At 37.2% G+C, this 142,433-nt stretch overlaps 15 protein-coding genes across 17 annotated transcripts in view; 10 read left to right on the top strand and 5 right to left on the bottom strand.

The window, feature by feature from the left end:
- Window positions 1-9,304, top strand: part of LOC137009078 (torsin-1A-like) — a 9,458-nt gene extending 154 nt beyond the window's left edge. Inside the window, exons 1-5 of one of the 2 annotated variants that reach the window (XM_067370979.1) lie at window positions 1-57; window positions 3,184-3,449; window positions 4,462-4,637; window positions 4,736-4,869; window positions 8,639-9,304. The exon at window positions 1-57 is cut by the window's left edge and continues 154 nt beyond it. In XM_067370979.1, coding sequence (XP_067227080.1) covers window positions 1-57; window positions 3,184-3,449; window positions 4,462-4,637; window positions 4,736-4,869; window positions 8,639-8,889 — 884 coding nt within the window. In that variant the 3' untranslated portion in view covers window positions 8,890-9,304. The remainder of the gene's footprint in view (window positions 58-3,183; window positions 3,450-4,461; window positions 4,638-4,735; window positions 4,870-8,638) is intronic. The other variant, XM_067370980.1, reaches the window with a different exon arrangement.
- A 9,174-nt stretch (window positions 9,305-18,478) lies between these two features.
- LOC137009625 (uncharacterized) lies at window positions 18,479-26,962 on the top strand. 2 transcript variants are annotated; one of them, XM_067371972.1, is made up of 2 exons: window positions 18,479-25,637; window positions 26,840-26,962. In XM_067371972.1, exon 1 carries the CDS (start codon window positions 18,622-18,624, stop codon window positions 24,748-24,750), a length of 6,129 nt encoding a protein of 2,042 aa, XP_067228073.1. In that variant the 5' UTR covers window positions 18,479-18,621; the 3' UTR covers window positions 24,751-25,637; window positions 26,840-26,962. The 2 variants fall into 2 exon arrangements, with proteins under 2 accessions (XP_067228073.1, XP_067228074.1); XM_067371973.1 differs by lacking the exon at window positions 26,840-26,962 and having other exon boundaries at window positions 18,479-25,300; window positions 25,504-26,804.
- A 24-nt stretch (window positions 26,963-26,986) lies between these two features.
- Window positions 26,987-32,619, top strand: LOC137009626 (torsin-1A-like). Its single transcript, XM_067371975.1, has 3 exons — window positions 26,987-27,487; window positions 27,594-27,727; window positions 32,038-32,619. The coding sequence occupies exons 1-3, from the start codon at window positions 27,363-27,365 to the stop codon at window positions 32,283-32,285; spliced, it is 507 nt and encodes a 168-aa protein (XP_067228076.1). The 5' UTR covers window positions 26,987-27,362; the 3' UTR covers window positions 32,286-32,619.
- Window positions 32,620-35,840: 3,221 nt separating this feature from the next.
- LOC137009285 (torsin-1A-like) lies at window positions 35,841-42,945 on the top strand. The gene is made up of 5 exons (XM_067371356.1): window positions 35,841-36,225; window positions 38,317-38,582; window positions 39,839-40,014; window positions 40,507-40,637; window positions 41,629-42,945. The coding sequence occupies exons 1-5, from the start codon at window positions 36,069-36,071 to the stop codon at window positions 41,880-41,882; spliced, it is 984 nt and encodes a 327-aa protein (XP_067227457.1). The 5' UTR covers window positions 35,841-36,068; the 3' UTR covers window positions 41,883-42,945.
- Window positions 42,946-43,727: 782 nt separating this feature from the next.
- LOC137009286 (torsin-1A-like) lies at window positions 43,728-50,679 on the top strand. Its single transcript, XM_067371357.1, has 5 exons — window positions 43,728-43,951; window positions 44,152-44,417; window positions 44,554-44,729; window positions 44,823-44,953; window positions 48,080-50,679. Exons 1-5 carry the CDS (start codon window positions 43,804-43,806, stop codon window positions 48,328-48,330), a joined length of 972 nt encoding a protein of 323 aa, XP_067227458.1. The 5' UTR covers window positions 43,728-43,803; the 3' UTR covers window positions 48,331-50,679.
- Window positions 50,680-51,995: 1,316 nt separating this feature from the next.
- Window positions 51,996-58,282, top strand: LOC137009577 (torsin-1A-like). The gene is made up of 5 exons (XM_067371904.1): window positions 51,996-52,143; window positions 53,374-53,639; window positions 54,085-54,260; window positions 57,636-57,766; window positions 58,041-58,282. The coding sequence occupies exons 1-5, from the start codon at window positions 51,996-51,998 to the stop codon at window positions 58,280-58,282; spliced, it is 963 nt and encodes a 320-aa protein (XP_067228005.1).
- A 3,719-nt stretch (window positions 58,283-62,001) lies between these two features.
- LOC137009439 (torsin-1A-like) lies at window positions 62,002-64,601 on the top strand. The gene is made up of 5 exons (XM_067371681.1): window positions 62,002-62,176; window positions 62,692-62,957; window positions 63,646-63,821; window positions 63,967-64,100; window positions 64,218-64,601. The coding sequence occupies exons 1-5, from the start codon at window positions 62,029-62,031 to the stop codon at window positions 64,454-64,456; spliced, it is 963 nt and encodes a 320-aa protein (XP_067227782.1). The 5' UTR covers window positions 62,002-62,028; the 3' UTR covers window positions 64,457-64,601.
- Window positions 64,602-68,460: 3,859 nt separating this feature from the next.
- On the top strand, window positions 68,461-77,463 carry LOC137009248 (torsin-1A-like). The gene is made up of 5 exons (XM_067371303.1): window positions 68,461-69,024; window positions 69,101-69,366; window positions 69,757-69,932; window positions 73,021-73,154; window positions 76,966-77,463. Exons 1-5 carry the CDS (start codon window positions 68,877-68,879, stop codon window positions 77,214-77,216), a joined length of 975 nt encoding a protein of 324 aa, XP_067227404.1. The 5' UTR covers window positions 68,461-68,876; the 3' UTR covers window positions 77,217-77,463.
- Window positions 77,464-77,561: 98 nt separating this feature from the next.
- Window positions 77,562-86,830, top strand: dnajc16 (DnaJ (Hsp40) homolog, subfamily C, member 16). The gene is made up of 15 exons (XM_067371301.1): window positions 77,562-77,674; window positions 78,666-78,860; window positions 78,959-79,025; window positions 79,106-79,436; window positions 79,539-79,723; window positions 79,805-79,909; window positions 79,988-80,146; window positions 80,495-80,625; window positions 80,705-80,882; window positions 81,965-82,147; window positions 82,327-82,403; window positions 82,578-82,658; window positions 82,742-82,831; window positions 83,358-83,531; window positions 85,622-86,830. The coding sequence occupies exons 2-15, from the start codon at window positions 78,691-78,693 to the stop codon at window positions 86,028-86,030; spliced, it is 2,340 nt and encodes a 779-aa protein (XP_067227402.1). The 5' UTR covers window positions 77,562-77,674; window positions 78,666-78,690; the 3' UTR covers window positions 86,031-86,830.
- A 201-nt stretch (window positions 86,831-87,031) lies between these two features.
- agmat (agmatinase (putative)) lies at window positions 87,032-94,701 on the bottom strand. Its single transcript, XM_067371302.1, has 7 exons — window positions 94,273-94,701; window positions 91,587-91,789; window positions 91,441-91,489; window positions 91,170-91,365; window positions 89,346-89,525; window positions 88,761-88,845; window positions 87,032-88,652 (listed from the first exon to the last, which is right to left on the bottom strand). The coding sequence occupies exons 1-7, from the start codon at window positions 94,578-94,580 to the stop codon at window positions 88,579-88,581; spliced, it is 1,095 nt and encodes a 364-aa protein (XP_067227403.1). The 5' UTR covers window positions 94,581-94,701; the 3' UTR covers window positions 87,032-88,578.
- Window positions 94,702-96,419: 1,718 nt separating this feature from the next.
- Window positions 96,420-101,777, bottom strand: pink1 (PTEN induced kinase 1). Its single transcript, XM_067370728.1, has 8 exons — window positions 101,327-101,777; window positions 99,800-100,060; window positions 99,584-99,687; window positions 99,326-99,508; window positions 98,221-98,384; window positions 97,990-98,114; window positions 97,614-97,844; window positions 96,420-97,435 (listed from the first exon to the last, which is right to left on the bottom strand). Exons 1-8 carry the CDS (start codon window positions 101,681-101,683, stop codon window positions 97,157-97,159), a joined length of 1,704 nt encoding a protein of 567 aa, XP_067226829.1. The 5' UTR covers window positions 101,684-101,777; the 3' UTR covers window positions 96,420-97,156.
- Window positions 101,778-101,886: 109 nt separating this feature from the next.
- On the bottom strand, window positions 101,887-104,402 carry LOC137008933 (cytidine deaminase-like). The gene is made up of 4 exons (XM_067370729.1): window positions 104,243-104,402; window positions 102,632-102,743; window positions 102,494-102,551; window positions 101,887-102,185 (listed from the first exon to the last, which is right to left on the bottom strand). Exons 1-4 carry the CDS (start codon window positions 104,367-104,369, stop codon window positions 102,060-102,062), a joined length of 423 nt encoding a protein of 140 aa, XP_067226830.1. The 5' UTR covers window positions 104,370-104,402; the 3' UTR covers window positions 101,887-102,059.
- Window positions 104,403-111,871: 7,469 nt separating this feature from the next.
- LOC137009424 (cytidine deaminase-like) lies at window positions 111,872-114,289 on the bottom strand. The gene is made up of 4 exons (XM_067371655.1): window positions 114,015-114,289; window positions 112,848-112,959; window positions 112,710-112,767; window positions 111,872-112,396 (listed from the first exon to the last, which is right to left on the bottom strand). Exons 1-4 carry the CDS (start codon window positions 114,184-114,186, stop codon window positions 112,271-112,273), a joined length of 468 nt encoding a protein of 155 aa, XP_067227756.1. The 5' UTR covers window positions 114,187-114,289; the 3' UTR covers window positions 111,872-112,270.
- Window positions 114,290-115,067: 778 nt separating this feature from the next.
- LOC137008920 (trypsin I-P1-like) lies at window positions 115,068-118,452 on the bottom strand. The gene is made up of 5 exons (XM_067370706.1): window positions 118,094-118,452; window positions 117,518-117,668; window positions 117,253-117,394; window positions 116,676-116,924; window positions 115,068-115,220 (listed from the first exon to the last, which is right to left on the bottom strand). Exons 1-5 carry the CDS (start codon window positions 118,140-118,142, stop codon window positions 115,068-115,070), a joined length of 744 nt encoding a protein of 247 aa, XP_067226807.1. The 5' UTR covers window positions 118,143-118,452.
- Window positions 117,607-134,134, top strand: zmp:0000001088 (trypsin). Its single transcript, XM_067370705.1, has 6 exons — window positions 117,607-117,659; window positions 123,808-124,035; window positions 125,641-125,812; window positions 129,522-129,663; window positions 131,725-131,988; window positions 133,964-134,134. Exons 2-6 carry the CDS (start codon window positions 123,969-123,971, stop codon window positions 134,132-134,134), a joined length of 816 nt encoding a protein of 271 aa, XP_067226806.1. The 5' UTR covers window positions 117,607-117,659; window positions 123,808-123,968.
- Window positions 134,135-142,433: the final 8,299 nt, after the last annotated feature.

Raw genomic sequence — 142,433 nt, 5'->3', positions numbered from 1 at the left:
CTTATATTTTAATCGACGCTTTTGAGTTGTATCCTTTATTGACTTTTGATCCTGAACGTAAGTAAAATCTGAATTTATCTTATTATGCTTATAGGACTGATCCATTGTGGCAAAAAACATAATCACGATTATTTTGGTCATTGGAGGCTAATCATGATTTTTTTTTTTTCCCCACACGATTATGTTAGGGTCATATGACCAAAACCTTATAGGCCTATGATATGAGCAATTTATTTAACGATATAAATAACAATTTGCTGGTAATAAGGTCTAATCTAAATTTTAGATACAGGCAATTTGGCATTTCTCAATATCAATTTATATTCCACAGCAAAATAATAAAGGCTAATGAAAGGTCAAATGTCCTTTAGAATTATTGAAAACAAGTTAATCGTCAGTAATACAATAAAAACAGAAAAGTAAATTACAAACAGTAGGACAAATATAACAGAAATGTGAATTCTCGACAAGGTTGGTGTTTTGACATATTTTTGCTTGTATTTGACCGCACCTGAAGCTCAAAGTTCACTTTGATTGTCTGTGTTCAACTCCGTCTCAGAGGGCACAAGCTGCCTTATAGTGACAGTGCAAGTTCTCTCAAAGTCCCTTTAAAGGAACACTCCACTTTTTTTGAAAATATGCTAATTTTCCAACTTCCCTAGAGTTAAACAGTTGAGTTTTACCGTTTTCGAATTCATTCAGCCGATCTCCGGTTCTGGCGGTACCACTTTTAGCATAGCTTAGCATAGTTCATTGTATCTGATTAGACCGTTAGCATCTTGCTCAAAAATGACCAAAGAGTTTCTATATTTTTCCAATTTAAAACTTGACTACTGTAGTTACATTGTGTACTAAGACCGACGGAAAAGACTGATGGCTGCGTAATATTAACTACAGAAGAATCAAGTTTTAAATAGGAAAAATATCAAAACTCTTTGGTCATTTTTGAGTGAGATGCTAACAGTCTAATCAGATTCAATGAACTATGCTAAGCTATGCTAAAAGTGGCTCCGCCAGACCCAGAGATTGGCTGAATGGATTCGAAAACGGTAAAACTCAACTGTTTAACTCTAGGGGAGTTGGAAAATTAGCCTATTTTCAAAAAAGTGGAGTGATCCTTTAAAGGGATAGTTCACCCAAAAATGAAAATGTGATGTTTATCTGCTTACCCCCAGTACATCCAAGATGTAGGTGACTTTTTTTCTTCAGTCGAACGCAAATTATGATTTTTAACTGCAACCGCTGCCGTCTGTCAGTCAAATAATAGGAGTGATTGGGAACTTGAACAATAAGAGTCGAAAAAACTTCCATAGACAAATCCTAATTAAACCCTGCGGCTCGTGACGACACATTGATGTCCTAAGACACGAAACGATCGGTTTGTGCAAGAAACTGAACAGTATTTATATCATTTTTTACCTCTAATACACCACTATGTCCAACTCCGTTCAGCTTCCGGTTAGTGAGGTCTGATCGCGTTCTGACAATGGAAGTGATGTCTCGCGCTCATTGAAGTATATGGGCGAGACATCACTTCCGTCAGCAGAGCGGGTTTTTTGACCTCACTAACAGGAAGCTGAACGAAGTTGGACATAGTGGTGTATTAGAGGTAAAAAATGACATAAATACTGTTAGTTTTCTCACACAAACCGATCGTTTCGTGTCTTAGGACATCAGTGTGTCGTCACGAGCCGCAGGGTTTCATTTGGATTTGTCTAAGCATGTTTTATTTACTGTTACAGTAGAAGTTCCCATCCACTGCTATTATTTGACTGACAGACGGCAGCGGTTGCAGTTAAAAATCATAATTTGCGTTCGACTGAAGAAACAAATTCACCTACATCTTGGATGTACTGGGGGTAAGCAGATAAACATCAAATTGTCATTTTTGGGTGAACTATCCCTTTAAGGCAAGTCATTTCAGGTCCCCCTGAAATCAAAATTTAATTTTTTTTAGCTCTTAGTATTAATATGTTAGTATTAAAGGTGCTAAAGAGGATGTTTTGTTTTATACATTTTTGCAATATTACTTGAAACTGTCTTTACTAACTGATAGAAGACTATTTATTAGGTGCACTGAAAGGAATAATATTAATATACATCATCTGTGCACGAGGTAGGGCCTTAAAAACATCAGCCAATCGCGTAAACGATTGGCCCTCTGGCTTGTCAATCACTGCCGTGACGTTCCTTGTGAGAGACGAGCGCGGCTGCGCGCTCCAGTAACTTTCCACACTCCACAGGCGCTGCATGCAATGTTTTTGTCAGGAGACAGGAGTAACAACTGCAGATTATGAGTTACCTGCGGTGAGTTCGACATAATGAATCCACGAACACGACACAGCGAATGCCGGTGGTAAACACTTGTGTTCCAATACTCGTGCACGAGTTTTGGGAGGCGTTCCCTTGAAATGAGCTGTGAAGGAGGGGGGTTGTTCTTACGCATGCGCTCATTTCAAAAACTCAGTCTTTGGTTTCTCAGTCGACGAAAAGATCCTCTTTAGCACCTTTAATATAAGCTTGTGTGTTACAAAACAATGACAAAATTCACATTTAGGAAATATAAGCATTCAAAATTTACAGTCTCACTTCCTCTAAAATGGATCACAGATTTTCATGACATTAGGCTTGTTCGAGATGCATCAGCGCTGCGCAGACCGATCGGTGTATGACATCAAAGTACCGCGAGAATGATTCAAAAGCATAAGGAGTTCTCCAATCGCTCTCACGGTACTTTGATGTCATTCACCGATCGGTCTGCGCAGCGCCGATGCATCTCGAACAAGCCTCTTACCACGCACTTCAGCTTCTCGTCAAATGTTTTGTCCAATCAAATGCTCTCTAGAATCTGAAGTCCCGCCTCCTCATACACTAGACATGAGAGCACAGAGCGGTTCATATTAGGTTATGTTTGACAGTTGAAGTAAGTAGCTTAATATTATTATTTATTTATTTTGTAAGATTTTATTGTTTTATTTTTTAGATTTTTTTTTTTTATGGTATAAATTTCCATAAACCTTGTACCTACCATGTTGGTATTTTCCCTCAAAATGGAACATTGTTAAAATGTTTTGTACTTGCTGAGTTTTCAGTATGTTCAGAATGCCACCAATTTGTTAATTATCATTTTAATGTTCAAACAATTGACACCAACCAATGTCTTGTCACATTCACATCTTTCAGGTTTGAAGGCAGATTTAAGACAATCTCTCTATGGGCAGCACATCGCGTCTGATGTTGTACAAAAATCTCTATCATCATTTATGGCTGACAAAAACCCAAACAAACCGCTGGTCCTCTCTTTCCATGGGAGTACAGGAACAGGAAAAAATCATGTCACTAAAATCATCGCAAGAAATATTTACAAAAAAGGGGAGAACAGCAAACATTTTCACACATTTATATCTGAGCATCATTTCCCACGCAGAGACCATTTACACATCTACAGTGTAAGTAAAAAAAAATACAAACATAGGCCTGTTTCATGTTGCATAATCCATATTTCAAGATTAGCGAGCGGATAGATAGCCTAGCTGTTGCAAGTGTTTTGTCAATAGATTTTGGACGTGCATGCATGACCATAGTTAAGTCAAGTTATAAAGTTGAAGCTAAATGCACATCATGTCCCAGTTATGAAATCTCAATAACATAGCATAACTTCCACATAAATCTTGAATTACATAGATGCAAACTCCTCACCTTTAGGTGAGAACTCACCTTTTTGAGATCAAAATAGGTCACATGGGATGAAAAAAATGTTTTATGGGGGGTAGGGGGGTCTTACAAGGGTATCCTGAATAGCATTTCATTATTTATAACATGAGATTTTAACTAAATGTTGATTTTTGGTCAAATGTTGCAACAATATGTTAATTTTTTGCAAGATAAATTACAGTTTTTAACATTTAAGGGATATTTATATTTATTTTTAATTACCCTGTAAGTAACTACAAATGAGCATGTAAAGCAAAAAAAAAAAAAAGATTTACTTGTGCAGCATGTCCCCGCCCTGTACAACGTTCTCACCTTTTTTCCTCCTTACCTGTTTGCATCCCTGTGAATTAAGATTATTTGTCTTATCCCAAATGGCTTTGAACATTGTTTTAAGCATAAATCTAATGTTTTATAGAACAAAGAATTATGGGTTTGGGACTAAAAGAGGGTAAATGGGTGAACTATTCCTTTAAGCAGTTTTGTATCTAAAATGAACAAAAAGACAAATATTTTATTAGTTCTGCATTTCACATTTTGCCATTATGAGCATGGCCAAAGTAATTCAGGAGAGTGAACTTCTTTAACTGATCCTTTAATTATATAAATAAACAACCGTTTCAATCAAAACCATAGCTACATGTAGCTACTACTGTAAGTGTTACTATAGTAAAAAAAAAAAAAAACAGTAAATAATTTTTTTTTTAAATTGCATGTTCTTAAAAGCATTTGCATGTTCTGTATATTCAGGAACAGCTAAAGCAGTGGATTCATGGAAATGTATCAAGTTTTCCCCGCACCATGTTCATATTTGATGAAATGGACAAGATGAATCCTCAGCTGATCAACACCATTAAACCTTTTCTGGACTACAATACCCGTGTAGACGGAGTGTCATTCCACAATGCAATCTTCATTTTTCTCAGGTAAAAAATAGAATTGTCAGATTCAAGCAGAGTGTTAATTAAATATCTCTATTCTCTCAAAAGAGTGACCCAACTAATGATAAACTGTTTGTTTATAGTAATGTAGGTGGGAATGTGATTAATGACATGGCTCTGGATTTCTGGAGAGAAGGCAAAAATCGGGAAGAGATGTGGATGAACAACAAAGAACTGGAGATTAAAATCTCTCAAACCATCTTCAATGATAAGAACAGTGTGTATTAAAAGCATTTTATATGGATTTTATATATATAATGTATATGCGATATTTCAGTGATAACAGTCCTACCTCTTCGCCGTTTGTATCACTCCGCTTGAAGTGACTGTCATGGCGGCCGATCAAATTCACCGTCATTTTTGCGAATACCACTTGTTGTACCACGAACTGTAGTTTTAAAAGTTTTTAAAGATGAGAATGTAGTTGTTTAGACCTGAAATATGTGACTCATATTTAATAATAGTGCCTATTGTACAATTTGTTTTGACGTTGTCGGAGATGCGAGCTCCAGGGCGTCAGCGGCCGTTCAGGGGTCATGTTCGTGCCGAGAACAGCTTCATCTCGGCCAGTGCTTTGGGGATTAACCATTTAACATGAGACAAAATTTAATTTGAGTACATAAAACGGGCAATCTTTGGTCTTATTAATCTATCGTTTGTTCCAGAGCAAGTCGAATTGTGCTATGTTAAATTTGATAATAATTACCTTATCCTTTATATAGCATAGCATATAGTCAGACAAAGACTCTTCTCCGTTTCCTCATACATACCCTTTATAGACAGTGTTTTTTGAGTAAAGAAAACGCTTTACAATTTTTTTTTTACAAACATCAGATCTTTATTTACCTTTGCATTGCATAGAGACGAGATGACCAAACTGCGTGCAGAACTTCATTCACGACAGAGAATTTATGAGGTTTGACTGACAGTTTGAGGATCCAAAGGAGTTAGGAGGTTTTGTCACAAGCTCTTTTAAATCCTTTTCATTCGTTAAATATTAGTAAAACCCACATACAAGCGTAAAGGGTGACCTATATCATTGTTTTTTGTTTTTTTTTAAATAAAATAAAACAAAAATTAGGAACTAGAGATACAAGGTGTAGCATTTATTTTATTTATTTGTTGACATTTGGTAATTATCCACGGCACACTAGTGCTTTACGTTTGACTGAACAGTACAATTTTGTTAATTTGTTGTTGAGTAAATATTATATATAAATATGTCCATTAATGGGTAATATGGATTGAGTGAAAGTTACATTAATACGCCATTAGATGGCGGCAACACTTTACAGGTGAATGAGTCATGAGGTCAGTGAGTCACAAGAGACTTTTAATTTGAAACAAACTTTTGCAAAGGAAGTTGTTTTAGCGCTGTGGTGTTATGGATGTTATGGAAAATTCCCATAGCTGTAAAAAGAACAAATACAAGATCGCTTTCCTCAGCGGACATTCAAACGTATTTTTATAATGGATATAATATTATGGATATTGACTTAAAGAATGAATGTTATGCAATAGGGCTGCACGATATATCGCATGAGATTGTCACGCGCATTTCGTCAGTAAAGCCGGTTCCCTGATTACCGCTAAATCGCCATCACCTGCTTTCAAATGGAGCGGCATTTAATAGACAGAGCCGTAGTTCACTGACAAGCTACGCAATATCGCGTTCAATATCGAAGGCGATTCATCTGCGATATGAACGCGATATTGCGTGGCTTATCAGTGATAAGCCACGAAACTAGCAGATTTAAGGAAAATTACCATCGTTTGGCAAATAAATAAATTTCGGACAGTTACATAAACATTACCAATCCTGTAGGCTTTATGGTACACCTCAAATAAGGGATTTAATAGTAATTTATAATGTTAATATTAATTGCCGAGTCCACGAATGGCTTGGGTATGCAGAGCATTCGCAGCTTATATGGACCGCACGCCATTGATATATATATATATATATATATGTGTGTATACTATATTGCCAAAAATTTTGGGACGCCTGCCTTTACGTGCACATGAACTTTAATGACATCCCATTGTTAATCCGTAGGGTTTAATATGAGTTGGCCTCAACTCTTCTGGGAAGGCTTTCCACAAGGTTTAGGAGTGTGTTTATGGGAATTTTTGACCATTCTTCAAGAAGCTCATTGTGAGGTCAGGCAGTGATGTTGGCGAGAAGGTCTGGCTCGCAGTCTCTGCTCTAATTCATCCCAAAGGTGTTCTGTCAGGTTGAGGTCAGGACTCTGTGCAGCCAGTCAAGTTCCTCCACACCAATCTCGCTCATCCATGTCTTTATGGACCTTGCTTTGTGCACTGGTGCGCAGTCATGTTGGAACAGGAAGGGGTCATCCCCAAACTGTTCCCACAAAAATAAATTGTCCAAAATATCTTGGTATGCTGAAGCATTAAGAGTTCCTTTCACTGGAACTAAGGGGTCAAGCCCAACCCCTTGAGAAACAACCCCACACCATAATCCCCCCTCCACCAAACTTTACACTTGGCACAATGTAACAGGAAAGTACCGTTCTCCTGGCTATAGCCAAACCCAGACTCGTCCATCAGATTGCCAGACAGAGAAGTGTGATTGGTCACTCCAGAGAACACGTCTCCACTGCTCTAGAGTCCAGTGGCGGTGTGCTTTACGCCACTGCATCCAACACTTTGCATTGCACTTGGTGATGTAAGGCTTGGATGCAGCTGCTCAGCCATGGAAACCCACTCCATGAAGCTCTCTATGCACTGTTCTTGAGCTAATCTGAAGGCTACACAAAGTTTGGAGGTCTATAGCTATTGACTCTGAAGAAAGTTGGTGACTTCTGCGCACTGTGAGCCTCAGCATGCTGACCCTGCTCTGTGGCCTATATTTTACGTGGCCTACCGCTTCGTGGCTGAGTTGCTGTTGTTCCCAATTGCCTCCACTTTGTTATGATACCACTAACAGTTGACCGTGGAATATGTAGTAGTCAGGAAATTTCACGAATGGACTTAGGTGGCAACCTATCACGGTACCACGCTTGAATTCACTGAGCTCCTGAGAGCGACCCATTCTTTCACAAATGTTGGTAGAAGCAGTCTGCATGCCTAGGTGCTTGATTTTATACATCTGTGGCTATGGAAGTGATTGGAACACCTGAATTCAATGATTTGTTGAGGTGTCCCAATACTTTTTTCAATAATATATATATATATATATATATATATATATATATATATATATATATATATATATATATATATGTCATTTGATTGTCTGTAAACCTGTACATATATGGTTACTGTCATGGGTAGGTGGCTGTATTGAAGCACACAACTCAGGAAATACTCAAACTGACTTTATTAATAAACACAAACAGGAAAATAACATAAACAGAAATAATAACCATAAGATGAAGTTATCAGAACTATCCACTGGGATAGTTCCCCGAGAACTAAATTCTCCCCATGGCCATGTTCCTGTTTGCATTTGCATCGGTAATAGGAACTTTGAAGCGGCCGACAGCGGCGTCCTTAACCGCTGCATTTACAAATGCTAAAAACCGGTGGATGGAGGATGGCATGATAGGAGCTGTGTTTGTTGTGTGTCGTGGGTTCCATGATAATCAAGATGGAATGTTAAATAATCAATCACGCGACTGAAAGAGCAAGAGACAAAATTTCATGATATCTTTCAGTATTACATATCATAAAGGCAGAGAAAAGAACACAACCCTGCAAACAACACGTAAATGCCATTATCACTGTTTTTCATGTGAACTAAACACATTTACAAAGCTTTTTAAAAATGCAGAGTGCTGGTGTTTGACCAATCAATATACACTTACGTCACTGGTAGTTCCTTTAGACCTTATTTGCCAGAGAAACAAGCGTGCCGCCATCTTTAGAATATTGTCTTTGAACTTCAGCTTTTGGAATAAAACTCAAAACGTGCCAGTTACATTCTTGTATTTCATAAATTAAATTTGTTCCTCTACATTTTACAGGTGGGTTTCAGCACTCCACTATCATAGATCATCATCTGGTTGATCACTATATTCCTTTCCTACCTCTGGAGCTGAGGCATGTGCATCAGTGTGTCCTGGCTGAGATGGATCATCTGAACATGACCCGAAACACTGAACTGGCAGATAAAGTGGCCAGTGACATGCCCTTCTTCCCCAAAGAAGAGAAAGTCTTTGCTGTTAAAGGTTGTAAGTCTGTCAGGCAGAAGTTGGTGATGTATGTTGATGAATAGATGAAAGACTTTAGCAGAGCTTGTTGTTCACTTAAAAAAAAAAATGTTGCTGTTTCTTTAATGCACATAGTTGAACAGCAGTGAGGTACTGACTTTTCTCCATAGTTTTTGCTAATTAATATCCCAGTGTATAGGAGTATGTAATACACTGCCTTTTAAATAGTGCTAAATAAAAAAATTGTGAGAGCCTGTACATTGCTCATTTGTGTTGTTTGTCTTTTGCAGGTGTCTTGTTAAAGTGTGTGTGCGCGTGTGAGTGAGCGTGTGTGTGCGTGTGTGGGTGTATTCGAGCTGGATTGAAGGGTTTTTTTTTTTGTATTTTGTTTTTTTGTTTAGTTTGTTTGTTGTATATTTGTTATTTGTAGTATTTGGTTTCGTTGTAAGTTGATTTGGTGTTTGTTTGAATTTTGTTATTGGGATGGGTATTATTTCTTTGGAGCCCGATCACACGAAAATGCGTATAAATAGTATGAGTGTGTAATCTCGTAGAATATATACGCCAAAATGAGTTTTGGCGTGCTTATGGTACGCAGTTTTTCGCGTGCATATGATACGCATTTTATGGCGTATTATATATACGAAACCCCCACCCCTCCTCCCCCATCCTACCCAAGAGCGTATCATATACACGCCATAAAGTGCGTATCATATGCACGCGAAAAACTGCGTACCATAAGCACGCCAAAACTCATTTTGGCATATATATTCTACGAGATTACACACTCGTACTATTTATACGCATTTTCATGTGATCGTGTTGTTCTTTGCCTTTACTTTGATATCGCTCAGTTAAAGGACTGAGAATTTATGGTTTATTTTGGGTGTTTTTTTTTTTTGTTTTTTTTTTTGATTTTGGTCTCTTTTTTTTCTTTTTTTGGTGTATTACGTTGTGTTGGTTTGAAGTAGTTAATGTATAATTTTTTTTTTTTTTTTTTTTTTTTGGTTTTTAGTGTTTAAATGTGTTTTTCTTTCTTTTCACTCTTGGTTCAGGATTTGAGCTGTATGAAATGTTTGGTGTAGAGAGATAATATCAAAGAAAGTATCCGCCTCCAGTTATTTTCTCTTGTGTTTTCTTTTGTGACCTGTTTCTTTTTTCTTTTTTTGGTATTGTTTTATTGTTATCATTGTTATCATTGTTTTGTTGTTTCTATTTTTGTTATTTCTATTGTTAACATTTTGGGTATAAAGGTGGCCGGTTCATTTGGTCTAACTAAACTAAAGCCATTGGGCTGGTTGAAGCAGATTGCAAAGTAATTGAGGACTCTCTTTGAGGGCCCTTTAAATAAGGTATTTTGGCCACCTCTGCTACTAATGCCACTGAATGTTATCTTGGTTTAAGCCAAGTGGTTGACCCTTAAGCATAAATTGTCTTTTCTTATAAAAGTTGAGCTCAATGTTTTAATAGTGTCTTGTAATAAATAAACTGGTGATCTTGTGGCATTGTCTCTGCTTGTCCTTTTCATTTAGTTGAAAGCCTGCTACCGGGAGGAAAAATTGGGGTTCTTTTATTAGGAGTATAGTCTGTTTAGGTCTCAATCACACAAGCAAAGACCGCTGCTATTACTGCAATCCCTGAAGCTGTCAATTAATGTTAGGCACAAAGCTTAATGCTAAATGATGCAGGTTGCAATGAAGTCTCCTCTGTTTAAACTGTCAGTCTATATGGAAAGTGCAAACACAGACAATAGTGATGTGACTCAATCGAAAAATTACATTAGCTCAAAAATAACTTTTTCCTAGAGCTGCTGTAAAACCAAAACAATCTAATAGAATAGATAATAGAATCTTGGATAAATGCTATGGGAATGTTAAAAGGGCTTATGTTGCTAAATTAAGGCCCCCATTCGCAAGTTCTGACCATAAAGGCTGATTTACTTCTGCATCGAGTGTACACCATAGCTACGGGCTACGGCGTAGGCTGTGCGTAGCATGCGTAGCATATGACGTAGCCTGATGTGCACCTCTTCAAAAATGTAACAACGCATCAATTCTACGCGGACCGCAAGCGTTCTGATTGGTCTGCTTGAAACCCCTCCCTCGGGTCAAAAAACTGGCGCGGAGCACTCGGAGAAGAGCGAGCACTTTCAACTTCACTATGAATGAAAAAACACTCTGTTTCAGGGGACACATACAGACAAACTGCAACAAAAGTCGTTACATATTTGCCGCTTCTCTGCCGTTTCTGTTTGTAAGCTTCTCTGACAACGTACATGACGAGCTGCTTCTTCGGCTTTTGCCTTGAAACTCAACATGACCGCGTACACTGCCTCCTAGTGGTCTGCATGCACGTCGACGCGGACAACGACGCATAAGTATAAATGAAAACAGACGCATAGACTACGGCGCAGAGGCTCCGGCTTAGGTCCGACGCTGAAGTATAAATCAGCCTTAACACAGTTTATCTTATCCCTACGTATGCCTACAGAACAGTTTTGGAGAGTTCTAAACCTGTTGTTAAAAATGTACAGGTGTGGTCGGAAAATAGTATCGAATCTTTAAAGGGCTGTTTCTTATGTACTGATTGGGACATTTTTAACAGTGCTGATCTAAATGAAACCACAGAAGTTATAACTGATTATGTGATTTTTTTACATGGATAATGTGATTACTAAGAAGCAGGTTACTATCTATCCAAATAATAAAGTTTATATTACTAAGGAGATTAAGCATTGTATTAATAGAAAATGCTTTTAGAAATCGTGATCGTGTAGCACTTAAATCTGTTCAGAGAGAACTGAATCAGTTGCTAAGAGCGGCAAGGAAAAAACAAACAAAAAAAAATATTTTAGAAGAACATTTTAATAAGTCTAGGATGTGGAACTAAAAAATATATAACTAATATGCAACCGGCAAAAAAGGCGTTTTTTACAAATAGTGACGCGCATAAAGCAGACTGTTTTTCTAATCATCATACATTCACTTATGCTTGTTCCATTTCTGTAAAAATTCGTTTTTATGAATGTATGATGACTTACTGTACTTTTCGTAAACATCCGCTAGCGGCACCTGCTGGTGAAGCAGACTAACAGCAGATGGAGATCATGCATCGGCACACTACTGCTTTTCCTGCAGTTCCCCAAATGTGAAATGTTGAATTTTCTGCCGAATTCGAACCACTGAATTTGTGGAAGCGAAATTGTAAAGCGAAATAAAATGGACTGAAAATTGCTAGTCGAATTTTATAGGTTGTATTTTTAAACAGAATTAATATTTTGGAAGTGAAATGTCTGTGAAATATTTTTAATTGAAATATTAACAGCTTAAATATATGACAATGTTGAATTTCAGCCCATAAAAATACAATGCATATAAATGCAAGCACAGCTAATGTAATGCATTTTTTTTTTTCAATCAGTGCAATTCAACAAGCTTTTTATTACAAAAACATCTGGCATTAGACCCACATCTGGTGCTACTGTCACTAAGAAACACACCAGTGACAGACCTGAATGAATCTCCTGCACAAATGTTAATGTGCAGATTCCTGCGGAGCACACTCATGCTCTAGCGCTGTGCTTCAAGGCCTCAACAGTCAACCCCACAATATATACACAAAAGGCTGGTGGATTTGCAATCTCATATGCGGCATCAGTACAACCAGAATGCCAAGACACTACCTGAGCTATAGTTCCAGGATCCGCAGTACATATGCAGACCAGATGTGGATGAAAGCCTGCTGTAGTGGTGCACCAGAGAGATGAACCACAGTGCAAACTCCAGCTGGAAAGACATCAGGAGGAATCGACGCCACTTGAGAAAGATACATCCGAGTCTGTGCAAAGGTGTTGATCCTGATGACTCAGACACCCAGACCACACGACCATCCACCTGAGAACTCTTCGGTGAGAGTGGATGAACATCCAGCTCACCATACTAGAAGTGGTAGGGCAGTAATACGGCCAACTAGATGTAATGATTATGTTATGGGCATGTGATATGGCAGTATTTAAAAAAAAAAAAAGAACAGTAAACTGTAACAGATTAATCAAAATATTCTCAAAGAAATTTGAAGGGAATATGTTTATGAGAACACTTGTGAGTAGCCTAAATATTTAAGTTACTGTTTGATAGGCTTGAATATGTACATGAGTAGATTTGACTGAAGTTACATATCCTAAGTTTTGCTAAAAAAAAGGGGGATGTGGTGGATTTTATGGAAGCCAGTTTCCGCCACTAAAAAAAAAAAAAAAAAGCTCGCAATTGCGACTTTATATCTCAGAATTCTGACTTTTTATCACGCAATTGCGACTTTATATCTCAGAATTCTGACTTTTTATCACGCAATTGCGACTTTATATCTCAGAATTCTGACTTTATAACTCGCAATTGCGACTTTATATCTCGCAATTCTGACTTTTTATCACGCAATTGCGACTTTATATCTCAGAATTCTGACTTTATAACTCGCAATTGCGACTTTATATCTCGCAATTCTGACTTTATATCACGCAATTGCGACTTTATATCTCAGAATTCTTACTTTTTATCACGCAATTGCGACTTTATATCTCAGAATTCTTACTTTTTATCACGCAATTGCGACTTTATATCTCAGAATTCTGACTTTTTATCACGCAATTGCGACTTTTTATCTCAGAATTCGGACTTTTTATCACGCAATTGCGACTTTATATCTCAGAATTCTTACTTTTTATCACGCAATTGCGACTTTATATCTCAGAATTCTGACTTTTTATCACGCAATTGCGACTTTATATCTCAGAATTCTTACTTTTTATCACGCAATTGCGACTTTATATCTCAGAATTCTGACTTTATATCACGCAATTGCGACTTTATATCTCAGAATTCTGACTTTTATCACGCAATTGCGACTTTATATCTCAGAATTCTGACTTTATATCTCGCAATTCTGACTTTATATCACGCAATTGCGAGTTAAAAAGTCAGAATTCTGAGATAAAAAGTCGCAATTCATCTTTTTTTTTTTTTTTTTGTGGCGGAAACGGGCTTCCACAGGATTTGGTTTGACACACCCTGTGTTTGATTATGATGACTTGTGTGTCGGACTGATCATCTGTTGATTGTTTATGCCTGGCAGAGGAATGGTCAGTAAAAGAATCACACGGCTCAAAAGCACTGTCTCGTGTTGTTTATTAAATACAGTTTACAGTCGCATTCAAATATCACCGCTCTCCATTCAGACCCTATTGGGAATATTAGGACACGAGAGCACAACACATGTGAACATTTGGCTCCACCTGCTGGTCATCATGTGCACCTCCAAATGACAGTCAGTTTGGATGAGTGTGGAAGTTGTTAGCGACTGTCGAGACTGTTGAATTGTGATTGATGCATTTTTCTTTTGAATTTTTGAATCGGTCTGTGGTATGACAGAAACCTACGGGAAACATGAATAAATAACGAATGTCTTCAAGATGAACGCACAAGAACAATTTGAATGTTACAATCATTGTAAACAATATAATTAGGCCTACCTGTTCTCTAATTTAATAATTTTTATTTAATGGCTTTTAATCCATCATAATGGAGTCACGAGTTTGTGTTCGTTAACATAATGGTCTTTATTATTGAAAGAACAAGAGGAAACTAAATGTTGTTCAATATAGGCCAATCGCCTTGCATAATTCTGCTGTGGGTGTGCACTATAGCCTACACTTCTTCATCTGTCAGCTTTCCTTCCAAAACGAAAGCGTGGACTAAGGAGGAATAACTTGAATTGCTTTCATGATGAAAGCGTTGCATCTTTTAATAGTTTTGTTTCTGTCTAATATACCAGCAGTATTTGCGGAGATGGTCTTGCTGGCTGTGAGTTCAGGGATTGCGCTTGCCTCATTTTCTTATTGGTTAGGCCAAAGCAATTATCTTGGACCGAAAACTGATCCGAATCCATTATTAACTTTTAAACCTGAACGTGAGTAATCCTCTTTCTGTTGTTGCTTAATACTATGTTATGTATCTCTGTTTTCTGTACTACAAAATTGTACCATGATATGCAACTGCAATCATCTCTGTCTCCGGACTGGGCAAATGTCTATTGTCCACTTAACTGATTATGCAATGACTGTTTATGATTGTGAATCTACTGTCTATTATGTTACTGTTTTTGTAAAGTGTCCTTATAGGAATGCTTCATTGTGGCAAAAAAAAAAAAAAAAAAAAAATATATATATATATATATATATATATATATATATATATATATATATATATATATATATATATATATATTTATTTATTTATTTATTTTTTTATTTTTATTTTTTTTTTTATTTTTACACGATTATGTTAGGGTCATATGACCAAAAATGAGTGATTTATTTAACAATAGAAATATCAATATGCTGGAAATAAGGTCTAATCTAATTTTTAGATACCGGCACTTTGGCAATTCTCAATATCAATTTATATTCTACAGCAAAATAATAAAGACTAAATAATGGAAGTTCAAATGTCCTTTAAATTATTGAAAACAAGTAGTCAGTAATACAATAAAAACAGAAAAGCAAATTACGAACAGTAGGACAAACAGAAATGTGAATTCTCAACAAGCTTGGCGTTTTGACATATTATTGCTTGCAGCCTACTTGACCGCACCCGGAGCTCAAAGTTCACTTTGATTGTCTGTGTTCCACTCCGTCTCAGAGGGTGCACTGAAAGCTGCCTTACAGTGCAAGTTCTCTTAAAGTCCCTTTAAGGCAAGTCATTTCAAGTCCCCCTGAAATCAAAATTTAAAGCTGCAGTCTGTAACTTTTTTTGTTTAAAAATGATCCAAAATCAATTTTTGAGCAAGTACATAACCAGCCAGTGTTCAAAACCATCTTCTTATCTTAGCTCGATTCACACCGGTAAGCTTATTGTAATAATGTTTTATAATAAGTGTGACCTGGTGGATTTCCGCAGGAAATCTGAGCATGCAGCAGTTCGTCTTTGCATTATTACGTCACATCTGCAAACAGAAAGGAGTCCCGTCCAGGTTAGTCGGTTTTATCACGTGAGGATGCTGCTTGTAGTGGATCATTTATAGCCTGTTCTCAGAGCAGCTGGAATAATTAAACTTATCATTTTGATGGTGGATTGTAATCCAGAAAGATCCAAATGACAGTGACAACTGGAGATTCACCGTAGTCAAAAAGCAAAAGACTTTGGACTGCGCAGTGGCTAGAGAAATTGAAATCTACAGGTAACACTAATACACACCCAGACAGCAATATAGTGTTGGCCCAGATCTGACCCACATCTGGTCCGTGTGTAATCCACATGTACCAGATGTGGTCCGGATCTGGGCCACACTATATTGCTGTCTGGGCACTAAATACACAGTCATGTAATGCTGATGTTGTTAATATTAACAATTTGAGAACAAAGTATAACAGTAATATTAATTTGCACGGTTTGGCGTGATCCGAGCTAAGCGATCGTTAGATTTAATCATCATTAGCAGTGCGATTTATTGTAGGCCTAATGCTTTTTTTCTCAGTTGGTCAGAACAAAAGTGGCAGAAATGTTACTTACTTGTTCAGATGATATTTTTCAGTGAAAATTCTTATATTGGTCATACTTTCAAGACATAGAATCTGTGATTCTGAAGTTCAGTATTCACACCGATGTAGTGATTGACAGCAAGCATTAAATTCATCCGCGCTGAGCCGTGCCGAGGCACAACCCACGTAACAATAATTATTCCGCACATGACTGCAATTGCAGGTTTTAAACAGAGATGGCGACAAAGGAAAAATGGCTTTAAGTTTTTTTTTAGCTTTTAGTATTAATATGTTAGCCTTAAAGTTATAAGTTTGTGTGTTCAAAAACAATTATAAGATTTGCATTTTGGAGATATAAGCATTCAAAACTTAGTCTCTCACTTTCGCTAAAATGGATCACAGATTTTCATGACATTGTGGATTTCATCTTCTCATCAAATCTTCGGTCCAATCAAATGCTCTCCACAAACTGAAGTCCCGCCTCCTCCTACAGACGCTGAAGTTGTGGCTGAAATCGGTCCTTTGCTCACACATTTACTAGTTTCTTTTTGGTGAATGGCACATAGTGCATATAGAGGATATGGGAACACCTCAGTTTAAATGAAGAGTTTGGTTCCAAAACTCCATTTTGATTAATTTGAGTAAAAATGTAAAAAAAAAAAAAATTCTTTACCAAGAAAGTGTCAAGATGAAAACCACTATTTTCTGTTTCAAACTTTCACATAGCATCTTTTGGTTATAAAAACATAAAAAATTCAAATCTACATTTTGATTTTCAAAGGTTTATTATAAATAAATCCATGACATTTTTTTTTCAAAATGCAATTAATCCATTGAATCAATATAAAAGTTATTCCTCATATTAAAAATACACAACAAAGTAAGTTTATTCACATATGTAGCCCTGTACAAAATTTCTATAAGCTACAGAGTATAAAAGATCCTTAACAGTGTAACACACGCACATACAAAGAAAAAGAGAAGTTCATAAATAGAGTTCATGTTAGTTAAAATTGGGTAAAAGGTGTGCTGGTTAAAAGTATAAATATAATACGTAGAGTTTAATAAATAAGACTATTTACAGTTAAAGTTAAATTCATATAAAAAGTTTTTTTCGTTTCATTTGAGAGAAGTAGAGAAGAAGAAGCTGTGTTTATCAGTGTAATCTAACCTGTCACCTGTCAATCATTTAATTCCTGTTTGCTTTTGGTTGTGTTAGTACTTGAGCCAATCAGAGTAACATCACTGTGTAAGGGGCGGGACTATTGGGACAGGTTTGTGTGAGGAGTAGTGAGCACGCATGAAAAACGGAGAACAGACGCTATTATGAGAGCGTTAATGAAGGAGGCATCGTGGTGTGGGAAGCATTAGTGTTTTGTTATGAAGGTCGACTATTCGTGGTCCTTACAACAGAAAAACTTTGGTGTGACCTGCAAGAGGAGACGGACGTTGGTGAGAGAGAGACTGGTTTTCCAACCGAAGGCCCTGCTGTTTCTGTCTGCTGTTTCTGTGTGCCCTGCCATGATCGGCTGTGCTTTGCTTCTTCCTTTGCCATTACCATCGCCATTACCATTGCCTTTGCTGTACTAACTTAACCTGGATTTCGTGAGTACTACCATTCACATGCACGTGCTTTTTTTTTTGTTTATGCTCAGTTTCTGAGTGAAGCGGCCATTCCAGTTTTTAGGCCTCACCGCACACAAAGTGGCATCGAACAGGCCTGCAACGGGGTTGGACATTTTTTCAGAGGGAATGAGTAATTGTTTAATTTCAATATAATCACAGAAAGGTTTGTTTTCCTTTTGGAAAAGTGAAGTTTTTTTTGTTTGAGTTTTTCCCCCATCTTTTCATGCCTATGTGGTTTGTTTTATTTTATTCTAAGATACATTTACCTTTTATTTAATGTTGTAAATAAATACTTGTGAATATTTTTGCAATCAAAATACAGTTGTGGTGGTCTTTATAAGAATAGCCAAGAGTATTACAAATATACATTTATTAAGTAACATATAAAACAAGTTGTATTTCCCTACAACGAGCCCAGGCCCAGTCTCATTGTATTAACCACTCCAGCTTAATTTACTAACTACATGGGACCTGGGTTACATAAAATGGAGGCACCGCTGGGATTCATTTAATATAAACGGAAATTTATAAACATAGAGTACAAGCCACTAGACCCCACAACTTTAGAGCAATATTATAGAGCATTTGTATAAAAATAACGTGCTAACAGTAACTAAAAGCAATTTAAGTAAAGTACAACATGGCAAGCCAAACAAGTAGTTCATCACAGCGTGAGCTAATTAACTGGTGCAAAGGAGAATCATTAGATTTAAAGCATGCCCTCCTTTTACACAGAGTGCCAGAAGGTGTTTCAGGAGAAGAGATCGAAGAAACAGCAGGGACTATCAAAGCATTGGGAAAAGTTAGAGTAAGAGGAAAGATGTTTCACCCTCAACAACAATCAGTAATGGTGTTATGTGAGTGTAGTGAAGAGATTGACCCCTCCAAAATCCCACCTGAGATAATGCCTATAAGTGAAGGAAGTGGTTGGAAAACTGTCTATTACACAGAGCCTCAGCTTGATAACTTTGAAGAGAAGCTACTTTCCTTTTTGCAGAGCGAAGGGAGAACCTTAGATGACTTACCAGGTTTATGTTCACTCACCAAAGAGGGTAACAGCAACCCTGAAGACATCATCCGTGCGGTCGGTGATGTTATGAGCAGAACAAACAAACAACATGACAGTCACCCATACAGACGTCTGCGGACGTTCTCCGGGGTCAGTCCCACCCCAACTGGAGAAGAGACCTTCGATAATTGGCGGGAACAAGCAACATTCTTAGTAGAGGAAGGTGAGTGCTCCGACAAAGAAAAACGGCGTCGGATACTGGAGAGTCTTAAAGGGCCCGCCTTTGAAATCATTCAAGCTGTGCGCCTGACTCAACCTGATGCTAGCCCACATGATTACATAAAGGCTATAGAGAGCATTTTTGGTACAGTAGAGTCCCCAGAAGAACTATACTTGTCGTTTAGAGCCCTCCACCAACAGTCTGGTGAGCGTCTGTCTGAGTTCCTACGAAGAGTAGAAAAATCTCTTGTCAAAGTAGTACAGGGAGGTGGTTTACCTGTTAGCGCTGCCAATAGCGCTCGTTTAGAGCAGCTTCTTAGAGGGTCTACCTCTGAACTCATGTTGCTTCAGTTGAAAATTAGGGAGCGGAGTAGTAATCCCCCTACATTCTTGAACCTGTTAAGAGAAGTGATGGAAGAGGAGGTTCGTCAGTTAGCCAAACAAAGCCATTTGTCACCCATGCGTCCTCAGCGTGTACGCACTGTTCAAGCTGAAAAGGAGAAAGAACCTGAATCAGTCTCTAGGAGTGAACTGCAAGCTCAGATTCGAGAATTGAGAGCGCAGCTAGAGCAGAGAAGCAACTTACAACATCAGCCAATCTCTGATGAATCTTTTACAGGTCTGAAAGAGAAACAAAAACAGAAAAATGAGTCCCAGAGTGAATTGCAATCACTAAGGAAACAAGTGAAAGCCCTAGAAACTAAAATGAGTGTAATGGCAGTGAAATACACATCAGACCCCCCACGAGAACACACACCCCAGCCTCACCGATACAAAGCAGCTCCAGTTCACAAGCCCGCTCATTCCAAAGTTTTTCCTCCCAGACAAGACAAGGATGAGTTTTTCTGTTATCGGTGTGGGGAAAATGGCCACATAGCCACCAGATGTACTGCCCCTGAGAATCTCCAGAAAGTTATTAGAAAGCTTATACGCTTGGTGCGAGTTTCCCCTTTACCAAACAAAGAGAACCCAAATCCTGCAGCTGAAGAGCAGCATGTAGCTAGAACCAATAAGGTTGAAGTCCCAGAACCTAACACTGACTTACCTGAAGGTCTCGTAGGTCCATCATTTATTCACACCATCAAAGTTAATGATGTAGTCTGCAATGCTCTTATCGATAGTGGGTCTAACGTGACTATTATTTTTGAAAGCTGGTATAACAAACACTTAACTGATGTCCCGATAAAACCCCTCTCTGGTCTTGGACTCTGGGGCCTTTCAGACACTGAGTTTCCTTACAAAGGATATGTTGTGGTTGAGATGGAGTTCACTGAAGAGATCACTGGTGTATCGGGACGAGTAGAAGTGCTTGCTTTAATCTGCCCTGAGCCAAGAAATCAGCAACAAACCCCTGTATTGGTTGGCACCAATACATCTCTGTTTCGCCGCTTATGGGAGCTGGTGAAGACAAAAGGTGATGAGAACATTGTGCACTCAATGAGGATTCAGTCTGTTTACGCACCTGTCAAAGCACAAGAGCAGTTTGCAAAAGATGAAGTCTTGGGACAGATAAAGTGGAAAGGACCTGGTTTACTCTCCATTGCTCCAGGTGTAAAGTACTATGCAACATGTAAAGTGGAAAGACAGAGTGCCCAGTCCAAAGATTTTGTATTGATTGATGCACCCACTGAACAATTGCTCCCCGCCGGTCTGCTGGTACAGCCTGGTGTGCTTTCAGATGCCAACATAGACAATAACAGTTTCACTGTCCTCATTCAGAATGAGTCAAAAAGGGCAACTTCCATCCCAGTTGGGACCATCGTGGCTGAGATGTATGCTGTGGACACAGTTACCCCAGTTCTACTTTCCAACCTCCCAGCTGAAACTCTAGACCCAAGTCTTTTCAATTTCGGGGACTCTCCCATTCCCGAAGAGTGGAAAAGTCGGTTTCAGCAGAAGTTGGCTGAGAGGCGGAATGTTTTCTCACTGCATGAGTGGGATGTTGGTCGTGCCAAGGGTGTTGAACACCACATACGCCTGCATGACCCCAGACCCTTCAGGGAGAGGTCAAGGAGGATAGCCCCTGCCGACATAGACGACGTGCGGCGACACATACAACAACTATTGGCCACTGGCATTATCACTGAGTCCCGTAGCCCATACGCCTCACCAATCGTTGTAGTCCGCAAAAAGAATGGGAAGATAAGAATCTGTATTGATTACAGAACACTGAACAACCGAACCACACCAGATCAGTACACAATGCCACGCATTGACGACGCCTTGGATTCTCTATCAGGCAGCCAATGGTTTTCAGTTCTGGACTTGCGCAGTGGTTACTACCAGATAGAGATGGCTCCGGAGGACAAAGAGAAGACGGCGTTCATTTGCCCTCTCGGTTTCTATCAATTTGAGCGCATGCCACAAGGAATCACAGGAGCTCCAGCAACATTTCAGCGCTTAATGGAAAAGGCTGTAGGCGATATGCATCTTCTGGAAGCTCTCGTGTACTTAGATGATATCATCATTTTCAGCAAGACACTTGAGGAGCACGAGCAACGTCTTCTCAAGGTGTTGGACAGACTAGAGGAGGTCGGATTGAAGGTTTCTATTGACAAATGCCAATTCTGTCAGCCCGAGGTCAAGTACGTGGGTCACATTGTTTCTGCTAACGGAATAGCTACGGATCCAGACAAAGTGGAGGTAGTAAAGCATTGGAAAGAGCCCACTCACCTGAAACCGCTGAAGTCCTTCCTCGGATTTTGCAGTTATTATCGGAGGTTCATTGCAAACTACTCTGCCATTGTCCGTCCCCTCTCCGAGTTCACTAAGGGTTACACCCCCACTTGGCAAGACCACAAGACTAAAAAAAGTGTTGACAAAAGCAAAGTCTATTTCAAGCCATCAGAGCTGTTCGGAGAACGGTGGACTAAAACCTGCCAGGACGCTTTTGACCGTATTCGTGACTGTTTGATTAATGCCCCAGTGCTAGCTTTCGCTGACCCCACAAAACCGTACATCTTACATGTGGACGCCAGTATGAATGGTTTAGGCGCTGTCCTGAACCAGGAATATCCTGAGGGCCTCAGGCCAGTAGCTTTTGCCAGTCGTAAGCTTAAAGACTCAGAACACAACTATCCAGTCCATCAATTGGAATTTCTGGCATTAAAATGGGCTGTCGTGGACAAGTTTCACAATTACTTGTATGGAGCAAAGTTTGTGGTAAGAACTGACAATAATCCATTAACATATGTATTGACCTCCGCCAAACTCAGTGCAGTCGGACATCGTTGGCTCGCCGCTCTCGCCACCTACGATTTCACCATCCAGTATCGACCTGGGAGACACAATATTGATGCTGACTTGTTGTCCAGACAGTACTCTTCAGAGGAGAAAGAAGAGTGGATGAGTGTCCCACCTGCTGGCATCAAAGCCCTCTGCAAAAGAGCCTGTGTCAGTGAAGAGGCTGATGTGCCAGACAGATTTGTTGATCAGTTGGGAGCTCCTGCCACCGCAGTACCTGAAGCTTATGTGTTTCCAGTGAACCTTAGCATGAATACACTTGACCAATTGAGCTCAAAAGACATTCAAGCATCACAAGATGTGGACCCAACAATTGGACCATTAAAGAAAGCTCTGGAGAAGAATAAATGCCTGACACGCTCAGAGAATGATCCACCTGAAACTGTGCTGCTCCTTCGTGAAAGCCGCAAGTTGGAGTTAAGAGATGGATTACTCTACAGAGTAAAAGAAAAGATGTGCGGAAAACAGATCAAACAACTTGTCTTGCCCACAAGATACCGCCCAATGGTGTTAAGGTCTCTACATGATGAGTGTGGACACTTGGGAGTCGAACGTACCACTGAACTGATCAAGGACAGATTTTATTGGCCGCGAATGACAGCTGAGGTCGAGCAGTACATTCGAACCTGTGGTAGATGTATCTCCAGAAAGACACTCCCTCAGCATGCCTCGCCCTTAAACCAAATAACGAGTAATGGCCCCTTGGATTTAGTTTGTATCGATTTTTTGCAAATAGAGCCTGACTCTAAGGGTGTTGCTAATGTGTTGGTAGTGACCGACCATTACACACGTTACGCACAAGCATTTGCTACAAAAAATCAAAAGGCTATCACAGTTGCAAGAGTATTGTGGGACAAGTATTTTGTGCACTATGGCCTACCTGCAAGGATACACTCGGATCAGGGCCGAGATTTTGAAAGTCGCCTGATAAAAGAACTCTTGTCCATGCTTGGGATTCGTAAGTCAAGAACATCTCCCTACCACCCTCAAGGGGATGCCCAACCAGAACGATTCAATCGAACACTTTTAGCCATGCTTGGTACCCTGGATGCCGTACAGAAACACCATTGGAGTCAACATATCAACTTCCTGGTACATGCATACAATTGCACAAAAAATGATTCCACGGGATACTCCCCTTATCATCTCATGTTCGGAAGGGAAGCAAGGTTACCCATTGACATCTGTTTTGGATTCTCACCAAATGGTGAAAGTGAAACCTCCTACCAACAGTACGTGGCCAGGATGAGGAAAGAGTTGCAAAAAGCTTATCAGTTGGCATCTGATGCTGCTACGAAGAATCATCTGAAAAATAAAGCCCGGTATGACCAACGTGTGAGAGACCTACCTTTGGAGAAAGGAGACAGAATTCTCATACAGAATGTGGGTCTAAAAGGCAAACATAAACTCCAAGATCGATGGAAATCAATACCATATGTTGTTGTGGAAAAGTTGCCTAACCTGCCTGTTTATAAGGTCAAACCAGAGCATGGTTCAGGTGTGCTGAAAACTCTCCATCGAGATCATCTGTTGCCTATCGGTTACATGGTCAGGATGTTTAACCCATCAGATGATGCAAGCTCTGTTCGGAGACCTGTAACAAGAACTCAACGTACTCAGAAACGTCAACCAACCCAGTCTGAAGAAAGTGACACAGAGTCATCAGGTTCAGAGTTTGAAACTGTCCACAAACCTCCAGATTTTGATTTTGATATGGATGAGGTACGGAGACGGATAAACATAAATCACTCTGTGGAGAATGAGGAGAGTGAAAACTCTGAGGAGGATGGAAAAGCTGAGGAGGAAAGCTGTGAAGTTACAGAAACTAAACAGCTTACAGAGACAGAGAATGAGGAACCGCTTGAAGGTGCTGCACCTCCTCTGTCATACACCGATATCCAAGAGACAAATACTGAATCTGTGGAAGAAGATTCTCAAGATTCAGAAGAGGGAGCAAGCTCACCTCCCTTACAAAGAAACAGACGTAATATAGCTGCTGAAAGAGCAAAAAGTGAAAGGTCTTCTGCAGTCCGGACATCCCTGAGAAAACCAAAGCCACCTATAAGATTTACTTATGATGAACCAGGTCATCCATCTTTTGAACCAGTTACCATCATGCACCATGGCATGGTCATCCAACTCAAGATGAGCTCTCCAGATCAAGACAACAAACCAAGGAAAAAGTCCAAACCATCCCAAAGGTATATGGAGGAGGATACAAGGAATCACCCTTTCAAGTTGAAGAGGGACAAAAGGTGTGATGAGGACATCTACACATTCAGAAGAGGGAGGGTGTAGCCCTGTACAAAATTTCTATAAGCTACAGAGTATAAAAGATCCTTAACAGTGTAACACACGCACATACAAAGAAAAAGAGAAGTTCATAAATAGAGTTCATGTTAGTTAAAATTGGGTAAAAGGTGTGCTGGTTAAAAGTATAAATATAATACGTAGAGTTTAATAAATAAGACTATTTACAGTTAAAGTTAAATTCATATAAAAAGTTTTTTTCGTTTCATTTGAGAGAAGTAGAGAAGAAGAAGCTGTGTTTATCAGTGTAATCTAACCTGTCACCTGTCAATCATTTAATTCCTGTTTGCTTTTGGTTGTGTTAGTACTTGAGCCAATCAGAGTAACATCACTGTGTAAGGGGCGGGACTATTGGGACAGGTTTGTGTGAGGAGTAGTGAGCACGCATGAAAAACGGAGAACAGACGCTATTATGAGAGCGTTAATGAAGGAGGCATCGTGGTGTGGGAAGCATTAGTGTTTTGTTATGAAGGTCGACTACTCGTGGTCCTTACAACAGAAAAACTTTGGTGTGACCTGCAAGAGGAGACGGACGTTGGTGAGAGAGAGACTGGTTTTCCAACCGAAGGCCCTGCTGTTTCTGTCTGCTGTTTCTGTGTGCCCTGCCATGATCGGCTGTGCTTTGCTTCTTCCTTTGCCATTACCATCGCCATTACCATTGCCTTTGCTGTACTAACTTAACCTGGATTTCGTGAGTACTACCATTCACATGCACGTGCTTTTTTTTTTGTTTATGCTCAGTTTCTGAGTGAAGCGGCCATTCCAGTTTTTAGGCCTCACCGCACACAAAGTGGCATCGAACAGGCCTGCAACGGGGTTGGACATTTTTTCAGAGGGAATGAGTAATTGTTTAATTTCAATATAATCACAGAAAGGTTTGTTTTCCTTTTGGAAAAGTGAAGTTTTTTTTGTTTGAGTTTTTCCCCCATCTTTTCATGCCTATGTGGTTTGTTTTATTTTATTCTAAGATACATTTACCTTTTATTTAATGTTGTAAATAAATACTTGTGAATATTTTTGCAATCAAAATACAGTTGTGGTGGTCTTTATAAGAATAGCCAAGAGTATTACAAATATACATTTATTAAGTAACATATAAAACAAGTTGTATTTCCCTACAACGAGCCCAGGCCCAGTCTCATTGTATTAACCACTCCAGCTTAATTTACTAACTACATGGGACCTGGGTTACACATATATGAGAGCCTCTGAACTTGGTGAATACTAATCTTATATACAGGCATTTTACTAAAAATACATTCAGCTGACGTTCCCAAGATGAATTCAATGAGTCATCTTATTAATGTTATAAATTAATTATGTCTCTGTTTGTCATTACCAACCGATTAAAGAGTATCTGGCGCCACCGCACGGTTAAAATAAACACATTTACAGAGTACTTAAGTATTAAACCGGCTTTTAAAAATGACTTTTGTGGACCGTGACAGAAGTTTGATGCTGTCATGCAGTAGCGTTTTTTGGCACGGGCGAACCGGGCAGCTGAAAAAATATATCCCACCCTGTCTACCTGTTTCAGTTGAAATTACGCCAACACATTCCAAGACACTTCAGTGGACCTTTCGGTCATGCAAGTACATCTCCTATCTCTTTAAATCACAAACTTTTTTAAAACCTTTAAAAATCTGGCACCCCCACCTCTGACTACCAAATAATTTTACTATAAATGATAAAAACGTAAAGATTTTTTAAATTTAAAAGCATGCAATAAAAAACATCCATAAAAAGTTTCACGTTGCAACGCTGTTGAATCATTGAAAAAATATAACAGTAATAATAGATCAGAACATTAGGTTATGTTTGGCAGTTGAAGTAAGTAGCTTAATATTATTTTTTTTATTTTTGTAAGATTTGATTCTGGGTTTTTTTATGGTATAACTTTCTATAAACCTTGTACCTACCATGTTGTTATTTTCCCACAAAATGAAACATAAAATAAAAATGTTTTGTGCTTGCTGAGTTTTCATGAAATATCAGAATGCCACTAATTTGTTAATTAACATTTTAATCTTCAAACAATTGACACTAACCATTGTCTTGTCACATTCACATCTTTCAGGTTTGGAGGCAGATTTAAGAGACTCTCTCTTTGGGCAGCACATTGTGTCTGATGTTGTACTAAAAGCTGTAAGATCATTTATGGCTGACAAAAACCCAAACAAACCACTGGTCCTCTCTTTCCATGGGAGTACAGGAACTGGAAAAAATTATGTTGCTAAAATCATGGCAAGAAACATTTATAAAGAAGGGGAGAACAGCAAACATTTTCACACATTTATATCTGAGTATCATTTCCCACACAAAGACCATTTACACATCTACAGTGTAAGTAAAAAATACATATTTTATGTTATATAATCCATATTTTGAGATTAGTGGATAGATAGCCTAGCTGTTGCAAGTGTTTTGTCAATAGATTTTTCTGCCAGAGCAGGTCATTTTGGTGAGCAAGGTAAATCATTTCCTTAAAAAAATAACGCAAATAAAAAAATGCATTTTCTTAAAAGTATTTGCATGTTCTGTATATTCAGTCACAGCTAAAGCAGTGGATTCATGGAAATGTATCAAGTTTTCCCCGATCCATGTTCATATTTGATGAAACGGATAAGATGAATCCTCAGCTGATTGACGTCATAAAACCTTTTCTGGACTACAATGCCCGTGTTGATGGAGTGTCATTCCACAATGCAATCTTCATTTTTCTCAGGTAAAAAAAAAATGCAATTCAAGCAGAATGGTAATTAAAAATCTCTACTCTCCCAACTCTCCCAAAAGAGTGACCCAACTAATGAGAAATGTTTTTGTATTTATAGTAATGCAGGTGGGAATGTGATTAAAGACATGGCTATGGATTTCTGGAGAGCAGGCAAAAAACGGAAGGAGCTGTGGTTGAACAGCGAAGAACTGGAGACTAAAATCTCTCAAAACATCTTCAATGATAAGAACAGTGTGTATTGAAAGCATTGATATGTGTTTTCCAAATCTATATTTAAAAAATGTCAAAAAAAAAAAAAAAAAAAAAAAAGATTTGTAAAGTATATTTATATAGATGTTTTTTACAAGTTTTATATCAAAGGTAAATTTGAATATATATGTACAGGTTTAAGAGCAATCAAATGTAATCATTTAACAAACATAAACCAGTTATATATATATATATATATATATATATATATATATATATATATATATATATATATATATATATATATATAAACTGGTTTATGCTTATTAAATGATTACATTTGATTGCTCTTAAACCTGTACATATATGGTTACTGTCATGGGTAGGTGGTATTGAAGCGCACGACTCAAGAAATACTCAAACTGACTTTAAAAATAAACACAAACAGAAAAAAATAACTTAGAGAAATTACAACCACATACAGTACACATAGACCTATTAGCAGAAGTACCAGGATTTTGCCGTGTTAGCACTGCAGGAACTACGGTAGAAATGATTTAGTTCTAGGAACTAAAACTTTTGGGGGAACTAAATTAGCTCCTTCCTACCTACTTCAGTGTAGGGTCTAAACCAGCACTATGGGAACTACCAGTGACGTAAGTGTACGTCTAATGCAGAATCAGGAACTAACTAAAACTGAGGGCATAAATACACAGAGCAAACAAAGGAAAAAACTATCTAGACACCTGAACAAAATAATCAATAGTATCCTGGAAAACAAATAAGCAGGGAACAGAGAACAGAACTAATTAACAAATTAGAAAACTGACCATAAAACAGAAAAAGTAGACAAGACATGAAAGCAGAAAAAAACAAACTGTACATAAACAATCAATCTCAAAAAGTGACAGTACACCCCCTTCCCGGAAGGCGCGCCCTCTTGCTGTAACAAATCCACAGGGGTGGGATGGTGGGCTGCCCTGGAGGCTGACAGGGGACGGCTTAGAAAGAACAGGAAGCCTACAGGTACCAACATTACAAGGAACCAAGGAGGTGGTGGATCCAGCATCATAGGGAACCAGGGGGTACCAGCGGTGCAGGGATGGGTGTCTCAGGGATGGCCTCCTTGGCTGAGTCTGAGCGGGTGGCTCAGGGGCTGGAGCAGACACTGGAGTGGAATCAGGGGCTGAAGCTGACACCGGAACAGACTCAGGGGCTGGAGCCAACACTGGAACAGACTCAGGGGATGGACCCGACACTGGAGGGGACTCAGGGGCTGGACCCAACACCGGAACAGACTCAGGGGATGGAACCGACACTCGAGTGGACTCAGGGGCTGGAACCAACACCGGAACAGACTCAGGGGATGGAGCCGACACTGAAGGGGACTCAGGGGCTGAAGCTGACACCGTAACAGACTCAGGGGATGGAGCCGACACTGGAGTGGAATCAGGGGCTGAAGCTGACACCGGAATGGACTCAGGGGCTGGAACCGACACTGGAGGGGACTCAGGGGCTGGAGCCAACACCGGAACAGACTCAGGGGCTGGAACCGACACTCGAGTGGACTCAGGGGCTGGACCCAACACCGGAACAGACTCAGGGGCTGGAACCGACACTCGAGTGGACTCAGGGGCTGGACCCAACACCGGAACAGACTCAGGGGATGGAGCCGACACTAAAGGGGACTCAGGGGCTGAAGCTGACACCGTAACAGACTCAGGGGATGGAGCCGACACTGGAGTGGAATCAGGGGCTGAAGCTGACACCGGAATGGACTCAGGGGCTGGAACTGACACTGGAGGGGACTCAGGGGCTGGAGCCAACACCGGAACAGACTCAGGGGATGGAACCGACACTGGAGGGGACTCAGGGGCTGGACCCAACACCGGAACAGACTCAGGGGATGGAGCCGACACTAAAGGGGACTCAGGGGCTGAAGCTGACACCGTAACAGACTCAGGGGATGGAGCCGACACTGGAGTGGAATCAGGGGCTGAAGCTGACACCAGAACAGACTCAGGGGATGGAGCCGACACTGGAGTGGACTCAGGGGCTGGACCCAACACCGGAACAGACTCAGGGGATGGAACCGACACTCGAGTGGACTCAGGGGCTGGAACCAACACCGGAACAGACTCAGGGGATGGAGCCGACACTGAAGGGGACTCAGGGGCTGAAGCTGACACCGTAACAGACTCAGGGGCTGGAACCGACACTGGAGGGGACTCAGGGGCTGGAGCCAACACCAGAACAGACTCAGGGGATGGACCCGACACTGGAGGGGACTCAGGGGATGGAGCCGACACTGGAGGGGACTCAGGGGATGGAGCCGACACTGGAGGGGACTCAGGGGCTGAAGCTGACACCGGAACAGACTCAGGGGATGGAGCCGACACTGGAGGGGACTCAGGGGCTGAAGCTGACACCGGAACAGACTCAGGGGATGGAGCCGACACTGGAGGGGACTCAGGGGATGGAGCCGACACTGGAGGGGACTCAGGGGCTGAAGCTGACACCGGAACAGACTCAGGGGATGGAGCCGACACTGGAGGGGACTCAGGGGCTGAAGCTGACACCGGAACAGACTCAGGGGATGGAGCCGACACTGGAGGGGACTCAGGGGCTGAAGCTGACACCGGAACAGACTCAGGGGATGGAGCCGACACTGGAGGGGACTCAAGGGCTGAAGCTGACACCGGAACAGACTCAGGGGATGGAGCCGACACTGGAGGGGACTCAGGGGCTGAAGCTGACACCGGAACAGACTCAGGGGATGGAGCCGACACTGGAGGGGACTCAGGGGCTGAAGCTGACACCGGAACAGATTCAGGGGATGGAGCCAACACTGGAGGGGACTCAGGGGCTGAAGCTGACACCGGAACAGATTCAGGGGATGGAGCCAACACTGGAGGGGACTCAGGGGCTGAAGCTGACACCCAAACAGACTCAGGGGTTGGAGCCGACACTGGACTGTGCTCATCCGCGTGGCCAATAATAAACCACAGATGGTCAGCACCACTCCACAAAGTTTGCAATGGTCCCCTGAGGACTATCAACGGGCAGGTGTGCCCTTGTCTGCTCATTAAGGCTGGTGTGGTAAAATACTCTTAGGGCATTTTCACAACTATGGATCATTTGTTTTGTTCCAAAACAGGGAATAAATTTGTTACAATGTTGCATTTTTTTCTTGGTTTTGTTCGCTTTCACAAGGCAACATTTCAAAGTGTACCAAAATGTGTTTATGCAAGTCACATGCTAGTACAACTGTCAAAGAGAAAAAAAGTTTTTTCTCAGCGTCATCCATCAAAATGATTGACAAGTTAGTGCCATGTGTTTATTGTGGCTTTATTTGTAACTGCTGAGACACACACAAACACTACACGAATCATTCCTGCTGCTAAATTATATACTACATTCGTATTAAAGTCGGCATGAAACGGAAGTTGCGATTGTCTTTTCTTCTCTACTGTGACGTCTATCCGAGTGAAATGGCATCTGAAATGAGAGGGCGGGACTTGATTTCATCCTTTGGGAATTGATTGGATCGTTGGAAGTTGGGCGTTACTAACAAAATGAAGGCAGATATGAATGCCCATTTGCAGTGTGGGGGATTTCTCTCCACCGGACTCACTCCGAGCACCCTCACGTTACTGTAAGAACTTTATTTATTGAGGATGACGTTCAAGGTTAACGGCACTAAACAGCAATCTCTATAAAGTGAAGCTTACCCCAGCGACAGCATTTACCCCATACGTCACTGGATCTGCTGCCAGTTCCAGATAGCTCCACCCTTGCACCATAGCATGTGACAGGAAGAGATGATGAGTCGTTTTGAAGGGGGAGGGGGAAAAATCCCTTGTGTGGTCCTCGAGGGTTCTTCCTTGCTCTTCCAAGTAGAACATGCGTACCGCAGGTAAATCCATTTCTTTTTCTAAAGGTTCTGCATTCTGTTACATGCATGACTCAGGAAAAATTTAAACTGACTTTAATAATAAACACAACAAACAAGAGAAAACCACGTACACAAAGAACTAACTGAATAAACAGAGCAAACAAAGGGAGAAACTAACTAGACACATCTGAACAGAACACTACTCAATAATAAACTAGGAAACAAACAAGCAGGGAACAGTGGAGAACAGAACTAATAAAACTAGAAAACTGACAAAAAAAAACAGAAGACAAGACATGAAAGCTGAACAAAACCAAACTCTAAACATTAACAAACTCAAAACGTGACAGTTTCATTCTTGTATTGTGTATATATATATATATATATATATATATATATATATATATATATATATATATATATATATAACAGAAATTTGTTCCTCTACATTTTACAGGTGGGTTTCTGCAATCCAGTCTAATAGATCATCATCTGATTGATCACTATATTCCCTTCCTACCTCTGGAGCTGAGGCATGTGCGTCAGTGTGTCGAGGCTGAGATGGATGATCTAAAGATAACCCGAAACATTGGTCTGGTAGATAAAGTGGCCAGAGACATGCCGTTCTTCCCTGAAAAAGAGAAAGTCTTTGCTGTTAAAGGCTGCAAGTCTGTCAGACAGAAGTTGGTGCTGTATGTTGATTAATAGATGAAAGACTTTAGCAGAGCTTGTTGTTCACAAAAAAAAAAAAAAAACTGTTGCTGTTTAATGCACATAGTTGAACAGCAACAAGGTATTGACTTTTCACCATAGTTTTTGCTAATTAATATCCCAGTGTATAGGAGAATGTAATACTTTAATTAAATACTTTAATTAAATTTCAGCTAATTGATTGTGTCCAGTCTTTTGGGTCCACATTCTTTGGTCCTGCCAGATAGACTAGAAGTAAAAAAGCTTTATTTAAATAGCACCTTTTAAAAACAGTGTTTACAAAGTGCTATAAAGAAGAAAATACATGTTGTATGCATTCACATAAAAGAAAAACACACATAATAAAAATAAGATAATCAAAATCAACAAATGAGTTTTGAGATCTTTTTTCAAAGTGCATAGTGAGCCGATTGCTTGTACAGTAGGTTGTCAGGAAGAGAGTTCCATATAGCTTGGGACCGAAATGACTAAAGGCTGACTCACCGATATTTAGCTGTGTTTTTGTTACAACCAACAAGTTGGATGTTTAAAGCAATCTTGCTGCAGTAATTTATTCAACAAATTAGAAAGGTATATTGGGGCAGTACCTTGAAAATATTTAAAAGCTAATAAGAGGATCTTGAATTCAATTCTGAATGATACAGGCAGCCAATGAAGGGAGTTATGTGATTTCTCATTTTAAAGGGTTAGTTCACCCAAAAATAAAAATTCTGTCATTTATTACTCACCCTCATGCCGTTCCACACCCATAAGACCTTCGTTAATCTTCGGAACACAAATTAAGATATTTTAGTTGAAATCTGATCGCTCTGTGAGGCCTGTATAGGGAGCAATGACATTTCCTCACTCAAGATCCATAAAGGTACTAAAAAAATATTCACATACACTCTAAAAACTGCTGGGTTAAATATGGACAAAACCAGGGATTGGGTTGTTTTCACCCAGCCATTTTTTCAACCAATTTTGGATTTATTTTTTTAGCCAGCAATATAATAATATAGTAAAAGGCATGTTTTTGCTCACCCCCAAATAGGGGCAAATTTTAAGCTGAAACTTGACCAGACCAGAGACTTATATTACATCATGTGAAAGAGGGCATAATAGGTGCCTTTTAACCCAACCTGCTGGGTTAGTCCATATTTTACCCAGCTTGGGTTGTTTTTAACCCAGCATTTTTTAGTGTGTATGAACAAATCAGTTCATGTGAGTACAGTGGTTCAATATTAATATTATAAAACGACGAGAATATTTTTAGTGTGCCAAAAAAAACAAAATAATAACTTAAATAGTGATGGCCAATTTCAAAACACTGCTTCATGAAGCTTCGGAGCGTTATGAATCAGCGTGTCGAATCATGATTCAGATCGTGTGTCAAACTGCCAACGGCTGAAATCACGTGACTTTGGCGCTCTGAACACTAATTCATAACGCTCCGAAGCTTCCTGAAGCAGTGTTTTGAAATCGGCCATCACTACAAAAGTTGTTATTTTTATAAAGAGTACAGATATGGCACAATAGAATAGATATTCTCCTTGCGTCATTACAGATAACAAGTACCTCTGTCTCATCTTTGTTTAGCTGTTGAACGTTCTGTGACATCCACAATTTTATGATCTCTATACAGTCCAGCAGGGTGGAAACTGAATTGAGGGCATCTGGTGCAAGTGAAAGATAGAGTTGCATGTCTTCTGCACTTACTGGTGAAAGGAAATTGATTAATTACACCAGCATATATAGGATAAATAACAGAGGACCCAAAATGAAATCTTGAGGTTATTCACTGCTTTATTAAGGAGGATCTGAACCAGACAGGACCTGATAAACCAACCTGTTTCTGTAGTCGGTCGAACTGGGATCTTCAACCATTTTCAGGCCTAGGAGCTGTAAACAGAAACAAAACAGAATGCATGGTTTCATATTGTATTAAATTAAGTCTGGCATATAATAACATATGAACACATTTAACTAATTACCTAGAGAGTAAGGTGACATTGATACAATGTCAGGGGTTTTCCTGGGTCAAAAATGGACTTTGGTGGTGGCAGACAAACATGGCACACAAATAAACTGCAAGCCCAGTACTGATCAATCCAAAATAACTGCAAAGACACAGTTTGAAATATTAACTTATCCTGTTCATGAAATAAAAAATATAATAATTGTCAGGACAGAATATATTAAAAAATGCTTAGAATTATTTTATATTTAAAGGTCTGTAAATGTTTAGGTAAAAAGTCAGTGAGTGACTGATTTGAAAGGTTAGCAATAACACATAAGTAATAAGTAACACATAACACAGAAAAAGTGGCAGGTCTGTTATTATTTCGTATTTACACCAGGAAATAATGCACACAGATCATTTGACACATATCAGATAGTTTTGTTCTGTCCATTGAGGCTATCACTGTCAATCAAATTCAATTGGGCATTTAAATACTGTAGTCAATTCAGAAACTTTGCAATGCATAGTTAACAGAATAAAAAATATATATTATAGCAAGCAAAGATCGCTGCTATTACTACAATCCCTGAAGCTGTCAATTAAAACGTGAGGCACAAAGCTACTGGCTTAAAGGGTTAGTTCACCCAAAAATGAAAATAATGTCATTTATTACTCACCCTCATGTCGTTCCACACCCGTAAGACCTTCGTTTATCTTCAGAGCGCAAATTAAGATATTTGTTGAAATCCGATGGCTCAGTGAGGCCTCCATAGCCAGCAATGACATTTCCTCTCTCAAGATCCATAAAGGTACTAAAAACATATTTAAATCAGTTCATGTGAGTACAGTACAGTGGTTCAACATAAATACTATATAGCGACAAGAATATTTTTGGTGCGCCAAAAAAAACAAAACAATATAATGACTTATATAGTGATGGCTGATTTCAAAACACTGCTTCATGAAGCTTCGGAGCGTTATGAATCTTTTGTGTCGAATCAACGATTCAGAGCGCCAAAGTCACGTGATTTCAGCAGTTTGACACGCGATCCGAATCATGATTCGACACAAAAGATTCATAATGCTCCGAAACGTTTATTATTTTTGTTAATTTTAATGTTAATTCGACAGCAGTCAAACAGACTAACATCAGTGTAACGCTTTTTCAATGACATTACCTTTGTTTTGTTTTGTTGTTTTGTGTGTGTGTGTGTTAAAATCTCACGGTGTCAACATTAGATGCAAAAGTGATGTTGAACCAACATTGATAGTGTGGAGGGAAACAGTTTGTGACATTATGTACAAAACCACTGACAGTAAATCACAAATAAATTCTGATACTCTTTTCAAGAAACAAAATTTCAAATAGAAACAAGAATATTTTTCTTACCCCATTGGCAGATAATTTTGTTTCATTTTTATTTATTTTTTTTATCTCGTAACATTTTACTTATCTAGTAAAAGCATTTGGATTTAAGATATATATATATATATATATTTAGAAACGATATTCTGGAAACGAGACAAACATACTAAATAAGAAAAGCATTTTTTGCAGTGTAGCTCCATCTGCTGGTCATCATGTGATACACATCATAGAGGACGGAGCCTGAATGATATTCTCTCCTAAAATTCTCTCTCAAAAGCAAAATGTGTGTGGACTAGAGTCTGTATTGAACCTCATATGGGGATTTTGACGATTTGATTCAAAATCCAGCCTCGTAGCCTAGGCTAAGTTCACTATGTTCACTCATCTTAATTCGTCAGTTCCTCTCCAAGTTCCTTTCCAAAAACGAAACCAAAATTGAAAGAGGCCTGAGTGATTCGCTTCAAAAATGAAAGCGCGGTATCTTTTAATAGTTTTATGTCTGGTGTCTCATATAACTGTAACATTATCCTCAGTTGTTCTGGCTGTGATCGCGGCTGTCGCCTCTGTTGGCCTATACATATACAACACTGAACGGGACGGTTTGCTGCCTTTTGACTCTAAACGTGAGTAAAACCGCAAAATAATTGATCGTATTTGGGCTTATAGACGAGTTTGTTTTATTAAGTGTGGTACTGTTTGTTGTGGTAACAAAATGCAACGTTGTTAAAATGTTTTGTGCTTGCTCGGTCATTTAGGGTGAATTCAGGTTGATTGAGAAACTTTTTCCTAGTCATCTTATAAAGTGTCCCAATCAGCCTGAATTCACCCTATAGTTCGGCCTATAGTAGGCTATAAATTATCATTGCAAACTACAAACAATATTTTGACTCCACATATCTTCACATCTTTCAGGTTTGAAGGCAGATTTAATGAATCTCTCTTTGGGCAGCACATTGCATCTGATGTTGTAGGCTACTAAAAATTGTATCGTCATTTATGACTGACAAAAACCCAAACAAACCGCTGGTCCTCTCTTTCCATGGGACAGCAGGAGTTAGGGGAAAAATTAATGCAAGAAATGTGTACAAAAAAGGGGAAGACAGCAAGCATGTTCATACATTTATATCCGAGCATCATTTCCCACACAAACAAAAGTCAAGACCTATACAGCAAAAGTAATGGGTCTCATTCACTAATAATTGAGTGGATTATTTCATATTTGTACGCACAGGAGAACTTCTCACTAGGGGTGTAACGATACGCTCAGCTCACGATACGGTACGTATCTCGATACGGAGTTCACGATACGATACGTATCACGATATTTTGAACAAAATGAAACTGAAATTCAAACAAGATTTATTCAAAAAACATTAACAAATTTCAATAATTTTCCTTGTTGTACATACAAGATCACATTTCAAGGTTTAATAAAAACCTTTTGTATTCAAATCAACAGCTGAATAGGTCTGTCTGTCACTGAAAAAGAATGTTAAATTTAACATGAACTTAGAATTATGAATAGGGGCCGTTCACATATCGTGTCTAAAAACGCGTGGAAGGCGCCGCATCGCTACTCCTTCTTTCCAAAGCACTTGCTCTCCAGTGGTGTCGGTCGTTGCTATGCAACCATGAACTGCGCTCTCGAAGAGGATCAGGAAGTTTCTGCAAAGGATAAATGATTTCTAGCCCTTGCATTAGCTTTACTACTAGAGATATTTATGGAGATAATATATAAAAACCACCATGTACAGCTATGATCAGCTGTTCGGCTGAGCTTTTGATGTTTTGTTACGGAAAGGCAATAGCTGATCGGTTGATTCTTGTCACACGACCTGCGGTGCGCTTGCGGCATTCTGAGAAGTTCAGCATTGTTCATCTCGATGTGCCTGGAAAAAGCACCGGATGCGCGTCGCGACCGCGTTGATCCCTTTATGAGCGCGCCTGCCGCGCGGCTACATTTGAAATAACTGACTTGCACGCGGAAAAGACGCAATATGTGAACGGCCCCGCGGAACTTCTTAAAGCAAAGCATCGCAAGCATCTTTTGCTTTTCTGTGAGCACAGCTGTTGCTGTGGCACTGCGGTAAAGGAAAGCCACGACTTTTCTCACGCGACCAAGCAAGAGACTGACGCGAGAAACGTTTAAACCTGCTTGCAAGATTCAATGTGTGCCCGAAACACTTACTGAACTAGAGAGCTGATTGAGACATTTATATGCGGTGACAACCGGCTTCTCTCACTCCCACCTTGCAGAGTAGGTCACGTTGGCAGCTCAACCAATAAGATTAGACTGCCGTCATATCGTAAAAGCATCGCCACTCTACGATGCATATCGTAACATTTTTGCATCGCGATATATCGTACTGCGATAAATCGTTACACCCCTACTTCTCACGTAGTTTATACAGCCACTCAGACCGTTGCTCGAATTTACTGGCGGGTTTTATTTCACCTGTCATAAAACCTCAGAAAATGTGTCATGTCAGATTCTTTTGGTGAAATTTGTCCAGCTAAGACCAGCAAAACAGCATGAGCTGGTTTAACTTTTTTCAGCTGGCTACAGTCTGCTTAAAAAATATTTTCACAACATTCTTATTTTAGGTGTGATTGTGTGATGCTTTCTGGGTTATTTGTAGTTATTTGTTTATAGTACAAATTATCATTGCAAGCTACAATCAGTCTTTGACTTCACATATCTTCACATCTTTCAGGTTTGGAGAAAGATTTAAGAGACTCTCTCTTTGGGCAGCACATCGCATCTGATGTTGTACTAAAAGCTGTATCATCATGTATGACCGACAGCAAACCAAACAAACCGCTGGTCCTCTCTTTCCATGGAAATACAGGAGTTGGGAAAAATTATGTCACTAAAATCATCGCAAGAAATGTGTACGAGAAAGGGGACAACAGCAAGCATTTTCACTTATTTGTACCTGGCAATTATTTTCCATATAAAGAGTATTCACCTGCCTACAGTGTAAGTAAATGACACATATTTCACTAAGAGCAGTCTTTTGTCTGCCAAAGCAGGTCAAACCCTAGATTGAGTTCTTTACCGAAAGTATACCTCAAATTTCTTATCTCAGACATTTTTCTTGATTTAAAGGGTTAGTTCACCCAAAAATGAAAATTTTGTCATTTATTACTCACCCTCATGCTGTTCCACACCCGTAAGACCTTCGTTAATCTTCGGAACACAAATTAAGATATTTTAGTTGAAATCCAATGACTCAGTGAGGCCTGTATAGGGAACAATGACACTTCCTCTCTCAAGATCCATAAAGGTACTAAAAACATATTTAAATCAGTTCATGTGAGTACAGAGGTTCAATATTAATATTATAAAGCGACGAGAATACTTTTGGTGCGCCAAAAAAACTAAATAACGACTTATTTAGTGATGGCCGATTTCAAAACACTGCTTCAGGAAGATTCGGAGCACAAATGAATCAGCGTGTCGAATAATGATTCAGATCGTGTGTCAAACTGCCAACGGCTGAAATCACGTGACTTTGGCACTCCAAACAGCAGATTCAATACACAGATTCACTGTGCTCTGATGCTTCCTGAAGCATTGTTTTGAAATCAGCCATCATTTTATAAGTCGTTATTTTGTTTTTTTTGGCGCACCAAAAATATTGTCGTCGCTTTATAATATTAATATTGAACCACTGTACTCACATGAACTGATTTAAATATGTTTTTAGTACATTAATGGATCTTGAGAGAGGAAATGTCATTGCTGGCTATGCAGGCCTCACTGAGCCATCGGATTTCAACAAAAATATCTTCATTGGTGACTGGAGCTGCCAGTTTTACAAAAACATATGGGTTTGGAACAACATGAGGGTTAAGATTTGTATCTGAAATAAACAATGAATAGAATTATATAGAAATATTTTACAATTAGCGCATTTAGTTCTATCTACCCACTTCATATTTTTCCAGTGGGGTCATATAAAAAAGAAAAATCACCAGGAAGTGAACAGCTTTCAGTATAACTCCTTAATAACCTGCAACATTTTCACCCAATATAATGATGGTATTGGGAGAAAACGATGTAGGTTCATAGAATATAATGCATGGCTACTACAATAGGTGTTACAAAACTGTATAAATCATATACTTAATATGAGTAATAATATAATATAAAAAAAATCATAATGCGCCTGTGGGAGTGTTGCACATATAGAAGAAGTCTGTTGCTCCGTCTGACATTTGCATGTTCTTCAGGCACATCTAAAGAAATTGATTCTTAAAGAAGTATATTGGTTTCCCCACTCCATGTTCATATTTGATGAATTGGACAAGATGAATCCTCAGCTGATCGACACCATTAAACCTTTTCTATACTACAATGCCCGTGTAGACGGAGTGTCATTCCGCAATGCAATCTTCATTTTTCTCAGGTAAATGAACTTTTAAATAAATGACATGTTAGTAAGGCAACATAAAAAGTAATTCTGTAAATAAATTCTTCCCAAAATAGTGACACAGTCCATGACAATGAAATCTTTTAGATGAGTTATGAGTTATTACAATTATCATTTACATACCCAGTCAAGAATGCAGTTTACATTTCATGCACTTGAAATTTAAATGGGCTGTTTTGCTGCTGCTGTTTAAGAAATTTAAGAAATAAGTGTACTTGTGTTTATAAATATTTTTCTTTCTAATTATTCTTTTTAATTTTCTGTTTATCACTGACTTGTATATAACACCCATAGCCTGCTTATTGGATTAATAAAAGTAAACACATTTGGAAATATTTTTGGTCTATGCCTCTATCACCCTTGGCCCTTAATGGTTACAACATATTAGCTATATAAAATACAAATGTAGTGATAATGAAATACCTCTACTCCCCTAAAAGATTGACCTGAAGCTGTGTTTATTTATAGTAATGCAGGTGGGAATGAGATTGCTGAAGTGGCTCAGGATTTCAGGAGAGAAGGCAAAGATCGGGAAGAGATCAAGATGAACAGCAAGGAACTGGAGACTAAAATCTCTCAAAGCATCATGAGTGGGAAAAGTATGGGATTTTTATTAAAGTATGTGCATATGTGTTTAGCTACATAAGTTTGTTTATAACAAGACTCTTTTTTTCTTGTATCAATTAAATGATGAATGTTTTTTTTCCGAACATTATATCCCACACTGGTTTGGTTCTTAAAGCTGCAGTCTGTAAATTTTGCCTCTTTGTCGCCATCTCTGTTCAAAACCTGCAATTGTAGTTATTTGCAATATTATCTTTATGCAATCACAGATTGTAGTCTTGGAAGTATGACAAAAAAAAACAATATCATCTAAACAAGTAACAAATCTGCCACTTTTGTTCTGACCAACTGAGGAAAAAAATTACATTACAAAAATTGCATTACAATAAATCACGCTACCAATGGTGATTAAATCTAACAATTGCTTAGCTCATATCACATCAATCCAAATTATTATTGTTATTCTTTGTTCTCAAATTGTTAATGTTAAAAACATCAGCATTGCGTGACTATGTGTATTTAGTGTGTATTTAGTGTGTATTAGTGTTACTTGTAGATCTCAATTTCTATACAGTCTAATCTCTAACGTTAATTTGTCATTTCATACAATACGCCATCAAAATGATAAGATTAATTATTCCAGCTTCTTTGAGAAAAGGCTATAAATGACCCGTCACCTGCAGCATCCTCACATATAGCCTACTAGCTGGGACTCATTTTTTCTGTAAACAGACGCAATGACGAATGGCGGCATGCTCGAATTTCCTGCGGAAACCTACCAGCACCACCCGAATTATAAAACATCATTATACCGTTGTGAAACATTCTACGGTCAGGAGATAGTTTTGAACACTGGCTGGTTATGTACTTGCTCAAATTTATTTTGGATCATTTTTAACCAAAAAAAAAAGTTACAGACTGCAGCTTTAAACAATTACATTTGGTTAATCCATTCCTGAATATGTGGTTACATTATATACATTGAATATGTTCCTCTAGAAATATAATTCCTTTAACTTTTTTCAGCAGGTGGATTCGCACAATCCATTCTAATAGATCATCATCTGATTGATCACTTTATTCCTTTCCTACCTCTGGAGCTGAAGCATGTGCGTCAGTGTGTCCTGGCTGAGATGGACCATCTGAAGATGAAACAAAACTTTGATTTGGCAAATGAAGTGGCCCAAGAATTGCTTTACTCCTCTACAGAAGAGAAAATCTATGCTGATAAAGGCTGTAAGTCAGTCAGAGTGAAGTTGTGGATCAAGATTGATAATTAGATGAACAGCTTGCGCCATCTTCTCTTCCTATACCATCTATTCCTTTCCTCTCATCTCTTTTTACCTATTCCACTGTTTTTCTCCAGCTCAATATTACCCTTTCTCTATCCTCTCCAAAACCTCTCATTCTTACACCTTTTCCTTTTCCCATTCTTCTACTTCTTCTTGTTTTGTTTTCCTTTTCCCCTTTTAACAGAGTTTTGTTTGGAAAATAAAATAAAAAGAAACTGTTTTGAGAACAGTGAACTGAATTTGGAGAAAAACTTATTGAGAAAAACTGTAATAGGCCACTCTTTCTCTTGAGTTATTAAAAAGTGAAAATTATGTTTTTTTTGCTTGAATCTGTTTGATTCCATCCAGTCTGTTTAGCTCTTGGATCCACAATCTTTAGCCCTACAAGCTTCAGCACACCTTGATAGAGAAACTGTCACGATCCCAGTCATTTGGTCCCTTGTTGTGTAAAGGACTTTCATGTTGAAGTGAATCCTATTGTTTCTTTGTTCACTTCCTGTGTTTTCTTTGCCTACATTGTTTGTCCCCATTGCTACCCTCATTTGTTTCCATGGATACTCATTGCCTACACCTGTTCCTCATCAGCCCCTTACCTTGTGTATTTATACCCCAGGGATTTCTGCGTTGTTTGTCAAGTCTTGTTCCTATGGATGTTATGTTTGGTGCACTTATTCTGTTCCTGGTTCGCTGGTCTTTGTGTGTAAAATGAAAAGTAAAAAAATATTAAATGCTCATGAGAAGGATGCAATACTAGAAATTGCAAAATCACGGCATGACCAACGAACAGCAAAACTCTCATTGGTCAAAAGGGTCATACAAAAACAGGCCAAGATGAAAAGACACGTCAACTGCAAAAGAATCAGGAATTAAGGTGAAGAATTAAGAGTGAAACCATCAGGAACACTTTAGTCTCCAGTGCCACCATTTCTAACTGGAGTCTCCAGAAGTATAAGGTGTCAGGATCTCAGAGACTTTGTTATGGTGAATGATCTCCACTTAATAAGAATCACAAGCTGAAGTGTTGTGGAATATGTGAAGACTTTGTAGACAACCTATCCGTCTGAAGACTTTATAGACAGTTAGGCTGAGAGTGCCTCTTAACTAAGGGACCAGGAAGACTTCTCTTGAGATTAAAGAATAATTTAAGAATAAACATAGGAGCATGTTGGTTACTGGCATCCATATTTTATTTTATTTATTTTTATTTTTTTGCATGACAGCTTTTAAATTTTGCATTATTTTATATTTTTTCTTCCAGAAAACAAGAAAAATATCTTGTATCATTTTACATATCTAGTAAAAGCATCTGGATTTACCAATTTTTAGACTGGAAGCAAGACAAAATACTAAATAAGAAAAGCATTTTTTGCAGTGTAGCGCCATCTGCTGGTCATCATGTGATACACATCATAGATGACGGAGCCTGAATGATATTCTCTCCTAAAATTCTCTCTCAAAAGCAAGATGTGTGCAGACTAGAGTCTGTATTGAACCTCATGTGGGGATTTTGACGATTTGATTCAACTGCATTTGCCAGCCTCGAAGCCTACATAAACTCATGAAGAATTGAATCAAACACACGCAAGCTTCACAATGTGAACTCAATTACATGTTCATATCATTAAATAACTAAATATAGTTGAGTTATTAACCAGGACTTATTACCCCGTTTTAGTAAGAATCACAATGTGTGATTTTGTGTAAAAAAAAAAAAAAAAAAAACAGCCTACATTTCTACATTTCTTCAGTGGTCATGTAAACTGTGACCAATAGGCCTACTTGGTTTTAACAAGGAACTGAATGTTTGCTGAAGGAGAGCAGTTTCATTCATCTTCGTCAGTTCCTCTCCAAGTTCCTTTCCAAAAAACGAAACCAAGACTCAAAGAGGCCTGAGTGATTCGCTTTCAAAATGAAAGCTCGGCATGTTTTAATAGTTTTATTTCTGGTGTCTAATATAACATTATCTTCAGGTTTTCTGGGTGTGCTCGCGGCTGCTGCATCTTACGTGTTTAACAGATTTATTGAACGGGACGGTTTGCTGCCTTTTGACTCTAAACGTGAGTAAAACCGCAAAATAATTGATCGTATTTGGGCTTATAGACGAGTTTATTTGATTAAGTGTGGTACTGTTTGTTGTGGTAAAAAAATGCAACGTTGTTAAAATGTTTTATGCTTGCTTATTATAGAATATTTAGTATAAATTATCATTGCAAACTACAAACAATATTTTGACTTCACATATCTTCACATCTTTCAGGTTTGAAGGCAGATTTAAATGAATCTCTCTTTGGGCAGCACATTGTGTCTGATGTTGTATTAAAATCTGTAACATCATTTATGACTGACAAAAACCCAAACAAACCGCTGGTCCTCTCTTTCCATGGGACAGCAGGAGTTGGGAAAAACCATGTTGCTAAAATCATTGCAAGAAATGTGTACAAAAAAGGGGAAAACAGCAAGCATATTCACACATTTATATCTGAGCATCATTTCCCACACAAAGAGAAGTCAGATCTATACAGCGTAAGTAAAAATGCATATTCCAATAAAATCAGTTTAGTTCAACAGGTAGACCTAACTGTGACTATTAGTCTTAACTGTGGTATTTGTAGGCTTTAACTAATCCTCTAACTGGGATTTGCATGTTCTGTATATTCAGGCACAGCTAAAGCAGTGGATTCATGGAAATATATCAAGGTTTCCCCGCTCCATGTTCATATTTGATGAAATGGACAAGATGAATCCTCAGCTGATCGACGTCATTAAACCTTTTCTAGATTACAATACCCGTGTAGACGGAGTGTCATTCCACAATGCAATCTTCATTTTTCTTAGGTAAAAAATGTAATTGTTAGATTCAAGCAGAGTGGTAATTAAATGTAATTCCCTAAAGATTAACCAAACTAATGAGAAACTGTTTATTTATAGTAATGCAGGTGGGAGTTTGATTGCTGACATGGCTCTGGATTTCTGGAGAGAAGGCAAAGATCGGGAAGAGCTGTGGATGAATAGCAAAGAACTGGAGACTAAAATCTCTCAAAACATCTTCAATGATAAGGGTACTGAAAGAGCACTGAAATACACTACAGCAGTGGTTCCCAAACCTGTCCTGAAGGACCCCCACCACTGCACATTTTGTATGTCGCCCTTATCTGACACACCTACTTCAGGTCTTGCAGTCTCTACCAATGAGCTGATGAGTTGAATCAGGTGTGTTAGATGAGAGAGACATCCAAAATGTGCAGTGCTGGGGGTCCTTCAGGACAGGTTTGGAAACCAATGCACTACAGTATATTGCCAAAGGTTTTGGGACGCCTGCCTTTACGTGCACATGAACTTTAATGACATCCCATTCTTAATCCGTAGGGTTTAATATGGAGTTGGCCCACCCTTTACAGCTTCAACTCTTCTGGGAAGGCTTTCCACAAGGTTTAGGAGTGTGTTTATGGGAATTTTTGACCATTCTTCTAGAAGCGCATTTGTGAGGTCAGGCATGTTGGCGAGAAGGTCTGGCTCACAGTCTCCGCTCTGATTCATGCCTGTTCTGTCAGGTTGAGGTCAGGACTCTGTGCAGGCCAGTCAAGTTCCTCCACACCAAACTCACTCATCCAAGTCTTTATGGACCTTGCTTTGTGCACTGGTGTGCAGTCATGTTGGAACAGGAAGGGGTCATCCCCAAACTGTTCCCACAAAGTTGGGAGCATGAAATTGTCCAAAATGTCTTGGTATGCTGAAGCATTAAGAGTTCCTTTCACTGGAACTAAGGGGCCAAGCCCAACCCCTGAAAAACAACCTCACACCATAATCCCCCCTCCACCAAACTTTACACTTGGCACAATGCAGTCAGGCAAGTACCGTTCTCCTGGCTATAGCCAAACCCAGACTCATCCATCGGGTTGCCAGACAGAGAAGCCTGATTCGTCACTCCAGAGAACACGTCTCCACTGCTCTAGAGTCCAGTGGCGGTGTGCTTTACACCACTGCATCCAATACTTTGCATTGCACTTGGTGATGTAAGGCTTGGATGCAGCTGCTTGGCCATGGAAACTCATTCCAAGAAGCTCTCTATGCGTCTTGAGCTAATCTGAAGGCCACATGAAGTTTGGAGGTCTATAGCTACTGACTCTGCAGAAAGTTGGTGACTTCTGCGCACTGTGAGCCTCAGCATGCTCTGACTCCACTCTGTGATTTTAGGTGGCCTACCACTTTGTGGCCGAGTTGCTGTTGTTCCCAATTGCTTCCACTTTGTTATGATACCACTAACAGTTGACCGTGGAATATGTAGTAGTGAGGAAATTTCACGAATTGACTTATTGCACAGGTGAAAACCTATCACGGTACCACACTTGAATTCACTGAGCTCCTGAGAGCGACCCAGTTTTTTACAAATGTTTGTAGAAGCAGTCTGCATGCCTAGGTGCTTGATTTTATACATCTGTGGCCATGAAAGTGATTGGAACACATGAATTCAATGATTTGGAGGGGTGTCCCATACTTTTGGCAAAATAGTGTATATTTTCTGATCTATATATTTTTTTTAAATATATTTTAAATAAAAAAAATGGCAAAAGATGTATGTTTTTTATAAGTTTTATATGTGAAAGGTTTATTATATATAAAGGTAATATATATATATATATATATATATATATATAGAGCTGATGCGACGGTTAATGAAGCTTCATCTTCAGAGCTCACAAAATGCCCAATTCTACCTTCAGATCTCAGACCTATTATAAATACTTACATTTGTAAGAAATGGTAAGCTGAACGGGATAAATGTACAACAAACAAACTTTACAAAATCAATATTGTGGTTGGTGCAAAACGTCCACTTTGAAAATCGCTGGGATCATATTATCTACACACGCTGCCGAATATTATCTACACACGCTGTTGCACTCCAGACTAACCCATATGTTTCTGTTAAATGAAGATCCTTCTTTATGCCCTTTGTGCCAGAATCCATTATCACTGAAGCATATTTTGATGGATTGTGTTAGTTCGAAATCTGTTTTTATTTTTCTGTTGAGTTTTATGAAAAGATTTTTTTAATAAAGTAAGGCCTGATTTAGTTTTATAATTTTGATCTAAGATCAAATTAAAAAAAAAAATTTTTTTCCCCTTTATCTCATTCTGGCCATGAATATAGCTCGCATGGCGTTAAATTATAAACAAACAAACATTATCCTGCTGAAAGAGGCCACAGCCACCAGGGAATACTGTTTCCATGAAAGGGTGTAGATGGTCTGCAACAATGCTTAGGTAGGTTTCCCAGCAAAACATTGCCCAAAGCATCACACTGCCTCTGCCGGCTTGCCCTCTTCCCATAGTGCATCCTGGTGCCATGTGTTCCCCCGGTAGGCGACGCATACACACCCGGCTATCCACACAATGTTAAAGAAAACATGATTCATCAGACCAGGCCACCTTCTTCCATTGCTCCGTGGTCCAGTTCAGATGCTCACGTGTCCACTGTTGGCTCTTTCGGCGTTGGACAGGGGTCAGCATGGGCACCCTGACTGGTCTACTGTATTCTGTATTCTGACACCTTTCTATCAGAATCAGCATTAACTTCTTGAGCAGTTTGAGCTACAGTAGCTCGTCTGTTGGATCGGACCACATGAGCCAGCCTTCGCTCCCCACGTGCATCAATGAGCCTTGGCCGTCCATGACCCTGTCGCCGGTTCACCACTGTTCCTTCCTTGGACCACTTTTGATAGACACTGACCACTGCAGATCGGGAACACCCCACAAGAGCTGCAGTTTTGGAGATGCTCTGACCCAGTCATCTAGCCGTCACAATTTGGCCCTTGTCAAACGTACTCAAATCCTTACGCTTGCCCATTTTTCCTGCTTCTAACACATCAACTTTGAGGACAAAATGTTCACTTAATTTATCCCACCCACTAACAGGTGCCGTGATGAAGAGTGTTATTCACTTCGCCTGTCAGTTGTCATCATGTTATGCCTGATCGGTGTATATTGATTCATTATGACCTTCTAGGGTCATGGGGTTGGAGCCTGTCCCAGTTTCATAGGCCAGAGGCAGAGGAAAGCACCCTCAGCCAGGGCTAGAACAGGGAACCTTCTTGCTGTGAGGCAACTGCTCTAACCACTGAGCCGATTTCCATGGTTACAATCTTCTATTTCATATATGTAATGTGTTCCTTTACATTTTACAGGTGGATTTCTGCACTCCAGTCTAATAGATCATCATCTGATTGATCACTATGTTCCTTTCCTACCTCTGGAGCTGAAGCATGTGCGTCAGTGTGTCCTGGCTGAGATGGTCCATCTGAACATGAAGCGAGATAATGATCTGGCAGATAAAGTGGCCAGAGAAATGCCCTTCTACCCTGAAGAAGAGAAAATCTTTGCTGTTAAAGGCTGCAAGTCTGTCAGACAGAAACTGGCACTGTATGATGATGAATAGATAAAAGCAGCACTAGCGTTGTTCACTTTTATTCTACTGTTGCTGTTTTAACTCTTTATGTGAACAGCAATGAAGTATTACTTGACTTTTCACCTTTGCTTTTGATTATGAGTATTCAAGTGTTGGTGATGTTGTGCCTTGATTAGTCTGCAGCCTGTATTTAATACTCTTCTTCTCAAGGGAATACTGTGAATTACAGTTTTTATCAATCAATCTGACACATTTCTCTAAATTAATGTAGTTGCTCTCAAAACAATTAATACAGCAAACCAAACACTCTTATGTTGGCAAAACAGTTCAGTATTCACTGCACAATGAAGCACAGCAGTTTATTCTAGTAATGCATTTATCAAAAATAAATATGAACCCTAACCCAAAACTACAATGTGATTTGATAAATTCAGCCATAGATACATAAATACATGAATGAAAGTATGTTTTTCATGTTCTTTAATCGTGTTCTTCAAAGTTCAGTTGTATAACAATGAGTTTATAATAATATATAAAATAAATAAATGTACTGCAATCATTGAATCAAATAAATGAGTTCAAATAAATAAGATCAGAGATATAGGATGGTGCTTTTCTATTAAAAGCTTTAAAAACAATCAGCAAAATTTTAAATTGAATTCTGAAAAAGACAGGAAGCCGGTGAAGAGAAGCTCAAATTGGAGTGATATGATCATGTTTTTTTGCACTAGTTAACAGTCTAGCTGCTGCATTCTGGACCATCTGTAAAGTGCCAATGAAGATTGAGGAAGGCCAAGGTACAGCGAATTACAATAGTCTAGCCGTGATATGATAAATGCATGAATACCTTTTTCCAAATCTTGCCAAATCAAGTCTGGAAATTATTCTCAATTGATAGTAGCTGTTTTTAACAACTGAGCTAATTTGTTCTTTAAGACAAAGCTCAGAGTCAAAGATAACACCTACATTTTTTTTTGCGGCTGAGACAACAGATAGGGGGACTAAAGCCCACCTAAAAATGGCCTAGAACCACCCCTGGTGGGAAAAAAAGCTGTGAATGCAGGATCCATCCTTGTGTCTGAACTTCTTCACAGGCCTCAAGAAGGCTTACTTGGTGGTAAGGGTTGCGATCATATACTTTCCATCTCCACGAAGAAAATATGCTGGAATGAACACCTTCCTGAAATGTGGATGATGCTCAAACCACTCTTGCACCAGTGCTGAATGGTGAAATTGAACAGTTTCCCAAACAACTACACAATTTCATTGAGGGAGTTTAAAAAATGTAGGAGCCTTTCTGTGTTGCGCGGCCTCAGGACAGTGTTGTGTGCCACACCATCAGTGGATTGCGGCTCACGTTGTGGACGTTGACTGTGGCACGATGTTTATATTGGGCTGAACTCTCTGTCCAGCTTCTCTCAAGGAAAGACCATAATTAGGTAATTTAGGTAAATTAGGTTGGTTCTGACCCTATTCTTCTACCTCCTTCTCCCTCCTCCCTCCTGCTCTCCCCTTTCCCTCTGTCCATGTCTTCTTCTATTTTCTTATTTTGCTCTTTCCACTAATACCATTGCATTCCACTTTACCCATCTCTTCTCCCTCTATACTCCTCATCGTACATCCTCAGCTCGTTTAACTTCTCCTACATCCTCACCTCTTCTTGCTCCATCTTCTCTTCCTATACCATCTATTCCTTTCCCCACATCTCTTTCTACCTCTTCCACCATTTCTCTTCCGCTCAATATTACCCTTCCTCTATCCTCTCCAAAATTCTTTTTTTCTTTTCCCCTTTCCCTTTTTGTAATAGAGATAGCTGTGTAAACAACTAGGACATTTGCATTTCCTGTGTGTATTACTAACTCTGAAGATACTTATTTGGGGCTGATTGAGAACATTCCAAGTGAATGAAAGATGAGTTTTGTTTGTTGTGTTTGGAAAAATGGTGCACAAATGACTGTGATTTTTGTAAAACTAATAAAAAGAGCTGCAAATGTTTTTTCTTGATATATTAAAGTTTTGGTAGGCTGTATGAATACTGTGAAAACATTTGAGAATTCTGTGCACATGTGTTTTGAAAAAATTATATATGTGATTTGTAATTTGCATGAAATTAAGGAAAATTTCACTGTGCTAACTGATTTGACAGTGAACTGAGTTTGGGGAAATGTGTAAAATCTTATTGAGAAAAACTATAGGCTGCTCTTTCTCTTGAGTTATTAAAAAGTGAAAATTAGTAGCTGTCAAACTGCATTCTTGACAAGTCTTATGAATTCATATTGTTCATCATACATAGTTCATACCACTTTCTTTTTACAGATTTAAACAGTAAACAGCATAAGGATGCATCATTGCAATGAAATCAGGAAATTTTTGTTGAGTTTTTTTTTTTTCCTGTTGCAAAAGGTGAGACTGGATTCTCAGAATTGTTAAGTGTGTTTATGAGAAAGATTATTTACTTCCTTTTGATTTAAACAGTAGGCTAACTGGGCCAAATAACACATTCTATTCATGTATAATGACTTTAGCATTTGTTCTCCAATTTATTATTTTTAACACAGTTTTACTATGAAGTATGACCTTTCAATTCTCCTTTGTTACTTATGATTTCAGACTAGATGAGCTACAATGCTATTTGGAGTCTCTGTATTAAAAATATTTTTTATTAATGTGTCCAGTCTGTTTAGGGACTAAATAGTTGCAACTCTTGCGTCATCAGGGTGTTCAACGCACCATTTCCGTTTAAAAAACGTTTTGCATTGTATTTTAAATTAATATAATTTGTATACTTAGGAAGGATAATCATTAACTGGCAATTTGGGGAGACCCGATTTCGAAGGAGGACCTGATTTTTTATTTTTTATTTATTTTATTTTTTTGGAGGACTTGATTTATCATGCACCTACCGATGCATCTCGAACAAGATCACATGATGGCAAGGACACACAAACAGGAAACATGACTGTGAGAATTACAAAAAAAAAGAAATAAAAAAACATAAAAGTGAACCAAAACCCAAAACAGACATGACAGAGGTGGATATTTAACTACAATCAACTGTACAAAACAGAACTTGCAAATGTCTTCTGTCGTTGGTCAACAATAAATCAGCGCTATATTGGGCGTGCAGCTTGTGAACGAACTCTGTACTGCAGGTAAAAATATTTATATCCAAAATAGAGTTAACAAAAGAGTATTAACATATGGCCAAATGTTTTTGATGCCCACCCATGACACGCTAGAAACGCAGTGTGCACAGGTGCTAGGGCAAACACTTCTCTGTGGGATAGGCCTCAGCCGAGAGCATCAAGAGAGCTGTAAGTGGGATATAGCAATCCTTCATAGGCTGGACCATTCACAAAACAAACATAAAATAATTAAAAACAGAAATATTTGAATTAATTGAAATATTTCATGATTAATACGTCTGATTCATAAGAGCTCATAAAGTTCAGTATCACCCAGTTCATTGTAAGAAGCACATTGTGTAAAGAATTCCTGTAGCCTAGTGGTTACAGCGAGTTAAATATAGTAGGTTGAAAACAGGGAAAACAAGAAAAGCGTGTTTTTTTTACATGTAGTCGGAAATATTTTCTGAAGGAGTTCAGTTTATGTCTCTTAATCCATTGGTTCGCCACCGAGTTAAAAAAAAAAAACGAAACCGAGACTGAAAAAGGCTTGGATGATTCGCTTTCACAATGAAAGCGCGGCATTTGTTTATAGTTTTATTGGCGGTGTCTAATATTACATTATCTTCAGGTTTTCTGGATGTGCTCGCGGCTGCTGCATCTCATGTGGTTTACAAATTTATTGAACGGGACGATTTGCTGCCGTTTGACCCTAAACGTGAGTAAAACTGCAAAATTACGTAGGCCTATCGTATGTTTTGACATATATTATATATGGTTATATACTTAGGCTATATGGTTCAAACGTCAAAAGTTTTATTTGTTTCCAATAGACTATGTCGAATAACTTCGCAGCAAGCACAATTATGTTGTAATTATTATTTTTTTTTCTAAAATGTTTCACCCAAGGGTTGCGGTAAAGTTTTTATTCTGCATACTAGGCCTATGTGTAAGAGCCATGTTGTTGTAGCCTAGTGAATGTCTGTTGTAATTCCATTGTTGGACACTGGGTGGAGTGGGTCTAAATACAGGTGGGTACCCAGAGATATGAGAAAGACTAATTGAGCTAATTGATGGAAGCGCAACAATTTTTGACCGTTTTAGGACATGTGCAGCTGGACGCAAGCTTGTTGGATTATTATGTGTTTGTGCATCAGAACTGTGAGTTTAAAATGACAACTACTGTACGAACTTTGTGATACATTTGAAAAAAACACAGTACTGGATCATATTGTCTGGATCTCACGCGTCAGAAACGACCTACAACACCTATAGTGACATTTGTCACTTAACTACGTATGACGGTATTTTTTTTTATTCCCAAACTGTGGTTATGACGTTGTTCCCACGTCATTACGTTCAGCCTGGTTGTACATATTGGCCTATGTTGTCAAATCGTTTTTGCCACATACATTTTCTTTCAAAGTAAAGTGTTTACCAATGATTAATGAAAGGGCTTAAATTAATGAAAGAAAGGGATGAGACTCCAGTGTTGTTTTTTCATAATAATTCCCTTTATGATTTAGGCCTACAGTATATTTTTTAATTCTAATTGTTATTATAAAATTACTTTCATGTGCTATTTTTACACCAATTTATAAGTTACAAGATATAATAACATGCGCTAAAAGTGCCAGAAAATGTGTAATGTCAGAATATTTTGGTGTGTCTAGTTTTTTTTTATTATTATTATTTGTCCAGAAACCTGCAAACATGCATGAGCTTGTTTAACTTTTCTTCAGCTGGCTAGTCTGCCTAAAAATATTCGGTATTTTCAAAACGTTTTATTTTGCTTATAGTACTATAGTACATTTTTCTTATTTCAAGTGTGATTTCACTGTGCTGAGACAAAAATGCAATGTTCTGTTGAAATGTTTTTTTTGTCAATACAAATTATCATCGCAAGCTACCAACAACCTTTGACTTCACACATCTTCACATCTTTCAGGTTTGGAGAAAGATTTAAAAAGCTCTCTCTTTGGGCAGCACATCGCGTCTGATGTTGTACTAAAAGCTGTATCATCATTTATGACTGACAGCAAACCAAACAAACCGCTGGTCCTCTCTTTCCATGGGACTTCAGGAGTTGGGAAAACACACGTCACTAAAATCATCGCAAGAAATGTGTATGAGAAAGGGGAAGACAGTGAACATGTTCACTTATTTATGTCTGACCATCCTTTTCCAGAACTACAATATTCAGATATCTACAAGGTAAGTAAATAACACATATTTTGCTAAGGTAGTTTCAAATAGGTAGCACTGTTTCTCAGTAGACTTGTCTACTGGAAAGCATACAGTGAATTTCTTAGCCCAAACATTTTTTCTTGATTTAAGCATAAATCCAAACAAAATTTATTGAATTTTTTCCTTTAAAAAAATAAGAAAGAAAAAAAAGGAAAAAAATATTGAATCACAATTTCTTTCCCATTTTTCCAAATGAATTGTTTGGCAGAATGTGACAGACTCATATTCTCGGCATAGTCACCATTCATGTGCATAAACCTTTCAGTGTCAATGCACATGTCCCTGACATTCTCCCTAAAAGGACCTTTTGCATTTTACAAAACACAAAAACACAGTTTTTCATAATGCGCCTGTGGGAGTGTTGCACATATAAGAAATCTGTTTCTCTATCTGGCATTTGCATGTTCTTCAGGCACAGCTAAAGCAGTGGATTCATGGAAATGTATCAAGTTTTCCCCACTCTATGTTCATATTTGATGACATGGACAAGATGCATCCTCAGCTGATCAACGCCATAAAACCTTTTCTAGACTACAATCCCCGTGTAGACAGAGTGTCATTCCACAATGCAATCTTCATTTTTATCAGGTAAATGACCTTACATATTACTAAATTACATATAGGTAAAGCAACATAAAATGTAATTCTGTAATAAATTCCTCCACTCTCCCTAAATAGCGACGCAGTTCATAAGCTATGTGTGATGATGAGATTTAAATGTGATGCCGTCACTGAGTTATTGTGTTATAAGATCATCAGTGCAAAAGTAGTAGTTGTACTATTTCTACAACATATACCCAGACAAGAATTAAATTTCATGCGTTTTCATGCTGCTGTTTAAGCAATTTAAGAACTAAGTGTATGCAGAGAAACGTAAATAATTTTTCTTGATTCTTTATTTGCCTTCGAAGGAGTGTAACGTCAATACATGGTCCTTTCAATCGGGCTATCTCTGGCTTATTGTATTTAAACATTCAGAGTTCTTTTTGTTATTACAAAAAGATGCGGCTCTCTCCCCTCGGAGACAGATGGGCGTACGCATACTGAACTACCTCGACGACTGGCTCGTTCTGGCCCAGTCGGAGATGGAGCTAGTATCACACAGATCCATCATCCTCAGCCACTTAGATTGCTTGGGGCTCAAGGTCAATTTTCCCAAGAGCTCGTTATCTCCCAGCTAGGCATGTGACGGTATAAAATTTTTGTGTTGCGATTAATTGCTGAAGCTTTTATCACGGTATACAGTTGTTATCCCTCCAGTGTGAGGAAGACCCATTTAGCTCCGCCCTGATGGACAATGAAAAACTCCCTGTAAGTTCCTAACTCTACTATCCAGATAGCGGTATTCTCTGTTTTTACTGTTATTTTTATTTCTTATGCATTCCATTTTTATTATTATGAATTTGGTTCTTCTTTATGTAAAGCATTTTAAAATACCATTGAGTATGAAATGTGCTATACAAATAAAATTGCATTGTCTTGCCCATTATCACGATATTGAAATAAGTTGCAAAAAAAAAGTGTTGTCATAGTATAACAGGTTTAAAAATCTTTTTGTAATAACAAAAAGAACTCTGATTGTTTATATATTTTTTTGTGTATTGTATTATTGTATTTAAAGTAAAATTTTCAAACAGATTTAAGTGCAAAAGAATTAGGCTATAAAGAACCGCTCGGAGATGATGGCCGTATATAGAGCTTTCCAAACTTTCCTTCCTCTCCTGGTGGAACACCATGTCTTAGTCAGATCAGACAGTATGACGGTGGTGTCCTTCATAAATCACCAGGGCGGGCTCTCTTCAAAGCTCCTCTTCACTCCTCTCCATCCTAGAGTGGGCCCAACACAACCTGCTCTCACTGAGAGCAGCACATATACAGGGCGTACTGAACACAGGGACGGACATGTTGTCCCAGAACAACCTTCCCTCGGAGGAATGGTCACTCCACTCACAGTTCAGAAAATTTGGGATGTCTTTGGGAGAGCAGAGGTCGACCTCTTCGCCTCAGAAGACCATAATCTTTGCCCAATCTATTTCTCAAAGACCAGAGATGCACTGGCCCACGACTGGCCCGGCCTCTACCTTTATGCTTTTCTCCAGATCGCTGATTCCCCAGGTTATCAGACGAATCAGGGAGGGTGCTCACAAGGTCCTCCTGGTGGCTCCTCTGTGGAGGAGCCAACCATGGCTCTCGGACCCATCTCAGTTATTGCCCATGAAGCCATGTCCGATTCCTCTGAGACGAGACATCCTCTCTCAAGCGAGAGGGACGATATGGCATCCCAGACCGGAGCTGTGGGATCTTCATGTGTGGTTTCTCAAAGGGAGCCTGCAAGCCTCCCTAAGAACATCCTAAACACTATCTCACAAGCTAGAGCTCCGTGAATGAGATATCTCTACTCCCTTAAATGATCCGTCTTTGCTGCCTGGTGCACAGCCCGGGGCGAGGACCCATTTACTTGTGACATATCCTAGATATTGTCCTTCCTTCAAGACTTAATGGATAGAGGCTGTCAATAGGGAGAAACAACCTGGCTGAATCCTCCTCGTCCCTTCACGGTTCCTACCTGGGACCTATCCTTGGTTCTTAGAGGCCTTAAAGGCCCTCCCTTTGAGCCAATCCAGACTGTCGCCTTAGGCCGTGTGTCCACCAAAGTGTTTTTTAGCCAGCTGAAAATGCTAGGCGCTCTGCTTAAAACGTCTATCTGTGAGCGCTTGAAAGCACTTCAGCTGCGCAGCATTTTTTTCCAGTTGAGACGCTTTGTTGCATTGAGACGCTTTGTTGTATTTGTCCCGCCCCTCCTCCACTCTGATTGGATGGCTGGCTAAAAAGTGATGAGTGATGAGCATTTTACTCAAAGTTGAACATTGTTCAACTCGAGGCGACCAGTGAAAAATGCTGAGCTCTCAAGACGCTCAGCGCCTTGTTACGCTCCTGGCGTTAAAAAAAACGCAGCATTCCCATTGAAAACAATTGAAAAAGTACGCTAGCAACTGGAAAAAATGCTTTAGTGGACACACTGCCTTACTGTTAGATTTAGCATCGGTTAAGCGTGTGGGAGATTTGCAGGTGCTCTCTGTAAGCCCCTTGAATTCAGGCCTAATGACTCCAAAGTCGTCCTGCAAGCGAGACATGGATACTTCCCAAAGGTCCTATCCAGAAAGGCATGGCCTCCTCTTGGGCATGGTCTTGTGGCATGTCCATCGGTGTAATTTTTGTGGCGACCGGCTGGGCCTCGTCGTCCACATTTGTCAGGTTTTATAATCTGGCCGTTCCTGCATTACAGACGCAGGTCCTTTCTGCTTAAGCCCTTTTTTAGCGCTCTGCCCACATGCTCTGTCATCCCCCCTTCAAGGCATGGCGTGATTGGACTGTCCCCGTAGCGTCTTGTCTTATAATAATAATAATAATAAGACAAACAACGCAGTACAAGTGTAGTATCGAAAGGGAACGTACTCAGTTACTAATGTAACCTCGGTTCCCTTAGATACGGAACGAGTATGCATACTTTGCCGTGCTACTCGCTGGACGCCTCATGCCATCACTTCATTCGAATTAAATCAGTCTGTCAAGGTGAGGCGGCCGCTTATATTGCCCGATACCCCGTCCCTTTTGGCAGGCTCAAGCGGGCTCGCTAACCATTGGGCCGCATCGTCATTGGTTCGTTTACTTACAACTCCACGAACCAATGGCTGTGCAGTTTCACTGCGTGATTGAAAAAGGCTTCAGAAATCGAAGAAAATGGAGTTTTCCCCATTGTGTCTTTATTTATAATAATAAGACAAACGACGCAGCACTCGATCCATATCTAAGGTAACCGAGGTTACGTTAGTAACCGAGTAAGTTGTAAATAATGCCTGTTTTATTAGATTAATAAAACCAAACACTTTCAGAATCAAACCCTAACTCTCTCTATCACCCTTGGCCCCTAATGGTTACCCTACGACACTGTTTTATTTGTAGTAATGCAGGTGGGAATGTGATTGAGGAAGTGGCTCTGGATTTCAGGAGAAAAGGCAGAAATCGGGAAGAGATCAGGATGAACAGTCAGGAACTGGAGACTAAAATCTCTCAAAAAATCAAGAATGAGAAAAGTATGTAATTTTTAGTGAAGTATATGCATAGTGTTAAGCTACATGAGTTTGTATAGGTATAACAAGACACTTTTTTTTCTTGTATTGAATAAATGAAAAATGTATTTTTGTCAAACACTATATCCAACACTTAATGGTTGGTTCTTAAATAATTACATTTGGTTAATCCATTCCTGAATATGTGGTTACATTCTTGTATAATGTACATTAAATATGTTACTCTAGAAATACTGTATAATTCCTTTAATTTTTTTGGTCTATGTTTGTTCAACAGGTGGATTCTCAAACTCCAGTATAATAATTGAGCATCTGATTGATCACTATATTCCTTTCCTTCCTCTGGAGCTGAAGCATGTGCGTCAGTGTGTCCTGGTTGAGATGGTCCATCTGAACATGACTCAAGACTTTGATCTGGCAGATAAAGTGGCCAAAGACATGCCCTTCTATCCTGAAGCAGAGAGAATCTTTGCTGTTAAAGGCTGCAAGTCTGTCAGACAGAAGCTGGTGCTGTATTGATGAATAGATGAACAGCCTTAGCAGAGCTTGTTGTCCACATTTTTACTGTTGCTATTTTTACTGTTTAAGACTATTTTTCTTAGCAGAACAACAGGAGTCTAGATTTAATAGGCTCTTCCTCTAGAGTTGACTGTGTATATTAAAAAATGAACATTAGAAGTTTTAATTTGTTTGATTCTGTTCAGTCTGTTTAGCTCTTGGATCCACAATATTAAGTCCTACCAGCTTTAACACACCTTGAAAGAGAAACGGAACGGGCTATTACATTATTATTGTATAAAATTGCATTTTAAACTCTCTTTTCTTTGCTAATGTATTTGGATACTTTTATGATGCTGCTTACAATGAAAAGCCTTTAAAATAATTATTACGATGAGTTGAAAATGGCTCAGCCAAACATAATCAAGGAACAGAGCTATCGATTTTATAATATAATTTATGTCCAGGGTCACTAAACTAATGCAATCTTCTGAACCTGACAATTAGCACACCTCTTGTGGACTTTATAGTCATATAGAAGGAATAGAATTAGCATTTTCAGCTTCTGGAATTTCTTTTAAAAAGGTTTTTGTAATAGCGATTTTCAGTTTATGATTAAAGATGCTGTCATAGAACAATAGGACAAAGCCATCACATGACACCTTCTGAAAAGAACTTATGGTTTAAAGGTGCCCTCGAATCAGAATTTGAATTTACCTCGGCATAGTTGAATAACAAGAGTTCAGTACATGGAAAAGACATACATTGAGTTTCAAACCCCATTGTTTCCTCCTTCTTATGTAAATCTCATTTGTTTAAAAGACTTCCGGAAAACACTCGGATCTCAACATAACACCGACTGTTACGTAACAGTCGGGATCATTAATATGTATGACCCCAATATTTGCATAATGCCAGCCCATTCGACGCATTAGACAAGGAAAGGCAGTATTAACGGCTGGATCTGTGCACAGACTAGGTAAGCAAGCAAGAACAACAGCGAAAAATGGCAGATGGAGCAATAATAACTGACATGATCCATGATATCATGATATTTTTAGTGATATTTGTAAATTGTCTTTCTAAATGTTTCATTAGCATGTTGCTAATGTACTGTTAAATGAGGTTAAAGTTACCATCGTTTCTTACTGTATTTACGGAGACAAGAGCCGTCGCTATTTTCATTTTTAAACACTTGCAGTCTGTATAATGCATAAACACAACTTCATTCTTTATAAATCTCTACAACAGTGTGTAATGTTAGCTTTAGCCACAGAGAATATAGCCTCAAACTCACACAGAATCAAACGTAACCATCTAAATAAATACTTTACTCACATAATTCGAAGCATGCATACAGTATGCATGACGAACATCTTGTAAAGATCCATTTGAGGGTTATATTAGCTGTGTGAACTTTGTAAATGCGCTGTAATATAGTCGACAGCTCGTGTGGCAGAGGAAGCGCATCTCTTAAAGGGGCCGTGCTGAAAAAATCAGTGCATAGTTAATGATGCCCCAAAATAGGCAGTTAAAAAATTAATTAAAAAAAATCTATGGGGTATTTTGAGCTGAAACTTCACAGACACATTCAGGGGACACCTAGGACTTATATTACATCTTGTAAAAAAAACAATCTAGGGCACCTTTAAGGTTTCAGGCAGCAGCACTTATGATGAGTTAAGATGCATTACAGTGCCAGCAGAAGGACAAACATGGATTTGTCAATGTAAGGTGTGCTCGTCAGACTTTGTAATATGAAAAACCTTTGATGCATTAACATTTGAAACTTACAGCAGAACAAAGAAACATCATTGTGATAAAAAAACAGGAATATTTTTGTCATTTTCTAGCCTACTCTTGCAACAGTTGAAGATTCTTTGACTTGCTTGATATGTTTTATAGGAAAGATGTTTATTTCCTTTTGATTGTGAATTTAAGCAAAACAAGGTCAAATTTAGCATGTACTATTCCAATATATTAGTTTTTATTATTTACTTATTTGTTTTAAATTTGTGACATGAACAACAGTCAGTAATTTTGTCTGTTACTAAATGCTTAAAACAATGAACTCAGTTTTTGATAAATTATGTATGTAAACTTCACAAAGAATCTTTTATTTACATTGTGTCCGCTTTGTTTGTCATAATGAGAGGCTTTGTGCGTGTGTAAAACTTAGTAAACTTGTGCTAAACATAAACTCGTTCAGCGTTTTGAGAGATGGGGCTATTGAGCGTATTACTACCAGTAAAATAAACACTTCTGATTGGTCATTATTTTCAACAGAAATAACTATGATTGGCTACAATATTCAATGTTGCAAAAATCACGTTGTAAAGAGTAAAATTTTTGTCTTAAGTGTGTCGAAATTCTAAGAATGACGTAATTTTACTCTTATTCCTAGACTTAAGAATAGGTATGATTCATATAGGTTCCTAAGTGTCAAGCCGAGGTCTTAGCTAAATTATTTAGGAGAGCTGGAGAAGTTGGAGGAACAAGATGGTAGCAGAGAGGAGGAGACACGCTTGAAGATATGATGTATTAGAGATATATGATGACATGGAGTTGATAAAACAATATATACTTGATTGACATTTCTTTAACTGACCTACTGAGAAATAACTTAAAATAACTCTCAATAGAGGCCTCAGTGAGCCATTGGATTTCATCAACAATATCTTTTTAACAATATCAATATTTTAATTGACTTGTTTTTGATAGTATGTTCTTATTTGGTGTGTTTATTTTTATTTTTATTTAATTTTTTATTTTATCGCACTTATTTTAAAGTAATGTTTGTATAATTCAGACGCTTTGAGATGCTACTTTTAAAGGCGCTATAGAAAATAAAGTTTATTATTATTATTATTATTATTATTATTATCTTAATTTGTGTTCGGAAGATGAACGAAGGTTTTACGGGTGTGGAACGACATGAGGGTGAGTAATAAGTTACGTTATTTTCATTTTTGGGTGAACTAACCCTTTAAGACTTCTCTATATTCCTAGTAAAAGTTTGTCTCAGCAGCTTTGTGAATAAGGTTTTAAGAGAAAACTTTTAACTAAGAACTTTTACTGCCATTTATGTAAACTCTTAGTGGTAAGATAAAAATGTTTTGTGAATACGGCCCCTGATCACTTTAATTTAGCCTGCTTGCTTTCCTCTTTTATTAAACAATTATAAATTAGGCCTATGTTACATGCAGTAATATAAATCAATATCCTGCAATAAAAATATATTGCTTTGCAATGACCTAACCAGGCAGCCATGGTATGGCAGCCACCATATACCCTGATACCAAATTCTTGACGACCCTACTGCACATAATCATGATGATGAAGGTTTGGTAGGCTATTGCTCTCTGTGGTGATGATGATGATGATGGCTTACGTGATTAGACAACGGCGCCCTCGAGTGACTAAACTAGATAGCTAAACTTAAATCACAAAATGAGCACATAAGTGAATACACAACATGGAAAAGTTCATACACAATGTAAACATAATCACATGTTTATGAGAGCTCATTCTTAGTAAGAAGCATATTGTAACTTAATGTAAATAATAGGCTATGTTTCTGGTCATGGTCACAGCGAGTTGAACAAACGAGGCTTAAAACAGGGGAAACAAGAAAATCGTGTTTTCTTTCTTGTAGTCAGTAATGTTTGCTTCTCTTAATCCGTCGTTTCCCTATCCTTCATTCAAAAAAAAAAAAAAAAAAAAAAAGAAACCGAGACAGAAAGAGGCTTGGATGATTCGCTTTCACAATGAAAGCGGGGAATTTGTTTATAGTTTTATTGCTGGTGTCTAATATTACATTATCTTCAGGTTTTCTGGATTTGCTCGCGGCTGCTGCATCATATGTGTTTTACACATTTTTTGAACGGAACGATTTGCTGCCGTTTGACCCTAAACGTGAGTAAAATAACGTGTCGTGTGTTTTACGTGTATAGGCTATTTATAGGCGGTTTACTTTGTTTCCAAAGGTCTCACAACAAGCACAACGTTTTTAATCCTGTCTACTATGCACCACAGTTTTGTTTTGTTTTGTTTTTACCTCAAAAACGAAAGTGAAAGTAAAGTGTTTACCAAACAGAGAAACAGAGAAATTTAATGAGATGTGTTGTTTCTTGTAATAAGTCCCTTTATTGGGCCCTCCAACAATATATTTTAGTTAATCGGATTCTTTTGATGTGCTGCTCTGGTTTTTCCTGAGAAATTTGTCCAACTAAGACCAGCAAACCTGCATGCAACAGTCTTCTCAAAAAAAAAAAAAAACTGTTAGGTATTTTCACAACATTTTATTTTGTAAAAAATGTACTATAATAGGCTACATAATTTTTTGTGTGGTGATAAATGCAACATTGAAATGTGCTTTCTGGGTTATTTTGTTAGTATTTGTTGACTTCACATATCTTCACATCTTTCAGGTTTGGAGAAAGATTTAAGAGACTCTCTCTTTGGGCAGCACATCGCATCTGATGTTGTACTAAAAGCTGTAACATCATGTATGACTGACAAAAACCCAAACAAACCGCTGGTCCTCTCTTTCCATGGCACTACAGGAGTTGGGAAAAATCATGTCGCTAAAATCATTGCAAGAAACATTTATGAAAAAGGGGAAGGCAGCAATCATGTTCACATGTATATATCTCAGCATCATTTCCCACACAAAGAAAAATCAGACTTGTACAGTGTAAGTAAATAAATTGTAGTATACTTTTAGCCTTGTCCTCTAGCAATCGCATGTAAATTGGCCTCTAGCTTTAAGATGGAGCACAGGACTCTCTGATTCAGAAGTTGGCAGGATTTGGGTCATTCATTATTTCCTTCAATTTATATAGTAATGAAGATGCATTTCATTTCTGTTAGTTCACCTAAAAATGTAATTTATCATTACATCTCATGCTCACCAATGGATCCACTACAGTGAAAGAGTGCCATCAGAATGGGAGTCCAAACAGCTGATAAAAACATCACAATAATAATCCACAAGTAATCAACATGACTCCAGTCAATCAACTGATGTGCTGTAAAGCTAAAAGCTGCATGTTGTGGATTATTATTGTGATGTTTTTATTTCGCTGTTTGAACTCTCATTCTGACGGCACACATTCACTGCAGAGGATCCATTGGTGAGCAAGTGATGTAATGATACATTTCTCCAAATCTGTTCTGACGAAGAAACAAAGTTATGTAAATTGTCAGCTAATTTACATTTTGGATGAACTATTCCTTTAAACTGACAGTATTTTTGCTCAGTTTTTAAACATAGTGGGGAAAAATAGGCCTATAAAATGAAAGCAAAAATAATGCACATTTTGTGGGAGGCATAACAGAAGTCATTTTTTTCTAACTGGGATTTGCATGTTCTGTATATTCAGTCACAGCTAAAGCAGTGGATTTATAAAAGTGTATCAAGTTTTCCCCGCTCTATGTTCATATTTGATGAAATGGACAAGATGAATCCTCAGCTGATCAACACCATTAAACCTTTTCTAGACTACAATACCCATGTAGACGGAGTGTCATTCCACAATGCAATCTTCATTTTTCTCAGGTAAAGCTCTCAAATCAGTGTGTTGTTTTTGGGTTTCTACAAATGCAGTTGTAACATATGAGCTATATAAAATTCAAACAGAGTGGTAATTAAGTACCTCTACTTTCTCAAAAGATTGACATATCTAAGCTGCGTTTATTTATAGTAATGCAGGTGGCAATATGATTGCCAACTGGACTCTGGATTCCTGGAGAGAAGGCATATGTCGGGAAGAGCTATGGATGAACAGCAATGAACTGGAGACTAAAATCTCTCAAAACATCTTCAATGATAAAAACAGTATGTATTAAACAATCATTGAAGTATTCAGTCAAAATATATATTTTGCCCAAACCTGATAATGTGGTTGCATTTACTCCTCAATTAACTTTTTTAATGTGTATGTCTGTTCTACAGGTGGATTTCTGCACTCTATCATAGATCATCATCTGGTTGATCACTATATTCCTTTCCTACCTCTCATGTTGAAGCATGTGCGTCAGTGTGTCATGGCTGAGATGATCCATTTGAACATGAACCGAGACATTGATCTGGCAGATAAAGTGGCCAGAGAAATGCCCTTCTTCCCTGAAAGAGAGAAAATCTTTTCAGTTAAAGGCTGCAGGTCAATCAGACAGAAGTTGGCGCTGTATTGATGAACAATTTTAGCAGCACTCGTCCAATTTATTGTTTTAACTTTTAGACACATTTGAACAGCAATGAAGAATGAAGACCTTACATCTCCTTTGTTTTAACTTATTAATATTTAAGTCTTGATGAGTTACTAAATTAAAAATTGTAATCTAGACCCATGTGTCCAGTGTATTTATATTTTGGGTCCACATTCTTCAAGATTTTGGAAGTAACTCGCACCCTCAGGTCGTAAGAGGCCGCAGAGCAGCTTCATGAACCGATATCATAGCAACAGAGCTAGCAGGAGAATCCCAAAAGGGACTTCTCCACATGATCGATCCTGCCCTGCCGCCTCAGCAGCCGTGGGACCCGAACTGGCAAGGTGCGGACACTCAACTCTCATCCCTCAAGAGAGAGTCATCCAACAGATTCTTATTTTACACGCCAATAGATACAAAGCGGCTCCTGAAGACAAAAAGGTGATGACGTGTAACTCAGGCAACCATTTATACTCATGGGCGCTCAGCGTGTGACGTCATGGACTGCCATCAAGCCAGTGAATATTGGGTGCTTCAGACACCGGTCACACTGATGGCATTCCCATAGCGTCAACACCAAGAAGCAGTGTCAAAGTTCCACTTTGAAAGGGAATGCCGCATCTTCAACTGCAGCTGTCGCAGTTGTTAGGCAACAAGAGCAGTCCTCCATAGGCTAGACCAGGGTTCCTCAAATCTGGTCGTAGAGGGCCACTACCCTGCAGAGTTTAGCTCAAACCCTGATCAAACTCACCTGTGATTTTCTAGTGATCATCATGTCGGCTGTGTCTGAAATCGCATACTCTATTGAGTAGGTACTTATTTTGAATAAGTAATTACTTTATGGCCGCTAAAAAGTATGCTGTATATAGTATGAATGTAATCTGCATGTGTAGGTACTACATTCGCCATGTTGCCCTTATCACATGACCTACCAGCGTCAGTTGTGTCCCGTCACCGCCATTCACAAATCCTGTCCTGTGACCTCAAGGGATAGTAAAGTGTCCATCATATGCACATTTCAGTATGTCGCCGGAAGTTATCCGGGTACTTTTCGCCTACTGTTTTATGAGTAATGTGAATTCAGACATACTTGTGTCCAGACGTCCCGTTTTTCCTGGAACAGTCCCATATTTCAGGTCTATTTTTAGTGTCCCGACTTACTAAGAAAAAATCATGTTTGTCCCATATTTCGTCTTCCCTAAAATTTCGTTATGAATGATAGAGCAAGTAGTAGTAGTGTTCTGTGACACGAGTGTCATAGAACAAAATTACCATCCAATCACAATTCGTCATCGACGAACATCACCAAACGACCTTGCCGTTATGAACGCGGGATAGGCGGAATCACGCTGAATGACACACACCAGAAGCACTCTCTGGCCCTGTCCCAAATGGCACACTTCATGTGCACTTTCAGTCTTGTGGACTTACAATGGCCGCTGCGTGCGCGTGTCCGTTAAGTCCACAAGACAGAAGGTTGTTCCATTCGTCGTTTAAGCTTAAAGAAGGGTGCTCGTGAGCGCTTCCTTTGCGGCTGCTATGCGCCCTTGATGCGCACTTCTGCTGAGCCCGCAAGACTGTCCCTGTCCCAAATGACACACTTCTATGCTCTTTCAGTCTTGTGGTCTTACAATGGCTGCCATGTGCGCGTGTCCGTTAAAGGGGCGGTCACACTGCACTTTTCGTTCCATTGACTTCCATTCGAACGCATACGAATGCATCAGACCGGAAACACAAGCTCATGCGAAAAATTTCGCATTTCGCTGCGTTCCAAAGTTCAAGTTTGGTGAACTCTGACCTGCGAATTCGCATCATGTGAAGACGTGCAACCAGTAGAAGATCGATTTGTCACGGCATGACCTCTTGACTGAATTAAAAGAATTATATTATTTTTGCAGTAAAGTCGAGTAGGTTCTATATTTTTATATTTTGAATGTATTGCTTTAAGTTATGTGTTGAATTCATATTTATAAAAAAGACGTTGTAGACCGTGATGTCATATCACAACCGTTACAGCATCCGAATAAATTTCGCACGTTCAAAGTCCAGTGTGACCGTGGCTTAAGTCCACGAGACCGTAGGGTGTCCCATTTGTCAATTTGAGGCTTCAGAAGGGTGCTCGCGAGCGCTCCCTTTGCGGCTGATATGCGGCCTCGATGCGCACTTTTGCTGAGTCCGTACTTGTGCGTGCTCCGCGGCAGACTTCTTCCCAACAGTCAAAGCGACGTTACATCACGAAAATGTGGACTCTCGGGAAGACCGTGAGTGTTTAAGGTGCCATTTGGGACAGGGCCACTGTGAGCTACAAAGAGGACTTTACCCGGCAGTCAAAGGGGCAGTACGTCGTGAAAGTGTGGACTCAGAGGGTTTAGGGTGCCATTTGGGACAGGGACTCTCTCTCTCGCGCGCTTTCTCTTTCCTTGCGCTTGATACAGTTCTCTCAGACAGCGCGCGATCAGTTCTCATTGCACCTGAATGGTCAAATACACACATAGTTGCCAAAATGTCCACCGTGTGGAGTATCTCAGGTATGTCAGTATATTACATCCATGAATTCGCTCTTAAAGGGACAATAGCCTAATTAAATATTTGTTTGTCATTAATGTTAATCAAAATGTGTTAAATAAATGTATACGAAATGTATATGATAAACCTACTGTATCTGAAAAACAAGTGTATTTAATTTGTATCTCTATTGTATGTCGCATTGTTTGTAAATTTCTTATTTTATATAACAATAATTATCGTGAAATAAAATTTCTCATATTACAGCTAAAATGGTCATATTGCATGCTCACTGGTCCCATATTCCACCGTGAGAAATATGGTCACCCTAGACATACTTCTTTTGTCACATAGGCCTACTGTTTTTCACCAGGAATGTTTGCTGTTTCAGATGCTTGCTCAGGTGTGTTTGTTCAGGGTTGGAGCTAAACTCTGCAAGGCAACACTCAGCTAGACCATACATAAATACAGGGGCGGACTGGCCAGCTGTGTGATCTGGAGAATCACAGAACGACCGGTACTCCAGGACAGCCGGTGGGCCGGCCCACCACCCGCCACCCCAGCAGTCATCACCTGTTTTTTCCCCCACTATTAGTCAACATCAGTGCTATTGCTATACTTTGGATGGTATAGTATCATGAGCCACAATTAAAGTCTTGTGACACTCATGCCAGGCGTTATTGTTGTTGTTGTTGAGTTTCCGTGCGCGATTGCTTTGGGCCGGGCTTAGTCAAAGTCCAGGGCCGTTTTTTAGTCCCAATCTGTCCCTGCATAAATATATATAAATAAATAAATAAATAATAATTAAAAACAAAAAAAAGAAATATTTGTGCTACTTGAAATATTTTCCTACGGAAGCCCTGAACCGCATGGTGAAAAAAAAAAAAAAAACTTGGTAGGGAGGAAAAAAAAAATAGAAAAGTTATCTCGTTATTTCAACATAATAAGTTGTTATAACGACATAATATCTCGTTATTTCAACATAAGTCGTTATAACGACATAATATCTCGTTATTTCAACATAATAAGTCGTTATAACGACATAATATCTCGTTATTTCAAGATATTAAGTCGTTATAACATAATATCTCGTTATTTCAACATAATAAGTCGTTATAACGACATAATATCTCGTTATTTCAAGATATTAAGTCGTTATAACAACATAATATCTCGTTATTTCAAGATATTAAGTCGTTATAACGACATAATATCTTGTTATTTCAACATAATAAGTCGTTATAACAACATAAGTCGTTATTTCAACATAGTAACTCTTCATTATCTATAATTTATGATAAAGGACGTGCATTTGACAATGTCCCCAGTGGCGTAACGCTAAAGTATTGGACCAGTATATGCAGATAGTTCATAACACAGCCAGCGTTCACCATTCTAATATGTTTTTAACTGTATAATATAAATTTTAACATCTAAAGTCCCAGAATGCAATGCGTTGTTGACGTCACGTTCCCAGACTCTATTATGTAGGTAGGCTATTTATTAGATATGTTAGCATTTATTTACACACTTATTTATCTATTAACATATGATAGCCTAGTTGTCTTTATTTTACAAGCCTATATATTTATTTATTTATTTAAGAAGCACATAAAGTATTTCTATAGTGGTGGTCATGGTTACAGCGAGTTGTTGTCGCATACTGAGAACTGGTAAAACAGGAAAAGCGTGTTTACTTCCTTGCAGTCGGTAAATTGTTTAGCGTTTGCCATATGGCAGCGTATATATGTAAGACTGGGCTATATTAAGGGTTAAACAAATGTTTGGTTAAGGAGTGCGATAACGTCTCTTAATCCATCCAGTTCTCCCTCCGAGTTACTTTTTTTTTTTTTACAAACGAAACCGAGACTGAAAGAGGCTTGGATGATTCGCTTTCACAATGATATCGCGGCATTTGTTTATAGTTTTATTGCTGGTGTCTGATTTTACATTATCTTCATGTTTTCTGGATGTGTTTGCGGCTGCTGCATCTTATGTGGTTTACACATTTATTGAACGGGACGGTTTGTTGCCGTTTGATCCTAAACGTGAGTAAAACTGCAAAATTACGTATCGGGTTTTTTGTAAACAAACTTTGAGTTCACATATCTTCACATCTTTCAGGTTTGGAGGCAGATTTAAGAGACTCTCTCTTTGGGCAGCACATCGCGTCTGATGTTGTATTAAAATCTGTAACATCGTTTATGACTGACAGCAAACCAAACAAACCGCTGGTCCTCTCTTTCCATGGGACAGCAGGAGTTGGGAAAAATCATGTTGCTAAAATCATCGCAAGAAACATTTATGAAAAAGGGGAAAACAGCAAGCACGTTCACACATATATATCTGAGCATCATTTCCCACACAAAGAAAAGTCAGACCTATACAGCGTAAGTAAATAAATGGTAGTACTTTTTGCCTTGGCCTTAGCACTCGCATTTATAACGAATGATTGCTTCTTTACCATGGTCAGGCTCTAGCTTTAAGATGTAAGATGGTCCACAGGACTCTTGGACTCAAAGTTGGCCAGATACTTGAGGATTTTGGTCATTACAGTTTCAGTATTTTCACTTTATGCAGTAGTGAAGTTGTGTTTCTGTTAAACAGACAATTTTTTGCCCAGTATTCATTACTACACTGAAAACGTAGTGTATTTTGTATATTTAAAATTATAATATGAAAGTAAAAATAAAGTACATCTTTGCAAAACGACTGTGGGAATATTGCACATATCAGAAGTAATTTTTTCTAACTGGGATTTGCATGTTCTGTATATTCAGGCACAGCTAAAGCAGTGGATTCATGAAAGTGTATCAAGTTTTCCCCACTCCATGTTCATATTTGATGAAATGGACAAGATGCAGCCACAGCTGATTGACACCATAAAGGCCTTTCTGGACTACAATGCCCGTGTAGATGGAGTGTCATTCCACAATTCAATCTTCATTTTTCTCAGGTAAAGCTCTCATGGGTTTGTTTTTCAGATTTCCACTAATGCATTTGTAGGCAACATATTAGTGTTACAGATCCCTTGTTTCCCTGGACTCCATTTCCCAGAATCCTCCTGTTCTCCTCACCTGCACACACTTCCCTCGTCAGCTCCTCATCATCACAGATCACCTGCACCTGGACTCTATTGTCAGCACTCCCCATATATTGCACTCACTCCCTTCACTCCTCGTCCGTTCTCTGTTTATGTTAGAGTTTGTATGGTGTTCTCTGCCTTCGTTTACATTAAAGTATTGTATGTTTGTGGAAATCCGTGATCTGCCTCCTCTTTACACCAGCAACCGTAACAGAAGAACGGACCCTAAACGACCGGATTTTCCACGAGAAAAAAAAATGGAGACTTTCCCCAGCTCCCTGGATCCAGCTCCTCCATCACCTCTCACCCTAACAGCCAGCGAACGCCTTATCGGGCTCCTGCAGGTAGGACGTTCGCTGGAGAGGTATGTGGAGGAGTTCGTTGAGCTTGCTTACTTGACTAACTGGCCTGATGCTCAGTTGATCTCCTTGTTTTTGGATGGATTGGATGACGACACTATCCGTTTTGATGAACCTGTTTTTTGTTTCTCCTTAAGCGATACTATCAATTTAATTTTGTGGTTGAATGGCTCCAAATTCTTAGTAGAAGAGGTTCAGGATCAGTGTTGTCGTCCGGTCCATCCAGAAACACGGTTGGCCGGGCCAGTCAGTCAACCTCCGGCTTCCTCCGCATACCCCTCCAGCGAACTCCCTGCCTGCCCCAGGCTGGACCCATATTCCGCTACTGGGCCCAGTAAGCGGAGGAGGAGGAAGAAAGCGGCCCCAATGTCTCCAGAGCCCGCTCCAGTATCTCCAGAGCCCGCTCCAGTATCTCCAGAGCCCGCTCCAGTATCTCCAGAGCCCGCTCCAGTATCTCCAGAGCCCGCTCCAGTATCTCCAGAGCCCGCTCCAGTGTCTCCAGAGCCCGCTCCAGTGTCTCCAGAGCCCGCTCCAGTGTCTCCAGAGCCCGCTCCAGTATCTCCAGAGCCCGCTCCAGTATCTCCAGAGCCCGCTCCAGTATCTCCAGAGCCCGCTCCAGTATCTCCAGAGCCAGCTCCAGTATCTCCAGAGCCAGCTCCAGTCCCCACAGAGCCAGCTCCAGTGCCTGTGGGGATTTTAATTGTATTTGAGGGGATGAAATGGCCCTCAACCCCAGTCTCCGCCGAGCCAAGTTCTCCAGTCTCCGCCGCCGAGCAAAGTTCTCCAGTCTCCGCCGCCGAGCAAAGTTCTCCAGTCTCCGCCGCCGAGCAAAGTTCTCCAGTCTCCGCCGCCGAGCAAAGTTCTCCAGTCTCCGCCGCCGAGCAAAGTTCTCCAGTCTCCGCCGCCGAGCAAAGTTCTCCAGTCTCCGCCGCCGAGCAAAGTTCTCCAGTCTCCGCCGCCGAGCAAAGTTCTCCAGTCTCCGCCGCCGAGCAAAGTTCTCCAGTCTCCGCCGCCGAGCAAAGTTCTCCAGTCTCCGCCGCCGAGCAAAGTTCTCCAGTCTCCGCCGCCGAGCAAAGTTCTCCAGTCTCCGCCGCCGAGCAAAGCTCTCCAGTATCCGCCGCCGAGCAAAGCTCTCCAGCCGCCGCCGCCTACGAGCCCTCAGCTCCAGCCGCCGCCGCCGAGCCAGCCGCTCCAGCCGCCGCCGCCGAGCCAGCCGCTCCAGCCGCCGCCGCCGAGCCAGCCGCTCCAGCCGCCGCCGCCGAGCCAGCCGCTCCAGCCGCCGCCGCCGAGCCAGCCGCTCCAGCCGCCGCCGCCGAGCCAGCCGCTCCAGCCGCCGCCGCCGAGCCAGCCGCTCCAGCCGCCGCCGCCGAGCCAGCCGCTCCAGCCGCCGCCGCCGAGCCAGCCGCTCCAGCCGCCGCCGCCGCCGCCGAACCTACTGCCCCTATGAACTGTGTTTTTGAACCCTCCAGCCCAAAGACTGTTTTCCCTCCCTGCCTCCCTCTCCCACCTCCATCCAGTTATGTTTGCACTGAACCTTCACCTCAAGCCCCCTCGCCCAGATCTCCACCTCGGACCTCTGGGCGATTACCTACACCTCGGCTCCAACCTCCCTCTGCTCCACCGTTACCCATCAGTCCACCAGCGTCACCAGTATCCATCCTGCCTCCACTCACACCTTGTGCACTCGTCAGCCTGCCCTTCCCTCTGGACTACACTCCTCCGTCTCCGCTCCGTCACTCCGTCCCTCAGTTTCAGTTGGCTTCCTCACTCCCCCCGGTGTTCTTTTTGTTGGCTGTCCTACTGCTTCTACTGCGGCCTTCTGGAGTCCCGGCTGCGCTTCGGTCGGCGGAGCCTTCGGTTCCGCCATCACCCGCCAGTCCTTCAGCGACGCCTGGGCTCAACGCCTCGAAGGCTTCGGCTCCTGACCCGCCATGGCTGCCCGCTGCACCTGACCCGCCATGGCTGCCCGCTGCACCTGACCCGCCATGGCTGCCCGCTGCACCTGACCCGCCATGGCTGCCTTCGGCTCCTGACCCGCCATGGCTGCCTTCGGCTCCTGACCCGCCATGGCTGCCTTTGGCTCCTGACCCACCATGGCTTTTGAGCCCGCCCTGGAGACCTCCACTCCAGTCTACTCATCCCCCTGCTCCGGTTTGAGGTCTCCAGGGCGCCCGCCCCCCTCCCGGTTGTTACATCTACGGCGCGAGGACGCGCCTACCGGGAGGGGGAGGTACTGTTACAGATCCCTTGTTTCCCTGGACTCCATTTCCCAGAATCCTCCTGTTCTCCTCACCTGCACACACTTCCCTCGTCAGCTCCTCATCATCACAGATCACCTGCACCTGGACTCTATTGTCAGCACTCCCCATATATTGCACTCACTCCCTTCACTCCTCGTCCGTTCTCTGTTTATGTTAGAGTTTGTATGGTGTTCTCTGCCTTCGTTTACATTAAAGTATTGTATGTTTGTGGAAATCCGTGATCTGCCTCCTCTTTACACCAGCAACCGTAACAATTAGCTATATAAAATTCAAATGTAGTGATAATGAAATACCTCTACTCCCATAAGACTAACCTAACTAAGCTGTGTTTATTTATAGTAATGGAGGTGGGAATGAGATTGCTAAAGTGGCTCTGGATTTCTGGAAAGAAGGCAAAGGTCGGGAAGAGATCAGGATGAACAGCAAGGGACTGGAGACTAAAATCTTTCAAAACATTTTCAATGATAAAAACAGTATGTATGGAAAAATCATTTAAGTACCCTTATGAAAAATAACAAGTGTGCTATTACACTCTAAAAAATGCTGGGTTAAAAACAACCCAAGTTGGGTTGAAAATGGACAAACCCAGCTATTGGGTTATTTTAACCCAGCTGTTGGGTTAAATGTTTGCCCAACCTGCTGGGTAGTTTTATTTAAACCAACTATTATTTAAAAATTGCTATATGGCTAGCTTAAAATGAACCCAAAATAGTTGGGAAATTAAAAACCAGATGCAATTAGAGGCAACAATAATAGACAAAAGGTGAATGTTTATTAATAAGCTTTAATATTTTATTAATATAAATGTAATAGTTTATTAATATACATTTATTAATAAGCAATTTAATAAATGTTTATTGTTTAATAATTATTCATTGAACATTAATAAATGTTAATTTCCAACATACTTTGGGTTAATTTTAATTAAAGTAATTTTTAAACAGTAGTTGAGTTAAATAAAATTACCCAGCAGGTTGGGCAAACATTTAACCCTACCGCTGGGTTTGTCCATTTTCAACCCAACTTGGGTTGTTTTTACCCCAGCATTTTTTAGAGTGTAGTATATTTCTTTTAAACTAAAAATAAGAAAGTATACTTTTAGTGTACTTTGTATGTAAGTATATACTTTAAAAAAAATGCACTTAAGTATACTTGACTTACACTGACAGAAAGTCTAAGTATATCTAAGTATAAGTATACATTTACTCAATTTTTTGATCGTGATGTACTTAAAAGTGTAATTAAGTAATCTAAGTAAACTTGGCTTGTAGTTGCGTTTAATCTTTTGATTGAGTACCTTATTTAATAATTTTTTTTCACATAGTTTTATATACTGTCATTATTTGAAAATATTTTATAAAAACAGATATGTTCATACTGACAAAATGTTTTCGTATATCCATATTTTCACTGTTAATGGCACTATTATGCATCTTCTTTAAGCAAAACACTGGTGAAGAAGAAGCAGAAACAAGTGATAGAAGATTGTATTTTGAGAATGTATTTTAAATAAGAAAAAGGTAGCCTTTCAAAACATAATCCATATCCCTTACAGCAACATAGTGTCTGGCCAGATCCGGCCCACATCTGGTCTGCATGTAAACCATATGTACCCGATGTGGGCCGGATCTGGGCCACACTATGTTGCTGTCTGGGATATAAATGTATAAAATAATATATAACTGAGGCTCCCTTCCTGATCTTTCCAGGACATCTTTACGGATCAGCAGGTTCAATATGGTTAGGGTTTAGTGTGTAGGGGTCGGACAAGTAAGGTTCCAATAAGCCAGCATCCATTTAATAAATATAATCATATACACTTGACTGAATATGTTGTTATTACATACTGTTTTACAATGTAATACACCAGAGGTGGTTTTAGGCCCTTTTTCAGTCCCACCTATCTGTCGTCTCAGCCTCCTAAATCTGTAATCCGATTCTGAATGATCAGGTCTATGGTGATTCCTCAAGAAGGTTTATCATTTTCACATGTTTTTAAGTCTTGTTAGTTTAAAGGTCCCGTTCTTCGTGATCCCATGTTTCAAACTTTAGTTAGTGTGTAATGTTGTTGTTAGAGTATAAATAAAATCTGTAAAAGTTCAATGCCAAGCGAGATATTTTATTTAACAGAAGTTGCCTACATCGAACAGCAAGTTTGGACTACATCCCTCTACTTCCTTCTTTAATGACGTCACTAAAACTAAAAAAAAAGGAATACACAAGAGTTGCGTTTGTAGAGTGTGTTTGTTGCCATGTCGTCGAAGCAATGTTATTTTCATCCCGCAGTCCAATCACCGGGTCTGATTCCGGCTCAAATTGATAGGGTAAAATTAAAGACATTAAAGACTGAGCGCGTGCATCTCCACGTTATGGTAAGAGGCGTGACCTTTCCGAGCAAGATGCGCTAAACTGCTGTCGAATCACAACACAGGAACCGCTGGCACAATCAGAACTCGTTACGTATTTCTGAAGGACTTCATAGAACAAGGAAGTCATCAGCCCGTTTTTATGACAGTGGAAACAGCGGTATACAGATAAGTAAATTATGTGAAAAATACTGTGTTTTTTTACATGAGAAACATGTACACATGTTATATTGCACACTATAAACACTATCAAAGCTTCAAAAAACCACGAAAAACGGGACCTTTAAACTTTCAAGTGATTTTAAGCCATTCAAGCGCGAGATGCTGTGAAAGAGAAATCAGAGCGGTACTGGCGCGCTGTGATAGATAGTTTCACACACCTGAAGTGCGCACACAGAAAGCAACTCTCAGACAGAACGCGAGTACCGAGTTTAGTTATCTTTTGCATCTTCTTGAGCAAATACACACAAAATTATGTCAAAATGCCCTTTTCTATGAGTATCTATGGAATCTTGTTTCCACCACTAAATAAAAAATAAAAAGGTAATTGTGACAATGCTCACAATTCTGACTTTTTTCTCACAATTGCGAGAAATCAGAATTGCGACATATAAACTCGCAATTGCGAGTTATAATGTCAGAATTGAAAGATATATACAATTGCGATAAATAAAGTCAGAGTTGCGAGTTATAATGTTAGAATTGCGAGTTTATATCTCACAATTGCTAGTGTTACGAATTTGGCCTCTGTTGCCTCTCACCTGAGTACTAACCTGTCTTGGACTACATTTCCCACAACCCCGTATCTGGGCTGATTACCCACGCACTTGATCCCAATAACTCGGACTATTTAAGCCCACGCATACTCTTTGCAAAGTCTTGTTTTACCCTGGCTAACATTACAGAGCGGTTTCCCTTGTTTATTGTGATTCTGTGTATGACCTTGGACTGCTTTATACCTCCATGTTTTGCCTGCTGCCTGCCTTGTGATTTACCTGACTGTTTACTGGATTATTCTGCCTTGTCTGCCGCCTGCCCTGACCATTTGCCTGTCCCTGTTTCTGATTACGTTTTGCCTCTGACATTGCTATTGCTGGTATTTGACCCCTGCCTGTATGACCACGATTGTTTAATAAAGTTGCACATGAATCCCACCGAGTCTGCCGCCTCGTTACAGCTAGTTTATAACTCGCAATTCTGACTTCTTTTCTTAGAATTGTGAGATATAAACTCGTAATGGCAAGACATAAAGTCCAGTTCTGAGGAAAAAAAGGCAGTTAGGCATTAGGTTGTAAAGTGACAGCAGCCTCATATACCTTCTGTTTCAATAATGTTAATCAAACAATAAAAGATAATCACTCACTGCTCAACTAAATAACCTCTGTAGCTTTAATAGTATCTGTGTATATTTACTTTAGTAATACAGTTTTTAAAAGTGTTTAATTTGTATCTTTGTTCTCTTGTATTTATTTGTGTTATTGCTTGAAAGATTTTTTTATTTTACTATTTACTTGTCTTTAATGTTTGAACTTTATATTAGTTTGGCTAGAATTAGTTTTAGCTGAGATAGTAAATTGGAATCTAGTTAATAGTGATACTTGTTAATAATGATATGATGTTTCAGGCAGTAGCCTACATGTGTACTGATTTGAACTCTCCTGCAGAAAAACTGGGTATCATTATACCATTTAAACATTCTTCTATTGAATTAAGTACCAATTTAAGTACCGGTAGTAGGCTACTTTTGACTTACTATATAGTACTGGTAATATAGTGATGTTGAATGGTCTTTTGCTACAGATTCATTGAGGATGAAATCTTAGAAACGCCCCCATACACTGAGGTGCCAATGGTATTTAGCCTACAGCTATTTCAATTGTTGTTTGCCTCCTTTAATTTTTATTGTGTATGTCTACAGGTGGATTTCTGCACTCCAGTATCATGGATCATCATCTGGTTGATCACTATATTCCTTTCCTCCCTCTGGAGCTGAAGCATGTGCGTCAGTGTGTCCTGGCTGAGATGGATCATCTGAACATCACTCAAGACTTTGATCTGGCAGATAAAGTGGCCAAAGAAATGCCCTTCTTCCCCAAAGAAGAGAAAATCTTTTCTGTTAAAGGCTGCAAGACTGTCAGACAGAAGTTGGTCCTACAAACTGATGAATAGACGAAAGACTTTAACTGCAGCACTTGTCCAATTTATTGTTTTAACCTTTAAACAAACAGCTTAACAGCAATGAAGTATGACCTTACACCTCTTCTTTGTTTTAGCTTATTAATATTTCAGTTTTGATGAGTTACATTGCTATCTGGAGTCTGGAGTCTCTGTATTAAAATTTTAATCTAGACCTTCTACAGTGTCCAGTCTGTTTGGCTTTTGTGTTCACGATTTTGAAAGAAACTTGGACCTTTGCATCTGATACCACCAGTGCGTTTTTTGTAATGGCAAAAGCCTATACCATGTTAAATGTCTGAGAGAGTGAGAGAGAAAGAAAGAGAGAGAGGGGGGAGAGGGAGGATGTGTCTGTGTCGCTGTGAATCTCTGCTAATATTAATGCGCATGTCTCAAGGTTTATGAACGCGTCACTCAGATGGATGGATAACCTCCTCTCACCATTCGTAGCGGTATATTCATAATCCATTCATGTTTTCTCCTGTCGTTTCGATGTCATATTCGTGATAAAAGCATGAGCTAGGCTGGCTAACAGGCTAGCTAAGGATGCTGCACATTGGTCAGATGTCGTTATAACTGCATGTCTTTATTATTGCCCTCAGAGCGCGTTTTATTGTTTATTTTCTCCTGTTATTGAGTGCGCTTTACATTATGTCGCGTTTTCTGTAATAGTCTAAACGAGACTATAGCACGTCTCACTGACATCCATTAGAAACTTATTGCATGACAGCTTTCAGTATGGACATATTTAATTTTAATACGCATGTTATTTTGTTTATGTATTATGTTTATTCAGTTCGATCATAACACACTGAAGACCAAACATGAAATTAAAAAGTATAAGTAGCCTATATAATCATAAGTAACCATGGTTTTTATTTATAGATATGTTCAGTGTTATATTAATATTATTTATATACTATTATAGTATTTAGTATAGGCCTGTTTTAATTTTAAATTACTTTTTAATAATTTTGTTGTAATTATAAATTTTAAGTATTTCCATTTGACTTTTGTTTTTATTTTAGGAGTTTTACTACTTCAAATTAAACTTATTTATTTCAGTTAGTTGTCAATTACTGCAACATTTTTAATTTAAGTTTTTCATAATATTTATATTTTATTTTATTTCAGCTTTATTTCAAATACCAAAAATGATTGTTCTAATTTTAATAACAATGGATACATTTAATTCCTTCATTTATGTACACATTTATGTATTTACCCGTCACATTTTGTTGTATTTATTATATGTATTCACATATATTCAAATGAATAAAAATTTAATGTTTAGATGTTTATCTATTTGCCTCATTCGTGGCAGTTTATTACAATTTAATTTAATATATATTTTTTTGCATTTATTAATTAAATTAAATACTTATTATTTCATATTTCACCATTTCCTTCATAATAACCTCTATTATGTCATTATTGTGATAGTCTCTGGGCAGCAGAACACGTGGTCATGATGAGGATGGTGGTGGTATTGCTCTCTGTGATGATGATCTACATGCTCCTGATGGATGCTGTGGTGGAAAGCGCTGCAGAATTTGATCCATATAAGGTTCTTGGAGTCACCAGAAGCGCAAGCCAAGCAGAAATCAAGAAAGTGTACAAACGCCTGGCCAAAGAATGGTGAGAGTGCTGTTTTTTTTGTAGATTGTAATACTTGTACAGCCATTTCATGATGTCTAAATAAGAACGGTACACCATGGTCATCTTTCTACCATCAGGCATCCTGATAAAAACAAAAATCCTGACGCAGAAGACATGTTCATAAAGATTACAAAGTCTTATGAGGTACTGCAGCTCATGTAGACTCTAAACAGATTAAATGTTGTCAGAAGTAATGCTGATGTTAACTTCATGTTACTCCATAGATCTTAACAAATGAGGAGAAGAGAGCCAGCTACGATCGATATGGACAAACAGACAACTCTCATCCGTATGGTCGCAGCCATTATGGTTTCCGCCACTTTCATGACAACTTCTACTTTGATGAGACTTTCTTCCACTTTCCCTTCAACAATAAGGGTGGTCGGGACTTTGCTGACAGCAAGTACACGTTGCACTTCAACCAGTATGTCAATGAAGTTGTGCCTGACAGCTTCAAGAGACCTTACTTGATCAAGATCACCTCAGACTGGTGCTTTAGCTGCATCCATATCGAGCCCGTCTGGAAAGAAACAGTGCAGGAATTGGAAACTCTGGGTGAGAGATTTGCGATTTTCTAGAAATGCTTACATGTCAACTAAAGTTGAAATGAATTTATGTTGACTTCCTCCAAGTAAGAAGTTTTTTTCTCATTTCTAGGGATTGGGATTGGTGTGGTTGATGTTGGTTACGAGCGGCGTTTATCTAATCACCTGGGTGCACATCAGACTCCCTCCATTCTTGGTGTTGTCAATGGAAAAGTGGCTTTCTTTCATTACGCTGTTGTTAAGGGCCACCTGATGCAGTTCGTAGAGGATTTACTGCCACAGAGACTAGTTGAAAAGGTTAGTGAGCATCATCATTCAACAATTTCTGCATTTATATCTTCTTCTAGTCTCAAATGTCTCATTTGTGGATGTCTGTAGGTTACAGACAAGAACAGCCAAGAGTTTCTGAAGAGCTGGCATGAGCTGAACAAGCCACATGTTCTCCTGTTTGACCAAGTGCCTTCGGTTCCTCTGCTTTATAAGGTTGGTTAGCAACCTCAAGAATTACCAATACACCTTCCAGTACCTCAATGACTGATCATTTTCATTACTTTCCAATAGCTAACAGCGTTTGCCTATAAGGATTACGTGCAGTTTGGATATGTGGATCAAGGTCTTTCTGAGACCGCTGACCTGCTCAGAAAATTCAACATAAACACTTATGCGCCAACCATGCTTGTCTTCAAAGAAGATGTTGAGAAGCCTGCAGACATTATACAGGTAGACCTTTGAAGTCTGTTACTGGCAAAAATCAATGCATATAGTTGATGGTTTCAACTATCCTGGATCCTGTTCCTAGAAGGTTGTAGGTCCTGGATCAACAAAATTGCTGATCCTGATACAACACTTGTATCAACCAATCAGTTTGGGACTTCAGCAACATCTCACTTCCCTCCAATTTTAGATGTTCTTAATGGTTAAAATTAGCTTTAATATGCGTGCTTGACAAGAAATGTTGTTCCAGGACCAACAAACGATGCCTTGTTTGGAAAATGGTGGTCATATGAGATGTTTGAGAAGATATAAATGTGTTACCTCTGATTTTCAATTGACTGTCTTCTCTCTCAGGCTAAAGGGATGAGGAAGCAGATAATAGATGAGTTCATCTCCAACAACAGGTTCCTACTGGCCCCTCGTCTGGTAAACCAGAAGCTATTTGATGAGCTTTGCCCAGTTAAACAGTTCCATCGACGCAGGAAGTAAGATGGCTGTGTAAAAATGAGTAGTTGATCTCATGCAACATGTCTTTTCCAAAGGTCTGCGATGTCTTTTCCACAGATATTGCATTCTACTCATCACTGGTGAGGAAGAGTCCTTCGCCACAGGAAATGAAGCATTCCTTTCACTAGCCTCTGCAAACACTAATGATGTATTGCGGTTTGCTTACGTCTACGAGAGACGACAGCAGCCTCTATGTGATGCTCTTCTAAAGAACAAAGACAGCACACCACCACAGGTAGACCTTATCTTCTCCAAACAGTTTGGATTAGGTTGACCGATATGTTGTCTTTACAGGTTAATCAATGTTAGTTGTTGCTTTGTGCCTCAATTTTTGCCGACAGAGATTGGAGCACTAAATTTAATCAAATTAATCATTATACTGCAATTGTTTAGAAGATTGCTAAAGTTTCACTTGTTTTTGTTCAGATTGGTTTGGTTCATTTTGTATGTACTGGAACAAATTTTATTTGTTATTTGGAAGTATAGTTATTTGAAATGTTACATTTTGGTTCCATTTGGATTTTTATTTAATATGAATTTATTTTAAATCTTAAATAATTACATTTTCAGGATCAAATCATTAATTCATAAATTATTATTATTATTATTTTTTTTTAAAAAGCAACATTTTGAACAAAAAAGAAGGTTTTTGAGGAAAACATTCCAGGATTTTTCTCCATATAGTGGACTTCAAAGGGGACCAATGGGTTTAATGTCCAAATTGCAGTTTCAAGGCAGCTTCAAAGGACTCTACACGATCCCAGCCGATGAATAAGGGTCTTCTCTAGCAAAACGATTGGTCATTGGAGCATTTAACCATAAATGCTCGTCTAGAATTAGTTCTGCGATGCACGTCCACGACTTCACGCATTATGTAATTGCATTGCAAAGGTCATGCTTGACGTAGGAGGAAGTACCAATGCAGTGTTTACAAAGCAAACGTGCAAAGACTAAGTCAAACGGCCTTTACAAAAAAGGGTAAAACAATGATGTCGGACGATTTTGAAGTTGGAGGAGAAAATGAGAGGAAGTTTTTCACCCTACCGCGTTACTTCCGCCTATGTCAAACGTGACCTTTCTAACGTGATTACGTAATGCGTGGCGCATCGCAGAGCAGTGCAAGACGAGCATTTATGGTTAAAAACCCTGTTGTGAACCCTGTTGAAGTCCACTGTATGGAGAAAAATCCTGGAATGTTTTCCTAAAAAACCTTGCTTGTTGGCCTGTTTTCCAATTTGCCAATCAATACTGGCAAATTCCACAATTGGCCACTGACCACTGAAGTCAGCAGCTTTGACTTTTGTGTGTATCGAGCAGGTAGTGATTCTGGAGAGGCGTAACGAAGCTGGTAAGATCCTGTATAAGCCAGTCTTGGGAGGATGGAACGGCAGTAAAGAGGACAAACACAAGCTCCTGGAGGAACTCGAACGACTGCAGAAGGATCCCTCCATCCTCAACTACGACGCCATTCTGCCAGAGCTCAACAATGAGTTTGCCTCTGTGAGTCTCTCAGGGTTTACTTTTTTTGGAGCATCTTTAATTGAGAAATTAGCACTGACCTATATGCATGTTTCAGTAGAGATCTAGATTGTGAACCATGTCCAAATAGTGTTCTGAATTTGCTGGATCAGTAAAGTGTCCTTTAATAGTTTACATTTTGTATATTTATTTATTTTCAGATGTTTTTAATAAGATGGATTTACACGGCATATGACTACTTGTCTGAAATTATTGATGATCTTCTTCACAATAACTGGTAAGAGAATAAATCATTCGCTAAGCTTTGGTTAAGATTGCTAACTCAGGCAAGCTTTACGAAATATCCCTTAGAGGCAGATTACAACAGTTACTAAGGTGGAATATTTCAGTAATATTTTTAATATTTGGATATTTAATGTTCTATACAAAGTTAATTTTCTTTCTTTTGCAGGCGTGAGATGATGCCCCTTATGTCTTTGTTATTCTCTGCACTTTTTATTTTGTTTGGCACTGTAGTTATTCAAGCGTTTAGGTGAGATTTATTGCTTTCGTATTTCTGATGTGTCTTTAGACTGGAAATGCAGAGACATTCAACATCGCTGTTTCCATTTTCAGTGACTCAAGTGAGGAAAAACAGCCCAAAGTGAAATCAAATGAGACCGCTAAGACAGAGAACGGTTCACCAAACACCTCCAACACTTCCAGGTTTTTTCGTATATTATGTTTGAATAAATCATTACAAATATTCCACAGAACTTAATCTATTTTAATAATGCACAACGTATAATTATCATATTGTTTATTGGATTATATTAAAGATTTTAGTATCAATATTGGTCAATTTTGGATATTTAATTATGCATGGTAATTTCACTTATTTTTACATTTAGATTATTCATACAATTAATTAATAACATGTATATGATTATAATGAATATCCATTTTTCATATTATACTCTATAATGTCGTGATGCCTAAATTTATGAATAAATGTCTAAAAAAAATGATTCCATAGTTAAAGTAGTATGCAATTTTAATATCACCCATTACAGCAATAGCATTTAAAACAATACATTCATTATATTTTGTCTGAATTCATAAAAAATAATAATGGTATACTAAAATAAGTATAGAATTTTAATAACACCCTTAACAAATTATCTGCTTATAGGCCAGAATTTTAATATCAACGCTTTCCTAATCTATTTTATGTGCTCATTTCATTTTCCAGCAGTCGTCCACCAAAGAAGAACTTTGTGGAGGTGACGGAGTTAACCGACATCACATACACCAGTAACCTGGTGAAGTTGAGGCCGGGTCACATCAATGTAGTTCTGGTACTCACTGATGCCACGAAGAACATCTTGCTCAGCAAGTTTGCCAAGGAAGTTTATTCATTCACTGGGTGAGCCCTCATTGCATGCCGTACTTAGCAGTTACATTGTCTAAAAAAAGATATATAGAATGAGCACGTTTACATGCACACAACTGAAGTGGAGTGGAATTTCTAATAATTTTCTAATAATTTAACGGACCAGAGTCAATTATTCCGCTTATACTACGGTTACCACACCTCAATACCTGTTGTATTTCAAGACATTTGTCAGGTCCTCAAAATGCTCTTGTGTGTAGGACTAATTTCTTACGCATCTAATCCCAGGCCTCCGTTGCGAATTACAAAACATCATTTTAGAGCTAGTAACAGAGGCTTGAGCCATTGATAGCAGACTAATGCAGTTATTAATGCAGTTATTAGAGTGAGAGAGAAAAAATGTGTAATTTGTGAGACATTTCCCATCACCTACCGCAAAACACTTACTATGGCTGGATGCAAGTAAATCTGCCGTATAAGGACGCTTTCCTGTCATATATCACACATGCATATTTCAGTAAGCCGACAGAATGCAGGTTAAGGTGTTTACATGCCGTGCAAAATCAGGGTAATGGGCAAAAATCTAGTTGTGTTGATTAGTTAATTTTTAAGCCAATAAAGGAAAACGGCTTAAAGGGTTAATTCACCCAAAAATGAAAATAATGTCATTTATTACTCACCCTCATGTCGTTCCACATCCGTAAGACCTTCGTTAATCTTCAGAACTCAAATTCAGATATTTTTGATGAAATCCGATGGCTCAGTGAGGCCTGCATAGCCAGCAATGACATTTCATCTCTCAAGATCCATTAATGTACTAAAAACATATTTAAATCAGCTCATGTGAGTACAGTGGTTCAATATTAATATTATAAAGCGACGAGAATATTTTTGGTGTGCCACAAAAGCAAAATAACGACTTAGATAGTGATGGCCGATTTCAAAACACTGTTTCATTAAGCTTCGGCGCGTTATGAATCTTTTGTGTTAAATCAGCGGTTCGGATAGCCAAAGTCACGTCATTTCAGCAGTTTGACACGCAATCTGAATCATGATTGGACACGCTGATTCATAACGCTCCGAAACTTCATGAAGCAGTGTTTTGAAATCGGCCATCACTATATAAGTCATTATTTTGTTTTTTGGCACAACAAAAATATTCTCGTCGCTTTATAATATTAATATTGAACCACTGAACTCACATGAACTGATTTAAATATGTTTTTAGAACATTAATGGATCTTGAGAGAGGAAATGTCATTGCTGGCTATGCAGGCCTATGGAAGAGGATTAGGGCCAAGCAACAATAAAAAAATAAAACCATCTCGAGAAAAAAGTTGAGATAAAATGTTGAGAATAAACTCGTTAAATTTCGAGAAAAAATTTGAGATAAAATGTTGAGAATAAAGTCATTAAATTACGAGAAAAAAGTCATTAAATTACGAGAACAAATTCGTTAAATTATGAGAAAAATGTTGTTAAATTTCGAGAAAAAAGTCGAGATAAAATGTTGAGAAAAAAGTCGTTAAATTACGAGAACAAATTCGTTAAATTATGAGAAAACTTTTGTTAAATTATGAGAAAAATTTTGTTAAATTTCGAGAAAAAAGTCGAGATAAAATGTTGAGAATAAACTTATTAAATTACGAGAAAAAAACTCATTAAATTTCGAGAAAAGTCGAGATAAAATTTTGAGAATAAACTCAAATTTTGAGAATAAAGTCATTAAATTATGAGAAAAAAGTCGTTAAATTACGAATTTGTTCTCATAATTTAACAAGTTTTTTCTCGTAATTTAACAAGTTTATTCTCAACATTTTATCTAAAAATTTTCTTGAAATTTAACAACTTTAATCTCGTGATGGTTTTATTTTTTTATTATTGCTTGGCCCTAATCCTCTTCCGTACAGGCCTCACCATTGTAGCCATTGTATTTCATCAAAAATATCTTAATTTGTGTTCTGAAGATGAACAAAGGTCTTACGGGTGTGGAACGACATGAGGGTGAGTAATGACATTATTTCCATTTTTGGGTGAACTAATCCAACTCGTTTTCATGACCACACACGTTATCAGCTTAAGCATAATTGGTTTAAGAACTCAATGTTTCCTCTTCCTCGCAGGAGTTTGACGCTACACTTCTCCTTCCTAAATGTGGATAAACACAGTGAATGGATGACTGCTGTGCTGGAGTATGCCCAGGACGCCATGCAGATCGACACGGACGAGGACGAGGTGGGCGGCCGCAAAGTAGACTACACGGGCTACGTTCTAGCCCTCAATGGCCATAAGAAATACCTGTGTCTTTTCAAGCCAGTCTACACAGGCGAAGACTTGGATAGCAAGCCGGAGGAGGAAGGAGGAGTTTCCCGGTCCAGGAAGGGCATGACCCGCTCTCGATCCACAACTCTTCAGATCCACCACAAACTGGATCGACTTGGGCTGTGGATGGAGCGACTGATGGAAGGGACTCTGCCCCGGTACTACGTCCCAGCCTGGCCCGGTCTGGACAAGATCACTGTCAATAAATAAAGCCTCATGGAAGCTAGCATGCTTTTGCTAGAATTAATAACCCAGCTGGAGTAGAAGCACCGAAAGGCCTCAGCGAAACCAGACTTAATGCTGCTCAGAACACGAGACGATTATACACTTTGCAGAAGTTTAGCTGTGTGGAGGAAAGGAAATTCTGTCATGACAACTCTCGGAGTGTTTGGCATGGTAATGGATATGACAATGTTGATATATTTGGTCTTGGCAGAATAGATATGCTACGCTGCTGCTGCAGAGCAAGTGCGGGACTTGCTACTGCCAATACACACACGACACACTGCTGCGAGCAAGACATGCCGCTGCTGTACAATATAGCGTACATGAAATACCCATAGCAGATCTATACAGGTGGAGCTGGGGAAGGTGGAGGGTTTCATGATAGCGCTGCAACTGCTTCAGAAAATGCTGACCAGTAGCTGAATGAGCATGCTAGCTCATTGGCTACTGATACAGCAGGAACCAATCAGCTGTGCCCTATAGAGAATGACGTGATTGCAACAGATTGTGTTAAGGACCTATCAGGCTGCGCCATCTAGAGTTTCATGACAGAACTTGGTATTTGATTGAAGTAATTGAATGGACATCGATGCTGTTACTGACTTCTTGGAAATATTATTGGAGGTTTTTACAGTCAGTTTGGGTCTTCAGTATTTATTTCAAAGGAGAGCCAAAATATTGATACAGTGAGCCTAGCTTTCGATTTTTTGACATTTCAGTTCCATGAACAACATTGCAACATGCTGCTAGTTTAAAAAAAATCTTAACAAAGTGTAGCATAACAAACATGAACACGGTAGACTTTTTAGTCATAACTATGTTTACTCGTGACAATGCTGTGAATTTTTATGTTTTACAATTTTAAGAGACACTTTCCCTTTTAATTTAACCCTCTTGATAAAGAAAGTAACTTTTTTTTGCTAACACTTTACTGTAAGGTTTTATACATTAACTTTAGTTAATGCAATAAATGAAATAACAACAGACAGTACTTTTACAGCATTTATTGGATGGATAACGTATTAAAACATGGATAAAATACATTTCTACAGCACATTTACTAACATATTTTTATCATTTGAAAATTGTGGTTCATTATTAGGACTCGACGCCTAATGCATTAACTAATGTTAACCATAAAGTGTTGTTTTCTGTTATAAAATATTTTACTTGCAATTCCTGACCAAAAAATAATTTTAGGCCAAATAAAATAAAATGAGACGTAACATTTCTATTTGTTAGAATTGTTCTCTTTAAAAACAGTGTCATTTTAAACATTTTTAATAATTTGAATATTACAAAAAAAAAATATTTGTAAACAATTTTGAAAAGATTTTAGTATTTTTATTTTGTTTACTTGAACATTCAACAAATTAAGAACTGTAGCTTTATAAATTTTGTTTATAAAAAATATTTGTTGTGCAGCTCTTTGTCAAATTTTCTTTGCATTGCCCACGCTAGAAGCAATACCTGTAAAATATGAACTGTGTTTCAGTCACAAGGTGTAAATAGTAACATGATTATATTAAATGTGTATGTAAAGACATCATATGGGTTTGTGTCTCTAAAAATATAAGAAAGATTGGAGATGTTCTAACCAGATTGATAGTGCAAGTAAAGCTCTTTGACCTTTACAAGTCACATACAGCTATATAGTGCAGCTAACAAATGAGCAGGTGAAGCCTTAAGATTGACTAATAGTGCCAGAGTTCTGTAGAGTTTCCATTTGCGTTCTTTAAAGATGTGCTGTGGCATGCAAAACATATTCTCAACAATACGTAGAGAAGAAATAATAAGACATACTTGATCTGAAGTGTTTTGTACTATGCATTTCATGTTTGCTGTGAAAGGTTGTTTGTCTCCTTTATGTTGGGATGTGTTTTTTTTTTTTTTCAGGATTTAGTGGTTAATGTATTTTTGGTTAGCATCACATATGCACAGAAGGTGTGGGTGAGTTCAATCCACTCCTGTATGAAGTCTTCCATTACTGACACATTCTGAATAATATTACTTTATTCATATGGTGTTCAATGAACATTCATTATACTTTATAATTAATAATGTTGTATTGGTGACAATGTTCTTTATAAGCATTTTATTATATTATGTTTTGCGATGCGCTAGTAAATATCTTAAATTTAAGATAGTCAGCATTAAATCATGCCAAATTTTCATGGCTTATTCTCTCTGTATGACTAAATATATTTCTTGTCTGTGGTGTAAAATATTAATACTGTATCATGTTACTATATATAATACATTTCATTTATTAATACATTCAAAAATGGTTTTAAAACTATATTTAAAATAAATATGAAATGTTTCATTTCCATAATTCTGTGAAAAAAATATTACATTTCCCCCCACAATTCATGAAGGAATGTTATCATAAATTGTGACACTGTTTCGCTATTCCAAATAAAGGTTTCTGTTGCTGAAAATAATATTAATACTGATTTTGTACATAAATCATGCACATTTTTCAAGTCACTGTGCAATTACTGGGACATTTCATCTTAGAAAAATAAAGCAATCAATAGTATTTGACTTTCGGAAGGACGCACATCATCTCAAAAAGGAGGTTGGCACCAGTCAAAGCAGTGTTTCCTATGAAAACATTTCTAGAATTAGATCAAACAGTATTAGAAATGCAACATTCTGCATTAATGAAGTCTTTCACCTTAAATGTCTTGTTTACTTAATGTAATGCAGTACCTGTGGTGTCATAAGGTGGAGAAACCTCAACTAAATCACAACCGACAAGATTAAGACCTCGACAACCTCGGATGATTTCCAGACCCTGAAAGCAAATTACAAAATACATTATTCTTCAAGCAAACCTACAGTAACCTACGGTTAATATTAAACTTTGATGTGCAAAGTCTATGAGCTGCTCAAAACTGAGCGTGAGATCCTGGCTACATCCCGATTGCACATTACCAGTACTGTCAGATTAGAGTTAGCATGTCCCAAATTATAGAACAGCATGTTGAAAAAATGTCCCTCAAAGATGCCAGGATGAACTATTGGAGTTATTGGACCAATGGATATTCGAAAATGTATTCTTGCATAATTTTTGGGATAATATAAGAGTGTGCAGATCCATCCTACATACTTATTTATCACTAGCAGAGTAAATACCTTTTGTGTACATTCTTTAGTCATATTTGTATGTATACTTGTAGAAGTATGATTATCAACAAGTGAACCCAAAGACCTTCTTTAGTTGGTTCAAGGGAGTTGCAGATCTCCAGGAGCAGGATTGAGCATCTCTGGTCGACCTGGACAGGCGAAACATACCTGAATGGGTGTGAGACCCGCGATCTCGGGCGTTCCTGTCCCGGGAGCGAATGCAGGGTCCAAACTGTCTATGTCAAAGCTGAGATAGACAGGTCCGGTTCCCATCTGTGAGCGAACCTCCTCCATGAGAGGGACAAGAGATTTGTGCCAGCACTCCACAGCCTCGACTACACGGAAACCCTGGAAAGAGCAAAAAAACAAAACAAAAATGAAATCAAAACACATTTAAATTAATATATAAGATATATACACATGATAAAATATGCACAGTCCCCACTAGATAACCCTCTAGATCTTTCTAGATTGAGGGGAGTTCAAAATAATATGCGTATATTTTGAAAAAATATTTTAATATAATAATAAATAAATGAATAAATAATGAAAATAATAAAATAATGAGAATAATTTATTATACACAAATGAAATTAATGAAATAATGAGAATAATTAATTATGCACAAAATATGCATATTATATACAATAACTAATAATAAATTAAATTTTTATTTGAGTAATATAACTATATATTAATATATTATATTACTTAAAACAATAATACCTAATATACCTAATACCTACAATAATATACTAATTATAATAATAAATTAATGTAATATACATATATTATACATATACATATATTAATATAATAACTATATATAATACATCAATCTAATAAATTAATACAACAATAATAAATTAAAAATAATAAAGAAAACATATATTAATATATATAATTATAATAGTGTGTATTATATATGTATATATAGATATATAGTATCAATATTAATATATCATATTAATATATAATAATAATTGTATATATAAAATATCAATATAATAAATTAATACAATAATAATAATTTAAAAAGAATAAAGTAAAATTTTATATATATATATATATATATATATAAAATAATAATTGTATATATAATATATTTATATAATACATTAATAAAATAAGAATACAAATAATAAAGAAAGATTATATTTATTAATATATTAAACAATGATTGTGTGTGTGTGTGTGTATATATATATATATATATATATATATATATATATATAATTGTATATATATATATATTTATATAATACATTCATACAATAATAATAAAAATAGTAAAAAAAAAAATATATATATATATTAATATATAAAACAATAATTGTGTATGTGTGTGTGTATATATATAGTATAAATATTAATATATATCATATTAATGTATAATAATAATTGTATATTTAATATATCAATATAATAAATTAATACAATAATAATTTAAAAATAATAAAGTAAAAATATACATATATACACACTATATATATATATATTATAAATATTAATATATCATATTAATATATAATAATTGTATATATAAAATACCAATATAATAAATGAATACAATAATAATACAAATAGTAAAGAAAAAAAATATTAATATATAAAACACTGTGTGTGTGTGTGTGTGTGTATATATATATATATATATATATATATATATATATATATATATATATTAGTATAAATATTAATATATATCATATTAATTTATAATAATAATTGTATATTTAATATATCAATATAATAAATTAATACAATAATAATAAATTAAAATAAATAAAGTAAATAATAATAAAGTAAAATTATATATATATATATATATATATATATATATATATATATATATATATATATATATATATATATATATATATATATATATATATATATATATATATATATATATATATATATATATATATATATATATATATATATATATATATATATATATATGTGTATATACATATAAAAGCCTGATACCTGTGCTCGGCTCCACTCATAATTATCTGGAGTATAACCAGACCCTCTTAGTCCGATCTGGACGACCCTCTTGCAGTCCAGGAGCCCCTCATCCACACAGCGCCTGAAAGGGGTCCCGTGGCCAATCTTCTCACCCAGAATCATGTCACTAGTGTCTGCATGGGCATCCACGTGTATTAGGCCCACTGGACCATGTCTGAACAGCAGAAACAGCAGTCTTTCAGACTAAATTTACGTTAGTATTGCAAAGGCCTGTTGAGTGTGCACCAACCTCTCAGCAACTGCTTGAAGAATCGGGTATGCAATTGTATGATCACCTCCTGGAAATCCAAGACAAGTTGAATAGGAGAAGTAACATATTTAGAGTAGATTCAAAACTGATCTATGTATTCCTGCATATTGAAACTGTTCTCTCACCCAGTGTTAGTGGGATGCAGCCCGTGGCCACAATTTCACGGTAAGCCTCATGTATTTTTTTGCATGTGTCCTTCAGGTCAAAAAGGTTGACGTTAATGTCACCGATATCTGCCACTCTTATTGATTCGTACGGGGCCGCTCTTGTCCAGCCACTGTATGACCTTAGCATAGCAGATTCTGCCCTGATGTGCCTCGGACCAAACCTGTACAGAGTAAAAGAGGCTCAACTATTCATTTTCTCTCACTATAATGGTTTATATAAATGGAAAATAATGAACATTTCCACCACATCACAAGTTATGCATTATGTTTAATGGCATTCTGTGCCCAAAAGGCTATTTTAAATATTTTTGGAATAAAATAACTCAATTTCCTAGCTACCATTTTGTGTATCAAATACTTTTAATTTATATTTTCAAACGTTCTGCATATTACAGCTTGACTGGAAATTACATAAATATTTGTAATTATTATATAAATATACAGTCAAACCAAAAATTATTCAGACACAAGATATATTTTTTTTTTATATTTTTTTTACTAGTGAGTGCAGGACACTATAGTTCAGTGGTTCTCAAACTTTTTCCCCAGTGGGCCGCACAGTGGTCCAAGTGCAAGACTCACGGTCCGCATCTAATTTACATATGACATCACCAATGCAAACCAATCAGATTTAATGTTATGGTATTAGCAGATAATACTATTATTATACCAAGATGTTGCACACAATAAATTACAAATAAAAACGAACTTACTGACATTAGCTTTACAATAATAATCAGTAATGCTCAATGAACACACAAACTGTATATACATCAGTTTAAGTTGCTATTTAATTCTTCAACAGCATCGCAATAGTCACCAAACAATCACATAAACGCCTTAATAAGCAAATGTTACTCAGCTCTTTTTACAAACAACACTGAGCGCATTGTAGGCTAATTACAATCTCTGACGATATCAAGCATTCTGTCATGTCGCAATCCCTCGCGCAGCATCGGATCCGCGAGCGCGCAGAGTTGGGCTCATTCAGCCGCGGGTGCGATGATGCGGTTATTTTTACTGATTTAAAATACATCAAACAAACACATCGAATTCACAGTTCAGTCTTTTGAAATTGTAGGTTTTGCTTGTCAAGTAGGCCTACTTTACTACAGAGCAAACAGGAAGGCTGCCCATCTCGCTCATTAACAGCAAACTGATTCTTCCATTCTTCTCACCTTTACTGCTGATGCTGCGACTCTTCTTGTTTGCATGTGTTCCTTCATTTTATCTTCCACATTTAGCTTTTCTCCTTTAATAACAAATTTGACCATTTTGAGGCTTAAATTTACAAAATTAATGGCTACTGTTTGAATTCTTCCTAAGCGCGCACTTGTGTTTGTTTCGTTAACTGAGTGATTGCGTCATTAGCCTACATTGCCTGATGTCTGAAAATAATAAATGCTCACCAAAATTATTTTATATGACAAGCATTATCTCATTTATATTTATTTAATTCACTTTAATTTAAATTTTAAAACAAAAATAAATTGTATGCTATTTTTTTTATTATTATTATTATTGTGGTCGGCATATCGCGGGCCGCATTTACATTTGTGACGGACCGCAGGTTGAGAACCACTGCTCCTCAGCCATTCAAACGCTGCGTCGCGCGACTTGTGTCCAATTACATCAAAAGTATATGCTCACTGGGTGTCATGGCAACTGAATCACGGAGGAAAACTTTAAATATCTCGCCTTCGCTTTAATTTCGGACCATCTCCAAAAAAACATAAAACACTAAACAAATAATTTTGACATGCGTTTATCAAAGTAGGAAATCCAGATTTTTAATCCCTTACACACAATTACTGCTGTTGAAATACGAAATGGAGGCGGGTCCGGATTGAATTCCCTCCGGGTCCGGATCTGGACCGGAGTCCGGACTTTGAGAAGTGCTAGTTCATTTATGTAAGTGAGGATGGCAAAATAAAGTAAACTGTGACATATTATACCCAAAAATTCTTCATACAGTGGATTACCAGTAAAATTTATACAAATTTGGAACCAAAAATTATTCAGACACTTTAACCTGACCATGTTTTGCCTGTATTATCTGACATAATTAAGATAATTTTTCAGTTTAACTCTGAGATCTTGTCATATTTTATTACCATTTTTTTTAAACTATAGTGAATAAACTCTATTAATGAATGAAATGTTCAAGGTGTCTGAATACATTTTGGTTTGACTGTATTTAATCAATAATTTTACAGGATTAAAAAGATTTTTATTTTGATTAGATGCTCTTTTTTTAATTTTATATTCATCCATGAATCCTGAAAAAAGTTTTAAGTTCCAAAAAAAAATATTAAGCAGCAAATCATCAAGGATCATGTGACACTGAAGACTGGAGTAATGCTATGGAGTAATGATGCTGAAAATTCAGCTTTGCATCACAGAAATAAATTATAATTTTAAATACATTAAAATAGAAAATCATTATTTTAAATTGTAATAATATTTCAATATATTTCTGTGTTTTTGACCACGAAATACAGGCTTGATGAGCATAAGACACATCTTTGAAAAACATTAAAAGTATTAATGTTTCCAAACTTTTGACCGGTGTAATATACAATTACACAACATGGATTTTGGCGACACTCCTGGCTGTGGATCATATATGAATGTACAGTATTACCTTGCACCAGGACGGTTGGATGTTCCGGTGTCGATAGGAACACCGACAAACGCCGCGTCCAGTCCGTCCGCAGTTTTCTGAAACGGCAGTTTAAACATAGTCGCGATTCCGCTGACTCTCGCCACAAACTCCGCGCTCGGTGGGACATTGAAACCTTTCCCGGACATTCGCCGTGTGCCAGACACACTGCTCTGATTCCCGTCAACGGTTCGCCATTGCACGACTCTCTGAGAAGCACACGTTTTAAAAACCTGAGATCCACCGAAGACTGCTCGAGTTTTATTAGCAATTTTGATGGAAGAAAACATGTTTAGCGTCGCATGAAACGAAATCCTGCAGAAATCGAAAAATCCAATGCAACAACTTAGCCGTGCAAACAATTGAGCTTACTGGTCCGATTTTAATGCAAAATTTTATCTGCCAATATTAGCTCAGGGGATTCAGAATGAACTTTAGCCCCTGGGTTGATACGGGGCTGGGCTCTGTGTGTTGTCACAATTATACACTGCCATACTACTCCTACTAGAAAGTAGCCTATGCATACTTCATTCCTATGAGGACTGGAGCAATATTCCCATGCTTCTTGGGCAATGCATTTGCAGTGCTGGGTAGCAACTGATTACATGTAATCCAAAAATTAAGTACTTGTAATTAGATTACAATACATTTTAAAATACTCATAATCAGACTACAGCTGCTTCTTTATTGATTACATGATTACATATTATTCACAAAATGGCAGTAAACCATCATTTATTGATTCTCCCTAATTCTTTTTCATGTTTTAAATTTTCCTTTCTAAAAAAGCATATTGCTTATTTATAATATATAATATAATTATAATATAATATATATCCTTGATTCTGATTGGTCAATAGCTGTGTTTTATTCATGATAAAACATGGCTATGACCCTTCATGTTCTCAACTGATATTGTTCATTGAAGCTTACTGTATTATGTAGAAGAGTATTCAGATTGATTATTTTCCTTCAGGTCAGTCCTATGTTCATAATAAAAAATCTGTTTCAATGTCTGATGTATTATCTTGTCCTTTTAACAGTTACGGGGTTTTCCCATGACTGACAGCGCTAGCTAAAGCATTTGTCAGTTGCGTCTTGTTTCGTGTTCACAACAATTTAGTCTTTTCAATGTAAAAGTATTCGCTACACTCTTAAAGACAGTCTTTGCTGCCATCTAATGGTGTAATAATGTAACTTCTGTTGCTGTTCACGGTCAGGGACTTTTTTTCCGGCGGAAGGAATGCCTTAATGAAAGTTTACTTCATGAAAGTTGCATTGATACATATTTTTGGCTTTAATATTTGTATTGTGTGGTAACCGTTTTATAAAAGCAATAAGGTACTCGAGGCTAGTGCTGTATCGTGAATAAGTCATGGCTGAAGGGCGTTGTTAGGCACAACAAGTACTCTCGTACCTTATTGCTTACATACGTTTAAAGTCTTCTAGTTTTGTGGAATTGCACACACAGACACACCACTAGTCATCTGGCTATAATTACATGGAAAATGGAGAGTCCAGAAAGCATTTGTCCATTGGATTTACAGAAACCATTTCACTTTTAAAGAGTGTTTTCCTAGCATTGCAACATATCAAATCAATACTGAGAAACATATTATTATTTGAATTATCAATCAGCAAGTCATTTAACCATGCTTTGCTGTCTTTGGAAGGTTTTTGTCTTTCAAATACATTTTTAAAACATGATTTATTTTAATTTTACATTTTTATTTATTTAATTATTAGTTTTTCATTAAACTGCACGAAGCCCTGCAGTTCCATCACGAACCCCAGTCTGGGAAACCTTGACGTAATGTAATATTTAATGCACTTCATGTTGCTGAAAACAAAGAATGGAATATATTTTCTTTTTTTTTTTTAATCTTAAATGTGTAATGTAATGGATTACGTTAATAACTACAATTTTTGTCATGCAATTTGGAATCAGTAACAGACTAGTAATCTACCCACTACCCAGCACTGCGCATTTGCCATTTGAATAACATTGAATATCCTGTCAGATAATATATATATATCCAAAAGTAATGCAAATATTACAATGCTAACATACTGCAGTGTATGTTCATATGCAGTGTATGTGTGTTAAAACTCCATCAAATATAACCAATCACCAAATTTTATTACCACATTGCAAACGACAAGAGTACATATTTCAATACTATTCAAATTCTTTATTGTTTTGGGCTCCTTTCCAGGCTATACACTGACGTCAACCTGCATTCAAAAGTCACTCTCTTTACATTTCCTGGTCTAGTTGTACAATTCATCTGAACACAAAGAATATCATAGTGAACTTATCAAAACATAATAATAACTTGCTCCACCTCTGAACTGCCTTTTCAAATGACATCACGAATACCAATCGTTTTCAACCTCTCCAATCAACTCAATTCTGGTAAACAACACTAATGTTTCATGATGCATCAGCCATCAAGGATAAACTCAAATTCACATTGAATATCCTGTCAGAAATGCATCAACTTTTTAAAATGTATTCAGAATTTATTTGCATAATTTTTCTTAAGCTATAATCTGTATACTATGATATACTGTGTATAATAATGCATTATTAATTATGCATGAGTTTGTACCTGGTTTGAAAGGAATATCTCCTGTTAAAGTGGTTATTAAGCTGATATGGTTATTCTAAAGTGTTCTAAACTGCATTAAATATTATATATAGTGAAAAGTGCAAATGCATAAATTGTCATAATTTCAAAATGTCAGTGATAGACATAAAAATTAAAGTCCTTTCACAGTCTACAGAAAAAAATCAAAGGAACAGCTTGAAAAAATAACTCAGCTGTGCTTGTTTCTGCAGTAAACACACACACACACACACACACTAGTGCATGAGCAGAGATTGCCACTGCTCTTGTCCATACACGAGGAAGCTGACTGCGGTTCGGAGGTCCTCCAGGTCTATGTTGGCGAGGAAGGATCTCTGGAGTTCAGCTTCCACGGAGCTTCCGCCGGGCCCACGACCCTTCAGGAGCACCACAGCAGACTGACACAGCAGCCAGTCGAACATTTGATCCATTCTTGCCTGATACAAGCTGGCCAAGACACGCTTGCCCCACAGGCTGATGTGAAGTATGTTAGCGGCCACTCGTGCACTGGGACGCTGGAAATGAGCAGAGAAATTATTAAATAAATGTGTCAAAGAAAACAGTTAATGAACAGGTTTATCTTCTCAGTCCAGTCTGAAGTGTTGAGTTTCAATATTGGTACATTTCAAACTAGACCATTTTATGACCAACACTTATAAAGTCAAATAATTGATTGCAGAAATTATTATATACCTTGCGAGCGTTTCTGCATAGCAGGAGCTTCACTACTAGCTGTACATCAGCAGGTACAGCAGCAGGAAGTGGAGGGAGTTGTCTTTCCTGGTAACTGCGGCTCTCCAGCCCCTGTGAGCTGTAGAAGGGGTTTGGCTGAGCGAAGAGCTCATAGGCAATCGCCCCTACGGCCCAGGCATCTGCTTTACTGTAATCAATCGTCACCCCTGGACCTGGGACCGCTGTGGCCACCTAGAAGATCAAGTAAAGTTAGCATAAATATACTTCATTTGATATATAATCAGGGGTGCACATGCACGACCAAAATAAAAAAATGAGCTGGGTAAATAAGTTCAGACTGCTCATTTGATATTTGGGACATTGGGAATTTTCTCACCTCAGGTGCCATCAGACAGGAGTTTCCCCCTCTGTTGACCCACCAGCTGTTGAAGGGCAGTTTAAGGCCCAAATCCTCTGCCAGACAGCACCCAAAGTCAGTGATCACCAGTCTGGGACACCCAGCTTTAAAATAAAAACTCATTACAGCATGACTGAAGCATTTACTTAACAATGATGCAAGTCTATATTGGCATGAAAAAAACTGGCTGCAATGTCTTGGGGCTCTTACTGCTGTCAAATTCCAGGAGCACATTGTCCGATTTGAGGTCTCTGTGAGCGATGCCCTGTCTGCACAGGTGGTCCACCCCTTCCAGCAGCTGCAGCAACATGAGAGAGGCCTGCGTCCGGTTTGGTACACACACCTCCAGGTACTGCCGCAGGGTACATGGGTAACTACAGCACAGGCACATCAACCATGAGTTATCAGATAAAACAAAACAAAACACATTATTCATCAGAAAATGAGTCTAAAGGCCTGTTCATATCCAAACTGCACTTATCACACTGGATGCATATATATATATATATATATTTGTTTTTTTTGTGGTAAACAAAAAAAAATTGTGTGTGTGTGTGTGTATATATATATATATACAATCATAAATAAATATAATACAATAATACAATAAATAAATATAATATTATAAATAAAAATAATAATTATTTCATTAATGTATTATTATTTTAATAATGCATATATTTTTATTAAAAATATAATTATATTTTATTATATTTAACAATAAATGAAATTATATAAATATAATAATTGTCACTTATTATTGTTATTATTTTATTTAGTAATAATTTAGAATAAATGTTCTGTAATAAATAAATATAATAATTATTACTACTATCATTATTTTTTTATTTCATTTATTATTTTTTTATAAATATTTTATTAAAATAAATATAACTATTATTATTTTTAATTATAATATTGTTTAGTTAGTATTATCAATTATGTTTTATTATTTATTATTTTCACAATTTTATAATATACAAATATAATTAATACTATTATCATTAATTGTTATTTATTGTTTCATATTTTATTAGTAATAATATTTGTTATGAAAATAAATATAATTATTAATATTTTTATTCATTATTATTTTATTGTTATCAATTATGTTTGTTGTTTTATTATTCTATTTACTTATTATTTTTATTAAATATTATGTTTGTTTTATTATCAAATATGTTTATTATTTTTATTGTATATATTTATTATTATTCTATAATAAATGTATTTAACAATAAATAAATAAAATCATAATTATTGCTATTATATTTAATAATTATTACTTCATGATTGATTTATTTTATTTCCTCACTTCTTCATGACCAGGAACAGTGTTCGATTACTGCCCAAACCCAGCGGATTGAGTCGGGCAGGCAGGACATCGGGGTACTCTTCCTGAGCTCCAGGCAGTAGCGGGACCTCCGCAGTGAAGGCCCGGTACACTGTGATCACGTTGGGATGAGCGGTCAGCCGTTTAGGCACTGTTCCAAAGTGCCTGTAAAAATAGCAAAGCCACTGGCAATGAATCATTGTATTTTAAGAACATGCTAAAGTTCACATATGAACTCACCCATCCAAAGCAATCTCTCCTTGCTCTTTCGTTAAGGCCTGTGGGCAGGCAGGAACCAACTCCATAGACATAGAGCGAAGGATGGCGTTACTTGATGAACCAGCCTACAGAACGATATTAAATGTTCAGTATGTCATTAGAAAAAGCTGTTGATGTATTCTGGAATAGATGCATTCTGTAGATGCATTCTGCACAAAATGCAAAAATGCTTCTCACCCCAATGTTCCACATCATTTTCATAGCTAAAGGAAAGCTTGGTGTAGTAGGGAATCTAAGTGGATCATCTGTTTCTTTCTGGTTCAGTTCCACCAGTGAACACTTCTCACTCTCCGCAGGGAACGCAAACGGAGCCGCTGCCTCATACACGGCTGCATTACAACCTTTCCCGATCTGTTTCCCAATGACATAGTCCTCCAACTTGTAGCCTGATGTAAAGGGCTTCAGAGGGCTCTGGAACTTCTTCTTTCTGAATACGGCCTATAATGAAAAACATTGTGAAAAATATTCAAATAAGCATGCAAATACACATGTAATTGCAGTTGAGACATTTTCTCTGTTTTTGTAGCAGGACAATTTATCATGAATTTGTTTAAATAAATATGAATGGAGAAGTTGTATTCCTAAACGGAAGAGGATTAGGGCCAAGCAATAATAAAAAAATAAAACCATCTCGAGATTAAAGTTGTTAAATTTCGAGAAAAAAGTTGAGATAAAATGTTGAGAGTAAACTCATTAAATTATGAGAAAAAAGTCGTTAAATTTAGAGAAAAAAGTCGAGATAAAATGTTGAGAGTAAACTCATTAAATTATGAGAAAAAAGTTGTTACATTTCGAGAAAAAAGTCGAGATAAAATGTTGAGAATAAACTCATTAAATTATGAGAAAAAACTCGTTAAATTTCGAGAAAAAATTCAAGATAAAATGTTGAGAATAAACAAAGACTTTTTTCTCGAAATTTAACGAGTTTTTCTCATAATTTAACTAATTTGTTCTCATAATTTAACGACTTTTTTCTCGTAATTTAATGACTTTATTCTCAACATTTTATCTCGACTTTTTTCTCGAAATTTAACATTTTTCTCGTAATTTAATGAATTTTTTCTCGAAATTTAACAAGTTTTTTCTTGAAATTTAACAACTTTAATCTCGAGATGGTTTTATTTTTTTATTATTGCTTGGCCCTAATCCTCTTCCGTATATCCAAAGCGACTTACAAAAGGGGAACAAATGCAATTCATCAAAATTCATCAACATTATATGCAATATAAAAAGCCAGGTTTGTTAGACAACTAGATTAGGAAACAAGCTAGAAAAAAAGTTTTTTTTTTTTTCTGTGCTTGTGTGTGCCAGAAGTAACTAGTAATTTAATGCTATAATTCATTTTATCAATAATGGCACGTAAAAACACAAAATTACTATGGTACATTTGTCAGTAGATTACGTTAACTAATAACCTGTTTTTGTTTAAGAACCTGTTGTTTACTTAATTATTTCACAATTACATTTATTATATGTAACAAGGAATATGATAATTTAATAATGTAATATTAAATATAACAAATGTAATATGTATAATACACACACACACTCTTGCATTCAAAAAATACATTTTTATCATTTCATGCATTCCCTGCGAATCATACCCATGACCATGTTTGACTGTTTGAGCTACAGGAATGCTCAATTATTATTGTCATTATCATCATTTATACACAACTAGTCATTTTGTATTCTTGATGTCACCTGTATCTCCTGACACAGAGCAACGTTTGTCCTGTCCTCCTCCTGCTGCTGTTCAATCAGCCCTAAACCAACCCCAAAAGCCAGGAAAACAGCCCTGTTCCTGGGTGAACCACCCCCAATCACTCTCCTGAAAGCGCCGGACTGGAGCTGGGCGGCCAGCCCGCTGAGAGACAGGCGGAAGAAGCGGTACCGGCCAGGCAGGAAGGTCTGCGGCTGGACGGTGCGGGTCGGCCGGGACACACGCAGCCGCTCACCGCGGAACTTCGCTGCCACTCGGCCGGCGGGTTTGAAGAGACCCAGCTGGAAAACTGACCTCCCCAGCTCCAACCCCCGACTGAGAGCATGTTTGACTGACATTTTGAGCCAAATAAATAACTAAATTTCGCGTTGACAGAAAAACAACTGATCCCCTTTAACTTCTCCCTACATTATAACCCAAAGACAATGTTTATGTAACGCTGATTGGTCGGCGGCTATTTTTCAAAATAAAAGTCAAAAGGCATGTATTTCACATTAAAAGCCGAGGTGGCAGGTATTTTAAAATAAAAGTACCAAAAGAACCACACAACAGTTCAGCATAGGGTTGTTATTTATTAGTTTACACATTTACTGCATGTTTTTATTGCGGAATAATAGTACCACACATCCATTCAATACATTAAATCTATCTATTCTACACATTTGCTATGTAACATTGCTTATAACTTCTCATTTATTTCTAAAAATCAACAGTCTAATGGTTTTTCGGTGTTGCCCTCAGGTCATCAGGGCCAAATGAACATGGCAGGAGCTCCTCCACTGTCATCAGTTTGTAAGATCCATCAGATTTTGACAGATAAACGTCCCACTGTGAGCCAAACTGCAAAAAAGGATGACATAACCAGTCTCTTAACTGAAAGTGTTAATGAAAGGTGAAAAATTATTTATGCCGTGTGTTATTCACAATGTAATTTTTTGTTTTTTGTTGTAAGCCACACCTACATTTCTCAAAATTTCCTATATTTCTACATGTGCAGTTTGTCATTGTTGACTCATGTTTTGGCTCTTCTGACTCAGGACTTGTTTTTGCATGCCACAGAGTAACTGCACGTTTTATATGTCTTTGTAAATAATAGTAATAATATCAATGATAATTTTTTTTTTTTTTTTTTTTTTAGAAGCACTAACCTCTCTCATGAACTGCCTGCAGGCTCCACATGGAGAAATAAACCGATCTTCAAGGTCACTGCACAAAACAATGTATACCAGGAATATTGCTCAACAGTATTTATACTTCAGCCAATACATATATATATATCAATATACCTGGCAATTGCGATGGCTTTGAAGGCTGTATGTCCCTCAGACACAGCTTTAGAGATAGCAGTCCTCTCAGCACACAATCCAGCGGTGTAACACGCATTCTCTACATTACAGCCTGTTAACAGCACATCACCATATACCAATGAACCATGAACAAACACAAACAGATGTAGATTTATATATAGATTCATATGTCTCATATTGTCTCTCTGGTTTCCTTTTGGGACATCAAGTTAGCATATTAGCATATTATTTAGCATATTTTTATGATGTGTAAATATTGTTGCAGCATAAAGAAATATATACTACTGTTGAAGGTTAATAAACTGATACTTTTATTCAGCAAGGATGCATTAAATTGATCAAAAGTGACAGTATAGAGATGTACACTCTCTACTCTATACTCTAAAGTCAAGTTCTGAAATGCTGTTAGACTTTTTACTTGTAATTGTTATTTTATTGAGCTTGGATGGCACACAAATTATGCCTATTGATTCAATATACTATCATGACTTGTCATAGTTTAACATTTTCAGTTAATCAAAAATGTATTTCATTTTAAGTTCTGTTAATGTAAAATACAATCTGATGTCGTGTAAACGTGTTTCATTGTTTTGAGTTGTATGAACACTTTTTTTTAAACTGGGCTGGGATTTATATTTCCCATCATGCTTTGCCCATGGCACTTGAAAGGGAGAGTAAATGCTAAAATTAAGTGTTATATAATTTTTTGCACAAGATTAATGGTAAGGGAGATTTAGCAGTAATTAGTGTTTTGTTGTGCTAATTTAGAAGAGTTAATGTGTTAATGTGGGTTTTGGAGAGTTACCATCATGGTGACAAGCGGTACTTGGTAAGATCATGTTACTTAGACTTGCAGTTTGTTGTGTCCAAAAAGTGTCTTCACCTTACTTAAAACAATATGTTGGATTAACTTAAATTGTTGCATTCATGTTGACCGTTATTAAGTTCATGTTAATTAGAAAAGTGTTTTTATTGTAGCACAAAAACATCTTCACCTTACTTAAAACATTATCTTGGATCAACTCAAAATATTGCTTTGAATTAATGTAATTCTCCCAATTGGCTCAAGTTAAAAATTCTAGTGGAAAACGTTAACATATATATTTTTTTTTGAACCAATGTTTTATTTTTTAGAGTATTTATTCATCCAAAAGTTTCCTATTTTAAATTTTTGAAATTTCTAATCATCAAAAAATATTGTATTGCAACTGTTGTATTCAACATTGATAATAGTGTTTCTTGAGCATTAAATCAATATATTAAAATTATTTCTGAAGGATAATGTGACGCTAAAGACTGATACTGAAAACTCAGCTTTGACATCACAGGAATAAATTACTCTTTAAAATATAATACAATAGAAAATTGTAATTATTTTATATTACAGTATATTACAATTATTTTAAATAAATATTTTTTACTGTATTTTTGATAAGTGCAGATTGGTGAGCATAAGAGATTAAAAAGACATTAAAATGTTTGAATGGTATATAGCTTTCATTCATTCATTCATTCATTCATTCATTCATTCAATCAATCAATCAATCAATCTATATATATATATGTATGTATGTGTAAGAGTGTCCTCACCTGAGAACACACTTCCATCGCTTGTTAAGACAGCTGCTCCAACCCTGAATTTGCTGTAGGGACAGTACGCCAGGTTTCTGGCTTCCTGAGATTTCTGAACAAGCGCTCGTGGGCTCCAGCTATCCATAATGCTGCTGACTGGAGACTCTGTTCCAACAGACAGGCACTGCATGGCTTCAAGTCACAAGTTAATGTGTGTGTGTGTGTGTGTTAAAGGAGGAAATTAGTGATGCAATGAATGTGGAGTAATTCTGCACCATTGCACCATTCACCATTAGACAGAGCACGCTTAACATAATAAGCATTTATTCTCATACTAGAAAATATTTAATAGAGGTAATGCACAGATGGTAACGAGACGGATGAGTAAAAATGATCATGTTTACTCAGTCCAGAGTTCAGACACTCGTGTGGAAATGACCGCAATAAAGACACAAGTTAGAGCTTGTTGTAAACTTCATTTTTTATATATATATATACACTCTCAGAAAATAAAGTACATAATTGTACCTTTAGGGGTACAATGGCTTGTCACTGGGGCTGTACCCTCAAGGGTACAGTTTTTGTACCCTTGGCATAGGGTACAAATTTGAACCCTTATGATTTGTACCTTAAGAGACCAGTTTTGTACCTGTGGTGACAATTTTGTACCTTTATTTAACAATTTTTTTACAAAATTGGCTTTGACAGCATACAATCGTTGACTATAATAAGATATATATATTTTACACACACACACACACACACTGAATTAAAATCAGAATTTATTAAATCCTTTTCATTTTTACATTTTACAACATTTCATTTGAAACATTTTTACACATTACATATGAGTCCATCTTGACGGGTGTTAAAAAGTAACACTGAAGCAGTGTTAAAGTTAATGAGATAATTGATTGATGATTGAGTGATGATTGACAATTAGTGGAGACACTTGATGTTATAAGCAGAATCATTGAAGAAACAACAAGAGAAAAAGAGAGAGACACAACAACTACAATTTATATTGATGTTACATCATTTCTTTATAGTAAATCTCAACCACTTGAGATTCAGCAGAGCTTTTATAATCTGAAGGGGTTTTCAGAAACATACACAGACATAAAGGCTGCGTCCGAAAACTGGAAAATGCTGCCTTCCTGAAACACATTTCAAGGTAGTATAAGATATAAGCATAGATGTATCCTTAGCTGCCTTTGATATCCCACAATCCTGTGCTTTCCATTCTGTGACAGTTGAGCTAGAAAAATAAAGATGGTGTCCGAAAGTTGTGTTTGCTGCTCAGTTTGTGTATAAATGTACGATTTAATCAACATATTTCAATTTTGATATCATTTCTATTGAGAAATTACTACTGTAGTAATTAAATATTTGTTTAGTTCTCACCAAAGCCCACGCTATATTGCTGTAGATCATTAAACTGTTACGCTGCCTCAGAAGTCTGTCCAAAATCAATTTTGTGAGGTGCCTTCATGCACAAACACTGCTGTGCAAGTCATTCTCTTATAAGATAGGCAGCTACCTAGGTTTTCGGACGCAGCCCAAGAATCAGCACATGACCCTCAATGGTGACAATCAAACAAAGTGCTTCATGTTGCAGTGCATGATGGGAGCCACCAATCAAAACTCATCCATGGCTCCCATCATGCATTGCTGCATGAATAAATTATGCAGCTTATTTGTCCTGTAATTTTCGTAGATTGTTCATGTTTGCTTTTATTTTTCTGTTGTTTTGTTGTGACAGTAGCTTGTTTTGTGATGTCCAGAGTTGATCTGTTTGTCAGTATTTTGTATTTATTTATCGTCACCGTTCTTGAGAATCATATGCTGATTCTTGATGTCTGTGTGTGTTAAAAAAAAAACAAAAAAACTGAAGCTTCAGTTCATAATGTATTATCCTTAAAAAAATTATGTGTTAATACTGCTGTTGGATCTCAAGCTGTAAAATCACAGGACTACAATCATTAATACTAAAGCTACACATCAAACACAGTCAAAGATTTATACTCTAAATGACATCAGACCATCACATGATGATTACTTCTGCATCAAATTATATTGTGACCAGATCCTATTTTCTCTGACCATAATAAATGTGCTTTACAAACACAAAGTTGGAGTAGCCAGAGAGCAATTAATAATAAAAGATAAAGAGTCAAGAGCCCAACTAAAGCAAACGCTGACCTCTTTCATGGTGACTTGAAATGAAACATTCCATAAAACATTAATTAACACCTTTTTTCTCTCTTTCCTTCAGTGATTCTGCTTATAACATCAGGTGTCTCCACTTATTGTCAATCATCACTCAATCATCAATCAATTATCTCATTAACTTTAACACTGCTTCAGTGTTAATTTTTAACACCTGGCAAGATGGACAGCCTCTGCTAAGCCTTTTTTTTGTGTGTAAAAGTTATTGTTTAAAGATTTTAATGATATATCATTAAAATCTTTAAACTACAACTTTTACAAAAAAAAAAAAAAAAAATTATGGTAAAAAAACGGCAGCTGTGGTTGCCAGAACTTTACCGTAAAAAAATACAGTAGCAACGTAAAAAAAAATCTGTTAAATTTACAGTAAAATAACGTATTTCCTTAACTGATATAATGTTTATTTACCAACCTAATGAAGTACTAATATCTGTTTTGGACCTTTATAACACACTGACAGTCACCAAACACAGTGGTGATAAGGGTCACATGATGAATCAAAGTTCATCACAAGCAGCTTTTCCACAAGCTGAGAAGGACAATACTAATATATAGAAGGTGCACACAGTTTCATTCACACACACACTAAACACCATCATGGTAACATGCATGAAATTTTAAAAATGCAATAAACATTAATTTAACAACATTAGATGTAACATAAAACCCTAATGTACATAACTGATTAGAAAAAAAAATGAGAAAAACTAAGAAGAAACAGAGTTATTTCAACGAAAATATATCAAATGTGAAGTGTCACACAGGGAATTGTGGGAATGTCAATTTACGTTTTTTCACTGTAAATTTTACAATGAATTGTTATTTTTCACTTCCAAAAACTGTGAATTTAATGGTATTTTACCGTAAAATTACATTAAATGTACCGTTAGATCTATTACAGTTATTCACCGTATATAGTACAGAAACTTTCTGTAAACCAATTGACAGTTTTTCACTGCAGCATTTTTACAGTCTTTTACTGTTAAAATCACGGTCATTTTTTTACAGTGTACCTTTTAATGCTTGGGAACATATATGTACCTTTTTGACCCTCAAAAAGGTAAAAACATGTATGAGGTCCAATAATAAGCCCTATGGGGTACGTTAGTGTAGATTGTACCTTGGGGGACAGAAATGGACTCCTACTGTACCCTTATTTCTGACAGTGTATACACACATATTTGTCAGTTTGATACACGCTCTGAACCACTGATTTGAAACAAAAGATTCGTAAAGCGTAGAAGCTTCATGAAGCAGTGAAATTGCCCATCACTAGATATTGTTGAATAAAGTCGCTATTTTTTTTTTGGCGCACAAAACGTGCGCTCTTCATAGAACCATTGAACCACTATAGTCACATGAACTTTTTAAAATATGTCTTTAGTAGCTTTCGTGTTAATGATCTTCCTGGTAACACAGGACTCGCTGAGCCAATTTACGTTCTGAAAATGAACGAAGGTTTTACGGGTGTGGAACGACATGAGGGTGAGTAATTAATGACATAATTTGCATTTTTGGGTGAACTATCCCTTTAAGAGGCTTAATTTCTCCACCCCTATTTCAATTGTTTTAGGTCTTTTGCAAATCTTTTACAAATTTACTCATTTTGAGCCTGTTTTTAATGTCATTTTTCATATGTGAAAAAAGCGACGAAACTAAACTAGCCAATCAGATTTCTTCTCGCCCATATCCGCCACGCCCACCCATGCACGCACATACACACATTTGACTTTACAACACACAAACGCACACCTTTATTTATTCTCATTCTCTCTTGCTTTCTTAATATGTCATGAGTGTACGCTGATAGATTTTAATAATCAATTTAAAAAATATGAAAAACAGCATTATTTAGCGCTCTCTCATTGTACGCACAGAAGTAGCCTACAATGAAAAATATAAGCACTAGTTTCCCATATATGGAAACGTATTATGTAATAGGCTATATCACATTATATTTTGCAGTAGCAAAATATAATGTGATATTTTTGTTACGTAAGAGGCCGAGGGTCTGTTGTTGGAAAGATGCATAAGAAACCCCGGCCTGCAGCGGTCAACCTGAAGCTTTCACCTGCACACCCACTGAAGCTAAGCAGGGTTGAGCCCGGTCTCTATCCGGATGGGAGACCTCTGGGAGACCTCCTGGAGACCGGGTAGCTGCGGAAAGAGGTGTTGGAGAGGCGAGTGGGTCTGATCAACCTGTGGACTGAGTGGATCCTAACGCCCCAGTGCAGTCGCAATAAACTGTACTGTATTATAAAGGGTTAACATAAATCCCAGAATATAAGGGATATAACCCTGGTGTAAAACAGTCCACACATCACATCACATACCGCCCAATGCCCCAGTACAGTCGCCATAAACTGTACTGAATAATGGGTTAAAATAAACCTCAGAAAATAAGGGGTGTAACCCTGGGGCAAAAATAATCCCTTAGTTAGTTACTTAGTTTCACATCACATATACTTTATTTAGTTCTTACAACTACATGGAAGCATTACTATTTAAATTTTTTTGAAAGAAGTCTCATGCTCATCAAGCCTACATTTGTTTGATCAAAAATACAGAAAACAGTAATATTGTTAAATATTATTACAACCAGGGACGTGCACAGGAATTTTGAGGGGCAGTTGCTCTGGCCTAAAAAAAGGATCAAACTTGCGTCTAGTTAACTTTCTAAAGTAGCAAGCGCTTCTCGGGTCGGGTCGACATTAACACACTGACAAAATTATATTCAGAATTAAAAATATTTTTAAACCACTTTTTAATGTGTGATTGTGTAAAGGTTTTCACGAGATACCAACCTTTCGCGAATTTGCTTCCAACACTCGTTCTCATGGAGGCGCGGTGTGCACGGAGGGGTGGGGCTGTGCGCGCGCGAGTATGTGAGAGAGACGCGTGAGTGAGAGACGCAGCTGAACGTTTGCTCTATGAAAGACATTGACAAAGACGAAAACTAAGGACAGTTAATCTATAATTTTATTTTATTTTAGTTAGTTTTGCCAAACACACATTACAGTTTTGGTTAGTTATCGTTTTTTTGTAATGCCTCGTTTTTATTTTTATTTCAGTTAACGACAATGTTTTTTCCCACCTAGTTTTCGTTTTTTTTCGTTCATTTTCGTTAACGATTATAACCTTACTCACCTTTCCGGCAACGTTAAGTCGTCTCACCCGACAACCGCGACAATCTCCTTCTAGTGCCGCTCATGCAGGCTCAGCTCAGGTGCCGGTCGCGTGCAGCGCTGCAGCCACGTAAACAGAGTTTGCCCTTCCCCTACTGACTTTCACTTTCGGACGGGTGCCCGAATATGGAAGTGAATGAGGCTTTTGCGATTTTTTTTTTTTTTTTTTTATCTAGGCCTACGTGAAATTCTGCATCCATTGTATGGTTTTTTTATTTATTTTTTTCTACCTCGGAAGGGCAACGTGAGTCGAGAAGGGCATATGGGCAGTTGCCCGGGCAACCTGAGCAACCCCCCTGTGCACGTCCCTGATTACAACTTAAAATAATGGTATAAATCGCAAGCAATGTTTAAATACTTCATTCATTCACGCTGCAAAAAAATGCTTTTCTTAGTGAGTATTTTGTCTTATTTAAAGTACAAATATCTTAAAATTCTTGAATCAAGATGGATTTTCTATATAAGAAAATTATATAAGATCTTGGGAAGTGCATTTTACTTGAGTAAAATCATCTGCCAGTGTGGTTATAAAAATAATCTTAATGCAAAAGGAAAACATGATTATTCGGATTATCTATTACTAAATGCAAATTTACACTAACTTGCCTGACGAGATTAAAACTGACGCGCGTTTTTCAACGCTTTCAGTGGCGTAGGCTGTAGCGCGCGAATTAATTACCTGCGTCGCTCATAGACGCGGGTTCGAGTCCGCCTTATGCCGAGCTCACTTTTTCCCATCATATATCACATCGGAAAATAATTTTCAATAAAACTGAAGAAAATGTGCTAAGTGCCTAACGAGTGTTTATTAATAATAATAAAAGTATTTTTATAATTTTAAGAAATACAATCATTTACACTATGTCATTATTGCATCCTGTTAATGTACAACAATACTGAGGTGCAAATAGTATGTATCTGCCAGTATAAAGTATAAATAGGATGTAATTAGAATATTAATTACACTTATTGCAAAGAACTACTACAAACTGCTACTTTTACAACATCCCTCCGTCTCCTGGACTCGGATGTCCATCATCACTTACGTTGCACGAGTGCCCACTACTGGCAGATCTCGTGCATAAGGTTTAATGAAACGCAATAAGCCCTTGATCACTTGGAATTCACAATCCCAACCCCTTTATGATTTTTTTTTTATGCAACATTCTATATTCTAAGTTCTTGGTTCTAAGTTCTAAGTTCTAAGTTGTTGGAGGAAATCTATAAAATCCTATATGAGCTTTTGGAGAAAAATAAAATGACAATCATGTATCAATAGTATAAACTTTGAATGTGAATATAAAGTAGCTTACAAGTATTATGCGATTAAATCTCAACATAATTAATATATTATACACTATTATGCGATTAATTTTTAAAATAATCAATATATCATACACTGCAGTTAAGCGCGATCTGCTGTGATGTCACAATCAAGTTGAATTGTGGGATATATAGCTGCTTGAAGTGTACATCAGAGTAGACTCACTCCCCAGGTCAAAATCGAGGGGACTGTCCAAATAAACTTCCCTCGTCCACTTTACGAAGTCGAACGCACTTCAAAACGGCGGCAGGGATTCCCTCGAGCGTAAGTGCTTAGGGAAGTTTGTGAGTGCATGTTTAAAATTGGAGTGGAACGCAGCCAGAGTCAACCAATTTGGTATCTTAACAAAATTTTATGGAGATATATATTCACATTTCTTTTTCACCACATTTTACAAAAATACATTCAGAGAATAACATTTGCTCTGTTGTAAACCAATTTTAAGCAATTTTAACCAGGATTCGCGACATGTCCATATGTCGCCTATGAATTACATACCTGCGTTACCCTTGGTTTCAATGGAAATGGAAACACCAAAGACGCTTTAATATATTATGTGTGTTTGATATAATATGTATATTATATTATATTATTCTCATAATAAAGCCGACCGCCGTTAAAATTGCGTTAGGGAACAAAACCGAATCTCGTAACCGAAAAAAAATGGTCATGATTTAAATCTTGTAAAGGAACAACATTGATTGTCATTGAAATCTCGAAAAGGAACAAAACTAACTGCCTTTGAAATCTTGTAACCAAATAAAACCGACCGTCATGGAAATCTTGTAACATAACAAAACCGACTGTCAATACCTTTTGTGCACAAAAACAAAACAAAAATAACAACTTTATTCAACAATATCTTTTGTTCTGTCATTCTGCGATGCTGTTTACATCCATCCCGTTGCGAGACAGGCAGAAGAAGCGGTACCGGCCAGGCAAGAAGGTCTGAGGATTTGACATTTTGAGCCAAATAAAGAACTTAATTTCATGATGACAGAAAAATAATCGGGCCCCTTTTACTTCTCCCTACATTATTACTCAAGGACAGTGTTTATGTACCAATTCAAAATAAAAGTCAAAAGTCATGTATTTCACAATAAAAGTCAAAGTGGCAGGTATTAATTGGTCAATTATTAACCAAAGAACAGTTCAGAATAGGGTTATTATTTATTAGTATACACATTTACTGTATGTTTTAATTTTCAAACACATATCGACTCAATACATCATAAATCTATCTATCCTATACATTTGCTTTGTAACATAACTAAACAATTTTTAGCTTTATTTCTAAAAATCAACAGTCTAATGGTTTTTCGGTGTTGCCCTCAGGTCATCAGGGCCAAATGAACATGGCAGGAGCTCCTCCACTGTCATCAGTTTGTAAGATCCATCAGATTTTGACAGATAAACGTCCCACTGTGAGCCAAACTGCAAAAAAAGGATGACATAACCAGTCTCTTAACTGACAGTGTTAATGAAAGGTGAAAAATTATTTATGCTGTGCGTTATTCACAATGCAATTTTGAGTTTTTTGTTGTAATATACATTTCTCAAAATTTCCTATATTTCTACATGTGCAGTTTGTCATTGTTGACTCATGTTTTGGCTCTTCTGACTCAGGACTTGTTTTTGCATGCCATAGAGTAACTGCACGTTTTATATGTCTTTGTAAATAACAGCAATAATATCAATGATAATTATCAGTATTTATTTATTTATTTTTTTTTTTAGAAGCACTAACCTCTCTCATGAACTGCCTGCAGGCTCCACATGGAGAAATAAACCGATCTTCAAGGTCACTGCACAAAACAATGTATACCAGGAATATTGCTCAACAGTATTTATACTTCAGCCAATACATATATATATATCAATATACCTGGCAATTGCGATGGCTTTGAAGGCTGTATGTCCCTCAGACACAGCTTTAGAGATAGCAGTCCTCTCAGCACACAATCCAGCGGTGTAACACGCATTCTCTACATTACAGCCTGTTAACAGCACATCACCATATACCAATGAACCATGAACAAACACAAACAGATTTAGATTTATATATAGATTCATATGTCTCATATTGTCTGTCTGGACGTCCATTTAGCATATGCGAAATAAATGTGGAAATATAGTTGCAGCATAAACAAATATATACACTACTGTTCAAGATTTTTTTTCTTTAAAGAAATTATGAATTTTAAGCTTAAAGTATAATTTGCTTTTTATCATCAGAAGAGTACGCAAGTACTTTGCGCGCACCACCGGATTTTTCTAATCGCACGAAATGGTACGCGCAGGTGCGCATTTAATTTTTTTTTTTTTTTTTTTTTGCAGTAATTAGTTTAATCACAAGGTGGCAACCGTGCCAAGGTTGTCAAAGAAAAACTGCATAAACAGAACGCATCATGCAAGCTAAAGCGACAATGGAGGCGTACATAGACGAGAGATTGTGCGAAGAGGTTAGAAAGTACCCTCATTTGTACAACTCTAGCATGAAAGAATACAAAGATATATGGGTTGTAACTCGTGGGGAGAGATTGCTCAAAACTGCGCATGCGTCAAACGCCTGCGTATGCATACTGAGCCAAACGAAGTATGGACTCTATTCAGCAAGGATGCATTAAATTGATCAAAAGTGACAGTAGAAACTTCATTTTCAACATTGATAATAGAAATGTTTCTTGAACAGCAGATCAGCATATTAGAATGATTTCTGAAGGATCATGTGACACTGAAGACTGGAGTAATGATGCTGAAAATTCAGCTTTACCATCACAGGAATAAATTACTCTTTAAAATATAATAAAACAGAAAATTAATTATGTTATATTACTGTATATATATTACAATTACATTATATTAACTGTATTTTTTGATAAATTCAAATAAATCCCTTGTTGGACATAACATTAAAACGTTTGAATGGTATATAGGCCTATGTATTTGTATGCATGTATATATATATATATATATATATATATATATATATATATATATATATATATATATATATATATATATATATATGTATGTGTAAGAGTGTCCTCACCTGTGAACACACTTCCATCGCTTGTTAAGACAGCTGCTCCAACCCTGAATTTGCTGTAGGGACAGTACGCCAGGTTTCTGGCTTCCTGAGATTTCTGAACAAGCGCTTGTGGGCTCCAGCTATCCATAATGCTGCTGACTGGAGACTCTGTTCCAACAGACAGGCACTGCATGGCTTCAAGTCACAAGTTAATGTGTGTGTATGTGTGTGTGTGTGTTGAAGGAGGAAATTAGTGATGCAATGACTCTTTGACTCTTACAATGGAGTAATTCGCTAAAGCAATGCCAAAGTTTGCTCGCAAAATACCCATTTACTTAATTTATATACAGTATTCACCCTTGGGATATAGGCAGATTTTCATGAACAAGACTGACAATCATTAGACAGAGCACACTTAACATAATGAATAAAACATTTTCCACTTACTTTGATGTGGTTTAACCATTTATTCTCATACTAGAAAATATTTAATAGAGGTAATGCACAGATGGTAACGAGACGGATGAGTAAAAATGATTCTGTTACTTAGTCCAGAGTTCAGACACTTGTGTGGAAATGATCGCAATAAAGACACAAGTTAGAGCTTGTTGTAAACTTTATGCATTTAAAAACATGACTGTGACAGTTCCATTAATCTTACTGACAGCTGGATTTCTTCCTGGACATTTTCTCTTGAGGTGCATCATGGGATGCTTTTTAAATTGTACTGAAGTAGAGGTACAAGTTTTGTAAAGAAGTTCATATATAGTCACAGCTTATATTTGCCTACATAACTTCAAGCATTTAAGCAAAAGTTTTTAGATCAAAAGAGAAATGAGAAATTCAGTCAGTTGTGTTACATTAAAACAGAAATATAAATGAAAAAGTGCCATAACATTCTGTAAAAGACAACATAAAGTTAATTTAATTGTTTTACTTTAAAAGTCCAAAATATGCATGTTACTCTATAAACTTCTGGATTGATTCATTTAAATGGATCAGTACTTGAAGTAGGATTTACTGTTAAATTACATTCTTTTCTTAATTCTTCCCACATTCTGATGAACATGTGTTTTAGCTTTCAGAGGTGATGATCCAGTCGATCCAGCGGTTGTAGTTCCTGACTTTTGTGTACACACCAGGATAGTATGGAAGAGCACAGCCGATTCCCCATGAAACAATGCCTTCTAAACTCCCATCACAAATGAGCGGGCCGCCGGAATCTCCCTGTGAAAGACAGCGGCATGTGCAAACAGATTACTATTATTATTATTATAATATAGACATTATCCTCATAACACTGGAACAGAAGCAGAATATATATATATATACATACACACGCAACACAAAAAATTTATTTCCAATTAAACAGAAAAAAAAGTGGTCTCACTTCTGGATCCCAATTTTCACTGTTTTTTTTCTTTGTTACTTGCAAAGCTATAAATATTATCTATTGTGTACCTACAGTATGTTACAGATACAGATATCACACCTTGATTTGAACTAACATAAAGAGTCTGAACATAAAGCCCTGAATAGCTGTGCCATATCAGAGTACATCTAACATCTCCCTGAATTGTCAGCAGTTGACCGCACCCTTATTCCCAGAATGCCTTTTTCACAGAAAAGCCATTGGCAGGACCCTTGGGAGGGATTGTGTGCGATCATAAATTAAGGAAACTGCCACAGTTGTCGTGACAAAGCAGGTGTGTGAGGGGTCAAACTAAATTCAGGAAGAGCTCAGAACAGGTTTGAACAACCATAGTGTCAATAAAATAGTGTAATTTTCATTGCATCTAATCAGGGTTTAAAAACCACAAATAAACGAATTAATAAATAAATACACTTTTGTTGCTTAAAATAAAATAAATATTAACTGAAATAAAATAAAACATAAAAATGTGTGTGTGTGTGTGTATGTTGAAACTGTCAATAATAAAATGTGACATTCTGTACGACACCACAGCTATCAGAACAATTTTGTCTTTACTGTTCCAATACTTGTGGAGGAAACTGTATGTAAGCAATAAGGTACGAGAGGCTGTGCTGTGTAGTGAATAAGTCACAGCTGAAGGGCGTTTTTACTTATTCACGATACAGCACTAGCCTCGAGTACATTATTGCTTTTATAAAACGGCTACCACACAATGCAAATATTTAAGACAGAAATATGCATCAATGCAACTTTCACGAAGTAAACTTTTTCTAAAAGCCTTCCTTCCGCTGGAAAAAAATAGTCCCTGACCGTGAACAGCAACAGAAGTTACAGTTTCACGCCATTAGATGGCGGCAAAGACTGTCTTCATGAGTGTGTCAGTCAGTAGCGAAAACTTTTACATTGAAAACACTGAATTGTTGTGAACGCGGAACAAGACGCAACTGACAAATGCTTTGACTAGTGCTGTCAGTCACGGGAAAACCCCTTAACTGTTAAAAGGACAAAATAATACATCAGACATTTAAACTGATTTTTTATTATAAACATAGTGACCTGAAGGAAAATGCTAATAAACTCGCTCACTCGATCTTTTCTCATATATTCTCAATATATATATTGTATTAATACAGTACATAATAAGCATCAATAGTTTTATATCAATAATATCATTTTATATCAAAGTTTGTAATGTGATGAAGAAGTGGAAATGAGTGTTTTGGAAATGAGATCTGCACTTTGATTACCTGGCAGGAGTCTTTCCCCCCGAAGCGTGAGCCTGCACAGATCATGTTGTCGTTGACTCTGAAGTAGTAGTAGTACTGGCAGTTGGGGATGATCTCCACATCTACTGCGCGCAGAACCGGTGACAGATAGAAGCTGTACAGTCGTGTCACTCCCCATCCGCTCACGGTGCACGGTCCAACTAAATCACTGTCTGGGGATGGCAGTGGGGCCGGCTGAACGTTAGCATTAAGTGAAGCTGGAGCACTAAGCTAGGAAAAAATAAATAAGATGTTTTCACATGAGCTGTGTAATTTTTGCATGCAATGATATTTTCCAAACAGGCTTCCCTAAAAAATGTTCCCATCTGCCACTGGGCAAACAAACAGATAGCCCCGCTCCAGAGCTCACTTCATTGGATTGGATTATAATACAAAGCCATTAAAAAAATACAGGTATCAATCGATCACTCCGCATTTAATTGGGATATTGGAGAAATTGTCAAAGAAGAAGAAGAAATTCTGTTGCAGGATTCCTCTTGTCAGTATTTGTAATGTTTCAGTATCAGTAGCTTCTAGTATTTTTTATCATGTTTCCTACCTTAATGAGCAAGATGTCATTGTTAAAAGTTTTTGGATTGTAGGCAAAATGACTGTAGACTCTGGAGACATTATGTATTTGCTCAAATCCCTCTTCTACCATGAGATTGTGCTCACTCAGCACCACCTGAATCACGCTTGCCCTGTTGATCCAAATACAATGAAACAACTAATTAAATAACTTACTTCAATTCAAATAAAATGTTGTTTTAAAACCTTTTGAGTAAATCTATATCAGTGAAGCGATATAGTGTTGCAGTACGTACGGTCTCCAGCAGTGGGCAGCAGTCACCACCCACTGGGGCTGAATGACGGTTCCTCCGCAGTAATGCTTCCGGTCAACCTGAAGAGACACCTGGTACTTGATGGAGTAAGGCACGACCTCTTGACCCCCAATGATCCTTTGTGGTAATGTATCTAGTCAATATAAAGAACAAGAGGAACTCAATATAAGGAACAATGTGGAGTAAATGTTATTCACATTTTGCTGTATAGGCTATATATCCATGATTTTAGAAGAAAATTTATAGATTAGATCATGTTAAAATGCATTCTGATATTTCTGTTATGTAGTCAGAAAACCAGTGACCCACATACCTCAGTTTTAGCTTGTTTATGATTATATACATGTATACGTGATTTTAAATGGCCATTAAAAAAAAATCATGACTTCATATTGAATGCTACATTCTGAAATTTCTAATGTGGATCAGACTTGTGAATGGAAACACAACCTCCTCATATTAGATTAATTACTTATAATTGTGCATACTAAATTGTGTGTAGAACAATGGCATATGGAGTCAAATAATTGCTATTTAATGAAGAATTTAAATGCTTACCTCTGACCAATACAGCGAGCACAAGAAATACCCACAATAACTGAGCCATTCTTCCAGCGCTTTAACAAGAAAAGAGCATCCGAAACTCAAGTAAATATTGTGAAAGCCTGTAATAAATGAAAACGAGTCTCTCAATGAAGTCTTTATGCCTTCTTGCATCCTTCAAAACTGTACAATAGCAACCTGATACAGTTCAGGAGTGCAGAACAAATATCTGATCACGAGATCATGCCACTTTTTTTTTTTTTTTACGAGTTGATGAATGTATTAACAGATTTTCTAATGCCTTTTACAAATAGATTATGAGAAGGAACAGGAAATAAAATATCCGAAGACTCACCAGTGATAATTCCTCACCTTCCAAGCCTTGAATGACCTCCAACTGCTGATTTCTCTTCTCTTAGAGCTTTTATAATGACACCATATCCATGTCCAGTGCTTTTGTGGGCCTGTGAAACAACTAATTGTACGTTTATCCCACAGTATAAGAGACACTGACCTAGTACCTGACAAAGCTGAAGTCCCTCAGTGTCATGTATATCTGATTCAACGCTCTTTACGATCACTTATTGTTTGCTGGTGTTGTGAACAACACCCTGTTCAGTCATTTCAATGGCAGCATTAAATACAATTACTGTGGGTGTTGTCAGTTAAGCGTTTCAAAATATCGCAGCTTGAGTTACATGGACAGAAATGTTTTTAAAGACATGTTTTAAAGTGAATTAGTTATTTTGCATCATTTTGCTTGGATATTACATGTGAATGTTTTTAGCATATTGATTGCATGCAATCATTATAAATAAATTACCCAGAACAAGAAGAGATTTTCAGAATCGGAGCCTGAAATTGTTCCACATTACAAATGATTTGGAGCTAAAGACCCGTCACATTTTAAAGGGATAGTTCACCCAAAAATTTAAATTCTGTCATCATTTACTCACCCTCAAGTTTTTTCTGCTGAACACAAAAGAAGATATTTTGTAGAATGTCTGTAACCAAACGGTTTCTGGACCCCATTGACTTCCATAGTATGGAAAATAAATAAATAAATAAAAATACTATGGAAATCAATGAGGACCAGAAACTGTTTGGTTACCCACATTCTTCAAAATATCTTCTTTTGTGTTCAGCAGAAGAAAGAAATTCATACAGGTTTGGAACAACTGAGAAAATGGTGAGAAAATGATTACATAATTTTTATTTTTGGGTGAACCATCCCTTTTATGGTAATGATGAAGAAGATGAGACACAGGGCTGGGTATTTAAACTCGGGTAATCCAATACTATAGCAAATCAACAAACCAACATGCAGGGGCACAAACAATAATACTGGACATGGAACAGAACAAACTGAGGGACTTAAATACACAAGGATAATGAACCGAACGCGGACAGGTGGGAATACTTAATCAATAACCATAGTAACAAACAAAGAGCAGGAAAATGAAACAAAGGATACACGAAACAATGATAAGCATACTAAAAGTCCTTGAAACTGAAATCAAAACACATCAAAGAATGTATAATGTGACGTTTCATTCACGTCACATCACATCGAGAATCTTGATAATAAGCGATTTGTCGGCAGTTTAGCAGATCAAAACTAAATAAAATGTGCTATAAGAGCAGCAGTTGTTCAATTAAATGTTTATATATTAATAAGCAATGTGGTTATGGAAGAAATTATGATTTTATCAGGTAATGGTACTGAGAAGATGATTATTTACATTTATATGTGATTTTAAATGAGCATTAAAAAAATCATGACTTACTGAATGCTACATTCTGAAATTTCTAAAGTGGATCAGACTTGTGGATGGAAACACAACCTCCTAATATTAGATTAATTACTTATAATTGTGCATACTGCATTGTGTGTAGAACAATGGCATATGGAGAGTCAAATAATATTTAACTTGTTTGTTTGTTTTAACTGACAACATGCTTTTCTCTCCAAAACACATCCAATTTCAAACCATCTTATTGTCTTCAATCCTTAATCCTCCAGCTCACACCCACTCAGACTGTGGGAGTTTTATCAGAACAACGGTTGGCCGCTTACAGACCCGCTTTAAGACTCTCTCGGGAAAAGTTTAACATTATAGGAGCTTTACCGAACATGAAGATAAAATCAGTCTCAGGAGTGGTTAATTTGATACATCAGTATTGAAACTTTGTTACTACTTCCATATGTAGTGTTTTATTTTGTTTGTTTGTACAGAAAATATTGTAATTTTAGTCAGTGTGCAATGCTATACATTTTTCCTTCTTTAATGCAAAAGGATATATGATAATTTAATATAAGTTTAATGATTTTCAGGCCATTTTAAAATAATGCACAAAAACGAGTAATTAAATATAATCTGTTTATTTAAAATTAATTAGATTATGCTAATGTTAAAACTGCTAAATGTGGGATTTTAAAATGGTCTTGAATCATTTTGAAAATAAAATAAAATAGATTTTCAGCTGTAGTTTGATACTTACAGGGAATATAAACTAAAGTTATTTTACATAATTATGTAGAATTTTTGGTTTGGAATCATTTTGCAAATAAAATAATAATAATAAAAAAAATAAACATTCCCTCCTAAACAGCTATAAAAGACTATAAACTTTTATTATATAGTTAACACAGCTATGGAATCTGTAAAATAAAATATTGAATCGTTTTGTTGCATCTGGCCAATACAGCGGTATTGAAACTTTGTGTATATTAGAATTACTTCTTTTTAAAGGTTTAATATTCCATATATTATATTATAATTATATATCATAATTAAATACAATCCTAATGATTTTCAGGCCATTTTAAAATAGAGAGCAAAAATGAGTAATTAATTTTAATTAAACTAAGTCAAATAAATTATCCTCATATTAAAAATGCTAAATGTGGTATTTTAAAATGGTCTGGGATCATTGTGAAAATAAAATAAAATAATAAAACAAAACAAAACAGGTCATCAGCTGTAGTTTGATAATTCAAGGAAATGTCAAGTTATTCCAAATAATTATATTTAACTTTATGGTTTGGAATAATTTTGCAAGTAAAATCAAACAAAATAATAAAATAATTAAAACAGGTCATCAGCTTTAGTTGTTTGTCATCTAAAGTTATTCCACATAATTCAACCCCTCCCAAACTGCTATAAAATACTTTAAATCTTTTTTTTTTTATGGTTACACAACTGGAATCTATAAAATAAAAATGTTGTATACTTGCCAACACTCCCACCATGTGGCAATCTCAGCAGAGCCACATACAGCAGTGCTGTGACATCACCCTAATTACCATGACAAGTGTATTGGTGGATGATCCCATTTAAGAGGTCAGATATTAATGAATGACAATTCATTAAACCAATGATTAATAGTCTTCCGACAACAGAACGGCCCACAAACTCTCTATTAAACCATGACCGGATCCTGAAGGGTTCTGAGCAGTGAATCCAACACAGAAGCCAGAGGCATCATGTCACGATGATGAGGAGGGTGAGGAAGGGGGCTAATCACTCTGTTGTGGTAGCACCAAGAGAACAAGAGATCAAGCGTAAAAATGGCAGCAGTCAGCACCCGGGGGGAACCAGCCATGAGAAAAGAGAGAGAGCGACAATAAAGAGACGTAGACTGTGCTGTGTCAGATTCAGAAGAGATCATTAGCAACACTGGCCAAAGAGATCACCCCGAGAACAAGACAAGGGCTATTTCAGCACCGCACCTTCATTTTTAATGATCCGTGCTCCAGATCTGGGCCAATCCCACAATTCCCAGCAGACAGCGCTTATTAGCAGTTTTTCTGCTGGTCAAATAGTTCAAATTCATACTTGGCCTGTAAATACTTTAATTTGCCTGAATAAACTGATTTATTTATTTATTTATGTTTATTGTGTGAAAAAAAATTAAAAGAATATAAAACTAAATATATGTATATATATATATCTATATCTATATATATATATATATATATATATATATATATATATATATATATATATATATATATATATATATATATATATATATATATATATAATATTTATATATTTTATATATACACTCTAAAAAATGCTGGGTTAAAAACAACCCAAGTTGGGTTGAAAATTGGGTTGTTTAAACCCAGCGGTAGGGTTAAATGTTTGCCCAACCTGCTGGAAAGTTTTATTTTACTCAACTATTGTTTAAAAATCCCCAAAAACCCAATCGCTGGGTTGTTTTTAATCCAGCATTTTTTAGAATTAATATATATATATATATATATAAAATGTTTTACTTGCCTTAAACATAATCCCATGACTGCTATCAATTTATAAACTAAAATAAACTAAACTAAAACAACCAGTTAAAAGCAAAACTGGACATTTAGTTCTGGAAAAATGTTCAAAAGACCATTTGATTTCAGTTTTGAGAATCTTTAGCCTATGAATCTCGCAATTTTAACAAAACCTCATCTACAACTTAAATAGAGATTTAAAATTAAATAATAAAATACAATAACATAAAATAAAACAGTTAAACGTAATTGCAAAAATGGTTCAGAATTGAGTTCCGAAAAATGATCAAATTATCTTTTGTTATGAGATCACAAATGATTTTTTGGCATTTTGACAAATTTCAGCCAATCAGAAATGATTCCCTGCAAACACATCCCATTTCTCACCATCTTATTGTCTTCAATCCTTAATCCTCCAACTCACACCCACTCAGACTGTGGGAGTTTTATCAGAACAACGGTTGACCGCTTACAGACCCGCTTTAAGACTCTCTCTTGGGAAAAGTTTGACATTATAGGATCTTTACCGAACATGAAGATAAAATCAGGCTGTCTCAGGAGTGTCTCAATACTGTCTGATTTGGTTCATTTGATACATCAGTATTGAAACTTTGTTTATATTAGAACTACTTCCGTATGTGTTTTTTTGTTGTTGTTGTTTTTTCATAGAAAATATTTTAATTTGTTTTAGTCAGTGTGCAATGCTGTACATTTTTCTTTCTTTAATGATTTTCAGGCCATTTTAAAATAAAACGAGTAATTAAATTGAATTCATTTACCAAAAATGAAATAAACTATGTTTAATTATGACAATTTTCAGCCTTTCAGAAATGATTCTCGCAATCTCAACAAAACCTCATCTACAACTTGAATAGAAAAGAATAGAAGGCAATTTAAAATAAAATAAAATAAAATAAAATAAAGTAAAACAATAAAATAAAATAAAAAATAACCAGTTAAAAGTAATGGCAAAAATGGCTCAGAATTTAGTTTCGAAAAATGATAAAATTATCATTTGGTACAAGATAACACTTGATTTTTGACTTCATTTTGACAATTTTCAGCCTATCAGAAATCATTCTTGCAATTTCAACAAAACCTCATCTACCACAAGAGAAAAGAATAGAAAGATATTGCTATTAATTTCTATAAATAAATAACCAGTTAAAAGCAATTGTAAGAATGTTTCAGAATTTAAGAACACTCAAAATGTTACTCAAGTAGATCATTTCTGGGGCCTACATTTGTAATATAAATCAAAAAGGCGTTTTCAAGAAAGAACAATTGAAAGATACAGTAAATCCTAGAGTTTTTTCAACTGTAGAATTTAATCTGCGATGTGACGCAAATAGCATGTGACGTAAGCAATCCTAAATCAGACCCAAAACAAAAGTTCACAAGTTTGTTTAAGCATGCTTCAATTATATATTGTTCCCATTCTCAGACGACATTGTGGCCATGGAGACGGAAATAGGAACTAGGAAACCCGAGAATGCAGAGGTAATCCTTCCCCAGGTGTGGAATCAGAGTACCTGAAGCAAAGCTCCTCTCAGTCTGGTCTGCACCTGTGCATGTGTCTGTCTCTGTGGCTGCGTCTCCATCAGTATGAACCTGCCGCTTCTTCTGCTGTGTGTCCTCCTGGAGCTCCTCGCGGTGAGCTCCATGCGGTTGGGTAAGTAAAAGATTTAGACTTCAATCCTACAAAATCCTTTCAGTGCATTAACATGATATAGCGGCTTGAGTGCTGTGCATTGTGGAGCAGTTGTATACTGTAACTCGAGCAAATCTGAGAGTCACGTTTTTACTTCAAAATGCTTTGGTGATGTGAATAATATAAGAAAATTTTAAAATGCCAATGGAAAATTTACTGTGTCTGTCTTTTTATTATTTAAAGAAGTTTTATGATTTAAAATTAAAAAAAATATGAATGCAAAAATTTAGACTCAAGTTGTCAATTAGAAAACTTAAAAATAAAATAATTTACAGGTAGGGGAAAACACAATGAGATCTCTTTAATATCTCAATCGTTCTTTTTATAACAAAAGATCACATGGAGAACAGATTAAATCTTAAGCCTCCTTATTCTTATGACTTTCAGAGACTGCAATAAGATCTCAAAATGAGTTTCTTCAAGACTTGCTTCTCAAATTCATCCAAGACAAACATTTTCTGAGCTTTATTGTATTTTTTACAATGTTACAGATGCTAATACTTAGAGTAGAAATATAAGTGAAATCTCCTGAGCTACAAAATAAAAAAAGCGAGATATTTATGGGTCTTTCCAGTGACGGCTTTTAATACTGTGTAGCTTTTTTTCTTACTTGTCTAGCTGAGGTTTTCTCAGCGCTTTGATTTATTACAAAAATGAAATATGAGGACAAAGTTAAGTTTAGTTTCATTGATAGATGGGCCCTTCATCCTGACAGCCTGCATCTTCACCGAAGGAAATCCAAAGCAAATTGTTTTTCAGTTCCAACATAAAAAAGCCCTAAAATGCAATTCTAAAGTTTAGAATGCACGTGAAAGATGAATTAATCCATCTGATAATCGAATCTAACGTAAAAACACGTGCTGAATTATAAAAACATACCAAAGACATTTAATTCCCCGAACGCTGTAATTTAAATCCCTAAACATTGAACTTCAGCATTGTTTACTGTTTTTCGGTACTTCACGACATAAAACGGCATACAATGGACATACATAACCTCTCCATGTGCATTGTGCGCTTTAACGTTTAGGATTTCCTCACGTTGAGAGCTTCATAAAGCAATCAGATAAAGGTCACGCTGCTGCCAATCCTCGTGAGGTCCAAGGTCATTCAATCAAGGTTACATAATAGGTTTGATCGGTATGTGTTTCACACGGCTGCAAATATTGTATAGGATTACTTGAACCGCAGCACGTACAACTGCCTAATTGTTACACTGTGATCAAAATGCCCAAGGGCAACATTTCTATATACCAGAGATGACTCTCCAGTCACCTGCTAACGGCTTCATTCAAATCAAACGCAGTGTCTATTCATGACGCACATGTCAGGAAATGATAGTCTTCTGTTGACAGATTTAGATAGGGAAAAACCCATATTGTTTACTATGTATTGTTAAGTATTGACTTACTGTATGGCAGATTTAGCAACCTTAAGTTACACACTTTCCTTTTCGAGACAAAAGTGTAGATCCACGTGCACACATGTCTCCGCTGTGTGAAAGGAAAATCTAGACTAATATCACTGAGATTAAAGATGCTGTCAACATAATCACGTGTCTCTTAGATGGTTTCACAGGTCTGGATCTGGCGGTGACCCGTATCGTGGGTGGATATGCCCCGACGCCGTACTCTATCAAGTACATCGTGTCCATTCAGAGCGCTACGGGCCAGCACTTGTGTGGCGGGACCTTAATTAACAAATACTGGGTGCTGACCGCAGCACACTGCAATATAGGGTAAGATGAGCATCACTGGATACAGAACTGATGCGCTGTGATTGGGCATTTTTACATACAAGCATTTCAGTATGAGATATGAGTTTCGTCAGTGGGTATTTCCATTTGGTGCCGGTTAGGAGGCACAGCGAATAGATGTTGCGTTCACCTGGGGTGGTAACCATAGCAACAGTTTGGCACAAAAATATGTTTTAAAGGGTTAGTTCACCCAAAAATGAAAATTCTGTCATTTATTATTCACCCTCATGCCGTTCCACACCTGTAAAACCTTTGTTAATCTTCGGAACACAAATTAAGATATTTTAGTTGAAATCCGATGGCTCAGTGAGGCCTCCATAGGGAGCAATGACATTTCCTCTCTCAAGATCCATAAAGGTACTAAAAACATATTTAAATCAGTTCATGTGAGTACAGTGGTTCAATATCAATATATATGAAGAGTTTATTTGCAAAAACAGATAACTCCATTTTTATGAATTCTCACAAATCATGTTTTTTTTATTGTGCATTCCAAGTAATAACAATCAATAAGTAATGATAACTCTAAAAAAATACAGGTAAATTAAAAAATTAAAATTCATTGAAAGTATGTTTTATATATATATTCAAAGTTTGTTTTTTATCAAAAGCAGATAACTCCAACAGTCGTTTTTTGGGGCAAAAGCAGATAACTCCACATTTCATGTTTCATAGTTAAACAAAACCCAAGCAATTGCATTTAAAACACTCTCAAACACACATGTGCACACAAACGCACGCACACACCCACCCAGTTTAGGTTTTGGTTCCTTGTGGGGACATTGGCGTAAATTCCATACGCGCGCACGCACGCACGCACACACACACAAACAGATCGGCACACACATACACACACACACACACACACGCACGCTCTCTCTCTCGCTCTCTCTCTCTCAAACACACACACACACACACACACAGATCGGCACACACGCACTCATCCACACACGCACGTGCACGCGCGCGCACACACACATACAAGCAAAAGGACAACAAATTTTTCAGCATGTAAGTCGTGTATGGTGTACAAGGACTTACAGGAGTCGAAATCATAAATCCTCGATCACTTTTAGTGAGCTTTGATAAAACTTCCCTCAGCTAGCGTGTCTTTTTGAAGTGACTAGAAGCCTTGTTTGTCACCTGACCTGAATACTTCGCGCTGATTCGCTAAAACGGACTTATCGGTTTCTGTCTGTACACAAACAACAAGGGCGCTTGTCGGCTTCTGCTGTAAAACGTGAACTTGCGATGCCTGAAAGTGGGCAAAACCGGCTCTTCTGACAAAATGGATTTAGGGTACAGAACGTGCTATATTTGGAGAATAATGCACAGCACTTAGTTCATTTTTTTTTTTTAAATGGCGTTTATCGGTTTTTGCAAATGAACTCTTCATATTTTTTTAATCAAATTTTTTTTTTTTTTTTTTTTTTTTTTTTTTTTGCTGAACAATGAAATTCTATTCTGCAAAACAATTTTACCTGCGGGTACGAAATAAAGAGACCTTGACCTTGACCTTAATATTATAAAGTGACGAGAACATTTTTGGTGTGCCAAAAAAAATAAATAACGACTTATTTAGTGATGGCCGATTTCAAAACACTGCTTGCATCGGTGCACAAATGAATCAGTGTCGAATCTGCTGTTCGGAGCGCCAAAGTCATGTGATTTCAGCCGTTGGCAGTTTGACACACGATCCGAATCATGATTCGATACACTGATTCATTTGTGCTCCGATGTAAGCAGTGTTTTGAAATCGGCCATCACTAAATAAGTTGTTATTTTGTTTTTTTATGCTGCACCAAAAATATTCTTGTCGCTTTACAATATTAATATTGAACCACTGTACTCACATGAACTGATTTAAATATGTTTTTAGTACCTTTATGGATCTTGAGAGAGGAAGTGTCATTTCTCCCTATGGAGGCCTCACAGAGCCATCGGATTTCAACTAAAATATCTTAATTTGTGTTCTGAAGATTAATGAAGGTCTTACAGGTGTGGAACGACATGAGGGTGAGTAATAAATGACATTGTTTTCATTTTTGGGTAAACTAACCCTTTAAGAATGTTTTGTAAACATTCCAATTAAGTTATGAAAATGTTATTGCTGAATGTTCTCTGAACGTCCAGTTTTTGAATGTTTTAAAAATGTTTTTTCGTTTAGGAAACATTCCATTTTATCATTCTTCAAACATTATGGGAATGTTACATTTGAATGTTCTATGAACATTCTGAAACAAGTAGAAACATTTAAAAAATGCTAGATGAACATCCAAATAAAACATAATAGAAAAAAGCCTTCCATGAATGATGCATAAATGTGACCCTGGAGGTCATAAGGGTCCATGTTTTGAAATTGAGTTTGTTTTAATACCTCACCCACAGTACAACAGAGCCACCAATAACTCAGACATTAGCTGAATAAATAATCTTTCCATTGATTTATGGTTTGTTATGATAGGACAATATTTGGCCGAGATACAACTATTTGAAAATCTGGAGAAAAAAAAAAAAAAATCAAAATACTGAGAAAATCACCTTTAAAGTTGTCCAAATAAAGTCCTTAGCAATGCATATCCACTCACAAAAATACATTTTTGATATATTTACAGTAGGAAAATGACAAAATATCTTCAAGATCTTTACTTAATATCCTAATGATTTTTGGCATAAAAGAAAAGTTTATAATTTTGAGCAGTACAATGTATTGTTGGCTATTGCTACAAATATACCCTTGCAACTTATAACTGGATTTGTTGTCCAGGCTCACAAATACAAAAAAAAAAAAAAATCTAATATTTTTAGAACATTATTAATGACCAGATAACTTTGAACAAACATTCTATTAACATTACTGGAATAAAGTTTGTTCGTTACTCTGAACCTTGCCAGAACGTTAGCTAAAGTCCTGAGAACGTTTCCTGTAAATTGGGTTACTGCCATTATTTCTTTTCATTATAGATTTTAAAAAAATATAACATATTAAATATGATTTAAATATAGGTTATCTAGTAAATTTAACAATTAACATTCACTTTTACGGGATGTTATGTTGGCGCTTGCATTTTATAACTCATAACTGTATAAGTGATATAATGTTAATATACCAAGCTACTTGAACTTCCATAATCTGAATAATGCAGGTGGTAAAAATAAAGATTCTTTATTGGCATCAATGGTTCCATAAAGAGCCTTTAACATCCACGGAACCTTTCATTGGATTAAAGGGACTTTATAGTGGGAAAAGGTTCTTTAGATTATTAAAATGTTCTTTACACTAAGAAAAAAGGGTTCTTTTAAGAACTGTTCACTAAAAGGTTGCTTGTGGAACCAAAAATGGTTCTTCTATGGCATCACTGTAAACAAACAAACAAAACGTTTGGAATCTTTATTTTTAAGAGTGTAATGTACTGAAAAAAATACATAAATAATAATAAAATATTTGTGTCATGCAGGGACTTCTGAGAATGTCTTTTTACTGGTTTCAACAGTAAATTATATGGTTATTCGAAATATGCACTTTTCATAGTAAAAGTACATATAATGCATCGTCATTTTTTGTAAACGTATATGATAAAGGTAATTTACGATGAACAGGTTTTGACAGTGTATTTTACATTTAATTTTGTGTTTTTGAACTTTAATAGTCATTCAGTTGTTAAAAATCAGTGTTTGTTTGTGTCTCAAGGGAGGCAAACATGAGGATCGTGGCCGGAGATTATTCTGTGGGATTATATGAGGGGACGGAGCAGTTTCGCAGACCTCATGTTTTAATACCTCACCCACAGTACAACAAAGCCACCAATAACGCAGACATCATGCTCATTAAGGTGAGGCAGTGGAATCAATGCTCCTGTGTTACACTGACTGACTCACTGTGAATCATTGATTCTTTTCATGCATACAAAATGAACACGACAATCCAGCACGAGTTCGATTACATGAAGTGATGTATCTCTTAGTAATCAGTAATTCAACAATACTGCATAAATTTTTACATATCTAAAGTAATTAAAATGGTATACTTTTATATTAAACACATTATACTATATAATTTTTTAGTATATTAACAGAATAGATTAAATGTTTCAGTTTTAGTATACGAGCAAAACATTTCTTAACATTAGTTAACTTCATTAGTTAACATGAACTAGCAATGAACAACTCTTCTACAGCATTTATTAATCTGAGTTAAAGTTTATATCTACATACATTTTTGAAATCAAAAGTTGTATTTATTAAGTATGGATAATCCACGGCTAGCTGTGCATTAAACTGTTTTAATGCACGACGTGGAGGCAAAGAATTATTTTTTTTATTATTTTTGTCTATCATAATACTATCAACACAGTAAAAATTCTCGAAATAGGCTCAATTAAAGGGTTAGTTCACCCAAAAACTCTGTCATTAATTACTCACCCTCATGTCATTTCACACCCGTAGGACCTTCGTTCATCTTCGGAACACAAACTAAGATATTTTTGATGAAATCAGTGAGGCCTGCATTGCCAGCAAGATGATTAACTCTTTCAGATGTCCAGAAAGCTACTAAAGACACATTTAAAACAGTTCATGTGACTACAGTGGTTCAACCTTAATGTTATGAAGCGACGAGAATACTTTTTGTGCGCCAAAAAACTAAATAACGACTTTATTCAACAATATCTAGTGATGCACGATTTCAAAACACTGCTTCATGAAGCTTTACGAATCTTTTGTTTCGATTCAGTGGTTCGGAGCGTGTATCAAACTGCCAGTCACACCCCCCAGTGGTGAACCATTGAAATTTCGAAACACTTATGACATAACGAAGCCTCGTTTATTGAAATCACATGACTTTCAGGCTCTGAACCACTGATTCGAAACAAAAGATTCATAAAGCTTCGAAGCTTCATGAAGCAGTGTTTGAAATCAGCCATCATTAGATATTGTTGAATAAAGTCGTTATTTTGTTTTTTTGGTGCAAAAAAAGTATTCTCGTCGCTTCATAACATTAAGGTTGAACAGCTGTAGTCACATGAACTGTTTTAAATATGTCTTTAGTAGCTTTCTGAGCATCTGAAAGTGTTAATTATCTTGCTGACAATGCAGGCCTCACTGAGCCAAATATGAATATAGTAGTACGTATATAGTATGAATTTTTGTATAAAAAATGAAACTGTAGGCTTATACCGCTAAATGACATTAAACATCCATGCAGGAACAGAATGTCACTGACTGATGACGGTTTCGGTAGCCTACATCTCTCCACCAAAATTCAACCACAAAGGCTGAATGTTCTCTCTGAAGGTACACTCTTGGCTGGGATGCAAAGAACATATTGTGCCAGGTTGCTCAGGGCAGGGAACTGGGAACTGTGTGAACACCACCACTGCAGAAAGTTTTGTTCACTTCAAGTTCAAGCATGGATACGCTGTTGTCAAAAGGTGTTGGGAGTGGCTGGGCTATTGCCCACTCCTGTCCAAAGAGTTACCAGAGTTACCGACCGCTACCTTCTTTCATTGGGAAATTTAATGCCAAGCCACAAGAAATCGGATCAGGTCCCGCAGTTCCCACGGGAATGCAGATCTCTAGTGTAAATTACCTGCGTCTGTCTCTCTATACGAAGCTGTGAGTTTAATTACTTCAAAACCAGCGATGTTACCGCCTCATTGCTGAGAAATATAAGCGCGATTATGCAGCGTGATTCCCATCTCTGTGTGTATGAGTGATGTGTTTGTATGTGCTTCAGTGAAAACAACAGAACTGTGATTAAACTGACTTGGAACTAACTGTGCATTAAATGGTTTTAATTGCACACCTTCCAGCCAATTAGAATCGAGTATTCAGACAGAACACTTAACGTATGCTTTATGGGTCCTATTAATTATTTCTTTTTCTCACCTGTGTAGCTGCAGTCTCCGGTCTATCTGAACAGCTACGTGTCTCTTGCGCCGCTGCCTCGGCAGGACGCCATGGTGGCCGTGGGTCGCGTGTGCAGGGTGTCCGGATGGGGCTTCACCACTCCAACGGGAGGAATCCCTGCAACGATGCAGACGGTGAAGCTGCCCATAGTGTCCACCGCAGTGTGTAACGGCACAGACTCTTTTAATGGAAACATCACAGAGAATATGATCTGTGCAGGATACAGCGCAGGAGGAAAAGATGCATGTAAGGTGAGACAATCGATTACTGCTTCACATGCACTTAATGTGAATGGCAATTATCATGGACTGAACTTTGACATTAAATGGATAGTTCACCCAAAAATGAAAATTCTGTCGTCATTTACTCACCTGTATGAGTTTCTTTCTTCCGCTGAACACAAAAGAAGATATTTTGAAGAATATGTGTAACCAAACATTTGATGGGTCCCATTGACTTCCATACTATGGAAAAAATGCTATGGATTACTATGGACTATCTCTATAAATGCTTAATTGGAAATGTGGTAATAAATTAAAAAAGTATTTGGAATAAACCAGTAGGTTACTGTTAGCACAATTTTAAGACTGGACTTTGACTTTGTTGTCATCTTATTTTCATTCATTATTTGGATATTGCATTGCCAATTATAAAACTGTTTACTGTATAAATTTAATTGGTTGCACTTCTGACTGCACTAACTGACTGGGTCTAATTAAAAATGCGTTGCCTAACTATTCAGTTAAATAAATAATTTAAAAGTTAAATGGAGCTCATTTAATCAGATAGAAACTTTCTAATAAGCTAATGAGGTGTTAATTAAACAAAATAATACAGAAGAGGATTAGGGCCAAGCAATAATAAAAAAATAAAACCATCTCGAGATTAAAGTTGTTAAATTTCGAGAATAAAGTCGAAATAAAATGTTGAGAATAAAAGAGAAAAAACTCGTTAAATTTCAAGAAAAAAATCGAGATAAAATGTTGTGAATTAACTCATTAAATTATGAGAACAAATTTGTTAAATTTCGAGAAAAAAGTCGAGATAAAATGTTGAGAATAACCTCATTAAATTATGAGAAAAAGTCATTAAATTACGAGAAAAAGTTGTTAAATTATGAGAACAAATTCGTTAAATTATGAGAAAAATGTCATTAAATTTCAAGAAAAAAGTCGAAATAAAATGTTGAGAATAAACTCATTAAATTATGAGAATAACGTCATTAAATTACGAGAAAAAGTCGTTAATTTGTAATTTAACGAATTTGTTCTCGTAATTTAATGACTTTATTCTCAACATTTTATCTTGACTTTTTTCTTGAAATGTAACGAGTTTTTTCTCGTAATTTAACGAGTTTTATCTCAACATTTTATATCGACTTTTTTCTCGAAAAATTTTACAAGTTTTTTCTCGTAATTTAACAAGTTTATTCTCAACATTTTATCTCAACCTTTTTCTCGAAATTTAACAACTTTAATCTCGAGATGGTTTTATTTTTTTATTATTGCTTGGCCCTAATCCTCTTCCGTAAAATAATGAATAAATCGAAGCTTGACATTTTATCTGATGAGTGTATGTGATAAATATTATTCAGAATCTGGTAGAAATTAAGGACTTGTCAAAAAATAAGTAAGAAACAAATAAGTAAAAGAAAATCTTTAAGATTTTTAAATGTTGTAAAAAGTCACTAATGCTCACCAAGGCTGCAATAATTTGATAAAAGAAATTGTGATTACAATGTACAATAATAATCATGGCAAAAGCTAAATTTTCAGCATCATTACTTCAGTGTCACATGACACTTCAGAAATCATTCTAATATGCTGATTTGCTTTAATGTCATTTTTAATCAATTTAATGCATCCTTGCTGAATAAAGACACAATTTTTTCAAATAAATAAAATCTTACTGACCCCAAACTTTTAAATGGTGGTGTAAATAAATAAATAAATAATGTACTCTCTAATCCAAATCAATTTTTGATGGATAAAAATCAATTCCCATTCCATTTCTTGCTAAAAAGCAGCAGCTTTGCTGGCATTAAAATGTGTCAAGTTCACCAATAACACTGAAATAAAAAGAAATGTAATTAAATTTATAGCAAAGGCAATATGTCTCACATCACTGTGAGTTTCACCTTCTAGTTCTAGTTTGACCTCCTTCACTCTTGCACACCATCTCACCATCCTGTCCAAAATCACATTAACATTATTGTCTTTTCTGCAGGGGGATTCTGGAGGACCGCTGGTGTGCGAGGGCCGCGTCTACGGCATCGTCTCCTGGGGAAATGGCTGTGCTGATGCCCAGTACCCTGGCGTCTACACTTCCGTCTCAAGGTTTCGCCAGTGGATCGATGGAACTATATTTGGCTTTTATGGAAGGTGCCTCAAGTATTAGACTGCAGTGTTACCCCAGCACTCCCCTAATCGAACTTGAAACAGCCTCGAAACATGCCAACTTGTACATGAATATTTGAAAAGTTAGTGAACTTTGTTATTCAGAAGAGTACACTGCTCTTCTGAAACAGCACATCTGTTCCTCAACGACCGGTAGACCTTTTTTTTAAACAATAGTTTGTGCAAACTGTTCCTTAAATGTGCCATAATGCTGCTTCTCTGCAAAGTCAGTGAAAACTAAAAATAGAAAGCTGAAAGAATATTTTCCAACAAACGAAACAAATTACAAACTTTTTTTTTATGGAATGATACTTGAGAGAACTACCTATTCAACATTAAAATCAATGCAAACAGACTTTCATTTGGACTATAATCAAACCAGTTACATATTTTAAGACTAAGCATTTTGTGAGTGCCTACAAGTCGGATGCAAGGTAAAGGAATAGTTCACACAAAAATGAAGTTATCATTTACTCACCCTCATTTTTTGACGAACCTGTATGAATTTGCCTTTATTTCTTTCATCCGTGGTACACGAAATGAATCACTGAATGTACAAGTCAAGGTTGTAGGCAAGACTGAATGCCCTGCTGAACCCGGCTTGCTTGTCTTCAGTGATAGAGGGGTTTTAGGCACTTTCATCTGGTCAGCCTTGGAGACCATCTCAAACTAGCTAAATCACATCTGGTTTAAATGTGTGTGTGTGAGTGTTTTTTAAAGGTGTGGATATCATACCTCATGATTTAGTCTCAAAAGAATTTGATGTAAAATTAATAAAACATTTCTCATTAAGTTTTTTTTTTTTTAATAAATAAATTCATACTGAAATCTCTGACTTTTGATATCAAATCTCAGCACGGTTTGAGACACTCTTTCTGTGGCCTTTTTCTAAGAAAAAAAAAAAAGCAGAAGATTCATGCAAAAGTCTTAGTTTAATCTCACTGCTACCTAGGAGACGCAATAGAGATATTCAAGAGATCTCATCTGTGATTTTTTTCTTCTATAGTCTAGTTTTAATAGTCTGCCTGTAGTCTACCTTTAGTGTTCAGTCTGTTCCCTATCATCTGTTCTCTTGTGTTGATGTTTACCACATGAATGGCTGTATTTAGGCTATTCTTCCAGGCAGGCATGAACGTGATTCCAAGAAGGAGTGGCTGAAATCTGGACATATTAAACCACACCTGATAGGTCATCTGAGGCCATATCAGCACACCATAAATACTGCACGCCCTGCTTTTGACAACTCTCAAATTACACAACTAGGGAGATGTCCTTCAGCTTAAGGGAGTGTCCTTCATCCAGTGATGGATATGAGGCTCCAGCCTTAAGGATTACATAAAAAGATATCTCTATTGTGAAAGCCATAACTTGAACACGTCACAGTGGACTTTGAAAACCTATCGCGTAACACATTCAGCCATAGTCTCGTACAAGGAGCATTTCAAAGGAAATCTGAAGTTTTTGTTGTGCAGATTTTCACATTGTAGGATTTAGCACGGACTAACAGTAGTCTCATGATCGCAACTCTCAGGGGAATCTGGCTTTTTTGTCAAATAGACAAAACATGTCATGTAACAGTGAGATGTGTCTGAAATTAGGCCAGCCTTATCAGTTTTTCCCTTGTCTAGTTTGAGACAAAATTTACGAAGTACAACGCGTGCATAGAACTGAACTGTCAGGTGTAGTTTAGCATTTGGATGCTCAAATCAAAAATAAAATGATTTTAGCATTAGATACATTTTTTTTTGAAGATATACTGTGTATATATAGCCCAAGCACATAAAGAAAAATGTTTCACAATAATACGTTTGTTAGGTTTTAAATGAAAAAATAATAGAGATGGTTTTGAACTTTTTGGTGGACATACATTAGTGGAAACAGTTTGTGCATAACAATGTATTTCTGTGCCTCTGTATATGAAAAAAAAAATAGAATGACAGAACAATAGAACAATAGAATGATAGAACGATAGAACAATAGAATGATAGAACGATAGAACAATAGATAGAACGATAGATAGATAGATAGATAGATAGATAGATAGATAGATAGATAGATAGATAGATAGATAGATAGATAGATAGATAGATAGATAGATAGATAGATAGATAGATAGGATGCGTATGTTATATTATAATCTATATTATACCATGCACACCATATAATCAAGATAATTTTGCAGTGATCTATGAGGATTTATGACTCCAAACCACAAGAGGGCAATTAATCCACATCCATTACAATAAAGTCATGTGGGATCTTTTGTTGTACAATATCCATACAGAATGTGCTGTTATTCTTGGCAGAAATACAAAAGAACCTTGTGTCTGTCTTTCTTCTCTGCCTTTGGTTGGCCAGCTGCCCCATGGCTGACAGGAGACCGCTCTGCTGGACAGAACAAAATATTCTGACTCCAGATCAGCATGACATCGTAAGAGACCTCTTCCTGACTGATGCGGTGTTGCATTGCTCTCTGAAAATCAGGCACAATTACGAAGTGAGGATGATAAACATGTAACACTGTAAAAGTTAAGGTAAGTTAAAGTCAGCATGAAACGGAAGTTGCAATAATCTTTTCTTCCCCAATGCTGAATCTGTGACATAGATCCGAGACGGACTGAAATGGCTTCTGAAACAAAGAAAAAATTAGGGCAGGACTTGATTTTGTCCATGATTGGATGCGGTTGGATGGTTGTGGTTTGTTATTGGTTGACCTCATGTGATTGATAGGTTGCCCCGCCCTTGTGCCAGTAAACACGTCAACAGAGAAGAAAAGAGATGATGCTGCAAAAGGGAGGAAGAGTTATTTTACTTAAAGAAAATGATGTGCATGGAGAAATCATTTATAATAAATAGGTATTTATGACTTTAAGGTAACTCAAACTACTTTAGAAAACAAATTGCCTTAAACCATTTACGTTGAACAACCTATATTTATGAGTACTGAAAATGTACATAATTTGAGTCCACAAAAAGAGAGTATTTTTTAATCTTAAAGGTGCCCTAGAACTTTTTTTAAAAAGATGTAATATAAGTCTAAGGTGTCCCCTGAATGTGTCTGTGAAGTTTCAGCTCAAAATACCCCATAGATTTTTTTTAAATTCATTAATTCACTGCCTATTTTGGGGCATAATTAGAAATGAGCCGATTCAGGGTGTGTGGCCCTTTAAATCTGGTGCTCCACGCCCCAAGAGCTCGCGCTTGCCTTAAACAACATAAAATAAAAGTTCAAACAACTAATATAACCCTCAAAATGGATCTTTACAAAGTTTCGTCATGCAGCATGTCTAATCGCGTAAGTACAGTGTTTAATTTGATATTTACATTTGATTCTGAACGAGTTTGATAGTGCTCCATGGCTAACGGCTAATGCTACACTGTTGGAGAGATTTATAAAGAATGAAGTTGTGTTTATGAATTATACAGACTGCAAGTGTTTAGTAATGGAAATAGCGACGGCTCTTGTCTCCATGAATACAGTAAGAAACAATGGTAATTTAACCACATTTAACAGTACATTAGCAACATGCTAACGAAACATTTAGAAAGACAATTTACAAATATCACTAAAAATATAATTTTATCATGAATCATATCAGTTATTATTGCTCCATCTGCCATTTTTTGCTATTGTTCCTGCTTGCTTACCTAGTCTGATGGTTCAGCTGTGCACAGATCCAGACGTTAATACTGGCTGCCCTTGTCTAATGTCTTTCATAATGTTGGGAACATGAGCTGGCATATGCAAATATTGGGGGCGTACACCTCGACTGTTACGTAACAGTCGGTGTTATGTTGAGATTCGCCTGTTCTTCGGAGTTCTTTTAAACAAATGAGATTTATATAAGAAGGAGGAAACAATGGTGTTTGAGACTCACTGTATGTCTTTTCCATGTACTGAACTCTTGTTATTTAACTATGCCAAGATAAATTCAATTTTTGAATCTAGGGCACCTTTAAATTAAAATACAAATACACTCAAGTACACTTAGGGAATGTGTGAATCCACTTTTGGTAGTTTAATGACAGGAAAAATGGTCGGCGTGCCCGGTGCGTGGTCTAAAAGGGTTGTCCCTATTCTCTTAATGAGTAATGGGTGTGTTTTGGGCATAACGTGCAATAAACCAATCAGAGTCTCATCTCCCATTCCCTTTAAAAGCCAGTTCCGCTAGCGCCATGGCGGATTCGCTATTTAGATGGCGGAATTTGCAAGTGGAAAAACTCAACACTTCTCGTGAGGAAACGGATCATCTACGGGACAAGCCGGATTCCACCAAAGCATTTTTATCTTTATGCACACAATAATAATCTTTTACATAGTAATCCTTTTATTTTTAATATATGGACCCTGTGTGTGTAATAAGCAGAGTGTAAGCCCGTCTAGAGGCATATATTACTAACACGCTCTTTAGATAACAAAAAAAATACTGCGCCATTGATTTTAGACCAGGTTTCATTTGGTCAATAGCGTAGTCTATTTCAGTTGCCTCAAAATAGCAATGCGCCAACAATGCACCTGAGCACACCTCATTTTCAGACCAGCACACCCATGGGTGCACAAATGCATTTGCTATTTAAGCAACGTGGTGCAGGATGTGAAAATGATAACTGCATCAGGCTGAAACTAGCAAAAAACACTTGTGTCGCGCCTGGCACCGCATTGTGCCGGGTATATGATAGGGCACTTCAGCTGCAACTTAAAGGGATAGTTCACCCAAAAATGAAAATTTGATGTGTATCTGCTTACCCCCAGTGCATCCAAGATGTAGGTGACTTTGTTTCTTCAGTAGAACACAAATGATGATTTTTAACTGCAACCACTACCGTCTGTCAGTCAAATAATGCTAGTGAATGGGAACTTCTGCTATAAGAGTAAATAAAACTTGCATAGACTGCTCTGACAGCGGAAGTGATGTCTAGCACTCATTGAAGTATATGCGCGAGCAGCACTGCCGCTGTCAGAGCGCGAACAGACCTCACTAAGCGAGTGCTGAACGCAGTTGGACATAGTGGTGTATTAGAGGTAAAAAATGATATAAATACTGTTTGGTTTCTCGCACAAACCGATCGTTTCGTGTCTTAGGACATCAATGTGTCATCACGAGCCGCAGGATTTAATTTGGACTTGTCTATGCAAGTTTTATTTACTCTTATAGTAGAAGTTCCCATTATTTGACTGACAGACCGCAACGGTTGGAGTTAAAAATCATCATTTGTGTTCTACTGAAGAAACAAAGTCACCTACATCTTGGATGCCCTGGGGGTAAGCAGATAAACATCAAATTTTCATTTTTGGGAGAACTATCCCATTAACTAAATTGCATAAAATAAACTTTAATCAAAATATCTTCCTCTTGCAACGACATCTCTTCTCTGATGACATGTAAATAAAATGTATTGCATTTAACATAACATTATTTATCCTCTGCTGTTTGTGTTGACAATTCAATTGGAAAGCTAACCATAGCATTACTATGTTTTTGAAAAGCGGGAAATATATTTTAAATCCACTGTCCCACTTTTGACTTTGAAATATGGCATTCTCTTAGAAACGTGACTGTGGCTCCAGGACACACTTAGGAACTTTAACGCAGCTTCATTCAGGGTTCCTTTGATACAATTAACTACTAACTTTGCCACTAGATTGAATTTTGACCTGGAAACAGCTCTAGCATGTCTTTGAAACCCACTGGCATTTTAACTTATGGTGATTGCTCTCAAATACACTCTCAAAGAAAGGATGGGTCAAGATGAGTGGCCTAAATAGCTTTTTTGTTTTTGTCATTGCTTGAAATTCCAACATCTATGTCACAGAAGAGCTCCTTCTACCTGTAGCTACCCCTGCAGAAGTACACTTATTTTGGTGTGTTGACTAACATACTAAAGGACTTGATTATAATTTTAACTGTAGTTTCAAAAGTTAAATGTACTCAATTGCAACTTCATTTTTATTTTATACAGTGAAAATACAGTGTACTATTTGAGCAGGAGAGCAGATTACTAACCAAATTTCATACCAGGTAAATGCAACACTCACAGTCTGCAGCTAATGAGTCCCATCAGTCAAAGCTGAGTAAAACACACTTTGCTCCCAACAAATGATGCAATGATTACTCTAACAGTTTCAGATGTATCCAGCCACTTAGTGTTAGAAAAACACATTTGAAGATAACGGCTTCTATTATTCACCTTTAGAATGCAGAGAAGCTCAATTGAGATGAATAGCGCTACTGCACAGGTCTGGCACATTTAACAGCTTACCTGAGAGTCCTTGGACATGCATTAAAACCTTTTGACTTTAGCAGAACAGTGAAACATTGGATGAAACTAAAGGAATTAAATGTCCTTGCCACAATCATGCAGCTATTTGAGAAACTATCACTCAATGCAATTGCTTTAAACAATTCAAGCTTGAAATAGCATCTAGTACAGCATGTTTGTGAGAATACGCAGATCTAGACTAAACATATACCAAAAACAATGCCATAGAGAGAATACAAGAATGTGTCCTGCATGAACAGCACATACTGTCAGACAGATGGCAAACTCAATTCTAAAATGGATTGTTAAAAACATTCTACATACTACATACATATGGACTTTTTATGGACTTTTTCACCACTTATTGACTGCATTTAAATTCTGATTAAAAGGGGTATCAAATTACAAGTAACCTGAGTTACGTAATCAGATTACTTTTTCAAGTAACTAGAAAAGTAACATTACTTTTAAACATACAACACAAACATCTGAGTTTCCTTTTCAAATTTTCTTCTTATTCTTCCACTCTGGAAGACTATGGCTGCCAATAGAACCACTTGAGGGAAAGTTAAGAAATTTGGCACACTGATAAAGGACACTTTGAACTGTCACCATACCAAATTTGGAGTCTCTAACTCAATCCCTGTAGCGCCACCAACTGTCCAAACTTATATTTATGCTAATAACTTTTAAACCATAAGGGCTTGAAAAAAACTTTTCCCTCTGATTCCTTGGCTAAAGACAATTCAATCGCACCCTGTGATGTCATTTTCCATCATGAAAATTTTCCCAGCATTTAGAATTTTCCAAAAAAACTACCTTTTCCTAACTCCTCTTAGGCCGTTGCTCCGATTTTCACAAAAATTGAACCAGATCATCCTCAGACCATGCCAATAAAAAGTTGTGGAATTCAAGAATCCAACCTTTTTGAAAAACGTGCAAAGGAATTTTACGTAGCGCTTGCGAAAATAGACATGAGGCTCTATCTCCTCAACAAGTTATCGTATTCAGACCAAACTTGGTTCATGTCATCACAAGCATGACTTGAGGCCACCTACAAGTCTGGAGATATGAAAAATGGCTATTTTTGCTTATAACTTCTGAATGGTTTGTCCAAAAATCATAAAAGTGGTCTTGTTAGATTTAGGGTGTCATGCCAAGTCGAATGATATTCATTTTCGGATCTAAAACTCAACGAAATGAAATTTGACACGCTTAGGTATGGGGGCACTCTGAGGACACACAAAAAGTAGTGGGACTGCGCCACTTGGTGGCGCTATAATTGAACAAAACATGAAATTGGCTCTAACTACAGTAGTGTTGGTCTGATTGACTTCAAAATTGACATGCAGTGCCTTTGTCTCAGTTGCTATCATAGTCCAGTATGACATTGTTTGTCTGCTGCTAGCTTCCTTGTTTTCTTCTGTTATGCTTGGCCCCTTTATTCCTGCTTGAAGCTATATTTATTATTATTATTATTATTCAAAAGGAATATTGCAACATATTATATATTGTACTTTTAAAAGTAACTTTCCATAACACTGAAGGTATATGCCAGTTGTCTTATTCAGATTTCTTGTAACAAAATATTGGTTTAATCAGGTTATGGCAGTGCATTTACATGATGTATCTACAATTCTAATATAAAGTAAATTCTGATTAATATCAAAATACCACTGTGCATGTGAACATATTGCAGTGGGCATGTCTCAGAGAGAAGTCCTTTCAGAAAGAAAAGAGTCTTGTCTCCTTTGATGACATACTATGTTAGGAGTTTTGATTAAAGTGCTCTAGTTTCTACAGTTCCTCAGAGACCTGCACAGATAAATCAGCTTGGCGCCCTCCCCATAAAGACGAGACCGGAACTGAGTGGGTGAATGGAGAAAATGGGACATCAGTTGGACATAAATAATGTTTCATTGCAATGCACTGCTGAAGTAGCCTGGTAGAAGACTTAATGGCTCATAATTAACATTCTCCATCCTACCCCCTGACTCACATCCTACAGTATTTTCAGTGTTTCATAACAAAAGGTCGAA

Source organism: Chanodichthys erythropterus, chromosome 20 (assembly GCF_024489055.1).
Source record: "Chanodichthys erythropterus isolate Z2021 chromosome 20, ASM2448905v1, whole genome shotgun sequence".
Taxonomy (NCBI): domain Eukaryota; kingdom Metazoa; phylum Chordata; class Actinopteri; order Cypriniformes; family Xenocyprididae; genus Chanodichthys; species Chanodichthys erythropterus.
This window is presented reverse-complemented; position numbering and strand designations above follow the sequence as displayed.

Excerpts from the sequence above, each read along its gene's own strand:
- LOC137009625 (XM_067371972.1), top strand. The coding sequence starts at position 18,622 with ATGGCAAGCCAAACAAGTAGTTCATCACAGCGTGAGCTAATTAACTGG.
- LOC137009626 (XM_067371975.1), top strand. The coding sequence starts at position 27,363 with ATGTTCATATTTGATGAAACGGATAAGATGAATCCTCAGCTGATTGAC. Across the intron at positions 27,488-27,593 it reads GCAATCTTCATTTTTCTCAG|TAATGCAGGTGGGAATGTGA; the intron begins GTAAAAAAAAAA and ends TTGTATTTATAG. Across the intron at positions 27,728-32,037 it reads CATCTTCAATGATAAGAACA|GTGGGTTTCTGCAATCCAGT; the intron begins GTGTGTATTGAA and ends TACATTTTACAG.
- LOC137009285 (XM_067371356.1), top strand. The coding sequence starts at position 36,069 with ATGAAAGCGCGGTATCTTTTAATAGTTTTATGTCTGGTGTCTCATATA. Across the intron at positions 36,226-38,316 it reads GCTGCCTTTTGACTCTAAAC|GTTTGGAGAAAGATTTAAGA; the intron begins GTGAGTAAAACC and ends CACATCTTTCAG. Across the intron at positions 40,638-41,628 it reads AAGCATCATGAGTGGGAAAA|CAGGTGGATTCGCACAATCC; the intron begins GTATGGGATTTT and ends AACTTTTTTCAG.
- LOC137009286 (XM_067371357.1), top strand. The coding sequence starts at position 43,804 with ATGAAAGCTCGGCATGTTTTAATAGTTTTATTTCTGGTGTCTAATATA. Across the intron at positions 43,952-44,151 it reads GCTGCCTTTTGACTCTAAAC|GTTTGAAGGCAGATTTAAAT; the intron begins GTGAGTAAAACC and ends CACATCTTTCAG. Across the intron at positions 44,418-44,553 it reads AGAAGTCAGATCTATACAGC|GCACAGCTAAAGCAGTGGAT; the intron begins GTAAGTAAAAAT and ends CTGTATATTCAG.
- LOC137009577 (XM_067371904.1), top strand. The coding sequence starts at position 51,996 with ATGAAAGCGCGGCATTTGTTTATAGTTTTATTGGCGGTGTCTAATATT. Across the intron at positions 52,144-53,373 it reads GCTGCCGTTTGACCCTAAAC|GTTTGGAGAAAGATTTAAAA; the intron begins GTGAGTAAAACT and ends CACATCTTTCAG. Across the intron at positions 54,261-57,635 it reads GCAATCTTCATTTTTATCAG|TAATGCAGGTGGGAATGTGA; the intron begins GTAAATGACCTT and ends TTTTATTTGTAG.
- LOC137009439 (XM_067371681.1), top strand. The coding sequence starts at position 62,029 with ATGAAAGCGGGGAATTTGTTTATAGTTTTATTGCTGGTGTCTAATATT. Across the intron at positions 62,177-62,691 it reads GCTGCCGTTTGACCCTAAAC|GTTTGGAGAAAGATTTAAGA; the intron begins GTGAGTAAAATA and ends CACATCTTTCAG. Across the intron at positions 63,822-63,966 it reads GCAATCTTCATTTTTCTCAG|TAATGCAGGTGGCAATATGA; the intron begins GTAAAGCTCTCA and ends GTTTATTTATAG.
- LOC137009248 (XM_067371303.1), top strand. The coding sequence starts at position 68,877 with ATGATATCGCGGCATTTGTTTATAGTTTTATTGCTGGTGTCTGATTTT. Across the intron at positions 69,933-73,020 it reads TCAATCTTCATTTTTCTCAG|TAATGGAGGTGGGAATGAGA; the intron begins GTAAAGCTCTCA and ends GTTTATTTATAG. Across the intron at positions 73,155-76,965 it reads CATTTTCAATGATAAAAACA|GTGGATTTCTGCACTCCAGT; the intron begins GTATGTATGGAA and ends GTATGTCTACAG.
- dnajc16 (XM_067371301.1), top strand. The coding sequence starts at position 78,691 with ATGATGAGGATGGTGGTGGTATTGCTCTCTGTGATGATGATCTACATG. Across the intron at positions 78,861-78,958 it reads AAACGCCTGGCCAAAGAATG|GCATCCTGATAAAAACAAAA; the intron begins GTGAGAGTGCTG and ends TTCTACCATCAG. Across the intron at positions 82,832-83,357 it reads AACACCTCCAACACTTCCAG|CAGTCGTCCACCAAAGAAGA; the intron begins GTTTTTTCGTAT and ends TTCATTTTCCAG.
- agmat (XM_067371302.1), bottom strand. The coding sequence starts at position 94,580 with ATGTTTTCTTCCATCAAAATTGCTAATAAAACTCGAGCAGTCTTCGGT. Across the intron at positions 91,490-91,586 it reads CTGCATCCCACTAACACTGG|GAGGTGATCATACAATTGCA; the intron begins GTGAGAGAACAG and ends TTGGATTTCCAG. Across the intron at positions 89,526-91,169 it reads ATGAGTGGAGCCGAGCACAG|GGTTTCCGTGTAGTCGAGGC; the intron begins GTATCAGGCTTT and ends TGCTCTTTCCAG.
- pink1 (XM_067370728.1), bottom strand. The coding sequence starts at position 101,683 with ATGTCAGTCAAACATGCTCTCAGTCGGGGGTTGGAGCTGGGGAGGTCA. Across the intron at positions 99,688-99,799 it reads AAATGATGTGGAACATTGGG|GCTGGTTCATCAAGTAACGC; the intron begins GTGAGAAGCATT and ends ATCGTTCTGTAG. Across the intron at positions 98,115-98,220 it reads GCTCCTGGAATTTGACAGCA|CTGGGTGTCCCAGACTGGTG; the intron begins GTAAGAGCCCCA and ends TTTATTTTAAAG.
- LOC137008933 (XM_067370729.1), bottom strand. The coding sequence starts at position 104,369 with ATGGATAGCTGGAGCCCACGAGCGCTTGTTCAGAAATCTCAGGAAGCC. Across the intron at positions 102,552-102,631 it reads AAAGCCATCGCAATTGCCAG|TGACCTTGAAGATCGGTTTA; the intron begins GTATATTGATAT and ends TGTTTTGTGCAG. Across the intron at positions 102,186-102,493 it reads GCAGGCAGTTCATGAGAGAG|TTTGGCTCACAGTGGGACGT; the intron begins GTTAGTGCTTCT and ends CCTTTTTTGCAG.
- LOC137009424 (XM_067371655.1), bottom strand. The coding sequence starts at position 114,186 with ATGCAGTGCCTGTCTGTTGGAACAGAGTCTCCAGTCAGCAGCATTATG. Across the intron at positions 112,960-114,014 it reads CGATGGAAGTGTGTTCACAG|GCTGTAATGTAGAGAATGCG; the intron begins GTGAGGACACTC and ends TGCTGTTAACAG. Across the intron at positions 112,397-112,709 it reads GCAGGCAGTTCATGAGAGAG|TTTGGCTCACAGTGGGACGT; the intron begins GTTAGTGCTTCT and ends CTTTTTTTGCAG.
- LOC137008920 (XM_067370706.1), bottom strand. The coding sequence starts at position 118,142 with ATGGCTCAGTTATTGTGGGTATTTCTTGTGCTCGCTGTATTGGTCAGA. Across the intron at positions 117,669-118,093 it reads GCTCGCTGTATTGGTCAGAG|ATACATTACCACAAAGGATC; the intron begins GTAAGCATTTAA and ends TATATTGACTAG. Across the intron at positions 115,221-116,675 it reads GGGGGAAAGACTCCTGCCAG|GGAGATTCCGGCGGCCCGCT; the intron begins GTAATCAAAGTG and ends TGTCTTTCACAG.
- zmp:0000001088 (XM_067370705.1), top strand. The coding sequence starts at position 123,969 with ATGAACCTGCCGCTTCTTCTGCTGTGTGTCCTCCTGGAGCTCCTCGCG. Across the intron at positions 124,036-125,640 it reads GGTGAGCTCCATGCGGTTGG|ATGGTTTCACAGGTCTGGAT; the intron begins GTAAGTAAAAGA and ends CGTGTCTCTTAG. Across the intron at positions 125,813-129,521 it reads GCAGCACACTGCAATATAGG|GGAGGCAAACATGAGGATCG; the intron begins GTAAGATGAGCA and ends TTGTGTCTCAAG.